The sequence below is a fragment of the Hermetia illucens genome, chromosome 4, assembly GCF_905115235.1.
Source record: "Hermetia illucens chromosome 4, iHerIll2.2.curated.20191125, whole genome shotgun sequence".
Classification (NCBI taxonomy): Eukaryota; Metazoa; Arthropoda; class Insecta; order Diptera; family Stratiomyidae; genus Hermetia; species Hermetia illucens.
Genome location: NC_051852.1, coordinates 161,662,158 through 161,791,042, shown reverse-complemented (window position 1 = coordinate 161,791,042; position 128,885 = coordinate 161,662,158). Strand labels below are relative to the sequence as shown.

Genomic DNA, 128,885 nt, shown 5'->3' with positions numbered 1-128,885 from the left:
CGCCCGAGATAATTACCCTGATTTGACTCAGGTACTCATTCACAGCTGAGTCGACTGGTATCCGACGTCAAATCACGATACAAATTCCACTGCCACCAGTGAGATTTGAACCGCGACCTTCCGTACGACAGCCTTGCGCTCTAACCACTCAGCTATCCGTCGTTACTTCGGGAAAATGGATCATTTCCCATCGACTTCGGTGTTTGAACCAATCTGAGCAAGTGATTCTTATCAGCACGGATGCCCGCATTCCAAATGTAACCATGACGTGTCACGCCAGTGATTCAACGCAACATCTTTCTCACCATTACTTAAGGTGCCGTTCATTGTTTTTATAATCGGCCAACACTGCGGTAAATTTTGGATTTGATACGTTGGATGATGTGTCGATCACAAAGAACTGCATCCAAGATGCACTGGTGCGTGAAGCTATTTCATAACGCAATTCATCATGGCAGTTGGCTGATTGAGGAATAATAATAATGGCATTAAAGGAAGTTGGTCCCCCAACTTTTCCTCTCTTTCCTTAGCGTCATTGTCATTAACCCTTTCCCCATTACGTAAAAGGGTTCAGGTCCATATAGCGGCGTCCTTTCCTGACTAGCTCATCCGCTACATCATTACCTATTCACCCAACATGGCCTAGCATCCGAATTATCCTAACTTTATTGTACGAATCAACAGTATGCAATTTAATTAAGCAGAGATGCAATCTCATCATTGATTTGAGATAGAATTCCCAGAGTTACTGGAGATACATAGAGCCTGGGAATGCCTGGTCTATGCAAAGGATCCACTTCCAAGAATTCTATACACGGTTTTTGGAATTCGTCCCGAACCTCAGCTGGACAGTGGAGAAGAGTGCTTCGGCGAGTACTGAAACTGTTGCCTGCCGTGCGGCGTGGTGTTGTTGATGCCGCCACCTCTGCCCCCTTCGATTCTCGGTCACCAGTCTCCGCGATGACCTCAAGTCGAACACACTCCCTGATGGTGGCCGGGATTGTGTCGGTACTGGTCTGCGACTCATTGTACAGTCACGTGCGCGAATTGCGAGAAACGCTCGACGAATCTCTGTTGTATCCGCCCCATTTTCGACAATCTTTTTCAAGGTTTTGTGTAAAAGAAAACCTTGTTAAAATCTGTTTACTGTATTTCTGCCTTTTTTTTGTTTTGGGGAGATGGAAATGTTTATTTGACACTGGCCTGGACACGCCAATATGTAGGATTTTCACCCACTAAAACCATACCCGACTCCGTCCTGCCCCATGGAACCCGCATAAGTTATTAAACCATGGGGCAGAGTCAGCTCACCCCAGCTTCGTCACCTTTCTTCTCTATATGGCCTATATAACCGCCCTTTTCTCTTCTCCTCTGCCTTTCGCAGTTTATTTTACATAGACCGGATCGTGGAGTTATTGCATCGCAATTTTCCTAACATGCTAGCACTCTTCGCACCCTTTCTAAAGTCTCCTCTAGGTACTTCCTTTCTGCTACATATCTTGGGCCGTGGAACAATACACGCTGTGGGTCCTCTGCGTCCCCATTGCGGTTTGGGCGAGATATCCAGTTTAAACGTGCACAGGTACTGGCGATATCGTCCGTGCCTCGTGATAAACTGGGTAAGATTATAATTAATCTCTCCGTGTCGTCTCTCTGACCACTTCTTGATGGCAGGGATGAGTCTGTGAGTTCATCGACCCTTTCCGGAGGGCTCCCACTGCTCATACTGCCTATTCACGAATCTCCCCCTTTCAGCGTTCTTCCGCTGCCATAAGGAAGAGATTCGCATTGTATATGTTTATCATCTCATCTGCCAAGATGTCAATCAGCAACATTCCCGAGATAACGGGCGCTGCATCATCAGAAATAGTCCTGAAGGCCGAGCATGCCCTCAAGGCTTTCCTCCTGTAGACTGCACTCAGTTGGTTAGCGTTAATTGACATCCATATCGCCTGTCGGCAAACTGAGGTCTCATAGAGCATAATTGTGCTCACCACCCTGGCTATAAGCAACCTAGAGGTACACCGTGGTCCTCCCACATTCGGCATCCTTTTCAGGACCATGCTTGCTGTGGATGCTTTGACGCATACGTACTGTATGTGTTTTCTATAACTGAGCTTACCCTTTATCATCTCTAACAAATATTTGATGGTTGGCTTAGAAGTGATGATATGATTTCCAATTTTAATACAGGCGTAATTTCTGTTTCGGGGGCTTAATGATTAGTACCGCAGCCGTCTTTTCCTCTGCAAGTGTTAGACCAGAGTTCTTCGCCAACCCTTAACAGCACTGATTGCTTCGCTTGAGTATATCTCTGCATCGCGTAAACAACGTACTCCTGGGGTCCGTCATCGGTGTCATACCTCCTTTAAGGGAAATAACTATCGACGATAGAAGCGCGATAGGCGAGGGTGCCAATCTTCGTCAGGGATTTCCGTATCAGATTCCAATTGACCGAGTTGTATACATTTTTTGTCCGCCCCTACCAACCAATATTGAATTGTCAAGCCAGGAACCGATCTGATGGCATCAGCCGTTGATCTGATATATGAAAGGTCTCCTAGGCTCTCAACAACCGGAAGAAATCAATAGATTACCTGCTCTAACAGCAGCGTAACCGAATCAAATTCTCCATTTAAAATTCAGACTTTTCCATTTCCAAATTCAAAATTTTGTCAATATAAAGTTTTATGCATCTTTTACCACTGGATAAAAATGGAGCTGGGATTCTTTGAAAAAAAAAATTGGTGGTGAAAGGTGAGTCCACCTCAAGCAGCTCACAAGGCCTTCAGATCAAGCAAATCTCGTCCCAGACCACACTCCCAAACAACTATCGCTTCGCCTCACCCAGGGTAACACTTTGGCATCAATCCACGCCCAAAACAACTTAATTCAGCCAGAATAGGTCTGCTTTGGCTGTCGCGTTCTAAACAAAGCATTGCTCCAAAAGTTCCTACTTTGGCCATCATGCAGCCCGCACAGCTGTTACACAGAGCCTATCCAACAGTGGGACCCTCACTACTGGTCTACATTTCCCGGAACTAAACTCGTCGATGAAATGACTGGGACACTACTTAAATCTTCCGTAACCATGAAGCAGACATGCATATCTGCTTTATATCTTCCGCCAAAAAACCATACTTCCAGAAATTCCACGGCTCACTTTTAATAGTTTCCTGTTCAACAATGTGTAATATTTACATCGATTATGAAGTATTGAGTTTTCGAAATGCTTCCTTCAAAAGCGAAACTAAATCTAGTCTCAGATCAGCTTTGTGAACCGTGGCAACGTTACCAGTGCATACAATACTTTGACAAGGTCATTCTCCATATCATATCATATCATCACCATGAAAATTTTTGGAGGTATTCTTGTCTCCTGGATGTGCGTAATAAGAGAGCCGCTGACATCGGGCTCGAAAGGGATCACCATCTGATAGTCGCTGACGTTCGCTTGCGTTTCGGGTCGCCATTTCTCGTAGGCTTGGGGAGCTGCGACCCCCTAAGCTCAACATCAACCGCTTGTATGACCCAATTGTTGCTCGACAGTGGAAGAGATATCTTGCTGATCGGACGGCAGAGAATACCGATGAGTATTGAGACGCCATTAAAAATGCTCTTTTCTCGGGTGCTGTACAAGTCGTCAGCCACGTCCCGAAGCGGCATCATAAGACCTGGTTGACTGCGTAATCGTTGAAATGAACCGATGAACGGAAGGGGTTGAAGGCTCAACTCCGTATTATATCCGATGGGGTTCCTGATATGTGGATATGGACTGTTACCCCAAGCAGAAGACAGATAATTTGGGCCAACAATACACTCAAAAGGAGTAAAGCCGCTAGGCACCTGCAGTTGCCGCTTCTTCCACTCGTAGAGAAATTTTGGGAATCCGGGGGAGTCCGCCAGGTTTGCATCCTGCCACCGGTAGTATTTCTGTTATCGGTGATGTTCTTCATGCTGCCTTGTACGAAGGATGTGGAAGAATTCAATGGACGATGACGTCTTGCCTGAAGTATTTCGACTACACTGATGATATCTGTTTGCTATCTCATCGAGTCATGAACCGTGACTTAATGGCTCTGGATTTGGAAAGAGAGGCAAGTAAACTTGGACTGAAGATAAACACCAATAGAACCAAGGTTCTTAGTCTGGCCAGTCATCGCACTCTCCCTATCTGGATTAATGGGCAAAGAATCGAAGGCGTCGATCAATTTGTATATCTAGGAAGGGTGGTTTTTTTCGGTTCGGTCTGAACGGAGAACCGATGCTGACTTGACGTGACAGTGTTTGTGCTCTGCTAGGTGAACTTTTTCCGAGATCCGAGCCTTCGGTGTCTCCGGACGGTCGCGCTCAGGGAGGGGAAGAAATTCCTCCCCTGGCGAGTTGTGAGATCGGGGAGAGTATGGCGAGGCTCAGGTCTCGGAAGTCACCTGGCTGGGATGGGATGACAGGCGAGATGTGCAAAGCCATCTGGCAGGCCATCCCATCTCATGTCCAGTGTTTGTTTGAGTGTTGTTTTCGAGAGGGCTATTTCCCTGCATTCTGGAAGACTGCCAGGGTGGTTGTGCTCCTGAAGTCGCCAGAGAAGGATAAGAGTAGTCCTCGGTCGTACAGGGCGATATCTCTTCTCCCGGCCCTTGGCAAGGTCCTGGAGAGGATTATGGTCCAGCGACTGGCGGTGAAATCATCCCATCTGGCGTCTGACAGGCAGTATGGCTTCCGCACTGGGAGGTCCACCGACGACGCCTTGATGCATGTTAGGAATTTTGTTGTCTGTTGTCCTCGCAAATACGTCCTTGGAATATTTGTTGATTTCAAAGGCGCATTTGACTACCTAAGTTGGTCCTCTGTGTTGTCAAAAATTCGTGAGTGTGACTGCCGGGAATTGGCTCTGTGGAAGAGCTACTTCCACGGTAGAAAGGCATTCGCCCAGGGTGTCAATGAGCGTGTGTGGGTGAATGTTGAGCGCGACTGCCCGCAGGGATCTATCGCAGGTCCATTTATATGGAATCTGATGATGGACGAACTGTTGGGTGAGCTTTCTTCCGTGGCTGAATGTGTTGCCTACGCGGATGATCTCCTCATTCTTGTTGAGGGGAGCACTCGCCGTGAGCTCGAGCAGCAGGCTGCCGAATACATGCGCATAGTTAACGCATGGTCCAGTAAAGTCGGTGTCGCGATCTCAACGGAGAACACCGTCGGGATGATGCTTCTTACGTCGTCCGCCTTATGTGAAGTTGATCGGAGGGTCTTTAAAGATCCGGCAGAAAGTGACCTACTTGGGAGTCACGATCGCGGAACGCATGTCTTTGGTCGCGCACCTGCGCGAGCTGAGGCTGCGGCTTACAAATTTAGCGTGTATGTTGAGGCGTGTCATGAGGTGTGAGTGGTGTCTAAGAAGGAGAGCTTCTAGATCCATTTATGTGGGGCTCTTCCTTGCGTGTTCTACGTATGGGTCCCCTATGTTATATGACTTGGCGCTGACAGCGAAGGGCAGGCAGCTGCTCTACGCTCCGACACGTCCGGCGTGCCACGGCCTACAGGATGAGGAGAGGCGTACCTTTGCTGCATACTGATTTAGTAGCTGTTGATCAGGTGGAGGGATTAGGACTGCTTGCGGTCAAAAAGTTGTTAGACGAGAGTGTAACATCTAAGTGGCAGCTTAGATGGGATGAATGTGGGAAAGGTCGGGTCACGTATAAGTACGTTAGGAATGTGTCTGCCAGAGGAAGTTCCGTCGTGGACTTTGGGCTTGAGATGGGCTTCCTCCTGACTGGGCATGGTAGCTTGAATGAGTTCCTCTTCAAGCGCAACCTTGCCTCCAGTCAGGGCTGTGTTTTGTGTGGGGCTGACTCGGAGGACTGGTTACATGTTCTCTGTGTCTGCCCAGCGTACAGTGACATCCGCAATCTAGACGACATGGGCGTTCACGTATTGAACGGTATCTACGATGTTAGCCAGTGCCTTGCTAGCAATGGGACGCTTAAACGCGCTAATGCATTCGCGAGTGCTGCCTTCCGACGAAGGAGGGAGCTCCTCGACTCTGCTTCGCTTGCAGTTGATTGGCGAATGGCCTAGTGGCCGTGGTGGTCAACCACCAGTTTTGTGTTTGGTGTTAGTGTTGTCTTGTGATGTCCTTTGTGTTGTGTTGTACGCAGAGCGGTAGTTAGCTGGTTAAAGGTTCCGTTGCGGTTCTCCGCCTCGGGCTGATTCCAGTTAACCCGTTGGGGAGTTCCGTCCCCACGTACTCGAGGAGGGCGATCAGACGCGAGTCTGCAAGGAACTCATCTGAAGTGGCTCTGCCACGAAGCCTCACCGGAGGTTATCTGGTACCTTGGGAACCGGGATGGCCCTCTGAGAGCATATGCTCCAGGAGAAATCCTGGAGGATGTGCTCTCGGCCCAGTTATTTGCGGTTGGCCCCCTAGTGGGAGTTTCATCGTGGTTGTGGTTATGCCTACATCGCAGGCAGAGCTCCTCGGAGCTCAAGCGTGGAGTTCCGCTGTACAACTCGGACGCCGTACCCCTTGGTTGCGGCAGAGGTGTTAGATAGGCCTCGCATCCACTGGTGTGAATGCTGAGCCTGCACTCAGTATAAACCAGGACCGCTGTGCTTGCATGGCGGGGCTCTGATTGTAGTCCCAAAATCAATCCGTGTCCGAAGAGGATCGTGGGATTAAGCCTTCACGGCAGGTACTCACGTTAAACCCCCAGGACTTTCGTGTCGGTTCGGTCATGCTGCTCCCAAGGCAGAGGTGGGGCAGCGTCTGATGAGTTGCCTCTGGCCTGGACGAAACCGCAAGTCATAAAATTTGATATTGTTAAGCGACTTCCAACCGTGTCAGATACTTCTTTCTTATCGATCGGGTACCACTGTGTTTTGTAGTTGGCTCTTATGAAATGGAGGTCTTACGTTAGAAACAAACAAATTCTCTAAAAAAGTCATGCTTTATTATACATGAGCTCACTTCCATTGCTCCATTACATATTGAGAAATTTCTAGGCTCAAAATCAAATAACTTAATAAATCCGTAATTTGTTATGCCATTTGAACGCAAATAGAAGGGCATAGAATGATTGGAAATCAATTGATCAGCGTAAAATCTCTGTGGATTTAATGTCATCTCAGAGCTTATTCAAAATATATACTAAATCATACACCACGAACAAAAACCGACCTTCCAATGTGACAAACATAATAAAACAACTGGACATATTAAATTCGTTCTATGATTGCTATTCTGTTCGAATGTGTTTCTTGTGAGTCCTTGCCAATTTGTGAGTGTGCTTTTCTATTCTGTTACTTTGCAACTTACTTTCCGAAAAATTTATACTACGCAATATAAAAAAGTTTCTTTTGCTATTAAATCAAAAATATTTAATATGTATTCAAAACAATAGTTTTCATTTGCGTTTTTTCCTTGTCGTATTATATTCTTGATTCGCTAAAAAGGCTTATTAGAAACATGTTTACACCTCGCTCAATATTTTCTTTTTATTCATCTATATTTACGTGTTTTATTACTCCAAATTATTACGCGGTTTACTTACTTATTTCAACACTATCATTGAAGATAGAATGTATAAAAAATCGTTTAAATCACATTCATATTATAAGTATATAAATCAATTATATTATGTACTTAATCTTTTGCTAATGTCTCTTTTTTGTCGAAGTCCTCATATACATATTTCTCTTTAATTACATTATCATCTTCATTATTGTGTTGTATAGTACAAACAATGAGACTTAATACCTAACATTTATACTTGTGTTAGCTTAATGTCCATGAAATCAGGAATAATTCCGAGGGAAATGAACACCTCCCTTTCTACGCTACTCAAAATCGTTAAGTGTCTGTTTGCTTTGCAACTAAAAGTCCAAGGCGCATCGGGAGAGGCTTCAAAATCGAAAAGAGAAATCGCAGAAAGAAAGCTACTCGTTCTAAATATCATTGTATTGATTCACCGCATGGGTAGAATGGACGATGGTTAACGAATGAAACATACAATAAACGAACAGACGATGATATATGTGAAAAGGGTGATCAGCACTTTGTCGGCATTATTTCATAATGTCGGCATTGATGATAGCCCTATTTTCAATAGGGCCAACGTTGTCACTGTGATTTCATACTGATTAACTTTCGCGATCTGGCTCGGGATTCTTGCCGTGTAACAGTGTATTCGAACCACAATATATTTGGAATTAATGTTGTGTCTCGTAAGAGGAAAAATTCCGATATTTTCCTGGAATTAAATTTGAAGGTTTGACGGTTAATAAAAGTGCTTTATTTAAAAAAAATTTAATAGTCAAAGGGAACTCAGGCAAACAAATAATATCAACTTATAATTTAATCTTAAGTTACATTTTTAAATGAGACTTTTTTTATAAATGATTGAATGGAAGCCATCGCCAGAGACTTAAATAAACCTGTTGGGGAAACGCGGCCTTAATTCTACTCTTGCGCCCTGTGAGTTGAGGTTGACGAATACACTCAAAGTCTCTCCTGCTTATCGTAAAATGCGACTAAAAAAGCTACAAATTTGTGGTGTAGTAACTTGCCAATTTCGAAACTTTACTGTTGCCAAAACCTCAACAATACCTCGGATAGGGACTGAACTGACGGCTACGACGTTTGGCTATCGAAAACGGAAAATGATTGGTTTCTGGAATATGCGCGCACTTCTCAACGACGGTGGCGAGGGTTCCCAGAATGCTCTTTTTCTCCAACTTGAGCGAGAGTTCCAAAGACATGAGTTGAGCATTTTGAGCCTAAGCGAAGTAAGATGTTGGGACTCTGGAGAGTACACATCTCCCTGTTGCCGCACTAATGGCAATGTGCTTTTGTACTTTACAAAGCCGAGTTGTAACAGATGGAAACCCGATGTCGGGTTGTTTCTAACGGCTACCGTAAGATTAAGGTGCATCACATAGTGCAAGGCACTAACTGAGACTTCTGATATAGTGGAGAAAGATGCTTTCCGCCAGCAATTACACGGAGTTCATGAGGGGCTTTTATAGCGATGGGTGATCTGAATGCAAAGATGGGCTCTGACAACAGCTTCTACCACTCGTCAATAGTGGCACATTGTTCGAGCACAGAAGCTGCCACAAGATCATTTGGGTTTCAGCTGACGGACACCGTACAAGCAATAAGATTAACTACATTACGATCAACAGTAGATTTATGAGTTGTCTCCTGGATGTGTGTAACAAGAGAGACACTCACATCGATCTGATGGCCGCTTACGTTCACTTGCGTGTTGCGACCACAACTTCTAACAGGGTTGTAGAGCTGCAACCAATTTTCTCTATGTAATTATCTAATTCAAGTTCTGCATCTCATTTTAAGGGGTTGACCTGGTTTATAACTTTGAAAAAATCGTTTTTTGTACTGCATTTTTTTCTTCGTTGTAACTATCTGAGTATACGTCCTTAAAATTTCAATTCGACCCGAATAAAGTTGAAGAAAAAAATTTAAATTCGTTTTTCTACAAATAACATGATGAAACCGTGATAAAAAATGGTTATCAAAAGAAACTGTGATCAAAATTGCTCGAAAACCACTGAATCGATCTTTTTGAAACTCGGCCAACTTTTCTACTGTTATTTAACTAAATCTATCGGGGGATTGGGGACTGGGGTTGAATGTTGAATTTCAGCTCTTCACTTATGCCGGGCGCAAGTTGAGACGCAGCTTAGTGTAGTGACGCGACGTGGCTCATTGTGAGTTTTTGTGAAAGGAAGAAATGAATGTAACAGCGGGAGCATCGAAGATTGCTTCCTATACTGATCCCATACGTAGGGCTACGGAGTAGTTTTGGGTGTTCAACCCCCTCTCTCCCCTTTATAGTCACTTGAACGACGATTTACACGATAATATAACAGTTTTTAAATTTTTTTGTTGGGAAAAGTGTTCTAAAGAGTGAATTCTTCTTTAGATAATTGCTCTTGGGCAGCTTGTTACAAAATATTCCTGGAATTCAAGAAAGATAGCAGCCATCCCGTTGACACATCGGTGGCCTGTCGTATATAAGCAGTGGTGATAAACTTGCGCCCAGCGATTTCAGTTCCGTTTTTCTTTCATCACCCTGCGCCTCAACTGATTCCTTCCTCTCTCTTTCTCTGATTTCAATCATTTGAATGTCACTTTATCTTTTGCGGTGCTAATAAATGGAATTATCTCAAATGTCGGCATGGCTCGCGGTAATGATGGATGAGCAGAGAATTGGATACCCGGTCATTGTGGTGTAGAAGGAAATGAAATCTCGGATGCTTTAGAAAAAGGAGATTCAAACACACACCTTCAGATAAAACCAGCGCTGGTAAATACTACGCAAAATTAAGGTAGCGTTTGAAGAATGAAGTTTAAAAAACAACCGCATTTGGCAAAGAAGAAACTTCGACAACAGCGGTAGCAGTAGCTCACGACAACATGCCCGCTCAATCGTTGCATTGGCTAAAATCGACGAGTTTAAGTTCACATTATTCTTCAGTTTAGCATATTCATTAGATTCAGTCCCCAGCGACTATCATTTGTTTCCTAACCCCAAATAATAGTACGGAATTAAAAAACTTGGGGACAACGAGGAAGTTATCAACACTGTAAATGCATATTTTGAGGAACTTGATGATTCACGTCATAAAAATTGTATCACTGTATACGAGCCCTTTATGAAAACAGTATGTCTTCATCGAGATCACGTTGAAAAATAGAAGGGAAAAACTCACTAAAATTTGTTTAACAGGCCAGAAGCTTTTTAAACCGCCCTGTATCGACAATGCTGCCGTGTTACTTGGAGTCATTTGAGATAACTATAGCTTCCGAATCCAGATTTCCAAACACCAGAAAACATTGAAACAAACTTGAGTTGAACTTTTCTCAGAAGCCATCAGCTTTGAAAATTATCGGATTCCAAAGCTCATAAGATGGCTTTTGGATAGATTGTGTTAGGATCAACTACACAAAGCTAAGCTTTAACGAGTACTCCAGCTGGGGGGCATAGCGCATCAACAACTCCTACTCACCATCGCAATCGGTTTCTGGCTGTCGGCTTTAGCTGCTTCGACGATTTTCCGGGAAGCTTGCGCTCCTCCTCCCCTCCATCTCTAAGAAGGAGTTTAAAACTTTGACACGTATGGCCAGTGCCAGAAACTCCGGTAGGAGTTCGGAGGAGGAGGCTCAGTTTCTCCTTCAGTAAAGGAACTTCTTACTACAAAATCGAGTGTCGCTTTCAACGGATCGGGTCGAAACTTCAACTCGAGCAGCTTTGTTTAACGATTGGATAGTGATCTCCACTGCGATTTCCACACTCTCATCAACAGAGTGTGCTACTGCCATACACCATAGCGCGAAACAATCCTAATTTGCTATTGACGTTGAGATAGTTGCATTTTTTCATTTGAGTCCAAAGAAATCAAGTTTGGTGCCGTACGCTGAGCGTAACCGTTATTATTTGCGGTAGTTCCTACTTCCGTATTCGCAATAATAGTGGGAATCCTCTGTCACTGTATACGCTGCGCTGCGTTTTCAGCTTTTTTCGCGATAACAGAGCCGCAGCGCGTAGCGCTCACCACCGCTCCTAGTGGTCAACAGTACCATAAACTCCTTACTTCCACCAATCCACCTTGACGTGTGCGCTGTCAGCAAGGTTTCATGTCATCCTTTTGGGACATGGCAGTCTACTTCAACCGCCTCATAGCCGCGCTTAACGGCGCAGTGCGTATCAGTATTTGTCGGGCGGACTATTCAGAAACGGCCAATATTGAATTTAACGAGCCGACCTATGTTCCTCTGCAGAGGACGCAGTAGCGAGATGATAGTTCCATTAGAGGCCTATGTTAGTATTTCTTCTGTTACGTACAATCTAAAGGCAACCCGTAAATCTAATGCTGAGCGCTATATCGTGGGTCTAATTAGACATACGTTGTCGATCAGTCGACAGCTGACCTTAAGATAGGCTCTATGCTCAAATGGTGTGCCGGGGATGACGAGGCAATGTAAATTTCAGAAATCTACAAATCTATTATCATTGTTAATACGATCATCAAGATAATGTGCTCCTCCTTCCGAGCAAAGTGTTGCCAGAGCTCACTTCTAGGAAGCCTCTCCTAAACTAATGCATATAGAAAGCAGAAACCTCTCTTGATGCACTACAAAATCGTGATACCCCTTAACCTGAACCGGAATCTCACAGTCAAGATCCTGTCAGAAACCAACTTCCAGGACACGACAGCGCGTTTTACGGTAGCTCTCAGCAAAACTCCTATCCCGGACTCACTTTTACTTTCCAGAATTCAAAAGAACAATGAATTAGGGAAGCAAGCATGTCCAGAGGTTCTGGAGAGAATTGAAACACGTTTCAGCTATTCAACAAGGAAGGATACAATAGAACTTCTTTAACAAGTTCTGTTCGCAATAGAACAATAGTATTTGCTGCTCACATGTAGTTTCATGAAAGCAATCCATTAGGTCCCGTTCACAAGTGGGGTGGGCTCGTCGTGATCTACCAAATGCCTGATCTGGATGCAATCGCGAGACTTTTAAATCCCCATCCATCGTATCAAACCACCGTTGTTTCGGCCGGCATTTTGGTCTTTTACCATCGACTTCGATGTTCAGACTAATCTTGGCAAGTGAATTCTCTTTGGCGCGAATTACGTGACCATGACAATGGCAATTTTTGAACTGAAGGAAGTCGACTTCACTTTAGAAGCGTAGAATTCGATTTGGCGCAAAATCACGTTGACCTCGTGCAATTATGTCTATATTGTGGGCAGCGCAATAGCATTTCGTGTACTTTGCGGTATCTGAACCGTATCGCACGAGAGTTGTTTATAATTAAAGTCCTACATGAATTGCTACGCGACCAGTACTGCCTGCATGACATGTACTCACCATGAAACAATGCAAGGAAACATCGGACTTAAATAAAAATGCGTTAGAATGAACCAGAATGCCCCGGCTAGGGTGCCTACGAATGCTCCAGTTAGCACTTGACTCCACGTATGATATCGCAGGTAAATTCGACTGCAGCAGACCATTGCCGCGAGAATCCAAACAACTATTAGCACAAGCAATCGCACGGCTCGTTCCAGCGGCGCATTGTTGTTCATGTGGTGCAGTCTGCAATGACACAAGGAGTTAGTTAGAAGTTATATCCTGCGAGCTAAGTGGACCGTTAACTGACCTTATCAACACAAATAGTGTCACGTATGTGGCGAAAAACCATGCAAATTGCGAATGACTCGACGGCATACCGTACTCTGTGTATAAGTTAGCCCGCTCGATGGGACGTGGCTCCCGAATCAAATGTTTAAGGACTTGGTTGAGAGCTTCATTGATAAGCGTACCACAAAAAAACGTTATCTAACAGATATAAATGAAAGAACAAACTCAGCGATGATCGAGCACCTAATATGATCATCTTACCGTATGTAAATCACGTCTAAATAGTATTAAAGCTACGAATCCGGCCATAATGGCCAAAGGCGAGAGGCTGGCCCACGCTAGAAGGAACCCTAACAAGTCTCCTGCATGAAAATTATCAGAGAAAATATTAACTGTCTCAATTTTAGTGTGTGTTATTTGTTTACCTTTTGGATATTCTACTAAGGTCAATGTAATTGGCCGCCATTCTAAATGATTGTTATCCATGAATATGTGTTTTTCCGCCGTTGGACTTGGACTCGTGTCATCGTTTGACGACATTTTTATTTTGACAGCTATCAAAAGTCTTGTTCGAAAACGAGCGCCTCTTCTTTGTTGATTTCGAATAATTCAAAGTATGTTGAAAAAGTTACATCTGGGTGAGTGGTAGATTTTATATTAGAATTCCACTCCTACTAGAAATTTTAAACAGGTAGCTACTCGAGTTTCTCAAAATCAAGTTATAAAAAATAAATAGTGGGAAAAACAATGAACTTCGTTCTCCATACTCTTATGAGTCACCACTGATAATATTATCTGGAGAGATGGTTTTATGATTCCATTTGATTAGTTATTGAGGGTCAGGGTCGTGGTATCGCTCATAGATTTCGTCGTCATGTAGGCTATGGAATCGTCCATCCTTATGTAGGGGGCCAAAAATTCTTCGGAGGATTCTTCTCTCGAACGCGGGCAAGAGTTCGCAATTTTTCTTGCTAAGAACGCAAGTTTCCAAGGAATACATGAGGACTGGCAAGATCATTGTCTTGTACAGTAAGAGCTTTGACCCTATGATGAGACGTTTCGAGCGGAACAGTCTTTGTAAGCTGAAATAGGCTCTGTTGGCTGACAACAACCGTGCGCGGATTTCATCATCGTAGCTGTTATCGATTGTGATTTTCCACCCTAGATAGGAGAAATTGTCAACGGTCTCAAAGTTGTATTCTTCTTCGTATTTGTATTTGACCAGTGCGGTTTGATGTTGTTGGATGATTCGTCTTCGGTGCTGACGTTGCCACCATATATTTTGTCTTGCTTTCATTGATGTGCAGCCCAAGATCTCGCGCCGCCTGCTCGATCTGGATGAAGGCAGTTAGTACGTCTCGGGTGGTTCTTCCCATGATGTCGATATCGTCAGCATAGGCCAGTAGTTGGGTTGGGGAGGTTCAAGAGGATCGTATCTCTTGCATTTACCTCAGCATCACGGATCACTTTCTCGAGGGCCAGGTTAAAGAGGACGCATGATAGCGCATCCCCTTGTCGTAGACCGTTATTGAGGTCGAATGGTCTTGGTCTTGGTCTTATCAATTTCGTCGGGTTACCGAATTCTCTCATGGCCATGTGCAGTTTTACGCTGGCTATGCTGCCATAGGCAGCTTTAAAGTCGATAAAAAGATGGTGCAACTAATGTCCATATTCCAGCAGTTTTTCCATCGCTAATCTGTTGCTGATTTGCCTGGAGTGAAGCCTCTTTAGGAGGGGCCAATGATGTTCTGCGCATATGGGGTTATCCAACCTAGCAAAATAGCGGAGAATATCTCATAGATGCTACTCAGCAACGTGATACCTCTATAATTGCTGCACTGCGTGATATCCCCCTTTTTATGTATGGGACAGATAATGCCTCGTTGTCAGTCGCCAGGCATTGACTCACTGTCCCACACCTTGAGCATGGGTTGATGAATCGCTTGGTGTAATTGGTCGCCTCCATATTTAAATGATTCGGCTGTAATTCCATCATCTCCTGGTGACTTATGGTTTTCAAGCTGATGGATTGCATGGACTATTTCTTCCATGCTTGGTAGTGGCAGAATTTGTCTGTCGTCTTCAGTATGCGGGACCTCCAATTCGCCGATATTTTCGTTGTTGAGCAGTTCATCAAAATACTCAACCCATCGCTCCAATATACTCATTCTGTCAGAAATCAAATTTCCCTTTTTGTCTCGGCAGGATGACCATCGGGGTATATAAGGCTTCATCCTTCTGACTTGTTGGTAAACTTTCACACCTTCCCCAGTTCACAGACTTGTTGGTTTTCCCAAGCTTAATTTTTCTGTCCATGAAGTCGCTTCTCCACTCGACGGAGTTTTTTGAGAGTACAGCGTTGCCCGTTATGCAGCATAATTCCGTTGCTAGTTTACATTCATCGTCGAACCAGCCGTTCCACGTCTTTTGGCGGCTGGGGCCAAGTATGTTTGTGGTCGTATCAATGGTAACGTTCTTCAGGTGGTTGTGAAGATCATTTGTTGATGCTTCATTTCCACGACAACTATTACCTGCTGTTATTGCGGCATCCATTTCCCCCTTATAGGTGTTACCGAGGGCTTTGTTGTGAATGGCTTCAGTATTTACTCTCATCTGATTGCCAGAAGGGATTGTAGGTGGTATTGTAATTCGAGTCCGGAGAGGAGAGGGGTCAGAGGGGATTGCAGGTGGTATTGCAATTTGAGCCCGGAGCGCTATGCCAACAAGATAGTGATCCGATTCTATATTGGCCCCCCTATATATTCTGACATTCATCAAGGCTGATAGGTGACGGTGTTCAATCACGTGGCCAATTTGGTTGAAAGTGGTCCCGTCTGGAGAGGCCCACGTATGTTTGTGAACCGCTTTGCGCGCGAACCAGGTACTTCCAACAACCATTTCGTGCGATACCGCTTACTGAATAATCCGGAGTCCGTTATCATTGGTATCCTTATGTAAGCCATAGAAGCCAAAGTATCGCCTGAATACGGGATCCGTCCCAACTTGACTGTTAAAATCTCCAAGTATAATTTTGATATCATACTTGGGACAGGCTTCAAGAATCCGCTTAACTGCCTCATAGAAGGTATCTTTCTCCAACTATGCAGTTTCCTCTGTAGGGCCGTAAACGTTGAGGCTTATATTTCTAAATTTGCCTCACAATCGCAGAGTGCATAGCCTTTCGCTTATATTTCCAATGCCTTCCAAGTCTCATTTTTTCGCTGACTAGGAAACCTACTCCGAGCACATAGTTTAGTGGATGGCCACTATAATATATGTCGTAGTGGCCCTTCTCCAGTAAAGCGGTCCTTGTCCAGAGCATCTTTTACGACGCTGTTACATCAGCTTTATATTGGGACAGGGTATCGGCTAGCTGCTGAGCAGCATTCGGTCTGTACAGGGAGCGCACGTTCCATGAAAACATGCGCAAGTCGTTATTCGTTCATTGTGAAGTCCTTCGTGTCCCAGGCTTCTTCTGTGACTTCGTAACGTCGGTTTTTCATGCATGGTTGTCAGCCCTACCCAACTTCCAACCTACAGGACCAGTGGGTACAATTTGTCCCCCCAACCCCCGAAATATGAGGAAACTTCAAAATTTCCAACTCTTTCCGCTTTTCGCGTGCACAAAGAAAAGTTCGACGGGTGAGGTGAGTCAAACGCGAATGACAAACTGGCGACACTCCCTGGCTTTTTGTGAAGTCCGACGAGTCAAGCAAAAAACTGTTCGTCCGAGCTATGCACCTTAACAACAGTCACAAAAAGGAAATCGTACTTAGCCGATTGTTAACTTGCGACAGACTTTCTATAGTGACGCACGCCCAAAACTCCCATCTGAAGCCTCCGCCCCCCCCCCTCGTGTCGAACGATTCACCCCCTTCGACAAACTGACTTTTTTGGTTATGTCGGACCAACAAAAGCGACGCTCCAGGGCTATACACAAGGATTGCATATTCTCCCTTGATCGGGCCATGTACACCGGTTTTTTCCCCAATCGTTCTTTCGCCGCGGAGTCGCTCACTTATGACGACCGACTTTCGAGCGTGGTACCTGATTTTTTTGAGCGATCTTTTGCAACGCCTGCTCACGAGTTGTTCTTGGCAGTCGGCTTAGTTGCTGATCGTCTCCACCGCACCGTGGGCTGAGATTCGGCCCTGGCTGACAAGCAAAAACACAAACACTACCATGAAATTAAGATCCCGATCGTGCACTGCTGCCTACCAAGCAGGTCACACACTTTTCACCACCCTCGTTCTTTCTCTTCTTGTTTCCCAGAAACCTAATTCCCCAGCCATGTAAAGTAGCAAAGCAGAGCAGGGCAGCCACAAGGATAGCCATCAGAATATTCAAACCTCGAAAGCGGCCAGGAAAATTATATCGACGTAACAAAGGATCAGACTATCAATGCCGAGTTTTACAAATAAGTTTTGGATCGTTTGCGCAAACGTATCGCACATGTGAGGCCAGAATTATGAAAACGCCGTATCTTTTCCCTCCTCCACGATAATGCCCGGCCGCATACAGCCACTGTTGTTTAGCAGTTTCTGACTAAAAATGGTGTAACACAGTTCAGCCCTTACTCCGACTCTCTGGATTTGAGTCCCCCAGACTATTTTGCTTCCCAAGGTTGAAATTGGAAATGAAGGGAACTCATTATGCAACGATTGAGGACATCCAAAAATCAGTAACGACCAAGTTGATAGTGTTTCCAGCTTCCGAGTTTATGAAAGCGATGGATAAGCTACAACATCGCGCCAAAGATTGTTTTGGTGTTAACGGAGATTATTTTTTGCATTTTTGAAAATTGTTTTCGAAGCGTAGTCTTAAAACGGTGTATTTGGTTCAGAGTTCACGATACATGTTATCATAAGTTGTAGATTCTATTCACCACCAAGACAAAGACACTTGAATTCCACCTATCACGGCTAAATGAACAAAGATTGGTTTTTTCTTCTAATGTAAAGTATCTGGGTGTAATCCTGGATCCAAAACTAAATTGGAGATTGAACATAGAACTGAGGGTTAAGAAGGCCTGTATAGCCTTCTTTGCTTGCAAGAGAACCTTTGCAAAGAAATGGGGTCTCCGGCCGAGGATGGCTCTTTGGATGTACACCGCTGTAGTGCATCCGATCCTAACGTACTATTGCATGGTCGCAAGCTTTGAGCAAAAAATACAATAGGATGAAGCTTAATAGGATTCAAAGAACGGCGTGTGCAGGTGCTATTGGAGCTCTGCAGTCCTGCCCGGCAGATGTACTCCTGTATCTTCTCCCCCAAGACCTCCACATTAAATATAGCGTGCCGTGCCGTCAGACTACGTGAGTCTGGATGCTGGGCAGCGAAGTCCTACGGCCACGGCTACATCCTAGACGAAGTACCTAGGGAAATCTGGGCATTCCCCATGAATTATGCCAGAAACAAGCTGAAATTCACGAGAAACTTTGCTGTGGACTTTCCAACCAGGGTAAGCTGGAAGACCGGGGGCGTGTTGCAAGGGCATTACCCAGTATTCTTTACCGGTGGATCAAAGATGGCCTGTAGAGTCTCCGCGGGGGGTTTTCTCGAATACACACAGTGTATCCAAGTCGTATGATCTCCCAGGTTTCGCCAGTGTATTCCAAGCGGAAGTACTGGCGATATTGGAAATCTGTCGATAGTTGGAGCGATATTCGAGCCCCAAGCGTAACATAGCCATTCTGACCGCCAGCCAAGCAACCATAAAAGCTTTGTACTCAGCAATGACATCTTCCAGGCTGGTGGGGCAGTGCAGAGACGCGCTGAACCGACTGGGCGGTCACCCTCCTTTGGGTTCCCGGGCATAGGAACATAGAGGGGAACGAGCGGGCTGACGGATTGGCCAGGCGAGGCTCTGCTCTTGGCAGCCCTTCAGCGAATACAGTCGGTGTTTCGCTGGCGGCTGTCAGGGGCAGAGTCTACTCGCACTACCTAGTAGCCGCGGACCTTAGATGGCAAAGGCTTACCATTTGTGCCAAGTCAAGGAGAATTTGGCCTACTTATAATATAGCCCGATCAGGAGAGCTCCTGGGCTAGACGCGTGCAAATGCATTCAAGATTACGGCGGTCTCCACGGGGCCCTGGCCCATACCCTGCAGGCTGGAGATATCTTACAATTCGCATTGTCGAAGTTGCGAAGATGGAAGGGAAACCCTCATGCACTTTCTCTGCGATTGCCCAGCTCTAGCTAGAGTCAAGCTACGGACACTGGGTAAACCATTCTTTGGGGATCTCAAAGAGATTTCTAGCTGCAGGGTGGGAGAGCTACTTTCCTTCGTGAATGCTACGGGCTGGTTCTGAAGATCCGGGACGGCTAGACTCTGCCTCCCTGCTCTTATAACAGCAGTCACGGTCTTAGGAGTTTGTGACATCAAAGCGGCGCATCACAGCGCTAATTGAGCTCCTCGGAGTTACCTGCCTACCTACCCTATCATATCAATACCACTCTCGACTCTATTATAGCTTATAGTTCACTGCATCAAAGTTCATTATAAGCGATATATTTCAACAAAAAACTTTAATGTAGGTATTTTCTGTAAGTATCCCTCATGATCAGGTAACTCGATGAAAAGTTGGAAAAGTAATTAAATATTTTCCATAAAAGAAGAAGATTTGGTCTAGGCTTCTTGCAACAATAGAAAATATATATTTATCTGAATAGCATTTTCCCCTTAAACAGTAATGACAACTGTTTTTGAAGAGAACGATCGTTTCGCCATCAGCAATCAAATCTAAAATTATCTTAGCCTGATATTTGCTTGCACCTTACTGCAACGTTTATCGCGACAACACCAATTTCTCATCCCACCCCTGCTTAGTGTCGCATCTACTCGCCACAGTTGCATTGTGTCGCTAGTGGGCGCGGCCATCAGACGTCTTCGTCCCTCGGTCGGTCTTTTCCGGTTTAGCCGTTGTCGTAGACGTTTGTGCTGTCGCGTCGTAGGATAAATCTTTCTCCATCTTCACAAAATGAGGCTGTACAAGGACCTTATCACCGGTACGTAGCGTGAAACTAGGGTTTTTCTACAAAGACGTGAAACTTTTCGTGAAAATGACTCATTACTGGACCGATGTCGGCCATCGATACGATTGTTTGACGTTTCGAGGTTATCGGAGTGATGCGGCGTCGCTTCGAGAATTGGCAAATGCAATTTCGACGCCCTGCAACCGATTTATCGTGTTGCTTTGTGCATTTAAGCGTTAATTTGTTGTGCATTTGCGGGGAGTATGCAGGAGTTATGCCTAGAATGGCTAGTGTTTACGTTAGTGACAGATTGTTGAATGAAGGCTGGCTGAGGGCATTCTGACACCTTGACCTACTTCACGCGTGGCAATTTTTCAAGCCGATAAAATGCCTGCATTGGAATTTAGCAATGAAGAAGTAATTTTTGGTTTCTTTTTACAGGTGACGAGATGTTCTCGGACACGTACAAAATGAAGCTGGTGGACGATGTGATCTACGAAGTTTACGGCAGATTGGTGTCACGTACCGAAGGCAATGTCGAGATTGCTGGATTCAATCCGTCCGCTGAAGAGGCCGACGAGGGAGGCGAAGCTACAACTGTGTCCGGTGTAGACGTCGTGCTGAATCATCGGTTGGCTGAAACATATGCGTTCTCCGACAAGAAATCTTTCACTCTGTACCTTAAGGATTATATGAAAAAGTGAGTAGTGAACGGGAACGACTTAGTACGTACGCAGTGTGTTTTCTATGGTCAGCCAATTTCGGAAGATGTTTGGCTTCCCAGTTGACCCTGACTTGGGAACGGTCAATGTTATTCATAATCGGTATTGCGGGCTAATGGTAGTTAAGGCACTTTTCTTGAGTTTGCAAATCGCTCAGTGTTTTGTTAAATCTTTGTAAGTGCCGACAACAAATTAGGGGTTGATAAACTGTGGCTGATTTCCTTTAATGATACCCGTCACAACCTGTCCAACCCCACACGTATGCAAAAAAGTTACTACTTTGATCGTAGTTTGGACGCTAATAAGCGAAGGGAAAGTCATTCAATAGCGTCAAATTCCGAGCTGATGTAGTGTTGCATACCGAGGAGAATATTTCTGCAAAAAAACGTTTATTTCTGGTTATATGCGGAGGTTATTACATAAGAATTTGACCAGAACGTTCGTGCATGAAGATCGCAGTTTCCAGCTGTTTTTTGTTATAAACACGCATTGATATTCGCTTCGGGAATTTTCGGAATTCGTAAATTATAACTTCTGGTGATAGAGTTTGCCAGCGTTTTCTTAAGAATTTGCATGTTCGCCCGGTTCGACTTTTTCCGAGAGGAAGTGAAGTGTCCGGATCGATCGGTGGATACTGCATTTCGTTTTTAAACGCAAGGTCACGGTTTAGTCCAGGCGCAAATAAAATTACAGAGGGACGTCGGTAAACAAGAAGTAAAATTGTCTGTTCGCAGGCAGAGCGGGGTTAGCAACACTCTTCTACCTCTAAAATACACGGGGTGACTTTCATGCATCTTCAGTGTTTAAGTTCAGAACCTTATTCCGATGGTGTCGAAGAAGAAATACTTGCAACAATATTCCCTAGAAATCAGTTACTTGATTAAAAGAAAAACAGAGAAATCATCCTAGAAGACATTTTTTTTATGAGGAGTATTGTCCTGAAATCCATGATCGATTTCCTTACTGGAATGGATTCATTTTGGATGCTAATTTCTATCTAGGACAAGGCGCAGTCATTGAAAATTTCGGCATGAACCTTTGCAGCTCATGGACGTTGTCAAGGATGCAAACATTCGCTGTTGTATTCATTTTTCGTGTCGCAATACGCCAGGGTGAGTCACGTTACCTCTACAAGCTATGACTCGAAACTGTCGCCCGGCGTTAAAATTCACCAGATATCGCCTGACTGAGCTGTAAATAAGTTGTACAAGGAAGAATGCCATTCCCGTTTAAGGAGTCGAAATAACTCCTTCCCTAAGAGTTTTACTGCAAAACTAATTTGATTTGAATATACAAAGCTAAATTAGACTTTCCTATTTAAAAAAATTCGTAAATATGTCGTCAAAAATTTGTAAATATTCGTCCTTTAACGTCTGGCCCACTTTCATGCCGGGGCCTTCGAATGCCGGGAACCAAGGGGGTAACAATGGTTGATTCTTTTTTGCAACATTGTCTCTAAGAGAAAGTGGTAATTGGTTGGTTTAGGGATTTCTATACCGCTTCTTGACAAATATGAATATGGTTGCCATTTACCCCTTGTTGGGGGTTTTTTTTTGGCAAAATTGGTCTCTTTTTACATAAAATTTGGTTTCAAGTGGGCAAGATTCTTTTTTGTTGACAACCCCTATCCTTGGATGAAACGCTTTCAAATAAACTTGTTTGGTCACAGATTCTCCTTTTTGGAAAAAATGAGGTGGCATGACATCACCCTCACTGGACACAGCACTTAATACATGAACACTGGCCGGAAATTCCACGGGGTTGCAAACAAGTCATCGATCATTTCTGTGATTAATTTTTTCGTCAAAAAAAAAAATGTTTTTTTTAATGAAGAGATAAGGGGTGGCAGCGAGCCATTCGCTTCATTCTGGAATCCTCAGACAACTGCCTTATCTTCATTGTGGGGGAGTGATATCGAAGTTGGATAGTTCTATGCATTGCCTTACAACTCATACCCACGATTGTCGTCGCTTTCGGAACAGAACACCGTGGATCCTCTAAAATCATCTTTTGACTCCTTTTTAAGGTTTTGTGTAAAACAAAAACCATATTAAAATCGATTTACTGTCTGTCTATCCGTCCGTCACACGCATTTTTTCGGAGACTAGCAGCGATTGACACCAAATTTGGTGGAAAGATGGGAACTGTTAACGACGCATGCAGTGAGTGCATCCTTTTACATCGAATTTAAGGGGAGGCCTCCACATACAAAAGGGAGTGTACATTTTTTTTCACCAAATATAACCATGTTGGGTATCAAATGAAAGGTCTTGATTAGTACTTTCCGAAGCTGGTCTTAGTTTTGATATTTGTTGGAAGGCCGGGGAGTTCGGGGGGTCGAAATTGGTTATTTATTTCACAGGGCCATTCTCAGAAACTGCCCAACCAAAAAATCTGAAAAAGATGAAGAGGCTGCCACTATATGGTGGTTAGGCTCCGAAGTACCTTCCATATCGATATCCCTTCAAATAAAGGTAATAATAGTATATTATAATTTTCAGTAACTGACTGCAGAACCCCCCTCAAGTTCATCTTAATACACGAAATTTTGCAGCAATATAGGGTGTAATACAGAGCTTGATCCTACCAAGTTTGGTGGAAATCACACTATTACTAACAAAGTTATAATAGGTCAAAGTTGTCACTTTCAAAATTTAAGATTTTAAATGTCAATATTGCCCGAAAGTGGATAATCTCACATAATATATGCGTATATTACGTGTTACGTACTAATGGGATAAATTTACACTCAAACATCTTTCATACCTGAAGCGTCCAGCGTCCGGTTTTTCCCGACGGCGCGATGTTTAAATGGGTTGAGCGTCAGCATTTCAATCTCGTTGCTCTGGATTCGAATCCCAGTCGTCATGGATGTCTCTGTGTTTGTCTCACTGTTGTGAGCTTATCACTCGCACAGCATTAAGTGTGATGATAATTAATCTGAAGCACATTCTTATCAGGGGCAGATGCCCTATACCTGCATTAAGGAGTGAACAGGAAACACTAAGAAGAGTGGTTCCCTTAAATTTTCTTATGCAGTCTAGAATTGGCTGGCTGCAATTTTTGAACAAATTTTGAAGATCCAACTCTGCGTCCTACTCATTCTTTATTCGGTGAATCAACTGCTGCATATTTCTTGGTCTGTGCTCCATAAATACACCCTCCTTCCACCTGGATTACAAACTTTCTATGGGATTCAAGTCGGAAGAATTGCCAGGCGAATTTTTCGTTGAGGGTGTTGGGAGTCCTGAGTCTACACCCATTTGGTGACGGATCCGAACACTTGGGAAGCAACTTCTTGTTTTGTAGTCCACGGACTCTTCTTTTTGGGGTTAAACACTCAAATTTGCAAAAAAAATAACGAACAAGTTGATTGACGGTTTCGTCCAGGGCAGAGGGAACTCATCAGACGCTGCCTCACCTCTGCCCTAGGTGGCCTTCACTATATATATATATCATTATCTCTCTACTTAAAAATTAAGTAGAAGTTAGTAGATATAAGAAAAAATTACAGAGTCACACGATTCTCTAACGTGAGTTTTTTTCCCGTACATTCGTAACGCAGTGGTCGAAAAACTTTTGCGAATTAGTTAAACAATGCAACTCAAAAAATCGGCGGTTGAGGGAGACTTAAAGGGTATCTTTATTGTGTATGTTAGGTGGCTGCCAGGTGTCTCAGTTGCTCTATCTGATAAGCAGCTTCAATAGAATATTGCAATTCGTATCGCTCTGCTTCATGTAAGATTGCCAAACTTTTTCGTGAAATTAGCTTTCTGGTGTTGTTGTATTCCCTATGTATATGTTGCCCCATGTGATGTTATGAACTTTCCCTATAATACGCCGTGTACCGTTGGTACCATGTCGATTTTCAAACTTTTTCTCACTTTTTAAGTTTTGACCAAACTATTGAGTGCATGATCCCTACTTTTCTCATTTCGATCTTGTTGACGAAGTATGCCAGAGCCTTGGTGTATTACGGTTTTTCCTACATGAAACTTTCTATGACCTAGAATTGGAAGCAGTTCTTAGCTCCGGTGTCACGGACACAATTCTTCTCTACTATAAACATTCTGCAGTGAAGCGCACTGAACAAGCTGTGGATCATTGCATAGAAACGGTGTCTTTTTCCGTGGGCTGTCGTGTTTCTTTCTAAAGCCGATCGGTACGAACTATATATGTCAAAGAGAATCGTTTCCCCCCTCTAATAAGTTTTAAGTTTAGAAATGAGTGTTCGATGTCGTCTTCAATTTCCAATGTGACTTCGGCACCCCTAGCATTTTCACTTTATTTTTCTGGACAATGGTGAAAATGTCACATACTTGTCTAGATTTTAGGTAGCAGGCCTTTCGAGTGTAGATCATTCTCAATCCGAATCGTAAACAGACTCAAAAACGGTTCCTTTGCAAAATTTTCCTTTAAAAGCTCGGTTGTTCTCTGCTATGCATTTCCTGACAGTTTTAATGCCAATATCGGTTTTCCGGTTCTTAGTCAAGGATTTTGCCTTAAGTCGGTCAGTTAAGCCTAAGCAGTCCACAGTGCATTCGGCCGCCTGTTGGACCGAAAACACCATCCACACATTGGCAACCCAGACGACACCATTAGTTCGATTCTAACCGTGAAAGGCGGTGTTCGAATATTTATAAAAAATGCTCACCAGCAATGAAGATGTACAAGAAATTTTCGCTCACTCTCAACAGCCCGTTTGCAGCGACCGGTCGAAAGGACGCATCAACGTACATAGGTACAGGCCGACCCGATGACTGAATCGGTTTTCAATCGATCATCGGCCGTCTGAACATTCCAAACGACAGACTAGTCGGATCCCGCCCACGTTCCGGTTGCCGGTTAACGGCGTAATTACTGGATCGTGGATGGCGGGCGTTAGTAATTACTTCTGCAGGTAAAAAGGTATTCTCAAACAAGGAAGGAATGGTTGAGCAGCTCTATACTTACTCGATCTGGTGAATGGGCTACAGTATTGTATTTTGTATCACTGCGTGATTGATCAGAAGCCGAAGTCAACAGAGATAAATTATCTTCCTCTTCGTCACCCTCTTCACTTTCCTGCTCTTAGATTCCAGAGGAAATAAAGTCGAGGTGGTTTTTCAACTCAGTTTCACTCAATATTTTGATGTTTATATCATCCCGCAAAGAGCTATGTACTTGTTCATCATTTACCGAGGAAGTTATCTCCAATTTGTCAAAGAAAAAAATTCAGTAAAAAAGTCACTTCATGATAACAATAATTTATAATTTTTCATATTTACCTCAATTATCACTCTACAATCACGAAAAAAAAATTCCCCTAAACGCACGCGCGTGCTACATGTGTAACCAGCAATCTTCACTAATGATTTTTAGAGGCGTTTGTGCACCGCGGCATTTTGGAATGCTTTTGGCGGGAAGGGAAGTTACTTTTCAACGAATATGCCAATGGAGAACTGCGTTATGAAATTGCTTCGCGCATTAACGCAACCTGGATGAAGTGGCGTTCCACAACTGGTGTTCTTTGTGATCGACGTATCAACGAACATCTCAAATCTAAAACTTACCACAATGTCGTCCGTCCAGTCGCTCTCTATGGTTCTGAGTGTTGGCCGACTATAAAAGACAATGAACGGCGTCTTGTGGTAATGGAGGCGAAGATGTTACGTTGGACTAGTGGCGTCACACGTTTAGATCACATCCGAAATGAGGATATCCGCGATTGTTATGGGGTTGCACCGATCGTGAAAAAGTTGCGAGAGAGGCGTCTTCGATGGTATGGTCACGCAATTCGTGCAAACGAGAATTCACTTGCCAAGATTGGTCTGAACATCGAAATCGATGGTAAACGACCAAAAGGCAGACCTAAACAACGGTAGCTTGATACGCTAGATGGGGATTTGAAAGCCTCGAGATTGCACCCAGATCAGGCATTCGATAGAGCCAAATGGCGAAGCCGATCACGACGAGCCAACCCCGCTTGTGAACGGGATAAAGGCTGAAGAAAAAGAAAGAAGAAGAATTACGCTCCAAACGTAAGAGTCCAAGGGATTTAAATCAGGACTATTAGGATTCCAGAATTGCTTGGACCAATACTTATTCACGTTAATTGAAAGTCAATTCTGGACCAAATGGCTCCTGTGGGCTGGGGCGCCGTCTTGTTGGAAAACATGGCCTTCCGGAAGCATCCACGGCTTGACATTTTCTAGGACTTTCAAATAAACTTGCTTGGTGACAATTTCTCCTTTTTGGAGAAAATGCGGTGGACAATGGACACTGGTCGGAAATTTCTCCCGGTTGCAAGTAAGCCGATCATTTGTGTTTATTTTTTTCGTCGGAGAAAAAAACTTGATTCGTCCCGCTGCTTCATTTTTCAAGGAAGGGATAAACAGTCACAGCGATCCATTCATTTGATTCTGGTATCGGAAGTCTTTTTTGACAGTTCTACGCGTTGTCTTACCACTCATATCCACAATTGTGGCCATTTTCCAAACAGAACACCCTGGATCCTCTAAAATCAACTCTTGAGCTCTTATAGCTTTCGGGGTCCTTGATGGACGTTCCTTCCGGTGTAGCTTCCTTCGAACTGTTCTTGAGTCGTGTGCTTTGATACATTGTCGTATACGGTCCATCTTGTGTATCCAAAAAACTGGATTATTTCCGTTCCAGTTCGCCCAGTCGGCTTTCAACTATCGTGGCTCTTCAATCGTATTCTGCATTTTGAGGTTAACGTTGACTACAATAAATAAGTGAACTGTATTTGTAGTCTTGCGAGTCTTTCAAAAGACCTATAATATCGGAAGCGCGTTATCGACTTAGGGAATACACCTACTTCCTTCCTAGCATGCCTAGTGACTACACTTTTGATATCCGATATACTCTCTGGCCCAAGAGTTCGCGTACTTTTTTTTGATTCGTTGTCTGAATGCGAGGGTGCGCAGAATCGTGCATCGAACGAAAAACGGCCGGAATACATGGCCTGGGTACCTTTTCAGAGAGTTCGCAGTAGACAGAGGAATGTAAGTTGAAAATAAGAAACTCCTTGAGCATGTATTTGGACTGCGATTGCAGGGTTTGAAGAACTGCATCATCCTTCTCCTTCTTGGTTACAGCGATTGCCGAAAAATCGACTGCGGCTGGGATGTTGATCTCGGAGCTCCGGGACAAAGCGTCAGCGACTAAATTGTCTTACCCTTGGACGGTTTGTGTAGACTGCAAAACCACTCGTGAATCCTTGGTCTTAGGACCAGACAGGAAGGCATTAAGTAGTGCCTGGTGATGAGCGGCTTTGGGCGTAGAAGTTTATCATGCCCAAGAACCTCCTAAGACCTTTGACCGGCTTTGGCAGCGGAAAGCTCGCGATCGTTTGTGCTTTGGGGTCGGGTTGAATGCCGCCAGGGGAGTGACCCAGATATTTCACCTGCTGCTGGAGAATTAGAAATGTTGCGATATTTTTGGAAACAGCATGCCAAGACTCACGTCTACTTGCCGAAAGTTGCAATGACCGCGGGGTTTGTTGTCGCTAATTTTAGCTGCTGGGGAAATAGTTTGATGGGTCTGGGATACTGGGAGGATCGAGACTTCCGCGCCTGTGTCTACCAGATAATCGCATCTACTAAGTGGGGTCGTACACGTGGCTTGATCCGAAAACCTACGATGGTCCCAGCACACGCCGGAATTCTATGTGGACCGCGGCGACCGGCTAACCGAACACCCATTTCTCCAGGCCCTGTTGACGAGTTCACGTTTGGCCACATTGTTTGTAAGCGCGGCCAATTGCCCCCGAAGTTCCATCACCTCGGCGGACTCGTGCGACACCTCCATGATCACGAGGCACCAGTGCACCTTAAGGGAATTGCCGTCGGCGAACGCTTTGGATTTTGGACCTCCGCACAGACTTTGTCCCTATCCACCTGCTTCATTTCCCTCCAGCTGGCTGGGTGTCCGGTCGCCAAGCGTTAAATCTGTCAGTAAGTGATTCAGCTTGGTGTCTCACTAACCGACAGGCGCTTAATCAGCTGGTCCTGCTTGTAAGTTAAAAAAAAGACAACAGATCCACTTTGCGTAAAATACCTTTGTTCAGGAACCGATGAATAATCGACTTACTCTTTTGCCGTTGATGGTTTCGGAATTGTCGGTAGCCTTGGTCCCCTTGCTATGCCTGGCGTTCTTGAAATTTGCAACCTTTTTTACGTCAACAACGACGGTCTGTTGCCTATCACCAGTGGCGAAATGACCAAATGGAGGGAACTCCTGGAAGTACTAATCCATTAAGGTTTTGTTAGGGCGAGGTTGACGATGGCGGTTGACTTTTGTTTGGTTGTGGAACAATCTATGGTGCTTGTGCGACACCAATAAAATAACTTTCTGGAGCAAAATATTGAGCTGTACTTCTTTGGTCTGAATGCGAACTGGATCCGCGTTACGTATATCGTAACTTCCAATGCAATTTGTTCAGAACTTCTAACATCTCCTTAATTTTCTTGTTATGGACAAAGGCCTTCCAAGTGTAGATCTTTCTCGAACCTAATCAAAAATAGAGTCACTCAAGAAGTGACAGAGGGTTCTCCATTGTCAAATCTCCGATTTCTTTGTAAAATTTTCCTCTGAAAATTAGAAAACTCTCGTCTTATGCATATCCCGGCAGTTTCATGAACAGAGCGACTTTTCATGTCAAGAGTTTTTCCTTAGTAATCACTTCTCCAGGTAAAGCAGCGTTTTTTTCACCTGGGGTGCTTGGAAACGAGGGAGGAATGGTTTAACAATAATTTTAGCTTTTCTTGCTATCACCAGATCCAGTAATCTGGTAGATGGACTAAAATATTTTGCGATAGTGATCTGGAAATAAGCGACGAAAACTTTTGGTACCATTGCATGATAAGAAGCCAAAGTCAACAGAAATAAAGTATCTTGTTTTTCGTCAACCTTCTACGCCCTCCTGCTCTCAGATTCGAGGGAAGATAAAGTCGGAAGTAGTTTTTGCATCTGAGTTTCACTCAATATTTTGGTCTTTATATCATCCAACAAACACCCAAGTACTTGTTCATAATTTATTGTCAAAGAAAAAATTATCTATAAGAGAATAATTTAGTAAGAAAAGCAAAAGCCAAAAAGTCATTTTATGATAAGAATAATTTATAATTTTTGGTATTTACCTCAATTATCACTCTACAGTCACGAAAAAAAAATTACCCTAAACGCACGCGCGAGTTACATGTGGAACCCGCAATCTTCACTAATGATTTTTAGAGGCGTTTGTGCACCGCAGCATTTTGTAATGCTTTTGGCGGGAAGGGAAGTTACTATTCAACGAATATGCATAAATATAAAATAATAAATAAAAGCAATCCACAGCATCAAATCATCAAAAAAACTTCGAGAAATGTACCATCTTTGGCTACATAGGTAGCCCGCGCGGTGTTTTTTAGTGTCAATTGAAAAGTCTTATCTATGCTGGTCGGTTGGTTTGGGTTTCTAAATTTTATTTGAATCTTTGCATATGTTGCGTCCGAATAACCTGTATATTTGTTTGGGGATTGTTTGGTGGAATACATCCTGGTAATATTTGGGGGAGAATTTGAACGCAAAAAACAAACAAAAAAATCAAATCCGATTTTTAATCGGGAAGAAGCAAAAAGCCTCAGTCGATTAGTATCTATTAAGGATGTACCGTTACGATTTCCAAATGAAATGTTCTACCACACTCCAAGACCTAGGTTCGAACTGGACTGTTGGGCCATTAATTTTCTTCGCAATATAATTCTCATTATGAATAACCTAATTTTTCCATTGCGAATAATTTAGTATTAGTTTGTTTGAGGATTGAGGGATCCTAAGTCCGCATTCACTTGATGTTGGACCGAACCAAATGGGAAGCAAATTATTCCTTTTTTTGGTCCACGGATCCTTTGTTTGGGCATAGCACCCAAGTTTCAAAAAATAAAAAGCGAAGGCTGTTTTACGGTTTCTTATAAGAGGTGAGGCAGCGTCTGACGAGTTGTCTCTGCTCTGGTAAGAAATCGTAAAGCCTTCTTCGCTTTTTACTTCAGTATTAGTTTATCAGTTGAGAATAAATTTAAATTTCTCGTAAAATTTTTATTTTCATTTCTAAGTATATAAGTCATGTATATAATGAAGCCATCTTTAAAATTTGTGATCTAATGTCTTGAACGTTTTTCCCTTTCCAGATTGGTTGCCAAACTCGAAGAACGCGCACCTGACCAAGTTGAAACATTCAAGACTAACATGAACAAAGTTATGAAAGATATCCTGGGCCGTTTCAAAGATTTACAATTTTTCACTGGTGAATCGATGGATTGTGATGGCATGATCGCTATGTTGGAATATCGTGAAATTGACGGTCAAAGTGTCCCCGTATTGATGTTCTTCAAACACGGTCTTGAAGAAGAGAAATTGTAGGCCTGTTTGTTTTTATTTACTTCTATTTACCCTTATCTTATATATTATTATTTTTTATTGAATGTATACATCTAAATAATTTAATTTTTATACAATATGTGAACAAGAAATGAAAAAAGTATAAAAATAATAGTAAAATTGAAACGAAGCAACATCAAAACAAACACATACGGAAATAATGACCGATATAAGAACAGAGAGGAAGATTAAAAAGCCGATGATTGAGAGAAACAAAAGTTTTTTATTTCATTGATATTCTGTAAATGGGTCTAGTAGCTATTCATTTACTTTGGCTTCGATATGATATTTAAAGTTGAAGTAAGTGCCTCAGTATAGTGACGAATATAAAACGTTTGTGTATATTTAGTACGTAATAGGTTTTCCATTATTTTTCATAAGGTATCAACACACAATTTCAAGTGGCTGGAATCCAAACCTCGAGATCGTGAACAGTGTTATACTGCCTATTGTCATCATAAAGGTCGGGGACAAATATACCCCATAAATTTCCAAAGGGATTACAGGTCGAAAGACCTTGTCAGCCATGTCTTCGTTTTTAGTTTTCCATCTTAGGCTATTTTCGTAATTTTAACGCATAGCCATAATGAACGAAAGGACATGACTTTTGCGGCATATATACTTTCGAGTGTCAATAAAGGTGAAAGTTGACTTGCCATACGCCGATAATGCCATTCAAATTCCCCTACGCCAAAATTTCATCATAAGAGGTCATTTTCTAAATAAGGAACGATATTCACAGGTCACGCCCGATAGGATTAAACGGAACAGTTCGCAAGACACACATTAAAGGGAGATAATAATAGGGGGTAGGCGATTCACTGTTGTGCGATATGTTCATGGTTTTTATAAGTTCATGTTTGTTTTCGAAGAAGGATCTTGTACAACCCTAACACACAACAACCCTAACAAATAATGAGAAAGTGATAAATACCAGAAATTCAACCATTTCATAACCAGAGTTGGGCAAAGTCGCAATCATGATTATTATTACGATTATAATCAGAAACTGGGCATGATTAGGTGACTACGCGATCCCAAGCCATGATTATGATTGTAAAATCATCGTAATCACACATTCATATGAAATGGTGAGTAGTGCCGTTTGTACTTTAGGAATTAACTTATTTATTGGTTATTTACTCTTTTCACTAAACTAAATTTGTGGATTGGTTGCAACCATCAGAGGAATTAACAACTGGTTGGTTTGGTTGTTAGTTGAAATTATGTTTTCGTACATGTAGACAACATCTATTTGGACCAATCTTTCTCCAAGGTTTGTACTATTTAGATTTTTGTGGAAAACGTGCCCTTTCTAATTTAGTGTCCAAGATGTCATAAATGCGCTAGGGGTTTCATATCGAAGCTCTGTAGTGGTGTTTTCGGACTGTTCTGACGTTAGCCATTTTTGAACAATAGAATATTTAGATATGAATGCTGGTCGATTATGTGAATATTTTCAACTCCTGCTGAAAGGCATCCCCAAACTCCCAAAACATATCCATCACCTTGCTTACCAGACCCTTGCAATTTTTTTCGGTTGCAGTTAATTTTTCTCCACACTGTGCCTTGGGTTGATGCAGGGGAATCTATTTGCTTTTGAGCTCCAAACTGTTTAGTCTCGAAGCCACCTAATTCGCTAGTTTCTCAGTTGGTGAGTTTGTTGCGGCGATTATCTCCTTCGTTTCATTCCCACGTTTGTGGATTTTAGTTCAGGCACTTGTTTCTTGGAAAAGTTCGGTTGGGCACACGCACCGTTGATAGATTTCCAATGACACCTTGATATCCCTTAATCTCTTTTTCCACCCGTTTAATTGATTCTTGTACAGGGTCTTTCCTTACTTCATGGGAGTTACCATTATTCAACTTTTCCATGACTGCTTCATCGTACTCCTCTTTGTCCATGATTATAATTGCAGTTCCCTTGTCTGCGTTCATATAAAGAACTGCTTTCTTCTTGAGACCCCTGACAGTGGTGGTTTCCTTGTTTCTCTTTTTGGTCTTCTTATCCTTGGTATCATATAGTATGATTTTGGCTAGTCCTTTTCTTACAGTTTCTTTTTCGTCTATTGGGAGGTATTGAATGGCCGCTCCGATGTCCACTATTATGTCTTGTGTTGGGAGTCTGCCTTCTTTGAGAGCACAGTTCATCCCCTTCTTGAGGAGGGCTAGTTCTTTCTCTGAGGAGTTTTCTTTGGACCTGTTTATAATAATAAAGTTGTTTATGTACTCGGTGTTGTTATTTCCCGTCTCAGTATTGTCCATGTTGGAGAATTGTAGTGCCTTTAGTTTCTTCGTAAGTATGGCTCGTTTCCTTTTTCTCTCGCATTGAATAGCCCTGCTTGCCTTGGCTGTAATCTCCTCAACGGTCCCTGGTGGTGGTGGTGGTTGATTTTAGCCATTGCAACGATCGAGGTATGGGCGGGTGCATGGAAAAACCAAATTTTCTCCTTCGCCAGATGCGGTCGTTTTTTTTACATTTCATCTTTCAAGCGCCCCAATATCCTTGCATCGTATTGATTAGTGATGACGTTTTCCTTCTGAAGGTAATCCATGAAGACAGTTCCTTCCGGGTCGTCAGAGAAGATGTATAACTTCACAGTGTATCTTACTTGCCATCTTGTCTCACTGAGCCCAATATTCTCTTGAAGATTTTTCATTCGAAGAGGGATTTCCACCTTCGTCCTGCTTGAAATATTGTATTAGGGTGCGGTTATGCTTTACTCGTAAGTATAGCCGTATTTGTATAAGTATACAAAGCTTGTATTTTTCCAGTGATATGTTCGATCTTATCGTCTTCTAGGCTGCGCCACTGTTCCTGCCTTTCATTTGACCTCCGACCGCTGTCTCGCCTATTTTCATCAAGATTTATTTGGCATAGAATTTGGATTGTGCCAGCATATATAAGCCATCTGCCTATGTGAATGTTTGACACGTTTTGTTGGGTAAGGTGCCCCTCAGATTGTCTGGCGTTTCTCGAGCGAAGTACTTCAAAATGAGACAACTGTGGAGCTAGCTCTTCATCCTGTTCAAGCGCAGGAGCTTTCCTGAAGCTGCGCATCAGCTGGGCTAGTATTTTTATCTGCGCTGATGATTAGCTCATTGTCATTCTAACGAGTCTGACCAATTTCGATGGGCCTTCAAACTCAACTAATATTTTGTATTCTACTGCTCTATTAACACTATTGTGTACTTGCTTGAAATCCCTTGGAAATGGACGAGCATGTCTTATTGACAGCATTTTTTCAGGACTTGTTTCACGGAGGATATCTGATTAAGCGTCGATTTGGTCCTTAGGATATTCCTTGATATCTGCCAACTATGTTCATACTTTAAGGCAGTCTTATTATAGTTTTGTCCAAAAGAAAACCTTATTAAAATCATTTTATTATCTGCCTATCTGCTCGTTTGTCTACCTGGTTGCATGTCTGTCTGTCGCATCAAGACGAAATTCGGTAGAAATGCATGGAATAAATTAAAAAAATAATTTTCACAGCACAGCTAACTACGTTTTCTGTATATTCTCCAATAAATCGTGTAGGTCGGCCGTCCATGGCCACCGAAGTTCCGAAAAAATGATTTCTATGGAGAATTTGAACATGTTATTTGGAAGGGAGATGAAATCAGTGGGCCGGTTTCGTTCGCCCGTGTAAATGATAGTTCATTGTTTTGCAGTTTGGTGGTGGTGTTTCAGTTTCAATAGCGTTACACCTTTTGCTTTGCAAGTGATACACCGCCGGCGGGGAGAAAAGCACAAAGACGAGCACAAATATCGGTGACAACTGAAGTTCGAACCCGGGGCAACGAGATCCAAAATTTCGACCAGACCACAAGTATGTATTTATTTCACGTACAGTTTGCTGTTTAAGCATTAAATAAAATTCTGGAAAACGTTGGGGGGGGGGGGGGGGGTTATTCTTGGCAAGTGAGAAACATCCCCATGTATTAACTGCGCTTTGATATTATTTGGAACATATAGCACATTAACAATGGTTTACTTCCTATTTCATGATTTAAAATTTTTCATTTTTCTGCGAATAAATCTTTCAAATTAAAAGCAGCGGATAGAGTCATCCGTTCAGATTCAGATTATAATTCATTTTCTGTAGTTTATTGAGCTTTTCTGTGCTCCTACGATTGTGCTTATTATGCAAGTCATGGAAGTGTTTCCAAAATTTGCAGTGAACTCATGAAAAGCATTGGATTTCCTTCGCGATAAGCTGCAAGAAACACCCAATTATATATATATGTATGTAGTTCTTTCGAGCTTCCTATTCAACTGCACTTGTTGATACTGAGTGCATTGGGTGAGTCACTCTATCACAATGAACTCTGAACACAAATGCAACTTTCGCTGGATTGATTAGTAAGTCGAGGCTTACTCCGACTCCTAAGTACCTCCCTAATGAGACATGCAGGCGTCAAAAGTACTATCTTTCTCCAACAAGTGGAGTGCTCGAAATCGCGGCCATGCGCAGTCCATCTACAAACCCAACTTGTTTGCTCTGCTTCCCCGAAGAGGTTTCAGCATATTTTTGTCGGTCACAATTTTTGTTTTGCATTTCGGCTACGTCGCTATCAAAGCAAATTTCCTACAGCACGAGTGCATTCTGGAAAGAATCGCGTGAATGTTGCATAACATTTTATCGCGGTCATTCGCGTGTGTCGTATGCAAAATGTGAAGTGCAGTCTTGGGCGGCGACTGGCAAATATCGCGAAGTTTTGAATTGATTGTGGTCATGTTCCAGCTTCATTCATAACATACTGAGTGTAATAGTGTTGATTCAGGAAGAGTGGTTTCACATTGTGGCTTGTAAGGATAATCTGTTTGGGATTTACTGTGGTGCAAGGAGTGTTAAAGTAAGTACACTCACTGGCCCCGAAAAGTTATGGACATTGCAAAATACAATTAAATTTGTGCTTCTATTTCTTTTTGAACTACGAACGAGGCAGAGAGACTCGATTCTCAAGCAACATTAGCTAGAGCTTGCCACGATATCTCCTAGCGGGTCCGTGCGTTTACTCCTTTGTAAGGTTTCCTTTTGGCTGTTGCCATATGGAGCGGCAGGATGTCAACATTCTAGAGTAAAATCTCTGATGGAAGAGCTCGATTTGTACAATCTCGTTGGAATTTAAATTCTTCCTTATGGGAGTTTATGCAATGGAAAAGTAGGCATGTTGATCATATAAATTAGGCAATATTTCGTTCAGATGGAGATATTGTAACTAAGGTGAACATTGTAATACAAATCAGAAGAAGGAGGTTCACGCTTCATGCTCGACTTAGGGTGCAGTAAATTTACGTCAAAGGGACAACTTTGACCTACTATAACTTTTTTAAAAATGGTAGGATTTCCACCAAACTTTCCAGTATCGTACTCCATCTCAGGAACTTATAGTAATATACTATTTGTATTATTATTTTTACTTAAGCAGATTAAAGAATTCGGTGTACGGATAGCTGAGTCTTTAGAGCACAAGGCTATCGTGCAGAAGGTCACGGTTCAAATCTCTTTGGTGGCAGTGGGACTTGTATATTGAAATGGAGAGTATCTGAGGATTTGGGATCCGCCGTAGATCCTCCTTTCGATCACGGCACTCGGATTCGGAGATTTACGGTTCCACACGCGCGATCAAGTCGTTTTTTTGTATTTCCAGGTTTAGCTCGAGACAACCCCGCGAATTTCCAAGTCCGGTTCGCACAGAGGCGTGCAAACATGTGTCGGCGGGATACTTCAATGTAGTTTCAGTATTTGTGGGCCAGACCTTCACGGTTAATTTAAAAATTTTTTTAGATTCTCAGGGATAGCTCTTCCCTCTAGGTCGTCTCCGGCCACTCAGGATGGTCGTCTCACCATCATAATTCCCCTTTAGTTCATTACAGACTTGAAAGCCGATGATATCATAACCAGGGTAAAACTGAACACGGCCGTGGGAGAATTCGGTATCCCAATTGACAAGACTGACTAGGCTAACCTTGACCAACGTACGAGGCTAGATCAAAGCAGCAAGACCACTCTCAGCATGCTCTTTTGACCAAACTTGGCTTGATTCACGCTTATTTGAATCATTTCGCGAATACGGTTGTCAAGAATCTTCATGGTATGGGACAGCAGGTAATTTTAACATTCTGTTAGACTTCTTCCATATTGTATCTGTGGTATTTTCTTGCCAGTTAGATGGTTTTCTACTCTCCTCGATAACCCCAATTTCTTCCGTTTTATTGCTTCCTTGACTTCAGTCGCGCTGACAGTGAAGCCCATGGTGTTTTACGTAGGCACCTGTCGTGAGATTTAATCCTACGGTCCTCTTAAGACACGGATTGATTTTGTGACCACAATCAGAGCCCCGCTGAGACAAGCAACAACGGTACCAGTCTATACAAATTGCATGGCTTAGCATTCATACTGGTGGATGCAAGAATTACCCTAAATCTCTACCGAACTAAGGAGTACGGCAACCGTGTTGAAACGCAACACCACGCCGACGCCCGAAGGTTTCTTCTCGCTTGAGCACAACCACAACCACCATGAAACTCCCACTAGGGAGGCCAATCGCAAACAACCGAGCTGTACTCACATACAACGGGAGTTCACCCGAAGTATGAGAGTCCAGGGGCTATCCCGGTTCCCATTGTACCAGTATACCCCTGGTAAGGTTTCGTGACCAATTTGCCACTTCAGATGAGTCCCCGTGCACACTCGGGTCTGATCGCAATAATTAGGCCTTTGGAGCATTCGCCTACTGCATCGCGGCTGGCAAGCCAATGCGATACAGCGTCTTCCGGTGCCACCACTATGGAGGTTCTCCTCGGCCACTTGGTTTTGCTTCGGCCGACAGGGTTGCCTCCCCGTCTTCCTCCCCGGCACCAGCCGCGCTGACAGGCGGAATTGCTCCAAATGTATGCAGTGTTTGTGGAAGTGGAGGATGAAGAAATTCTTCCATTGAAATCTGTTCGAAATCGTCTCGCCACCTGTCCGTCGCGGCTTGTCGTGCGGTGAGCAAACTACTGTTCTTGCTGTATCAATACGTCTTCTTCAAAATAGAGATGCATGAAATATCACCTAATGTGATATCACATCAATTTTTGAGAATGGTGATATGACAGACTATTCCAAACATCACCGTTCATTACCTTAGCCACACATATGATCTTATATCTTCAATATCTAATACTAACCCTACGCAGCTGATATTAGCAAATATTATGTAGCACTAGAGGGGTATTTGCCCATTATTTAATACGTTTAGGTCGAACCCATCGGAAAAATGATCATTGAATTTTTCTATAAAAGGAAAACTTAACCGAGTATGTCCTTTTAAATATGAATCAGAATATGTAAATTTCAGTGAAAAAAAGATCGTGTCTGAAAAAAACGAAATTATTTTCTGAACAACCCAGTTTTGCTCCGACAGCCAAAAGGCTATGCGGCGATCCCATAGGCATGTCAGTTGCACCTTAACAGTCCACTCGTCCGCATGTAGGACTGAAAACACCATTTACGTTCACTAGTTCAGTTGAAGAGGAAAATCTTGCCAAACCTGTCTTATTTACCAGGCATAAACTTATACAAAAAAAATCTTAAAATTTGCCCTTTTAATTTAAGAAATTCGAATCGGACGACGCAAAAATGATTTGATGAGTTCTTGGAGCTTTCGAGTGACAGTGGCAGTCATTTTCCATGTGCTATTTTTATGTAATGTCGAGAGAACACTGTCGCGGAACAGCCTCAACTTGATGTTAGTGTTGAAATAGTTGATTACATCGTCCATTGAAAAATTTCACGTACTCCAGCCAAGATACTACCTTGGCCAGGGTGTCATCGATGAGTATGGTAAAATGCAACTCTCACAGATTCCAATTTTAGGCTTTCAAATTTCTTTGATGCGTTTCAAGGATATTTCAGCTGTAGCAGAGTACGCAAATATTTATCCAATAGTTGCACTGAGGATGGGTGCCAATTTTCGAAATTTTAACAGTCATCCAATTGCTTCACTCCTTGGGAAATTTTTCAGCTACCCAGGGTTTTCGTATTAGTAGAAGTAACAGCCCTGCAGAAATTACAAGGAACAGTTCTACCTAGAGACCGTCAAGGCTAGCGGCTTTGGTCCGTTTGAACGCGCTAATGAATGAGATATCTGTTTTTGAAGAGATAGCTACATATTCAGCCCTGTTCGCGGTCAACAGAAGTCTCAGGTCCTTACGTTCATCCATCCGTCTCCATGTATCCATAGTCAACCAGTTCTTGTGATGTCCTTGAAATGAAGGCATTTTTTATAGCGGTTCATATTTTTAATACTACCAACCTCACTTTAAAGTCAACGTGAAACCCTGCCCTTCCGCGTATTGCAAAGCAATGGAAAGGAAGGTAAAGCATTGGTTTGATCATCTTTAAGGTTTTAAAAAAAATCGGTTCACTGTCTTTTTTTGTCGATGAAAGGTGAAAAGCTTGAAGAGCTACGCTGCTCCTGCCACACCGTTATATGGGACTCTTACTCACTAAAATTACCTCCTTCTCCTTCCACTCTCCCCGCGGGGCTCGCATATGGTATTACGTCGCGGGACTGCATTAGAATTTATCATGCACTCGTGTTAATATTCGTGTTTCTCTCTCATCCTTTCGACTTCGGTCCATATTCCCTTTGATTTCAACATATGTTCCACTATATTTTCGGGTGTAAGGTGCTTTATGGTTGTAGCTTCCAATGCAGCTATCTGGGCTGCGAAACTCGGGCAATGAAATAAAACGTGTTCTGCGTCCTCTGCAATATTTGACACTTTAGCAACATGGCGAATCATCATGCTCAAATCGATACAGATATGCTAGATAACCTCCGTGTCCGCTCAAGAGTTGGGTTAGGTCGAAACCTTCCTTGCCGTGGGTTCGCTCGATCCATTTCCTTATATCCCATATGATTCTATTGGTCCAGCGGCCTTTTTCTGACTCTTCACACTGCTTCTGCCATTCCGTGACAGTTTCACTTCATGCGAACTGCCGCCGACGGATGTCGGTGAGATACACTCGATCCTAAAGTCGTTTTCTTCCTCTCGCCAGAATCTTAGTCACTCCTGCTATCACGCAGGCTGCTTCGTCGGATATTATTCATTGTTCGAAGTGCACTTACGCGGATATGCAGCTCCAATCTTTGCCTTATTTGTTATATTTTTCAGTACATCTGCTCACACTAGGGCTGCATACAGTAAGATTGAATTGACCACCCTCTCTCTAACCAGGACTTAATGTTATAGATTGCTTCATTAGCATAAAGCTCGACTTTTTCGAGGAGGCGTGCAAGAACTGTCAAACCAATATTGTCCACAAAACCAATGGAGACCACACCAGAGGTGTAGCGTCAGTATTCCGTTATACATAATAGTCCATAGGAGTGGGCCTAGGGCAGACCCTTGTGGAACTCCACATGTCGTTTGATATAATTTCATTCCTTCATCTGATTCACAGTACAGAAGCCTATCGATTAGGAAGTCGGCAATAATACGCACTAGGTACTTTGGCTCGACTAAGTTGATTAAGGACTCAATTATTTTGTTCCATTTTGCGGAATTGAAGACGTTCTTCATATCGAGTGTGATTATTGCACAGCATTTGTCCTCGTCAAGTGCGGCCTTAGCTGTGTTTGCCACCAGGCTAACTGCATCCGTCGTAGATTTTCCCTTTCGAAAATCGAACTGATTCTCAGAGAGACTGCCTTCCTTTTCGGGTTAACTGTCTGTCTGGCTGCCTCTCTGTCACACCCTATATATCAGAAAGGATTACTCCTATTGATACGGTAGGAAGGTGGGTAGTTTAGGGGGGGGGGGAGAGTGGGGATCCCCATACATGTAAAAGGAGGGCGTAAAATTTCTTTCGCTGAGTATAGTCGTGTAGGATATCAAATGATGTGGTGGGTGGTGGTGGGAACTGTGAACGGTCACGCATACAGAGAGTTATTTTTTGTACGTTGAATTTAAGGGGGAGGGTCTTCATACATCTAAAAAGGGGATGTACATTTTTTTTCACCAAATCTAATCGCGTGGGGTATCAAATAAAAGGTATCGGTTAGTACTTTCCGAAGCCGGTCTTAGGTTTGACATTTGTTGGAAAGGTGGGGGGTGCGGGGTGTGAAAATTGGTCATTTCTCCCATGGACCCATTCTCAGAAACTACCCAGCCGAAAAATCTGAAAAAACAATCAAGGGGCTGCCACTATATGGTGCCTAGGCTCCGAAATACAATCCATCTCGATATTTATTCAAATAAAGTTAAACCCCCTTTACGTTCGACCAAATGAGTTGCCTCTGCCCTGGACAAAACCGTCAGTCAAACTTTTTGCATCCTAGAATGAAGGAATGTAGGCTATAATATAGAGCATAATCCTACTAAGTTTGGTGGAAATCGCACTATTATTAACAGAGTTATAATATGTCAATGTTGTCGCTTCTGTGCAATGTTAAGACTCTGAATGTCAGTATCACGAGAAAGCGGATATTCTCATATAATATATGCATATATTACGTGCTAGGTATTAATAGTATTAATAGGTCAAATTTCCACTGAAACGCTTTTATAAAAGAAATATACAAAACCTTTCGTACCTCAAGCATGCAGCTTCTGGTTTCCCGACTTGTTTTGTTTTTAGATTGAGAGAATCCTAGGTTCGCATCAAAAATTACGGAATGAATCACTTAAAAAATTCAGAGATGTGAAGAAACGATAAATTGAAGCCAATAAGGCAAATCGAGAGGGGGGGGGGGGGTGCCCTTGGTCCCGGAGTTTCATCGTGGGCCTGTAATAGGGAAACTTAAAAAAAATAAATTAGATAGTCCATTCCGGATGGTCCGCACAAATTTTCACCCCGAATCCGAGTTTTCCTTTCTATAACCCTGAAATTGAATTAGTACTAATTCTTATAAAGTAATTAAAATAATCGAGAACGTTCTAAACAATGGAGTTTCTGGCTCAAATGAAAGTCACACTAAAGTTGGATGCCCTCTCAAGTTCATCTATAGATAGAATATTAGAAAAAGGGAGACACGTTTTCGTATCTCTAGAGTTTGCCTTTATAAATATTTAGCGAGGAGGCTAGAGAAAAGATATTAATATTAAAGAAATTTAAATCTGTAACTGAAGAATAAGATAATTAATATAAATTATCATTTTGACTTTCTCGAACAGTAAGAAACCAACAATGAACGTTTGGCTGGCTATTTCGTGTTATCTTGATACTTGGCGTAGTATTTTCAAGAACACTTACCAATCATGTAGTAATAGATACTTCTTATCTATAACATATGATCGAAGCGTGCGCGTGCTGACACAATGGGTGATTCCACATATTTGTACCATTTTAGCGTGGATGTGTCTATGTTCACCCTTGGGAGATGGGTATGACACAATTCTAGTAGTGGCGCTACAAGTTCAAAGTCGTTGAAATGAGTCTGAGCCGGTTTACATATAGATACTTTGAATCTTCGAAGTTTTGTGTAGGTGTAACTCAGTAAGACTATGTAGTATCCAGATACTATATGATTTTTTGATATATAGATTGCTGACGCTACCGGTGTGATTAATTAGAGCCAATTTTAGTTTTTTTATAACTATTATAATAGCAACATACGTACATAGTTGAAGGTAGGTAACACGTTGTCTTAGATATTTTTGTTTATAAATAATTTATAAAATGAATTGAGTTTATAGTTAGCTCCAATCAGAACGATTATTTTTACTGTTCTATATGCGAGTCACCCATCAACAATTCATGAATCTTTTAAAATAAACCGGGATTAACATTTTGCGCCGCCAGCTCTTTCTCGCAGTATTACACAATCAATCTGGTTTTGTTAGTCCCTTCCCGGCTCAGGCCCATGGAAAAATACCATGTCCAGGAGTATAATCCACTTTCTTCACTCCTTTCAATGGGCTTGGTTTTTGACTCTAGAAAATAGAATATGTTTGTAATTGTTTGACGAAACACAAGCCCTATGAAAATTTTATAAGAGCAAACTTTTTTCAACTTTAGTTCAACCTTCAAACAGGCACGCGTCTGAACACACTCGGGGTCAAACTGACCCTAACTGATGATTTTCAAATTTTTCTCACTCGTTTGTTGGGTTATATAATTTTGAATTATTATTTATGAATAAATGTTATTTTTTCCATTTGTAACTGACACAGGGTTTTTATTTATTTAATTTATTTAATTTAATAAGTAAGCTCACCGCAAAATTTTCAATTAATAACAAAATCAATTTAAAGAAGGAACAAATCCAAATGCAAAAAACAAAAAAAATATTTAAATAATCATATATTAAAATTTAGCTAATTATAAAAGGGAAAAAAATAGTAGAAAACGAAAAATATATAGAAAATGTGACGGTCCATAAACGAGTACATGCCTAGTTATGGATGTTAGACCACACTAATTTTGAGGAATGACTTAATCCTTTGTAATGAACTTAAGGGGAATAGGAGGATCAGACGATCATCCTAGTTGGTCGAGAACGACCTAGAGGGAAGAGCTATCCCAGAAACCTAAAAAGTCGGCGAAATTGACCGTGAAGGTCCGCCCGCAAAGATTGAAGCTCCATCAAAGTACTCGGTCGACACGATCTTGCACGCCACTGTGCTAGCCAGGCTCGGGAATGTGGGGGGGGGGGTCTTTGATCCCTCACGTGTCACTAATGCAAAATGAACGTGTCTATACCGATGCGTGGGTACGCACCGGATTTCAAAATAGCCAGCAGGCGAATGAATTCGCGACGGCCTAACGAAAAAAACGAGAATGCGAGCAAAAACTGAAAAATAAAAAAAAAACGTCTCGACCGCACGCATGGAGCCGTAAGTCTCCGAACCCGAGTCCCGCGATCGAGAGGGAAGATCACGATGGATCACAATCTAGATCATGGTTTCTTCCGCCTCAGATCGTGATTGAGGCGCGGTCCCTGAGGTTCCCTTCCTTCCTTGGCATCCTCAGGCCATTATTTCAGAAGATGTCCCTATAAAGGTTTTGCGGGGTCAAGGAGGAAGAGAGAGGGAGGAAGTCCTTAAATCAATAAAAATTATTCACTATTCATGATATATTGATTCACTCCAAACAAAATAAAAATAAAAGAAAATTGAAAATAATAATATACAAATGAAAAGAAAAATTTAATTAAATTAAAGAAAAAGGTGAAAAAAAAGAAAAGAAATGGGATCCAATCAAAAAAAATTAACACTTACACGTTGATTCACTCCGAGCTTGGCGTGGTGCGTATTTATGGTGATGCTGATTCTGTTTGTGGATTAAACATATTTAGAGACATTAAAATATAAATTTCATAATTATATAATCTACTACTTCATCTTCCTTTTTTTTTTAAAAAAAAACCTTTTAGAGTTCGTGGTTGCTTCTATGGCTGGTTTTTGATGCGTACGGTCAGCAATGAACCACGCTTCTTGTATTACCAAACTCTTAACCAAAATCTCTTAAATCACTTGCTGTTCCGAGGAACGGGCACAGATCAAAATCGCTTTAGCCTTCCTCTCGCACCAGCCTTAACCTTCACCCCTTCTATGCCAGCTTCTTGGATGCACACTGAGATTTTCTCAAGATCGGGTTGGGAAAACAACACTTCTAGTTTGCATTGTGATATCACCGGAATAATTGTAACACCAGAATGTCCACCGATCACCGGAATATCAATGGTATTCACCTCAACTTTACATGAATCCGAAATGAATTTTCGAGCAAGGACAATGTCCAAAGTTGAAATACCGAAGAGACGACGGGGATAGTACTTTCCTTTGGATTTTAGAATTTCTGCGGCAATTGGTACACACGAGTTCACAGGATTTGTAATAATCAGAATTAAAGCCTTTGGATAATTGTCCGCAATGGCAGAAGTCAAATCGCGAAAGATCCCAGCATTGGTGTTGAACCAATCACCTCGAGTTTACGTGGCACGCCCGTTGGGATAACAACTCCATCGGCACCTTTAAAACCATCAGCAAGTTGCTCTGCTCCAACGTATCCCTTTACACTCGTGGCTATGTAGATGTGGGAAAGATTCGCTTCCAGAGTCCGGACAGAGGCTACACCTTACCACCAGATGCTCCGTCTGTCTCCGGTGCCAATCCCAAAACTTCCTTCCTATCTCACCCAGCAGTCCAGCTGATCAGCCAAGAAGCGCTCCCCATGCCGCTACGTTCGTTTTGAACTCTGTTGAGTTCATGTTGCAGCAACATGCGGGTACGCCTACGGATCCGCAAATCATTCCCCTCTGTCAAGATTAATTCGCCCGAATGCATTCAATAATGTGCAATCTGCGGCGAACATTATTGAGCAAATTAATTCAGAAAAAGGCGAATGAGATTCCGCTCCCGTCGCGAAGCCGCGGCCACTACACCTTCCTTCTAGTGCATAGACCATTCTTCTCGCGAATACGCTGCAATGGGTCATTATAATTCATATCCATGTCGAATTTTTGAGTTAATATATTCGGAGCCGACAATACAAATGTATAGGTCTTATGGATTTATCCTGGCGACCGAAGCTGCCAGCAAGCAACTCTTGGAAATTTATCAGAACTCTATAAAGTAATGATAACCTTTCCTCTTTGGGTTGGCTCCGATATAACATTTTGCCCTTTTGCTCGTGTGCAAACCACCACCATACTATTTTTCAAAATTATTCAGAGTAACCCCAATGACAATTTTTTCCTGAAGAACTTCTAAAAAAATGCTGCTTGTATTCGGAAATGAATGTCATTTATGAATCCTTTCACATAAAATAGGTGGCATCATTTTGCACGTTGTTTAAGGGGATTTCCCACACTTGTGAAAGGGGGGGTTTGAATTTTTTTTTCATAGAATATGGTCGAGTGGGGTATCAAATTAAAAGGCGCAATCAGTACTTTTCAAAATTGATGATAATTTTTAATACCGGGTGAAACATAGGCAGCAGTGCATGCATACGAAATCTAGGCCTCAAAATTCCAAGCTCATATGCGTATTGTCACGTTGCGTGAAGTGGGGAAAACAATTCGCGAAATTACAAAGATTGTTGAGAAATCAATCGGCGGAGTAATAAAAGTGAATAACGTAACTTGAAAATTAGAAAACGATAGGCTACGTGGCCGCCCGCGTAAGCTAACATATCGTGAGAAGACAGATATCGTCCGAGAATTTGCGCAAAAACCCCTTTAGAAGTGCACCTGAATTGATCTAATATGTGGCAACAGCTCTCAGTAACGATGGTCATCTGACACGTACTTTTATGGGCGATTGCCGTGACAGAATCCTCTCATTACAGAACAAAATCGGGTGAAACGACTTGCTTTCGCGAAAGAATACGTGATGAAGCGACTCGAATTCTGGGAAACAGTCATATTTTCAGATGAAAGTAAGTTTAACATGTTCGGTTCGGAATATAGGACTCAAAGTACAGAATTTACAACCGACTGTGGAGCATGGGGGCGGTAACGTGATGGTTTGGGGCTGTACGGCGGCCGCAGGTGTAGGGAAGCTTGAACGCATTGACGGTATTTTGGAAGCTCCAGACTACGTCGATATATTGCGCCGTAATCTGCGGTCGAGTGTGACGAATTTACTGAATTCATTCCGGTTCAAGCAGGACAACGACCGCAAATAGGAATGGTTGTTATATAATACGGAAACTCCGCCGCAGAGCCCGATTGAACAGTTACAAGCCATCCTCGATCATCATCATCATCAACGGCGCAACAACCGGTATCCGGTCTAGGCCTTAATAAGGAACTCCAGATATCCCCGTTTTGCGCCGGGGTCCACCAATTCGATATCCTTAAAAGCTGTCTGCCGTCTTGACCAACGCCATCTTTTTTTTCTACCATAGATATTGCCCTTATAGACTTTCTGGGCTGGATCATCCTCATCCATACGGATTAAGTGACCCGCCCACCGTAACCTATTGAGGCGAATTCTATCCGCAACCGGACGGTCAGCGATAGATAGATTTCGTCGTTATGTAGGCTACGGAATCGTCCATCCTCATGTAGGGGGCCAACAATTCTTCGGAGGATTCTTCTCTCAACGCGGCCAAGAGTTCGCAATTCGTCTTGCTAAGAACCCAAGTCTCCGAGGAATACATGAGGACTGGCAAGATCATTGTCTTGTACAGTAAGAACTTTGACCCTATGGTGAGACGTTTCGAGCGGAACAGTTTTTGTAAGCTGAAATAGGCTCTGTTGGCTGACGCATCGTAGTTGTTATCGGTTGTGATTTTCAACCCTAGATAGGAGAAATTATCAACGGTCTCAAAGTTGTATTATCCTATCCTTATTCTTCCTGTTTGACCAGTGCGGTTTGATGTTGTTGGTTGATTCGTCTTCGGTGCTGACGTTGCCACCATATATTTTGTTTTGCCTTCATTGTTGTGCAGCCAAAGACCTCGCGCCGCCTGCTCGATCTGGATGAAGGCAGTTTGTACGTCTCGGGTGGTTCTTCCCATGATGTGGATATCGTCAGCATAGGCCAGTAGTTGGATTGGGGAGGTTCAAGAGGATCTTACCTCTTGCATTTACCTCAGCATCACTTCATCACTTTCTCGAGGGCCAGGTTAAAGAGGACGCATGATAGCGCATCCCTTTGTAGTAGACCGTTGTTGATGTCGAATCGTCTTGAGAGTGATCCTGCTGCTTTTATCTGGCCTCGCACATTGGTCAGGGTCAGCCTAGTCATTCTTATTAATTTCGTCGGAATACCGAATTCTCTCATGGCCGTGTACAGTTTTACACTGGCTATGCTATCATAGGCGGCTTTAAAGTCGATAAGAAATTTTAAAAAGCCGCATCTCCAGTGCTTCTCGGCAAAAAATGGTTTTACTTACTATGCTGTTTTCTCGTGGTATTTATGAATCTCTTTTGCTAATGTGAAAGATTGCGAAATGACGATGATTATATTGCCAGCATATGCGATGATTTGGCATTACTTATAGAGCAGCCTTTTGCATGCACAGACAATTTTTGTATAACCTATTCAAGTGCTAAATTGTAACACAGAGGTACCCGCCCATCTCCTTGTTTCATTTTGACGTTTGTCAGAGAGGTACCAGCCCATCTCCTTGTTTCAATTTGACGTTTGTCTCGAACGCATCACATGCATTAGTTCCGTAGTTTCCATTTATAAAAAATAAATTTAAGCCGAAGGTATGGGCACTCTTAGTGGCATATAATTGTATGAATTTTATAACATAAAATATAGGAAACAGGTATCGGCGTGGTATCGGAGCCTAGGCACCATACAGTGATAGCCTTTTGATTTTTTTTAAGATTTTTCAGTTGGGTAGTTTCTGAGAATGAGTCCGCGAAAGAAATGATCGCTATCGACCCCTGCACTCCCCACCTTTCGAGCAAATATCAAAAATAAGACCGGCTTCGGAAAGTACTAACCGGAACCTTCCATTTGATACCCTAGATAACTATATTTGGTGAAAAAAATTACACTCCCCTTTTTAATGTATGGGGACTCCCCCTTAAATTTGACGTAGAATGATGTAACTCACTGTATACGTGAGCGTTCACAGTTCCCACTTTTCCATCGAATTGGATATCAATTGCTATAACTGTTCAACTATTTCCGAGAAAAATGGGTGTGACAGACAGACAGACAGACAGTACTGTCTGACCGATCTTAATAAGGTTTTGTTTTACTACTTTTAGGTGCATTCAGGTTCATATTCTTAGAAAATAAGTTAGTGATATAAAATTAAAAAGGTGTTGGTTTCAGAAAAAAATTGGATTCGCTACACGTTCTGCGGTTGGATAACTCTAGCGTTATCAACTGGCTCAACAACCGCGATTGGAGGAATTTTGATGCTCGAGTAGCGGTAGGAAGTTCCAATTGCAAAGTTTTCCCCTACCTTTCTGAAATATTTAGAGGGGTATGAAAGGTCCTGAGATCTGCTCCTAGATCCAACCTATGTAGTTTCAGGATTAAAACAATGCTTGTCGGATTATAAATACGTCTCCAATATTATTAAATTATATTCACTTTGTATAAAAGTTATAAAGCGGGAGATTAATATTTTTTTTTTAATTTTTATATTTTTGTGTATTTTTTTTTTAAATTTTTATACGATTGGCTTCCTTTGGAGTATCCTATGTGTAGTGAGAAAGGTTTTTTTTCCCATAGGAAAGCTGCAAAACCTTTCACATCTGAAGCGCCCGACATTCGGTCTCCTACTAATTATTGCAAAGTTAATCAGATTATTAGCGAATTTTTCCATTATAATCATTTGATTATATAAAAATTGTCGAATCAAACACAGCATGTGCGATCTCTTCTATCATACAAGCGCTTCACTATCCTAAAAATATTACTTATTATAAGTATCTAGTATGGAGGAATAGTATTTCAGTCGCAGATTGTAGGCGGCCAGTCTGGGGTGAGCTTCCCTCCTGATCGCTCGTCGAGTTAGCAGTATTACGTTCGCTTAATTGCTCCACCAGGCGTTGGACTTTCGCGCACCGAGAACTCGACTCATAGAAAAGCTAACACTGCCGCTGCCGCTATTAGTGAATTCCGTGCTGTGATATCACCCATTACCTCTGGCAATTAAATCGTGTGTAGCAACGTTTCGCCGCTGCACCGTACATATGTACAGAGAAGTATCTTCGCGAAAAACTAATTTTAGATATCCCTTCAATTAGATATTCGGATAGTGCACCGATCATTAGATTGAATCTGTTGGTCAGTCGCTCAGTTCGTCGCTTTGACCGCAGTGAATTGTGACAACTTTGTTAGAGTCGAGAAAACGGTAATAAGCTTTGCCTACAGATTTTATCAAGTGTGAATCCCATCTTTTCTTGCTGGATATTAGCTTGGGTGGTGGTGACTGATTCTGAGAGCGTAGTGTGATATCACATTGTGGAGATTTGTTTGAATAGTAAACGATGAGTGTTTAGTGCGTTGCTAATTGCGTGTGATTGCTGGTATAAAGGGGATATTATGTAATGCCACGCTTGGCGATTACACAAGGAGATTGTGAAATGAAGTTATATCAATGATACTTTTATTGGGTATTCGAATCGAAAATGTATCTTTCTTGGTCACTCGGCCAGGCCTGGAGTATTTATAGAGATTCTACGTTTCTCAGAAATTTCAGGCATTTACTCCTCATTCTAGTTTAGTTTTAAATAAATTTATTCGCAACATTAAGGTGACTGGATCACTCCTATCGCGGCTGCACACAACGTGAGTTTATTTGATCACTTCCTAGGCTAATGACCCGGACGCCCACTATAGATGTCGGAATCTTTTGTTGGAAGCCACTCGCTTAACGCCTATACATAATCTTGTCTAAGACTTTAGATCATTTGGACGTCTTACAAGTCGGTCAAAGCGAGTAAATAAGTGTATTGTTTGGAAATTTGGCAGCTGATTCTATGAATTGTACTTAGGTAAAAATAGCAGATTGAGATACTCGTATATCTTTGTGTAGTATAGATAGGTGTATGGCCAGAGCCAGATGTACATAGGACGTACTGCCGCGCTTTTATACTCTTTCGCACATAATTGGGGATATTTTGATCTTGACATATTGGCTCACATTAGATACAGATTGGCTCACATTAGATACAATTCTAATACTGACTAATACCAACTAGTAATACGAAATACAACGGAGCCTTTCATATTTTATTCGAAATTAATAGATTTTTATGTCGTTTTATTGATGATTTCAATAGAATTCGGGTTGTCATCAATTTTTTTTAATAGTCTAATAAATTGGCTGAGAGTGCAGACTTGATTGCGAATACTTATCTGAAATTTGCCTGATATTTTCAGGTCATGGAAAAGTGTAATTGATGTAAAAAAAAAAATTGTCGCTCAATCCAATTTGTACCAGTATGCACGAGTAGGCGGCATGCGATTAATTTCGAGTGCGTCACTGTACCGTAATTTGAAGGTTTGGGATTATCTTTGAGATAGTCTAGTCACTGGTATTATTGTTGGTAGTTGCCTAATGTTAAGGTAGATAAGGTACATTTCATGTCCATTCCTCTTTCATGAAGTGTGAATGAGAATCTGGCATGAGCGTGACAAGAAACCCTAGTGCCGAGTACGTTGATAAATTCAAGCAACAACAGTACAAATTGTAGTTAAGGTCGAATTAACGATGGTCAATTTACTAGTCAATGTATGAGTGGCCTTACAAGATCAGTTTGCTGTAGGTCTGGTATCAGTTGCGACCCACGATCAGTCAGCATTATTATACCAGATTAGCAGGGTATATTTAGATAATTTTCGTCGGTCTAGCTCATTAGTCCTATGAATTGAACTTTAAGAATACACTGAAAGTATTCCCTGATTTGTCGTTGAAGGTGACTAAGAACGGTCGAAATTTGGGGTTAGCAACCTGCAAATTTCAAAAATTTAATGGTCAAGGTGAGCTTAGACATCTTCCACAGAGATGGGATGTGATGTGATGGTGACCGTCACAGCAACGGCAATGGTGAAAGGTTTGTAGATTTCTGCAACCTTTACCACATCGTCATCGGAGGCTCCCTGTTGGAACCCAGAACTTACGACAAGGTCAGTTAGGTTCGAATGACCGGCCACAACCTCTATTTTTATTGATAATATCGTGATTAGTAGTAGACTTAGGAGCTGCTTTCTGAATGTTGGTACCCAAGTGCTGACAATTGCCTCAAAGGGGGCTTATTTAATGGTTGCTTACTTTCGCTTAAGTGTCATTATTGCATTTGTTCACACTGAAACAGAGTGCCGGCCTCCCACATTCAATACGGTCTGTCTCCGTGTTTTAGCTATCGTTCAGCAGGGAGAAAACTTACTTGGTAGCACAAACTCTGCACATCCAGCCCGCCCCAAAACGACGTTACAGGACCTTGTAGATTACGGAACCATGGAGGCTGACCGACGAAGGAAATTGGCTGAGGGCTCTGTTAATAGCTGCAAACGGGGGTGACCACAAAGTGCTAAAGCTCCATTACTGTGACAAAGCAATTGAATTGGTTGATTTCGTCACTGTATAGTTCTTAATTAAAAGTTTTACAGGTGAGGGGCGTTAACGGTAAGCTATGGTAAACCCTGGGTCTTGACGGTCTCCGTGTGAAATTTTTCCACGCAGCCCCTGTAATGTCTGAAGAGTTGATACTGGCGCTCAATTGTAAATTATGGGAATTTGAGATCATTCTCAATGATTGAAAGAAAGGTATGATAGTGCAGATTCCGAAAAAAGCACCCGTCTTGAGTACGACAACTGGAAGGGTTTTTATGTACATTCAGCTGTCGGGAAAATATTAGCCAAAATTATCCTGGAAAGCACCGATGAATATTTCGAAAAGCCTGATCGACAAGGAGAGTTCTATTTTCGACTCTGGGTCCTCCTGTGCCCACCTCATTAAAACAGTGTGCAGAGTCTAGATCGCCAAAATGCCTGCCCTTCATCAATATCGAGAAGGTTTTCGACAGCATGAAAAGAGAGTGTATCTGCAATGGTCTACGTAGGAGTCGCACTCCAGAGAGATTGATAGCTGCTACCATTTCCGTCGCCAAGTAATTATTTTCTATTCTGAATATATAGTGGAGTCCCCATAATTCGTATTTCCGGCTAAATCGCACAAATTTGTTAATTTTCTTTATTTCGCGCTGCCGAAAATTGGTAATCACGATATTTCGTATCAAATAGTCAGTTCCTGGACGTTGCGAATTATTATTTCAACAGTGCGATTTCCACCAAACTTGGTAGGATCAAGCTCAATATTAGAGCGTACATTGTTGCAAAATTTCGTGGTGCTAGAATAAAATTAAGTGGGGCTCTGCAGCCAATTACTGAAAATTATAGTAATATACTATTATTAACTTTGTTTGAAGGGATATCGGTATGGAAGGTATTTCGGAGCCTAGCCACCATATAGGGGCAGCGTTTTGATTTTTTTCAGATTTTTTCGGTTGAGCAGTTTCTGAGAATGGCCTTCTTAAATAAATGATCATTTTCTACCCCCCGCACTCCCCACCTTCCCAGCAAATGCCAAAACTAAGACAATCTTCGGAAAGTACTAATTGAGACCTTTCATTTGATACCCCACATGAGTATATTTGACGAAAAAAAAATTTGGTTTTACACACAACAAAACCTTTAAAAACATATAATCATGCTTCGGTTGAGCAAAAACTGTAAAGTGAACTGGCAACGGTCGAGTTCGTATTTCTTACCAAATTTTAACCCGGTTGAGGATTTTTGGGAATTTTTGCTACGACTCCGTCGGGACTCTCGGTGTTGTTGGGGTGGGATTTAGCGGAGTTGATGCATAAAAACTGAAGAGAGACGCATTTTCCACGTTTGACCTTGACACTCCTGGCTGTCGGTCCATAGGATGCTGGATTAGAGTATGTTTACTGTATTTAGAGCCGAAAGTTCAGTCTGCCAGAATTGCATTTTGTCACCGACACTTTTCTTCACGTGGAGGGGCTCATTGGACTGTGTCTCTCTCCACGAGTAGTATGGCTTAATCATCAATAATAATTTGTAAATCCACTGTCGTTTCTTCCGACTGGGCTAAACATTTTTAGATGCGTTGATCAGAAGGCGAAAGTGGCAGTAGATAGGTCACACATTAAGAAAGGGGAACAATTCCATTATAACATTGGTTATGCCATGCAATAGAATCCACTACCACAGGATGGTTCGCAAGTGGATAGCCACAGAACTACGTTTCGTTGAACAATGGAGGAAGATGAGCGCAATCTTCACACATCTGTTCACAACAAACTTTGGCATACCCTTTCGAAACTTCAAAAAATCTGTTAGCAACGTTTAAGCAAGTGGGAACCCATTTCTCTTCGAATATTTTGTTGACTCTGTGGAATAGTCTCAACATTTGAAAATTGTGCACGTATGAGACTAAGGTTAAAACTTTTGTTGTTCCCCAAAAATCAAGGGATAAGACCATGTGTGGACGCTAGACTAGAGCAAAATACACTGAATCTTATTGGACCCACCTGAAGCTCGCCAAACACTCCCATGGAACAAAGCCTACACATGGGAAAAGGCCAGAAGAAGGATCATCCTAGAAAGGAAGTTAAAGATACTCATCACAACACAAAAGAATCAAGAGGCAATAGACAGAGTCGTAGAGAAGAAATCTGGGCCCAGGGTGAACATTAATCAAAAAAACGGGACCGGGGTGAAAATTATACGGGTCTGGGGTGGAAATTATGCGGGCTCCATATTATCATTTTATTCCATTTAAATTTCTATTCCGGGCCCCCTTCCTCTCGTTAGGCAGGAACATAGAGCAACCAAAGGAAGAATTAATTCCTACTATGTAATCAATAAATCTAATCAACACTTCACCACGGTGCTACTATTACTACTCAACAAAGGACTAAACTGTGCCATAAAAGATCCCACGTTCCCTACAGAAGACGGTTAAGTCCTTGAGGGTTTAACGTGAGCACCTGTCTGGACTATTTAATCCTACGGTCTTCTTAAGACACAGATTGATTTTGTGGGCACAATCAGAGCCCCGCTCAGACAAGCAACAACGGTACGAGTCTATACCAAGTGCAAGACCTACCTAAATATCTACCGAACTAAGGAGGACGGCACCCGTGTTGAAACGCAACACCACGCGGAGACCCGAAGGTCTCTTCTCGCTTGAGCATAACCACAACCCCCATGAAGCTCCCACTAGGGGGCCTACCGCAAATTACCGAGCTGTACTCACATACAACGGGAGTTCATCCGAAGTATGAGAGTCCAGGAGCTATCTCGGTTCCCATCATCGGCGCAACAACCGGTATCCGGTCTAGGCCTGCCTTAATAAGGAACTCCAAACATCCCGGTTTTGCGCCGAGGTCCACCATTTCGATATCCCTAAAAGCTGTCTGGCGTCCTGGTCTACGCCATCGCTCCATTTCAGGCAGGATTCGCCTCGTCTTCTTTTTCTACCATTGATATAGCCCTTACAGACTTTCCGGATGGGATCATCCTCATCCATACGGAATAGGTGATTCGCCCACCGCAACCTGTTGAGCCAGATTTTATCCACAACCGGACGTTAATGGTATTGCTCATATATTTCATCGTTATGTAGGCTACGAAATCGTCCCTCCTCATGTAGGGGGCCGAACATTTTTCGGAGGATTCTTCTCTTAAACGCGGCCAAGAGTTCGCAATTTTTCTTGCTAAGAACCCAAGTTTCCGAGGAATACATGAGGATTGGCAAGATCATAGTCTTGTACAGTAAGAGCTTTGACCCTATGGTGAGACGTTTCGAGCGTAACAGTCTTTGTAAGCAGAAATAGGCTCTGTTGGCAGCCAACAACCGTGTGTGGATTTCCTCATCGTAGCTGTTATCGGTTGTGATTTTCGACCCTAGATATGAGAAATTTTCAACGGTCTCAAAGTCGTAGTCTCCTATCTTTATTGTTTTCATTTGTGCGATTTGATGTTGTTCGTTCTTTGGTTTTTGGTTCGGACGTTGCCACCATGTACTTCATCTTGGCTTCATTAATGTGCAGCCCAAGATCTCGCACCAATCCTGCCTGCTCGATCTGGATGAAGGTAGACTGTACATCTCGGGTTGTTCTTCCCATAATGTCAATATCATCAGCGTAGGCCAGTAGTTGGGTGGACTTAAAGGGGATCGTACCTCTTGCATTTACCTCAGCATCACGGATCACTTTCTCCAGGGTCAGCTTAAAGAGGACGCATGGTGGGGTATCGCTTGTCTTAGACCGTTGTTGATGTCGAATGGCCTCCAGAGTGATCCTGCTTCTTTTATCTGGCCTCGCACATTGGTCAGAGTCAGCGTAGTCAGTCTTATAAGTTTCGTCGGTATACCGAATTCTCTCATGGCCGTGTACAGTTTTACCCTGGCTATGTTATCATAGGCGACTTTAACGTCGATGAAAAGATGGTCCAACTGATGTCCATATTCCAGCAGCTTCTCTGTCGCTTGCCACAGATCAGATCAGATCTGGTGCTAATTTGCCTGGAGTGATGCCTCTTTGGTATGGGCCAATGATGTTCTGGGCGTATGGTGCTATCCGACCTAGCAAGATAGCGGAGAAGATCTTATAGACGGCACTCAGTAACGTGATACCGCTATAATTGCTGCACTGCATGATATCTCCCTTTTTATGTATGGGACAGATAATGCCTCGTTGCGTTGATTCGCTGTCCCATACCTTGATCATAAGTTGATGAACCGCTTGGTGCAGTTGGTCGCCTCCATATTTAACAGATTCGGCTATAATTCCATCGGTTCCTGGCGACTTATGGTTTTTAAGCCGGGGGATTGAACGGACTGTTTCTTTCATGTTTGATGGTGGCAGCTTTTCGAGTTCACAGACCTGTTAGTTCTGCCAGGCTTCCTTTTTCCGTGTGTGAAGTCGCTTCTCCGCTCGACGGAATTCGGGATAAGTGTCCGCGCGTGCTCGCGTTCTTTGAGAATGCAACCTTACTCAGTATGCAAAATTCTTTTATTCCGTTGCTAGCTTACTTTCATCGTCGAACCAGCCGTTTCGACTTTTCTTGCGGCTGGACCCAAGTATGTTTGTGGCCGTATCGATGATAAGATTCTTCAGGTGGCTGTGAAGATTATTTGTTGATGCTTCATTTCCAGGACATCTGTTAGTTGCGATTATTGCGGCATCTATTTCCCCCTTATAGGTGTTGCGGAGGGCTATGCTGTGGATGGCTTCAGCGTTAACTCTGATTGTCAGAGGGAATTGTAGGTGGTGTTGTAATTTGAGATAGGAGCACTACGCTAACGAGATAGTGATCCGAGTCTATATTGGCCCCCCTATATGTTCTGACATTCATCAAAGCTGAGAGGTGGCGGCGTTCAATCAGCACGTGGTCAATTTACTTGAAAGTGGTCCCGTCTGGAGAGGCCCATGTATGTTTGTGGACCACCCTTCGCGCAAACCAGGTACTTCATATAACCATTTCGTGCGATACTGCTAACTGAATAATCCGCAGTCCGTTATCATTGGTATCCCTATGTAAGCTATGGGAGCCAGCGTATCGCCTGCTCTGTCCCTACTTGACTGTTGAAATCTTCAAGTACGATTTTGATATCATACTTGGGCAGGCTTCGAGGGTCCGCTCAACTGCCTCGTAAAAGGTATCCTTCTCCGACTCTGTAGTCTCCTCTGCAGGGGTGTGATCGTTTATGAGGCTTATATTTCTAAACTTGCTTCGCAAACGCAGAGTGCATAGCCTTTCGCTTGTATTTTCAACGCCGATAATATCAGGTTTTTTTTTGGCTGACTAAGAAACCTATTCGGAGCACATGGTTTACTGGATGGCCATTATAATATATGGTGCAGTCGCTCTTCTCCAGGAATCCGGTCCCTGTCCAGCACATCTCCTGTGTCCTGGGTTATATACATACCGTAAAAAGAATAAGATGTACCAGACTTCGAGACAACAACTCCAGATTTCCTCAACCAGCAAACGCTACTTGCAAGGGACTGCCGTACAACCCGTTAAGCCTGCCATATACGATCAGACAGGCCTATCAGTGCCGCCTGAACACTCCACACTCCATCCGGCAGGCTCCTGAACGTAGAACACCGTGAAAGGCGTTGCGATGTAAAGTTGATATAAAGGTTTTGTAAGTCTGATTCAGATTTTTCTAAATCCATTTCAGAATTTTCCATTTGACATTTAGATTTTCCAATTTCCAATTCAAAATTTTTTTGCAATATTTTACTATAAAGTTTTATACCAAATTTTTACCACTGGCACTCAAAAAAAATCAGGGCTCCCATCTTGAACTCGGTTGTAGTTTCAAAGCGGGGACATTTGCATATCATCATGGTAAAGTTTAATTTACCGACCCCCAGCGAAAGATCGTGGCAGTCGCCCTGTCCTTATAAAGTTACGGCGCTCCGAAAAGGTGGTATTTTCATGTCTTTAAGAAGTTTTCTGCTAAGGCAATTATGGTGCGGTTGGAGCGAGTAGCCGCCATCTTCCAACTTTACTCACTCCCGCGTCAGAATTCTCTAATAGATGTCAAGAGAAGGATCCTTCCCCTTTTACCCTTCACCATGATAATATGAACTTGGAAGTTGCTCCAAAAAGGGGGAGGGCTGAAGAGACAGTAACCTTTGTTTCTTTCTCCGCACCCTTTCTATATCCTCCGGGCCTGGGGTTTAAAATTAAACCCTACCATTTATATCTCAAAATAGCCCAATTTTAAAGCGTCGTAATTTCCTCCTACATGCGCTCCCTGTCTTCCTCCTCGTAGGTCAATAACAAGAAATCTCCACTTCTTAGATCAATGCCCACCGCTTTAAATCTTCCTTCCGCGCACATGTCATTAATGGTCAAATTCAAGTCTTTCCTTGACCTTCAATTTCGCTGCTCTGAGATAATACTCGTTTGCTAGCTGTTAAGTGGATCTACATTTTTATGGACTCAAGTCTATGATTACAATGATTGCCCGTGGTGAATTAAATTTTTTTCTTTGATACTTCTTAAGTGAGCGAGTTTTCTCAAGAGTCGGGTGAGCAGATATTGCAATTACCTCTGTTATTCCATCTAAATTCATCAATAGATACTTCGGTAACTATCTAGAATTTCCGCGAAATGATCACTTATGGCTTAGTTCTGTGCTGATTATAGAAGATGATTCGGTCATCATCTCGGTCATCATCTTAGTATTGTGGACAGTGGAATAATAGGAGAGTGGCGTAAATAAAACAAAATGTTGCTTCCGACCGCGCTTCCATTATTTCCACATATTTTTTTCTGCAGTGGTGAAGCTTATCGCTATTTTGTCCCCATCAATATGACCTTCAGGTTCTATATTTATATCACATACTACGATCTGCATTCAAGATACATAACGTGCTGGGCATAATGAGATGATTTTTATATTAAGCGAATGGGACCGTAGAATTGACTACAAAGGTTGAAAAATAAATTTGACATATTTCAGATTTTCCATGATCACCTGGTCTTTTCTCTTGTAATTTAAAAAAAAAAAATAAAACTTTTTTCATTGATTTCTCTCTTAAATAACAACTGGCAATCGTTATGAAGCTGCCACTAAGATGCATATATATTATTAAACGTTCCATGTAACTACGTTTTGGGAAATATCACTCTTGGACAGGTTTTCAGAACAACATTGTAATAAATTACATAAATTCCTTTGCATCACCTACACTTCTCAGAAGAAAGCAGAAACATTGGTTATATGATATATTGTAGTTGTCTTAAAATCCCTGTTGGAAGCCTTGTCATGCTCTGTGTGCCGGGATGCTGAGAAATGAAATCCTAACGCTTTTCACTTGACTACGAGCTTGAAGAGGAATTTAGGGGGGGTTCATCCAGAGAACTACTCTCGGCCCCATGTTCTTGCAAATGAAGAAAAAATTATTTAACAAGGTGATTTAACTCGTAAAACCATACTGCTTGACAATCAGGAAGAGAGAGAGAGAGATCTCTTCCAAAAACTTCTCGACGACCGAAACGTCGCTCTGGTGGTTAAAGTTGGAAACGTACGTGTACACAGCTACATGCACCCCCCTCTAGTGACTGTCACGATGACTTGAACATGACGTTGCGGTTGTTTTTATTAGCATATGTTCGAAGAGAGGGTCATTCGTTGTGCGGGTCGCTATTGGTTGACCTTAGACGATCAGTATTTCCTGGCGTCAGTCTGAATAAAATTATGGTAAACTGATCTTAATGATGGAATAATCGTGGTTTTCCGGGAGGAGACGTTGATGTAGGGACTGTTGAACACACTCGTGAAACTTTTTTGCGAAGAATTGCGGATCTGCTGGTATGTCCTCGTTCACACAAAATTCACCTTGAATGAGAAAAGAAGTTCCATAAAGAAGTTCAGTAACCGAAGACTTTAAGTCTGTCGTTTGTTGGTACATTAACGCGCCTTCCATCGATCGGTGGACAGGTATATCTTTCAGTGGTACCGATCTATCAGAGTAAGGCAATATTTATATGCTTTAACTTCTGGTAAAATCTTCTTCGGCACGATCCTATTGTAGCGCTGGACTTTTGACCGTTAACAAGGCTGACAGTTACGGGACCAATTTAGAATGTCTATTTTCATACTCGGCCAGACCTACTTTTGGCGAATTTGTTAACATGTTGCTCTGCCGCTGGGTATGTACGACTTGGCATAGCCAGGAGAAATGCCACAGTAGATTGTTGCCGTGTCGTCCACTTTTAGTTTCTGGAGCTTTAGACACGTTTTACCATCCAAATGATGTTTGAATTCGTCGTCTTGTTCCTGTTCTTGTAACTCGAGGAAATCGAATGTAGCCAGCGTGCTAATAGTATTGGGCCGGGATAGAGCATCAAGGACGATGTTTTTGGGCTTCGAGACATGCACAATCTCCGTTGCAAATTGCGAAATCGACTCCAAATACCGTAACTGTCTTGGTGTAGTCTTTTCCAACTTTTGGGCAAACGCTTAGACAAGCGGTTTTTGGTCCGTTTGTATGGCAAATGTTCGTGATTGCAGAATGTGTCGGAAAAACTTAATGATGGGGTAGATAGCATACAACACGTGATCATATGTCCTATACTTGGTTTCTGCCGTACTTAGTAGTTTTCATAACGAGACCAAGTGGCCTCCACTGATCGTCAATTCGTTGCTCCGACGAAACGTCTACAGCTGTGTCCGCAGCATCTATGATGAGAGCCAAAGAAGCAGTCGGGCCTGGATGAGCACATAGAGCCACTTGTTTTAGACTGGTCTTGCAGCGAAAGCTTTTTCGCTTGGGGGAGTTCATGGCATTTTCCTTTTATCATTCTGCTTCGAATTACAAAAAAAATTGTTGAGCGATGATTGCAGATGAGTAGCATTTCGGATGCATCAACGGCAAGAATTCAAAATTCCTTGAAAACCTCGTAGCTCGGCAATTGCCTGGATCACCAGAAACTTAAATTATCTGTCAGCCTGCAAGTAGCATCATCAGAAACTCGATTAATACAACCGGTGTTCGAACAGCAGTTTTCGGAATGTTCTCTTTGGTCATATGAGTCCTGTGGTATGTGCGGTTTAGGTCCAACGCCATGAACACAATTTTTCCCAGTAGCCATTCATTCATACCGTGAATATGTGCAAATTTGGATCTGGAATCGTTCATGGATTAAGTTTTCGAATGTCGCCGCAACCTCGCCATCCACAAATTTTTTTTAGTCTGAATGAGAATCGGAATCTCTTGATGCTTGGCTTATTTCGTGTTAGAATTGAAATCAAATTCGACTCTGGCTGCTTTCAATTTTCGACGAGCACGTTCAGCAAATGGTTGACCATTACTCTTTGGTAACATCTGCAACATTCATGCCTGGCATATTGGCATAGCGGGTGCCTTCGGCGGTGATTCACTCACGATGCTGGGCGGGTAACACCCAAAGTCCACCCCAGTATTCTTTCGCTTCCGTTACCGAAAACTGCACTGTCTGGGTGCTCTGTTGGGATTCGTTGAGAACACGTCTAGAGTGACTTTCACCACACCGTCGTAACCAACTGCATATGATAGAAAGTTTCTGTTTTAGTGTGTCCAGAATTCCAACTACGGGTGTCTCACTGGAGATGGCATAGTTCCGGTAAACCCTCTGTACTTTATTTCTCACCCGTCTGCTGCCTTTGCCATAGCTGAATTGAGTCAGCTTAGCAATACCCTGCCTTAATGAGTCATGCCGACGTTCCAGACGAATTTTCCATGGTGGATCTCTTCGGTCACTCGAACCAATAACACGAAAGCGAATCTTCTGACCGTGCAATCTGACAGCCGTAACTGCACCACAATGCAGTGACTGTAATTGTAGCAGCGACATGTCAGCACACAGTCGAGATGCAATCTCATTACTGATTTGAGATAGAATTCCCGGAGTTGCTGGAGATGCATAGAACCTAGGAATACCTCGTCTATGCAAAGGATTTCCGAAAATCCAACACACGCTCTATGGAATTCGTCCCGAAAAACAGTGGAAACCTCAGCTGGACGGTGAAAAGAGTGCTTCGGCGAATACTGAAACTATTGCCTGCAGAGCGACGTGGTGTTGTTGATGCCGCCGCCTCTGCCCGCATCGACTCTCGGTCACCAGTTTCCGCGATGACCTCAAGTTGAACATGCTCCCTGATGATGTGGATGTGGATTGTGTCGCTGCGAGTTATAAAGTCATACTGATCTGCGACTTGCTACACAGTCCCATGTGCGAATTGCGGGAAACGCTCGACGAATCTCTGGTGCAACATGGGGTGGTAAGGTGTTGTACCGGCCCCCGACGTTATTTGATAGTAGGAGCGGCTGATGAAGAAGTTCATTTCTTCAGTCCACTTCATCCGCTGCTTACGCACATGGCTCTCGCCGGTTATCCGCACCGGACCTTAAATTTCTTCTTCTTCTTGTTTTTGGTGCTGCATTTTATCCCTAGCTGCCAGGTGTTGGGATAGCTTCCTGAGTGAGTAATTTGCAAGACTGCAAAGTTCCTGCACTTTCCTCACCTACCCCTTGAGACGCTGCGGAAGCGTACAACCATTCAGACTGGAGTAATTCATCCCTTCTCCTTCCACAACCGGGCTTGGGGCCGGCTGCTATTATGCTCCATCTGGAAGATTATAGCCTGGTGGTCGCTGTTTATATACTCCTCGCTCAAAAAATACTTTTTTCACCAAAGGTAGTTATGTGAGGTATCAAATGAAAACTCTCGATTAGTACTTTTCAACACTGGTCTCAGTTTTGACATTTAATTGGAAAGGAGGAGTGCGGGGGCATGAATGTAATCATTTCTTACACAGACCCATTCTCAGAACCTTCCCAACCGAACAATCTGAATCTGCTACTTTATAGACTGTAGGCTCCGAAATACTTTCCATACCGATAGTTCTTCAAATAAAGTTAATAATAGTATTTTACTATAATTTTTAGTAATTTACTGCAGAACCCCCTCTTCAGTTGATCCTAAAATCATAAAATTTAGCAGCAATATAGGTTATGATATAGTGTATGATTCAACCAAGTTTGGTAGAAATCGCACTATTACTAACGAAGTCATAATAGGTCAAAGTTGTCTGAGACTTTGAATGTCAGAAGCTCGAGAGAGTGGATAATAATAATATAAAGAAATATATAAAACTTTTCATATCTGAAGCGTCCAGTTTTAGGTTTCAGGACTTCTAAGTGGTAGCAGTAGGTTGCATACAAAAAATGATACAAAGCAGTACATTAGAAGCTTCCAACCAGGGCAAATTGGAAGGCCATTGATATGTTGCAAGATTACGACACAGTATATTTGACCGCCGGATCAAGGATGCTCTGAAAAGTTGGAGCGAGAGTACCCCGGATATGCAGAGAGTAACCAATTCGTGCGGTCCTTCAAGATACGCTAGTGTATTTCACACTAAAGTACTAGCGATGCTGGAACCCTGTTGACGGCTGGGGCACGATCCTAGGCCCAAGCTTTGACTGACAGTCAAAAAGGTCATTATCGCACTGCACACAGTGGCAACATCGTGCAGGTTGGTTGAGCAATGCAGATATATGCTGAACAGTCTGGATGCCACGCTCAAAATCAACCTCCTCCTGGTTCCCAGTTGTAGGGACATAGAGGGGAATAGGTAGGCCAGTCCCTTGAAGGGCGAACTCTATACTTCTCTGGCGAATGTGAAGAGTGGAATCTACTAGCACTACTTGGCAAATGCTCATCACCTGCGCCAAGCCAAGGAAGATGTAACCCTTCCACAACAAAACCCAGTTACAAGAAATTTGAGCTAGACGCTTTGCACGGGACATTAGTCTATAGGAAAGCATCGCTGCCGACTCGGCATACACTATAATTGGCATTGTCGAAAAGGAATGGAAAGATCGTCAGGCACTTCCTTCGCAGTCGCCTAAAGCCTTTAACTTCAAAGAAATCTCTGGTTGTAGGGTGGGGCATGATCGATCTGAATGAGCTAGATTCTGCTCCTCTTGTCCTTCCTACTGCAGATACCGACTTATGACTTTGCAGCATCAAAATGGCGCTCAAAAACGCCCGAAGCAGTGACTTAAACCTGGCTTCCCTATCTTATTGAAATCGTTATTCCAAGTGCCCTGGTGTGGCAATGGGGCAGATTTGGCGCGAATTTGCCAATTTTGACTAATTCTTTAATCATATATTCGTATTTGTAGTCCGAAGTCTCTAAAGATGTAGTGAGTAGTTAATCAACTTCACCATTTCTCATGTAGATTTCCCCGAAGAGCGTTAAAGAGTTTAATCACCTTTAAGCACCTACAATGATAATGATTATTATATTCTGGCAATGGTGAGTGAGTGTGTATCTATGTACATTTTAAACCGGTTGGTTGTGAAAAATTCAGATTAATTGCACGCTAATGATTCACTCCTTAAAAAAATTCGATTTTTTTTTGCCAGTTTTACTATCTCTGCGGATTATTATGACTAGGAATAGACAGTTCACGAATGAGCGTCATGAGCGTGCCAGACTGGTTCCAGTTTCTATGTTATCAGGGTATTATTGTATTATCTGGAAGGCTAAAAAATATTGAAAATTTTCTTATTTAATTCGGTCATCGGCACGCCATGTGACTGTTCACGTGAACTTCATTCCCTTAATGCGGGTTGGTATTCACGCTGGTAGCTCGCGGTAGTCCACCAGTAACTGATTGGGTAGTACCCTGGTGTTGTTGGCATTCACACTAGTTGTCAGGGCGATAACAGTTTCAAAATCTTCTATAGTAGAGTTGGAAATGCAGATGGAAGAGGTAGTGGGTTGAATGCGGGAATTTCCATGATTAAAGAAACTTTGCAAATAGCACTTTGAAAGTCTTTTACCATAGAGTTTTTAGAAAAATAGGCAATTTTTTTAAATCAATTTCTAGTTGACAAGCGGTGGTGGTGTCCTAATTTCCTGTTGAAGTTAACGCAGGTAGTATGATATATTAGCGTCGTTTGCCGGTGAAATAACTCAAAATAATAATATGACCATGAACCCATTCTACGCTCTGTATGACAGTCAAAGTATTTAGTTTTTAGGTTTTGTCTGAAAACAAAAATTCATTAAAATCGGGTTACTGTTTATTTGTCTGTCTCTCTGGGGGTATCAAATGAGAAGCCTCGCTTAGCACTTTACGAAAAAAATGTCCAAAGATTTAAAAAAAAATTCGAAAATGGTAAAACATTATAAGGCTTACTATACTGGACAGGAAACCTTACAATTATTAAGAAAGTTGTTTTTTTGAAATGTGCTCCAGCTCTCTCTAGGCTCTCCCGAGAAGAGACTCCTCCTTTATTGTTCTGAGCCATGTGTTTCTGGTTAAGAAATCATTTACTTTTTGGCTACTCCGAGATAGTGGATTCCATTACATGGTACAGTCAGTAGTGGAGTTATCACTCTTTCCTAAAGTGGGTACTATCTACTGCCTCTTTCGTCCTCTAATCAAAATATCTACTGAAACTTGGCCTGTGTGCCGACGGAGCTCTTCGCTTGAAAGTTTTTAGGGGGCTAGAGTACACCGATGACACGTCGGAGAGAGATGCTAATAAAGGCTTGGAGCTTTCGAGAAGCGGTAGCGGTTACTTTCCATGTGCTGGTACCACATAACAACACAGAGAGAACATTGGTGCGGAACAACCCCAACTTGATATTGGTGTTGAGGTATTTTTATTTCTAGGTTTTATACAAAACAGTGAAGGTGGAGCAAACGCTGGTAATGCGTGGAGTAACGTTAAACTGGATTCTACCATCAGTAGAACCAACGCCACCAAGGTATAGAAATTGATGAACGTCTTCGATGTTCTGCTCATCAATCCAAGTAGGAAGAATACGATGACCCGATAAATGGGGAATCTTGATTGTTGTTATCCTTGGCAAAGGTCTAAATTTATTAGAGTGGGAAGCTACCTACGTACAATGATCGTCCAATAATTTACAGCTACCAAGAATAATCGTCATACCCGTCATACAGATAGTAAATAATACTTTAGTTTGATATTGACTTCTATCATCCATCTTTTAGCATCTATCTGAAGATGAATTGATGTTATAATAGGGGGATTTTGGTCACTTTTCTAGTATGGAATTTTACAGTATGCTCGGTGGTGCTGTAAAATTTTACAATATTGAAAAGGATTTGATGGGATTGATGATGGTTTAAAAAGATCATTTTGGTTAGCTGGAGTCGACCTAGAGGGGAAAGCTGTCCTAGAAATCCGAAAAATTGGCGAAATTGACCGCAAGGGTCCACTCGCAAATATTGAAGCTCCACTGAAGTGCCGCGTCCACCGCGTGTCATTATAAAAAAAGCTTCACGGGTCCTTAAATCGATGTGTGGGTCCACATCCAAATCTGAAAAACAAATAATGGAAAGTAGGGAAAGATCGTGCGGACCTAGCGAAAAAAAAACAAGCCAGCTAAAACTGGAAAATAAAAAATAACGGCTCGACTGCGCGTGTGAATCCGTAAAACGCGGGGCCTGAAAGCGCGATCGAGAGGGAAGATCCCCGATGGATCATATCTTCTCTTGCATCAGATGTTCATAAGGCGTGCCTTTGCGGTTTCAACCCTGGCTTCGCATCTTCCGATTCGTTGTTTTAGTATGAGTTTCGCAGCAGTAAGGGCCGAAAAGGGGAAGAGGATGCCCTCAAATTAAAAACTTATCTGAACTTAATGTTATATAATTAAAAATAATCAAATAGTAATGCAAAAAAAAAAAAGAATGATGAAAGGAAGAAGAAAATTGATTGACCAAACCCTAGAGCTCTTCGGATTAGTTTCTGAAAGGGCTTGCCAATACATTTCTCATCTTTTCTTTTTTGTATTGTGAACATCAACTGACTAGCGTAAAACTGTACACGACCATGAGAGAATTCGGTATTACGGTGAAATTGATAAGACTGACTACGCTGACCCTGGCCAGTGTGCGAGGTCAGATAAAAGCAGTAGGATCACCCTCGTGGCCATTCAACATCAATAACGGTCTAAGACGGGGGGATGGCCTATCATGTATCCTCTTTAACCTGGCCCTGAAGAAAGTGATTCGCGATTCGCGACTCTTCAAGTCCATCCAACTACTGGTCTACGCTGTCGATATTAACATTATGGCAAGAACAACGCGAAATGTACAGTCTACCTACATCCAGATCGAGCAGGCAGCGCGTGATCTTGGGATGCGCATTAATGAAGGCAAGAGGAAGGACATGGTAACATTAGAGCCGTCGAATCGCACTGGTCAAACGAAAACAATAAAGATAGGAGACTATAACTTCGAGACTGTTTAAAATTTCTCCCAACTAGGGTTGAAAACCACAACCTACCTGTACCAGCTCTGACGATGAAATCCGCGCGCGGTTGTTGGCAGCCAACAGAGCCTATTTTAGCTTACAAAAACTGTTCCGCTCGAAACGGGTCAAAACTCTGTAGAAAGCCAAGATCTTGCCAGTCCTTATGTATTCATCGGAGACCTGGGTTTTGGCCCATTACATGAGGATGAACGATTCCGTAGCCTACATTACGACGAAATCTATGAGCGATGCCACGACCGTCAAGTTATGGATAAAATTCGGCTCAACAGGTTGCGGTGGGCCTGTCACCTAATCCGTATGCGTGAGGATAAACCAGTCCGGAAAGTCTATAAGGGCAATATCTATGGTAGAAAAAAAAGGCGATGCAGAACCTGCCTGAGATGATGCGATGGCGTAGGTCAGGACGCCAGATAGATTTTTGGGATATCGAATTGGTGGACCTCGATGCAAAACCGGGATGTCTGGAGTTTCTTACTAAGGCAGGCCTAGACCGAATACCGGTTGTTGCACCGTTGATGATGATGATGAACGCCGATATTCCCTTACATCTTCCTTTTCATGACTTTACAGCTAACTGAATCGCTATAAATGCGGAGGCTTACAGAGTGGTGATGAAAAGGCTGCGGAAATCACCCCAGGTGACCTGTCCGCGCCTCCTGAAACAGATTGTTATCACTCTGTTTCCTCACCACGAAAATAGGGGAAGGCAAATTTTTGTCCAGCTAAATGACGGCATAATACCACCTGTAACTGTGGAGGAGTTGCGGGAAATATGTGGTAGGTTCGGTGACAACAAGGCCCCAGGTTTGGATGGCATCCCCAACTGAGCTTTGAAACTGGCAGTGAAGACTAGGCCCGACCTTTTCGCCAACACCTTCGAGGCGTGCCTAAAAGAAGGAATATTCCCTGCCCACTGGAAAAAGCAAAAGTTGGTGTTGCTTCCGAAGCCTGGCAAGTCACCTGGAAACCCAGCGTCGTATCGTCCTATCTGCTTGTTGGATACAATGGGGAAGATGATGGAGAGAGTCATCTAAAACAGACTCCTGCCCATCGTCGAAGCCAGCAATGGTTTGTCGGAACGCCAGTTTGGTTTCCGACGCGCCCACTCTACGGTGGACGCAATTGGTATGGTGGTAAACCTGGCAAAAGGTGCACTGATTTCTAGCGGCTGCTGTGCCGTGGTGGCGTTGGATGTCAAAAACGCATTCAACTCGGCCAACTGGAATAGAATTAAAGGGGCGTTGGCTGACATAGGTGTCCCCGGATACTTAGCGAATTTGGTGGAAAACTACCTCTCAGAGAGGACTCTCTGGTACGGGACGGATGAGGGCCCCAAAGAGTACATTGTCACAGCCGGGGTACCACAGGGATCGGTACTTGGTCCCCTGTTGTGGAATATCATGTATAATGGGGTGCTTGCTCTTCCCGTCCCAGAGGGGACTACGATTGTCGGCTTTGCTGATGACCTAGCTGTGGTTGTTGCAGCAAAACACCCAGAAGATGTGGAGGTTTACGCAACGGAAACAGTGAGAGCGGTAAAGTCCTGGCTAGAAAAGGCCGGGCTGACCTTGGGGGACGCGAAAACGGAAGCGGTCTTGATAACGAAACGCAGGAAAAATAACACTGTAAAAGTGGAGGTCGGCGGATATACGGTCGTATCAAAGCCGGCTATCAAATACCTGGGGGTAATAATTGACACCAAATTGAGTTTTAGGGAACACCTAGAGTATGCTTGCCAAAAGGCAGCCAGTACCACCACGGCACTTGCAAAAATGTTGCCAAATATTGGTGGACCGAAACATTGCCGGAGGTTGGTGCTAGCCGGAGTGGTGCGCTCCGTCCTGCTCTACTCGTCGCCTGTGTGGGTAGAGGCGCTTGCAAACTCTCAGAGACGGAAGCAGGTGAACTCGGTTTACCGGCGGATGGCTTTGAGGGTTTGCAGTACTTTTAGAACCACATCAGATGAGGCAGTATTGGTGGTGGCAGGCATGATCCCGGTTGACATTCTGGCCAAAGAAATGAGTGTCCTGTACAATGCAAGACATATGGAGGGGCATGCACAGCGTAGAAATGCGGCAAGGTCAGAGTCGCATGATCTCTGGCAACGCAGATGGGACGAGTCTACGAAAGGTCGGTGGACGCACAGGCTCATTCCCAACATTAGGGTGTGGCTTGAGCGAAAACATGGGGAGACCAACTACCACATTACCCAGTTCCTCACGGGACACGGTGGTTGCTACAGGCAGTATCTGCACCGCTTTGGGTTGGATGATTGTCCGAACTGTCCCAGATGCGATGGCATACCGGAGGATCCAGAGCATGTGATGTTTTACTGCCCACGATTTGCGATGGAGAGAAGGAGCTTAAACCAGGTGCTGGGCAGGAGTGGGACCCCGGAGAGCTTGGTTACTGAGATGCTGGAGTCCGAGGAGAAGTGGCTTGCGATTAGCTCCGCAATCATCCAAATGCAGGAGGAGTTGCTGAAGGAACAAAGAAGGAGGAAAGCTGCAAATAGGTGAAGGATGAGTGCCTAAGAGCAAACCTACCCCGCGAAGTAATACCTGAATGGTGGTCTCGCGGGGCTGGGGCTGGAGAGACCGGGGGTGGTTTTTAGTGGGTGTGAATCCCACACGCGCCCGCTGTAGTTCCGCCGTTTGGGCGGCGGAGCTGCGGCGGACGTGTCTTTCTAAGATTTTCCACCTCCGTGTACGCACAAAAAAAAAATGCTGCCCAAAGAATTCATACTTCTACCACGATGAGCACATAAAACAACAGACTGGCTTCTCGTAGCTAAGGTTGAAGTTTTCCTATTCCTTCTTTTCCTTGCGGAGTGTTCTCAGCGTTGGGAGGATGCTCTGTACGCAATCCACGGTTTCACTACCATTTTGATATTTCGCCGTCCGGTGGAATTATGAAGACCGTCTGCACAATTTCAATTACCAAAGGTTATTCCTGAAGGTAGAAAAGGATGACGCTGTACATGTTCAGTTGGCTACAGGTCTAGATTTACATTTCAACTCCGTGTTTAAGTTGATCTGGATTGACTCTTGTAAAATTAATCCGTGGAAAGGTAAATACAATCATTGGAAGAAAATACCACAACTTGTGCGTATAGCCCTTATTTTAAATTTCTTTAAGATTAATAAAATCAACCCCCTATAGTCTGATGCTACTCAATATTAAGCGTTCACTCACGTAACTTCTGAAAATACCTAACTCCTCAAAACTATCTACCCACTAAAAATTGTCATTGGGGATGAGTAAGCTGTTCATTTTCCGCACTAAAAGCCCTAACTCCTTCCACAGTACCCAAAAGAGGCCTTAGCCCGAAACGTTTAATAATATGCAGTATGCAGTATGATCAGGTCCATGTGAAAACAACAACAAAAAAAGTTAATGATCATTTTTGAAATATTCCAAAAAAATTTTCATTATTGGAAATATTTAGATGAATTATAGTCTAAACGATGAGAGGGGGTAGTGGATAAAATTATCTAAAGAAAAAAAATAAAAATGGTCATTTGTAAATTAATATTTTAAAGTAAGTTAATGTCGGGTTGGGAAGTGAAAAATTGAAAGGAGGGTAATGGAGGTGTTGAAGAAAACTAAGTAGGAAAAAAAGGAAAAATGCTGCATACTACCAAAAGCATCTACTCATCAGCTGGTTACAGGGCAATGAAAACAAAATTATGCCCATGCCGCGAAACTGCGGACACTAGAAACTCAAGGGGATTTTCCAATAAACTTCCAGAATCCAATAATATAGTATTGCGTGTGAACTTTATTTGAACAGATGTTGGGATGGAGGTTATTTTGGGACCTAAATGTTATCACTATGATATTTTTTCCCGAATTTTTTATTGGATAGTTTGTTAGAATGGGACTTCCATTCCATTTAAATGTGGTTCATTTCGTCGTTTTACGATAAATGCTAAAATCTAGATTTGCTTTAAATAGCACCAATGAAAATCTTTCATTTGGTACCCCACATGACTGCATTTAGTAGAAAAAAATCTAAACTCTCTTTTTAGTAGAGGGAAGACCACCCTTAAACTCAACTTAGAATATCACTCGTTGCCTGAGTGAGGGTTCATAATTTCAATCTCTTAATCAAATTTCGTATCTAAAAGTGTAAATCTTTCCCAGAAAAGTGCGTGCGACAAATAAACAGAGAGACAGACAGACAGACAGTAAACAGATTTTGATAAGGTTTTGTTTTACGCAACAACCTAAAAAGCATCCCAGGATGGGAAAAAGAGCAAAGCTCACTATAAGGCATATTATATTTTTGGAACAGATAATTTGGATATTTGATGTACCCCAATTTGCTGATAACTAGTATCTTTTTGTAATTAACATATATATATGTATGTACTATCATATCTACCATTTATTTGATTAAATTGATGGGAAAGCTCACTGTTGTGTGAATCTAGTAAACAATTTTATTAGCACCCGGAATTTGATAGATTATCTTTTATCCATTCAATACTCTTAATGAATTGTTTGTTTCTTTTACGAATAGCTTGCCGGTATGTCCATTTATTATACAATATGTACATATGTGTTTTAGAATTTAAGTTGGGGAACTCACACGTTACTGGTTTATCTTATCACTGTTACCTTATGAGCATATACATAGGGTAGTGCTACGTATTGTATATAGTATTTGTTAATTTATGCAATGTAAATAAACAAATATTGAGGGAGTGAGAAAGTAATTATCAACTCAACAATATGATGTTAACATGACCATCTTTATGGGTGATGAAGGAGACGAAAAAGATAGTTTTATCGTTTCGGTATCGATTGACTTTATGGAAGGGTTATGTAGGGGAATGATTTAAAGAGAAGGCTCTTGCTGCATACGAAACTATTCCCAAATATTTTTTTTTTATATAGGAAGGCTTCATTATCTTATTTCCTTATCGATATATTTTGGAATGTACCCTAAATTAGCCACATTAGTGTGGCCACGAGTCGTTCCATATATCTAAAGTCCAAGTTCGTATCTTTGAAATTTTAACTCAGTCAAGACTTGGAGTTAAAGGTCAAATTATACTGAACGACACAACATATATTGTAATTTCGTGGCTGTTTTCAACGCATATTCGTGTATAGGGCGTGCTAGACAGGGTGTGTGTCAGACAAAAACGTTGTGCTTATATTATACGGCAAACAGGACAAAGTAATCAATCTAATGGATATTTTCAATATATATGTAACACATCGTTCAATAAGTCCCGGGACTAACTATGAAAACAACATTTTATCGGCAAAATTCTTTATTATTCAACATAATCTCCTTCAAGTGTAATATATCATAATACAATCATTCCAACGCTTCTCTAACTTTTCAATGCCATGTTTGTAGAAAGATTGGTCTTTTGACTCAAAATGAGCCTCAGTAGTAGCGATCACCTCCTCAGTTGAGCCAAATCTTTTTCCCTGGAGCATCTTTTTGAGATCCGCAAAGAGCCAGTAGTCGCTGGGGGCCAGATCTGGCGGGTACGGAGGGTGAGGAAGCAATTGGAAGCCTAATTCGTTGAATTTGGTCATTGTTTTGATTGACTTGTGGCACGGTGCGTTGTTTTGATGAAAGATAACTTTCTTCTTCTTCATGTGTGGGCGTTTTTTCGCTATTTCGGCCTTCAAACGATCCAATAACACCAAGTAGTAGTCGCTATTAATGTTTTTTCCTTTTTCGAGGTAGTCAATGAAAATTATACCATTCGCACCCCAGAATACGGACGCCATCACTTTGCCGGCCGACTGTTGTGTTTTTGGACGCTTCGGGCGGCTTTTACCGGTCGAACGCCATTCAGCTGACTGCCGACTTGACTCCGAAGTGAAATGGTGAATCCATGCTTCGTACACTGTCACATATCGATGCAAAAAATCCTGTTTATTGCGAGTAAACAGTGCCAAACAGCTCTCCGAATCATTGATACGTTGTTGCTTTTGTTCCATTGTGACCAAACGCGGCACCCATTTGGGAAAAACCTTTTTCATAGTCAATTTTTGGTGCAAAATAGTAAATGCACTACCAGTTGATATGTTCACCATCTTAGCTATCTCGCGCACTTTCATTTTGCGGTCACCCATCATGATTTTCAATACTTGCTTGGTGTTTTCGGGAGTTATTCCCTCATTTGGCCGACCCGAACGTTCCGCATCATTTATATCAGCACGACCGCGTTTCAATTCAGCATATCACCGACAAGTGGTTGTTTTCGACGGAGTAGAGTCCGGATAACGTTTTTCAATCCATTGCTGAGCTTGAACAGTGTTTTTTCCCCATTAGAAAACAATGTTTTATCAACACACGAAACTCGTTTTGGTCCATTTTTTCACGATTGCAAAGGTAGCGTCACTTTAACCACTATAGCTTTCTTGGTTATGTTTCGAATTACATCAAATTTTGACACATCTTATCTGAAGGTTGGTACTTTTGAACCTTGGTATATAAATGGCATTATTAGCGCCATCTCAACGCTAGTCCCGGGACTTATTGAACGATGTGCTATTTATACTGGGTGATTTACACATCGTCTCTGAAAGATTATTGGGAGACAGCATGCTAAAATTAAACGGATTCTATTTATCTTCAGATTATTTTTTTTCCCGGTAAACAACCTCTTCTCCTTCAATAGCGTGGCCACCCGAGTCAGTCATTGGCTTTCAGGAAATACTTTCCAACCATCTCAATTCTTCGATCAAAAAGAAAATTTTATCAGCTTTTTACTGACCTTGTCCAGTGAGTCTTCCGATCGTTTGGGTTGGTTTAGTGTCTGTCTGTCTCTCTGTCTGTCACACGCATTTTTCTCGGAGGCGGTTATAACGATTGACACCAAATATGGTGGAAAGGTGGAAACTATGAACGCTCACGCATACAGTGAGTTATATCATTCTACGTCCAATTTAAGGGGGGGGGGGGGGGGAGGTCCAATACATGCAAAAGGGTGTGTAATTTTTTTTGCAACAAATATAGTTCATGTAGGATATCAGATGAAAAATCTCGTTTAATACTTCCGGAGCCGCTCTTAGTTTTAACATTTGTGTGAAAAGTGCTGATAAGGAGAGGGGGAGGGGAAAGTGATCATTTCTTTAACGGACACATTCTCAGAAACTACCCAACCGAAAAATTTGAAAAAAATCAGAAGACTGCCACTGTGTGTGGCGCCTACGTTCCGGAATACTCTCCATACCAATATCTGCTCAAATATATAATAGTTAATAATAGTATACTCCTATAATTTCTAGTAATTGGCCCCAAAACCCCCGTTAAGTTCATCTTAGAATCACGAAATTTCAGCAATGTATTCTATAACATAGAGCATGATCCTACCAACTTTGGTGAAAAGCGCACCATTGCCAACAAAGTTATAATACGACTAAGTTGCCGGTTCTATGCAAATTTAAGACTTTGATTGTCCATATCATATGAAAGTGGACATTTTTACATAATATACGCACACATTACGTGGTAGGTACTAACGGGAAAAATGTCCACTCAAATGTTTAAATAAAATAAATACACAAAACCTTTCATACCTGAAACGTCCAGCTTCCGGTTTCTCCACTTGTTTGCTTTTAATTATCTGTAGCTCTACGAAGCAAAATTTGTTAACCATTGTCCTTTTCGTTGCCATCTCACGTTGATTCTCTTGTATATGAGCGCCGGCGACTACCCTAGGATATGTATGTATTATTATTATTATTCTGTTAAGGGAAAGCCGCACCGCGTCCTTGAAGAACTATTGTGCCCCTTTTACTGGTTATAGTGTACCTGTTGACCATAGTATCTCAAGCAGGCCTGTAACCGTTAGGAACTTTAGTATGTTCCCCACTTCCAGAAGTTTCATCTGGTATTAAGTGTTCTCCCAGATGTATCGACCTACTTTGCACAAGTGCCGGACACTGTCCCAGGACGTGGGAGAGAGAGAGGTTTCGTCCTCCTCCTCACAGGACCTGCAGGCAGTGTCCGTAGATATCCCTAGCTTCCCTAGGTGATAGTTCAGCTGACAATGACCAGTGAGAATTCCCACTATGATTCGGAGATTCTTTTTGGTGAGGTTTAAGCAATCCTTTGTACGCATGGGTTCGTATCCCCCAATAAGCACCCTGGACTGCTCCATCCCTGGTAAGCCCGCCCAATATAGTTCCCTCAACCGTTTCTCTTCGTTTCTTAGATTCAAAGCCATGAAACCCTTTCCGATTCCACAGAAGGGTTCTGGCCCGTGTAAAGGCATCCCTGCTCCCTTCTTGGCTATTTCATCCGCTGCCTCATTGCCTTCCAACCCAGCATGGCCTGGAACCCAAAGTATCCAGACCTTGTTGGACGAGCCGAGTGTATTCAGTCTCTCAAGGCATTCCCATACCAGTTTAGAGTTCACCTGGTTGGACTGCCTTGATCGCTGCTTGGCTATCGGTGAGAATAGCTATGTTCTACCCGCTGTAGTTCCTTTGCAGATTAAAGGAGGCACATTTGTTTATGGCGTAAATTTCCGCTTGGAATATGCTAGTGTACCTGCCCATTGGCTCAAAGTACATTTTCCTTGGACCAATGACACCGGCACCCGCTCCCTCTGCTGTGAGGGATCCGTCAGTGTACCAAGTAATCAGTTGCTGGTTTAAGTCGTATTTCACAGCCACGCTCTCCCAGTTTGCCTTGTTACTCCAACGTGTTTCAAACTTCTTATTGAAGTGAAACCTCGTTGTCATGTTGTCCCTCGGTATCAGTAATTCGGGATACCGCCTAGAAAGAATATCAATCTTCCTTCGATTTAGGCAGCTCCCCGCCTCACTCATACTACCGGCCATCCTGAATATTGATCTCCTTGCCTGCATCTGTATGTGCAGATGGAGAGGGGTTAATCCCAGAAGGACCGCCAGGGATGCCGTTGGGCATGTCCTCATTGCCCCACTGATACAGACGGAAGCCAGCCTTTGGAGTTTATGTAATTCCCTGGCTTGTGTGCTGAGTTGGGTTCTTTCTGCCCAGATTACCGCTCCATAGGTAATCATTGGCCTTACTATTGCAGTATATATCCAAAGTATTATAGTATCTTCGGGCTGCAACCCCATTTTTTCCTGCTATGGATCTGCAAGTCATCAGAGCCCTCGTGGCTTTTCGACAAGTGTTTCCGACATGTGTCTTCCAGAGTAATTTTTGTATGTAGGTAGCCATCCGTGTTTTTCTCACATTATCGACATGTTCTGTCTTCCGCTATCTCAGTTTCCATAGGCCATTGTCCCGTCTACAGTGATCTTTGATGATCTTGGATATATTTAAACTACCATGCTAGCGCTTTATACATAGACTATTAACCTGGACTGTTCCATTGCTTTTACTCATTCAGTATAATTCCCTCAACCGTTCTTCCTTTTCCTTGAAGCTTATTGCCATGAAGTCCTCTCCAATTTTATATAAGAGTTCTGGCCTAGAGAACGGTATTTGGGTTAGAACTGAGAGTACCCAGGTTTCATTTTGCAGGTCAACTACAACAACCCATATTCTTCTTTCTTCTTTTTCTTCCGCCTTTGTCCAGTTCACAAGCGGGGTCTGCTCGTCGTGATCGGTTACGCCATTAGGCTCTATCAAATGCCTGACCTGGATGCAATCTCGAGGCTTTCAAATCCCCATCCAGCGTATCAAGCCTCCGTTGTTTCGGCCTGTCTTTTGGTCGTTTATCGTCGACTTCGACGTTTAGACCAATCTTGGCAAGTGAATTCTCGTTGGCACGAATTGCGTGACCATACCATCGAAGACGCCTCTCTCGCAACTTTTCCACGATCGGTGCAACCCCATAACGATCGCGGATATCCTCATTTCGGATGTGATCTAAACGTGTCTAACTAGTCCAACGCAGCATCTTCGTCTCCATTACCGGAAGGCGCCGTTCATTGTCTTTTATAGTCGGCCAACACTCAGAACCATAGAGAGCGACTAGACGGACGACATTGCGGTAAATTTTAGATTTGAGACGTTCGTTGATACGTCGATCACAAACAACCCATATTAAAAATAAGATATCAAGACGGCTTACGATTTTCTTCAGGGCAAAGGCAACTCATCAGACATTGCTTCACCTCTGTCAGAGTAGCGGGACCAAAGCGGTTCGCAGAGGTTAACGCTCCTTTTTATAATACTTTCTTATACATTCGCGAAACACAACGTGACTGCGAATGAAGCAACGTTAATCCTGAGTAGTTTGGATCAAAGCTTGGGTGTAATTAGATTTTTTCTTAGGGATTTAGGGATCCTAAGTCCAGCATCCATTTGCTGTTGGACCGGATCAAATGGAGAGCAACTTGCTTCCCCTTTTTTTGATCCGCGGACCCCTGGTCTTCCATGCCAGTTTAGAGTTCACCTGGTTGGATTCGAGTTCGTCGATCGAAGATTCACTGTCTGGCTTAAAAATTCTTGCACCTGGTCCTTCCGCTGTCCTTTCTTACTGAAATAAATCTTCCTTGTCAGGATGTCTATTGACATCAATATTTTGGTATATTTTCTGGAAAAAATGTTGGTCGTTTTTGACAACTTTCCGAGCCGGACCTTGTGTGTCCTCTACTCCTGCATCTGCACGTGGAGATGAAAAGTCAGCCTTGAGTGGACTTCTAAGGATACTGTTGAAAATGTTATCATGGCAACAGAGTCCGTGAAGTCCTTCGACTTTTTTGCTGAGATCTGTTCTGTCTGCCTCTACAACCCCATTTCTTTCCAACTATTAATCTGAAAATTATAACAGTTTTTGTAGTTCTCTCAAATATGTTACTGATATGGATCTACCAGAGTAGCTTTTGGTCTAGAATGGTTCCCAAGTGTTTGACGAACACTTCTTGCCGTCCTATGTTATCGTTTTGTCGGATGCGGTCGGTAGGTTTTGATGATCTGCGCTAGAAGAGGATTGACCGGTAATCTGGTTACAGGTGATTTACGTATTAGTGACGTCGCTAGCGGTAGCTTATGGGACTGCACCAATCGATGTACCCAAGAGACTGATTTCATTCGTTTTAATCGTGAAGGAGGTAGTGTTTTTTGGGGTGTTGGAACCATGGCAGCTTCAGAGGTTTGAATTGATGGAGATGCTTCTGATTTTTCCCTACCGAAAATACAGTTGGCTCCGGTGTACGGCTGCGGCAGTGTCTCCTGGACAGAGTCCACTCTGACGTGGTCATAGGTATGACCACGAACGAAGGTCTTTGTGGACGAATCTAACTCTATTCGGACGGAATTGGTTTCGGTCGAAGCTTTCTTATGTGCCCTCTGATCCTTTGTAGGGAAATGTGAATATGACCCTCGTTTGCTGAACCACTCTCCGGGTAATCGCATAGTTTCGGCTGATTGGTCCGGAATAGCAATGACTTCGAGCCAATGTGAAAATCCATCCAGGCATAATCAAGCAGTACTGGAAGCGATCCAGCGACGTTTAAAAGAATGCACTAAATACGCTGGTCAGGTATCCCGAAAAGTTGAAGGTAATTTTTCTTGTGTCTCTCCACCTTGGTGCGTTGGTAGCTAACACATCTTGGAGACCGCAATCGCATGTCGCGATGCATGCTCGTCCTTTCAAATGGCTCGGTTATTGAGGTGAGTCCAGCGATGGTATATGTCGATTTTACGCAGCGTTTCCGGAAGGAACCGTCTCATTGCTGCGCTGAACGTGGCGCAGTACACCGAATGATTACCCAGTGTCAGTGGAAGCAACTATAAAGATGTTGAACTGAGGGTTGAGGGTTTTTTCAGCTCCATGTCAGTTAGGAGTTGGAAGTCAATAGCTAATGGCATGAAGATTCATTCAGTCCTGGACAACGTATTTACGACATTTGACTCACAGAAGTCGTGTTCAATCCTTGCTGTGAACTCCAAAATGAGCGACAGTCGTCTGCTTTGAGTGTGGGAAGTATAAACCAATGGTTCATGGTCGGTCTTCCTGTGAGGAAGTTTCCAAAATGATGAACGTTATCATATATAGTGGGAAGCTCACAGCCGTACGTGTAATACAACCTGTCCGCTAGTAAAAAACTAAAGGCAACCATCTGCCTTCGTACTTTTGCTCCCAGGCCGCACTGACTGCTACTTCATATGCGTGTATGATTACAAATAAACCTCCCCAATCGAGTCTCTGCAGCGTTGAAATACGTCCTCGGCTTTGGATGACTATTCAATGTTTTTGTTTTTGGATTTCGGAACAGTTCATTTGATGCCCAGGAGGAGCAAATCAAGTGTCTAAGGGGCACAGAATATCATTGCGTATTTGTGCGGTCAGTACAGACCATCCTGGAAGTACACCACCCGGGAGAACGGGTGAGAGAAGTGGTAAGGGGAGAGTTGACGGTTCTTGCAACCCCTTCAACACGCAAGCGTTGCAAGGGGAACTGGAACATTGCGAAAGGGGTTGTTACCCATGAAAAGGTGAGAGCTGCCATACTGTCCTTTGAACATTTCAAAGCACCTGGCATGGATGGCATCTATCCGGCAATGCTACAGGAGGGTATGGAGCATTTAGAGCGACCTCTAAGAAATATTTTTCGAGGATGTCTTGCTCTGGGCTACGTGCCTTCTTCTTGGCAACAGGTTAAGGTAATTTTCATACCGAAACCTGGGAAAGATGACTATTCTAATCCGAAGAACTTCAGACAGATCAGCTTGACTTCATTCTTGCTGAAAAGTTTGGAGAGACTGGTGGAGCGTCACATTCGTGGAAACGCACTTAGGTCACACCCACTTAGTGAAAACCAACATGCTTATCAACGTGGAAAGTCTGCTCTTCATTCTTTGGTCACAAAGATAGAGGATGCAACTTTGAATGGTGAGTACGCGATGGGGGGTGTTCGTGGACATTGAAGGGGCTTTTGACTGTGCGCCTTTTCAAAAACTTTGTGATGCCGCCAGAGCGCATGGTGTTGATGATGCTTTAATTAAGTGGATCCATGCTATGCTAACGCAAAGATTGTTGTGCGCTGAGGTAGGGGTCGATCGCTGACTACAGAAGCGACGAAGGGCTGCCCCCAAGGAGGTGTGCTTTCGCCGCTTCTGTGGAGTATGCTGATCGACTCACTGCTATGCGAACTGCAAAATTTGCCAATACACACTCAAGCTTATGCTGATGACGTGGCTGTACTTGCTGTTGATCGGGATCTTGGAACGGTGTGTAGGAATATACAGCGTGCCGTTGATTTGATAGACAGCTGGTGCCTCACACATGGTCTGTCAGTTAATCCAAATAAAACCACAATGGTTTTATTCACAAAAAGGAGAAAACTGGATGGACTTAACCTCCCTGAGATGAGGGGTACTACCCTTCAACTCTCCGAAGAAGTGAAATATCTGGGTGTCACTCTAGATAAAAAACTTCTTTGGAACAAACATGTAGAGGTAAAGATGAAACGAGCTCTCCCTGCTTATGGGCTGTGCAGACGGACCTTTGCTTCGACATGGAGACTCAGGCCTCATGTGGTAATGTGGATATACGTTGCCATCATTAGGCCGATGTTCGTATATGCATCCGTACTGTGGTGGGTTAAGGTGAGACAAAAAGGTTTTCACCGTAAACTAGACGCACTGCAAAGAACTGTTTGTCTGGGTATCACTGGTGCCATGAGCACGACATCCGGCGCAGCTCTGAATGCACTACTCAATTTGCAGCCCCTGGATATATTTATTCAAAGCACTGCAATGAGAGCAGCTCATAGGCTAATTCGATTAGATCTATGGGAAAACAACGGATGTGGGGGGCACAGAGCATTGGAAGAGTTGTTGGGAGGACTAAATCCAGTTCTTACAATGCCTTCCGATTCTCGTGTCCCCATACATCTGTTTGGTAGAAGATATGTAGTTACCCTGAAGCGTAGAGAGGACTGGGAAGACCCAGAGGAATGCGTGGCGGGATATAGGGAAGTCTTCTACACCGATGGCTCAAAAACAGAAGAGGGTTCTGGAGCCGGAGTCTACCTCTCGAATAAAAACGAGAAGTGGGCTGTTCCTTTGGGACAATATGCAACGGTTTTTCAAGCCGAAGTTTATGCGATCCTAAGGGTGACAAACTGGGTGATTGACGAGCGGTTGAAGGGCAGGCGCATCGCAATCTGCAGTGACAGTCAAGCTGCACTGAGGGCATTGAGCAGTCCTTCGATCACCTCGAAAATCGTTCAGGAATGCAGAAACCGTTTGAACTCTATGTCTAGATTCAATACGGTGGAACTACTCTGGGTACCTGGTCACTGTGGCATAGAGGGAAATGAAATCTCGGACGCTTTAGCGAAGGAGGGGTTAATCTCCCCTATGCCGGGACCGGAGCCAGCAATTGGGGTATCAGTAGCATTGACTAAATCTGTTTTCAAAAACTGGGAACAAGTTTCCCATAACGACAGGTGGCAGAGCTTAAATGCTGCTCGACACACCAAACTTTTCCTGCCAGAACCCAACATACGTACCGCAAAGTTTATCCTGTCGAAAAGCAGGAGGACTTGCAGGTGTATTGTGGGCATTCTGACAGGCCATAATTCACTAGCTGGGCATATGTTCGGAATAGGAATTACCGAAGATGATACGTGTCCCTCGTGTAATGAGGAAGCGGAATCCACGGAGCATTTCCTATGTGAATGCCCCGCCTATGGACGCATCAGGCATCAGATCTTTGGTGCCGATGTCCTCCAATTGCGACGGGTAGCATCACATCCACTAACGGAAATCCTGCGATACGTTAACGAATCCGGAATATTCCGTTAGACGGGGGAGGCGAGTACAATGGGCCAACACGGCCTGAGTGCTCAGAAGCTGTAGCTTCTCCCCCACCATACACACACATTTGTGCGGTAGGGACGAGGTAGCTAACTGGCCCGTGCCTCTTGTGGCTCATAGTTTTCTGATGTGCGGCAAGCCATAAACAGCTGTGCAATGCTATATGCTTGCGAGCACTTGCAACCATGTGGCCGCACGTCAATACTTTACATCACATACACGGCACTACACCAGAGCTAATGGGCGGAATTTTTCTCGCGCATTTGCCGCAGAAGGTTGAACACGCGCAATGATTGTTTCCTTCCATACAATTTCAAACAATACCCTGCGAGATGAATTTCCTGTATTCAGTCTTCTTGCCACTGCCGCCTTGGGAATGTCCAACTAGCCGAATTAGATTTGCTGGCAGACCGTTGACAAATCGATTTTCGAAAAGATCGTCTTTTCACCAACTCCGGTGCTGAAGTCTTATATGTGCGACATTGGGTATCGTCAGGCTTTGTGACTGCGTTCAGTCGTCTGATATTATGTCGGGGTGACCAGTTGTTGAATATGACGGCTACGTCTTTGCCAGTGCCAATCAAACAGTTTAAGTCGTTAGAAACATGGAAAATATGAAAGTGGTTTTGGAATGGCTTGCTGTCAACCACTGAATTTGATAGGATTCGAACTATTTTTTTTTCCGATCGCTATCATGGCATCAATGGTAAAAACACAACGAAGACTATTTTCCGTTTCGTCCTGACTTTCGCCTGGCAGATATGGAGTCTGTCGAGCGACCTCCGAATATATATGCCAGTTCCTCCGTAGTATCGATGTGCGAAGGTGATGGTAAGGACGAAAAGGGTGGTATCACGTCGAGGGTCACCAGTTGTTGGAGAAGTATATCAGAATGACCATAACAATTGGTAACAAAAAGTTATTCAAAAGACGTGTCTTGTCTCATCAATGGCTGGAGTAGAAGAGGGTCAATGGCGAACAACTGAACGTCCTTATAGATGGAAACCGCTAAGAACTGTCACCACATGTGTCCCTGCTAGGCCGTTCACAACCTGGCGATTTCTTAAGAGACTATGGTAGTAAACTATTCTGTCATATCCTCTGTTGAACAGTGTGATAGTAATTGTCCTGGTCGAAAGCCTGGTTCAGACACTGGTTCAGGCTCTGGCATGCTCCTTATTTTTCACGAGTGAGAATGGGGGAGGGGGAGGGAGAGGTGGGTAGAATTGTTAATTAAATCACTGGGTCCTTTAGATTCTATCTTCGTTCCTGACCTGTTTTAGGCTTCGTCTCCTTTGTTTGTGGCATAACACTCTTAGTTGGAGAATGATGAAGGTTACCTCGTACAGGATATGGCTTATCGCCACACATCAACGGTCCTGGTAGACGAGAGATAGACTAATTTATCATAAGAAAAATAAAACACTTTATTGAATTATTTGTCCTCTTACGGTCGTTTCATCTTCTTTAGAAGAAAGGACTAAGTACTTGCTCCTTTCAATTTAGAAAAATATCCAGCTTTTCCAGGCCCGCTTAGGTTCGAATGGATATTCATCTGAAAACCTCAATGCTTATATGTTTAGTCTGTTCTGTAGTTTCTTAGCTAATATATTATTATTTTGGAATTTTACAGAAAGTCGTCACAAATTTGACGTATCAAACGAAAATTGACATGGCGTCCAGACTGCGAAGAATCGGAGTAACGACCTTAGGTGTATGCGCTGGAGCGGCTTTAACATCCTGGGCTTTTCAGCGAAAAGACCGACCATACGTGGTAAGAAAGCATAGATGTACATATGAATTTATGAACAATGTATTGGCAGATATCCTATGACGGGTCCGAGGACCATAAAAGTAGGGGACAGTTGCTCCTCAAATGGTCCCGTCCAAAGTCAGGATCACCCTAAATCCTTATATAGAATCCGGATAAGGCTTTCTATATCAGGATCTTTGGTAAAGCGATTAGTTAGTTAATCTGTTATGCTTGAACTTTCTGGATAAGGGTCTTACTAACATTTCAAGGAACCGACCAGACGACACAGTTTAAACATTTTCTTCAATATAAATCCAGGTACAAAATGCTGCGATTGCAACACCCCGAGTTAAAAGGAAACTGCCACCCCGTTCAGAGCAAATTCAAACTCTGATGAGCGGTGAGGAGTATGATGTTCTCGTAATTGGAGGCGGTGCAACAGGTTCTGGTTGTGCTCTTGATGCGATTACGCGCGGATTGAAAACAGCTCTGGTTGAAGCCGATGACTTCGCAAGTGGCACCTCATCGCGATCAACGAAATTGATCCATGGCGGCGTAAGATATCTACAAAAAGCTATTTTAGGGGTGCGTATCAGAAAGCAGATCAATTATGATAGCTAAGTTCTTACAGGCTCTAATTTTAGTTAGACTACGAGCAATATAGTATGGTGAAAGAGGCTTTAGCTGAACGCGCTGCAATGCTTGCAGCAGCACCGCATTTAACTCATCCTTTGCCAATCATGTTACCTGTCTATACGTGAGTATGATTACCATTGTACCTGGCATTGTTCCTGATAATGAATATTTGAATAGATGGTGGCAAATACCTTACTATTGGGTAGGAATAAAGTGTTATGATCTCGTCGCTGGCGACCGGAACGTGAAAAGTTCGTATTATTTATCGAAGAAGGACGCTTTGGAACTGTTTCCGATGTTGAAGAAAGAAAAGTTATGTGGTGCAATAGTATACTATGACGGTAAGTTCCAAATAGGAACCCTTTTGATATATTCAGGACCCAACAATAATTGAGGTTTCTCTATATTCCAGGTCAACAAGATGATGCTCGTATGAATCTGGCCATTGCGCTAACCGCCGCACGACAGGGTGCAACAATCTGTAATCACGTAGAAGTCCTAGAACTCCTGAAAAAGCCAGGTCCAGATGGACCTGTTCTCTGCGGTGCCAAAGTGAAGGACCACATTTCAAATAAAGAATTTGTTGTGAAAGCCAAATGCATAATAAACGCTACCGGTCCATTCACTGACCACATCCGGAAAATGGACGACCCCAACGTCAGGACCATCTGTTCGCCCAGCTCTGGAGTCCATATTGTCCTACCTGGTTACTATAGCCCCGATCAGATGGGTTTACTGGATCCTTCAACATCTGATGGTCGAGTGATTTTCTTCTTGCCATGGCAACGTCAGACTATCGCTGGAACTACTGATCTTCCCTGTGAAGTGACACATTCACCAAGCCCAACCGAAGACGAAATCCAGTTCATTTTGACTGAAATTAAAAACTATTTGAATGCAGACGTTGAAGTTCGTCGAGGTGATGTCCTTTCGGCGTGGAGTGGTATTCGACCATTGGTATCAGATCCGAATAAAGAAGATACTCAGTCTTTGGCTAGAAATCATATTGTTCATGTCAGTCCATCGAAGTTAATAACCATCGCTGGAGGAAAGTGGACCACGTATCGTGCAATGGCTGAGCATACGATTGATGCAGCAATTAAGGGTAAGTCATGTCACAATAACTGAAGTATGAGTATTTAGATTTGGTACAACTTATCTCATTCAATGAAAGAATTTGAAAATGCTTCCTAAAGTTGACACCCCAAGTAGGCGCCCAAAATCTCAATTTTGCCCTTAAAGCAACCACAAAGTCAAAAATTGTGGTTTACTCAATCTAATGAAATTCCAATGTAGATTGAAAATTAAAGGTATCCATAATAACCATTTGCGAGTCAAGCAGATGCATCCTTTGCATTTCGAATCTCTGCTATTTTTGTATCTAAATTTGATCAATTAAGACGCTGCCAAAGCTATTTTAAGAGTGACTGCAAGCATTATTTGGCTGTGGACCAAAATGTCCCTAGCAGCTTTTAATTTTGTTGGCTTCAGAGAACTGCCAAACAAAGTCTATTGTTAATTGCAGACAGAATATTAGAATATTTACATCTGCCATACAAATTAAGGAGGAGAGGAGGAACTCGACAGGGTTGGTATTCCTTAACGAATTACCATGACCCAATCTTGGCGCAGTGCAGTTTTTTTGGCTTAGGTGAATGCGTTCACGTACAGAGTGTGAGGCTCTCGCACCAGTAACTTCCAGCTAAATACCTCCTTGTCATCAAAGAACTGGCCTGTCTCTCGCGACCACCATCACAGCTGAGGCGGTATGATAAGTAGACGCTATCCGCAAAGCTCCCTGCCTCTGTACTTGGGTAAGGCGTGTACATCCATACCTCCGGGTCTTACAACAGAACGAACTGCTTTGTGCTTATGAGAAGACGTCCCCTAGTAAGTGAAGGGCCCCAACATTCGTTATTAGCCGACTTAAGGCCGAAACTCCAGCTGCAGCAATTCGTCCATTGATACGGGACACAAGATCGGGATTCACCTTTTGGTGTAGTTGACTAAGTTGGCGCAAAGCTGAAACCATAACCAGTCATCCATCCACTTACCTTCCTTTTTTGAGGAGGTGGAAATCTTCAAAAGACACAGGCCTGGCCAGCGTGTGGGATTCTTACCCACTAAAACCACCCCCGACTCCCTCCAAGTCCCGTGGAACCACCATTCAGTATTACATCACGGGGCGGAGTCAGCTCATTTTAACTTGGTCCCCTTTCGTCTCTACGCGGCATATGTAACCGCGCTTTTCTGGTCTCCTCTGCCTTTCGCAGTTTGCTCTCGATAGATACGACCATGGAGTTGATCGCATCCCCCCCTTCCTGACATGCTAGCATTCTTCGCACCAGATTCTCTGGTACAAGCACCTCTCCTACAGTCTCCTCTAGGTTCTTCCTTTCCTCCACAAACCTTGAACAGTGGAAGAATACATGCTCTGAGTCTTCTGGGACTCCATCGCAGTTTGGACAATCGTGCCGTCTCTCTAACCACTCCTTGATGGCAGGGATGAGCCTGTGTGTCTACCGACGCTTTCCCGAGCGTTCCCAACGCTCTTGCCATCTATTTAGCGATCTCTCCCTTTCGGCGTTCCTCGTCCGCGACAAAGGAGAAACAGATTTCGCATTATATATATTCGCCATCTCATCTGCCAAGATGTCAATGGGCATCATTCCAGAAATGACGATTGCTGCATCATCTGAGATAGTCCTGAATGCCGAGCACACCCTTAGGGCTGTTCTTCCGTAGACTGAACTCAGTTTGTTAGCGTTAAATGTAACCTGCAATGCCTTTCCCTAAACTGGGGCTGCATAGAGCAGGATCGAATTCACTACCCTAGCTATAAGCAACCTGGAAGCATGCCCTCCCACGTTCGGCATGATTCTTGCCAGGGCCACACTCGCAGTGGATGCTTTGTCATAGACATACTGCATAGACATACTCCGCAAGTGTCAGACCAGAACGCTCTAGCCAACCCTTAACAGCACTGATCGCTTCGCATGACTATAACTCAGCATCTTCTTCGGTGCTTTGCGACAACAACCAGCGCTATATCATCGGCGTAGCCCACCACCGTGGCTTTCTCCGGAAGGGGAAGATTAAGAACATCGTTGTACATGATGTTCCACAACAGTGGGCCCAGTACAGAGCCCTGTGGGACACCCTGAGGTTCGTCATCGGTGTCATACCAAAACCTCCGTTCTTGTAAATAGCTGTTGACAATAGCTGCAAGATAAGCGGGAATACCAATCTTCGCCAGAGATTCCCGTATTAGGTTCCAATTGGCCGAATTGAATGCATTTCTCACATCCAGGGTCATCACTATGCAATATTTGCTAGTACTACCCTTTTTGTGGATTGCATCTTCGGCCAAGCCAGTAACCATTTTGATGGCATTAATGGTTGATCTGGCTTTACGGAACCCATACTGCCGATCTGAGAGACCTCCCTGGCTTTCAACAACCGGGAATAATCTATTATAGATTACTCGCTTTAGCATTTTGCCCACAGTGTCGAAAAGACAAATAGGTCTGTACGAGGTTGGCTCACCTGGAGTTTTGCCAACCTTAGGCAGTAGCACCAACTTTTTTCGTTTCCATGATGCAGGAAATATCCCTTCGGACATGCACGCTTCGAACAACTCAGCGAACATGTCCGGTCTGGATTTCACGGCAAGCTTAAGGGCCTTATTCGGCACGCCATCCAGACCCGGAGCTTTGTTATCTCCTATCCTAGCGCAGATCTCCAGCAGCTCGTCACTGGTGACTGGTGGTATTGCCGCGTCGTTCAGAGGTGGCTGGAAGCTGTCTATGCCCTCCTCTTGCTGAGGGAATAACCCCTGGATAATTTTTAACAAGAGTGAAGGGTACGTGATCTGCGAAGATGATCGGACTCTGAATCACCCCATCACGATTCTATAGGCGCTCCCCCATGGATTTACGTCCGCTTCTAAACAGAATTTCTTAAAGCATTCCCTCTTGCTCCGTTGGATGGCGAGCTTGAGGATTTTGCGGGCAGCCTTATAGACTCGCTCTTTTTGCCCTTGGTCGTTCTACCTGAGCCGCTGTTCTGGCTCGGTGACAGGCTGATTGAAGGCTGGCGAGTTCAGCATTCCACCAGTAGTTTGGTCTTCTACTGGAGAATGAGCACCTCCTCGGCATGGACGCGTCACACGCTTTCGCGATGCATTGGACCGCATGGGCAGCTCTTTCCGTAGAGGCGCTTGCTTTATTAGGTTGGTCTAACCACACCTCCATGAAGGTCTGCTCATCCACGTTTGAGTATTGCCATAGGCTTTCCGCAAACTCACAATGGACTCTTCGGCAAGTTCCTCCAACTTGAACTGTTCCATCAAGGCAGTGCAAATTTCTCCTTTGGATGTCACTTCATCGAGATCCTTGCACTGTATATAGACCTCATGTTCATGTTCCATCCACTTACCTGTCGCATCAATATGTCAAGTTTGCTCCTGTTCAAAAGTGTGTCCGGCAACAAGTGCCAAAATATCGTTCGCATAACCAACCAGACGCGACCATTCTGACATGTCAAGTCTCAACAAACTATCGTAGGAGGCGTTCCAGGTCCGGTCCTAGGTGTCTGCTACCCTCGACACGATCTTCATCCTCCCCGGACCTTCTAGTGTCTCTTAGTATAGGGAGCTATCTCTCAGATAATCCTTCAGTATCTGCAACGGACGGCTCAGCACGTGGAAAAATGTTTCTAGTGTGCTTAGCATACCTGTCAGCCTTACAGAATGTAAGGCAATTTTGACAACAAACATTCCAAGGAGCACTACCCGTTGCGATCGATGGCTGTGTGCCTCAACTTGATGAACCGTATCCTCCAAATAGTATCCACTGTGGAGCTCTCTACTTTAAAACCGAACTTACCTTGAGCATAAATTCCCCGGAGCACATATAGCTTCAGCGACTCAGGAGTACCTGATGAGCTTTTTGAACACTTTCTCGATGACAATTCAACGTATCCTTTCCATTTGCCTCGTTTCAAAAAATTTCCTCCTTTGGGCAAACCGTTGAATGCGCCGAACAGTAGGTTTAGCCGATACCTGTTGATATACGAGTACTTCTGCTGTGGTACTATCGCGATCGGCATCCTCAAGCTTCTTCGACTTCTTCCGGGGAATAATGCCCTTACAATACGGTTCATCTCGCCGATATTAAGTATGCAGGGTTTTCGCAGAGTCTCATTTTCCGAATGATAAGGAAATTTTCACCATTGACCAATCCGAAGAAGGCTCGTTACGACTGGGTACCCTACAGGGCATGGAACCTCCACAGGATGTCGTTATCATTATCTCTGAATTTATGGCAATACCAACTGTAACACCACAACTCCCCGAAGTACTCTTTGGTGGGTTCCAAGACCTTCAACAAATCTCTCAATTCAGACAAAGTCATCGCCTTAGCCTCCAAAGTCGGGTAGCAGCGGTACCCAATAAGGAAGGAACTGTGGTAGCAACTCCTGGGCGGTTGAACTATGGTGAATGTTATTTTTTCTAGGATGCAGATCATGTTAGCCCCGCCCTGCTCCCCATGGCTATTTTCGTCCTGAGGAGTGAACACGACTGCGAATCACCAAAATATACCATCGGATCGAGCAAGGTCCTCTCCTGGACCTTAAGGTAAAAGGCCAAAGTTTAGACGATCCACGATTCCTGCATAGAACTCAGATCATTTTTTCATTGCAAGGCTTCGCTTTGTGACCTACCTGGCCACATCTAAGGTCTGCGATCTTCCTGTCGGACCCCCGACATGTTCAAAACGTATACTGATAGTGCAAGAACCTGTAACACTGGGTGGAGACTATCTGCATTCGTACCCTACATATTACCCAACCAAATCTGATTTTTCCGCTGTTATTGAGCTTCCTCGAGATTGTGGTCTCGAGAATTCGCAGAGGTAATACCTATCCAGGCATTGATTATCTTTGGGCTTTTACGCTTTATGACCTCCTATATTTTGACCTTTTATGTGAGACAGTCAAGATCTCGGATTTCAAGAGAACACGTAGGCTCTCCAAGGGAAGAGCGGTTGTTTCTATTTTTCGTGCGTCTTTTGCTGCTATGCATGCTTGCCTGCAGAAGGAAATGTGGTCCCCGGGTTTTTCCAGATCTACCAGCCCGTTCTGCACGCTTTTGTTCATCTTTTCCCTGAAGGAAATATGCAGTCCGCATACGTTTCACAACTGCCGCGCATTTCCTGATAAACCTTTCCTCTTCGGGTTTTGCAAGGACAATCGACACTAGCCCAGCTTCAATGAATTTCTCGGGGCTTTTTCTGGAACTCCCTTCATCAGTGTACATTACTCGCTAGGACATTTTCCCCGTAGTTGTCATAAGTTTTGGCAACACCACTATTTTCTGGCATTTCCAGAGTTGCCTCAAAAAAGCCCATCAATATGTCCGAACTATCTTTATTGGCAACCGAAGGGCCTTATTCGATATTTCAAGCAGAACCGGTGCTCTGTTGTCCCCCATCCTGCTTGAGATCGGAGCATATCGTTTTTGGAGATGAACAACCTTTGAATTGCGCAATTAGGACTCTGTGCGCTTCTGCTTCTTCATTCGCCAGTTGCTGGTGCAAAATACATACCTGTATGGCTTGATTACCACACGCCTATAGTGTCGCTCGCTCAATCGATTACTCATGATATATTTATTGCCCAGATTCCCAAGCACTTCGCACCTCCGATGGTGTTCAAGAGGAGATCCTGGGCAACTTCAAAAGGATAATTTGAATCAACCTCATTTTCGCATTGCAGTTAAGACCTTTTTAAACGCAGACCCTCTTTCAGGAGTTGTTTGATAAAGGAAGCTAGGATTGGCACTGGAGATGGGTGGGCTTTGAAAATTGAGATAAGGAGTAGTTACCGCTGTAGAAAGTGACTCTATCGTCGGGGTCGAAAAGGAGGTTTCGAGAGAAGAGGATTTGAGGGAACAGATGATCTCTTCGACGATCTCGATCTGCGTGGCCTGGGAGATAAGGTGATTAGGATGGGATTTATTGAGGAAGTTGAGGGCATGCCGGGCTAGGACGGCGTCCATGCGGGACGTTTGGCAGGAGTCGTAGAGGATCTGGTTGGAGATGTATTTGGAGATGTCTTCATTTTTGTAAGTGTTGGAACAGTGGCGTAGGATTCTGCGCTCGTTGAGTCGGAGTCGTTCGATTTGGCTAGGGGAACTGTCAGACCAGAAGATGAAGCCAAAAATGAGAGGAAGAGACGGAGAAGCTGTTTGTGAACTGTGAAGTACTGGTAAACCTCGTCCAAATAGGAATTCAGACGGGCTTCACTGGTCGGGATGTTTCTGGTGGAGGTGCAAAGGATGAGGTCATCTGCATATTGGAGGATTCGGATTGGGTTTGGGTGTGAGGCTGGTTTGAGTAAGTCTGCGGTGAACAGGGAGAAGAGGGTATCCCTGAGGGATGCCAACCGGACTTGAATAGGGAAAAGGGAGGTGCTCTTGGAGTTGGACTTGAGATTTCCGCCCGTCAAGAAAGCTAAGAATTAGCCTGCAGAGGTGCGAATGGAAATAGATGACTTCGGAAAGCTTATAAACGAGTCCATACGGAGTCGAAAGCCTTCTTTATGTCGACGAGACAGGCTGTGGTAGGCGCGCTCCGGTTGAGGTCCAGAAGTACATCCGATTTGAGCACGAGGAATGCATGCTCAACCGATTGTTTGGGTCGGTTGGCAAATGGAAAATCGGGGAGTGAATGATTCGAGTCACAGTGCTCGTCGATGATGGCTTTTATGGTCCGCTCGAAGATGTTGGTGGAGGATGATATTATCGAGATAGGCCTGTAGCTATCAGGATTTAAAGGATTCTGGTTCTTTTTTGGGATAGGATCCAACCAAGCACTCTTCCAATCTGTTGGGAAGTGGCCATTGTTCAGACAATGGTTGATGATAGAGGACATGACGGGAGCAATGCTAGGAGCGCATTTCTTTAGGACGATGGAGGGGATTTTGTCAAGTCCAACCGATTTTTTATTTTTTGAGGTGGCGATGGACGCCATGACGGAGTCTGGACTCACAAGGTGGAGGGGGAGGATATTTTAGCGCTGACTTGTTTCGGCGAGTGTTTGATTGAAGCGATTTTGTGTAGGTTGAGGGATGTGGAAGGAAGGGAGGGAAGGAAGTTGGGAGATTTTTCCGCTTACTTCGTTGTCGAAACGTGGTTCATGAAAGTGGAGAGTGCAGTGGTGTGCTTGAAGGAAGTGGTCAGCGAGGACGTTCGCTTTTTCTGTGGGGGGATGTATTGTAATAGGATCGCCTTTTGTTGGACAGATTTGCCTAAACGTGGGGAGGTTTTCCTGAGTTCCTTGTATGTACCAGAGTTTAGTTCGGGGTTGGAGAGGCGGTTGTGGAGATATTGGGTGCACAGGATGAGGATGCTTTCGCGGATGAACCCGTCCAGTTCGCGGATTTCGGAGAGGAGGTGAGAGGATTGCGGAGAGTATCTTTTTCTAAATAATCTCCGCCTGAGGGTCTTTTTGTAGGTCGGTTAGGATGTCGTCGGGCAGAGTGATTAGGTTGCGGTGGTTTAAGGGACGGGATGGAATCAGTTCGTCACATACTTGCCGAATGCTTCCGTGTATTGACGGACCGTTAGGTCAATTGAATCGTTGGGAACTATACAGTTGGATGGGAGTAGGAGAGGCTAAATTTTGGTTTTGAGGGCCAGGTTGATGTGTTTCCAGTTTGCGTGCTGGAAGTCGGGAACTGAAGGCGGAGTGGACCGAACGACTCTGTCCGGGAGTTTGATACGATTATGGCATCATGGTCGCTGATACGGGGGACCGTTTCAAGGAAGGGAAAGGTGTTTGAGTTGGGAATAACAGTCAGGTTACTGCTAATCAGGAAGTGGTCTAGGTAGGAATGGTAGCGCGATCTGTTGTAGGTTGGAAGGGCCGGACTGACTAGGCTAGGTTGATGTTGGGATTTGAGGTTGTGAAGAAAAGGTGCAGCTGGTGCCCGTTCTTGTTCGACTGTGCATCGAACCAGGACGGGTGTCTGGCATTGAGGTCTCCACCGATAATCAGGGACCTTGTTTACTGGGAGGGCGGTGTTGAGAAGCGCAGAGGGACTTGATGCGGAGAAAGTCGTAAGTGTCGAGGGATTGGTTGGGACAGTAAACAAAGGCGACGAGGACCAAGGTTGATTGGGATTCACAGGAGATTGGGTTGGTTTTCATTGATTTGAAGGTATTGGGAGGTGGGTGGATTTCCGTGAATAGGAATTTGTCGGAGATGAGGACAGCTGTTGCACCACAGGTGTTACGCCCTTGAGGATTGGCCTGTGGTCGGTCAGTCCGGAAGAAATTGAAGTTGGGAAATGAAGGATTGTATCTATAGTTCAGCCTAGTTTCAGATAGGAGAGCTATATCGGGTTTGTGCTCGCCAAGGAAAAGCTCGAACTCATGTCTATGGGCTCGGCCGATGATTGAGTTAATGTTCAACTCGATTATCTTAACGCCAAGATATCGACCATTGAATTAAACATTTGCAAGAATTCTTGCGATTTCCTGTCAAACTCAAAGAAGTCTGGATTTGAAATGGTGGTGGGTTGGTTCACGCGGTTGGGTGCACGGGAAGAGGTTCCGCTTCGTGCGACATCGGTGAAGGTGACCTGGACAAACCGTAGGCACTTTCTATAGTTGGCGGGGTGGCAGTTGCCCTCACAGTTAACACACTTCAGTGCCTGCTCGATCGTTTTGGCGCATTCGCCAGGGCCGTGTAGCTGGTCACATTTAACGCACCTGTATGCGAGATGCCAGTTGGTTGCCGCTGGTGTCCGATGCGCTGGCAATTTTTGCATTGTATTAAGGGCTCGGAGCATGAGGCTGGTCATCTTCTCAGACGGGAGGGTGTATGTGAAGAACTTATTATGTTTCTCCACAAGGATTTTTTTCAGGGTCGAGTAATCTTCCGGCGTTTTGGTAATAATCTGGTGGGAACTACCTGATTTCTTGATTAGGTAGTTGTTAGCGACTGCACAGGATATGGATTGTTCAATTGTTTTGAAAGTATCCCGGTTTCAACCACAACGAGTGGAGGTTTTTTTGACTTACCTCCTTTTTGGATGGCGGTACAGCAGCTGGTCTCGGCTGCTGAGGTTGCTTCTGTGGTGGCTGTTTGGCTGTGCTGGCGGGATGCAGCTTCTTCGCCTCGCTTAGTGTGGGGTAGGTCTCGGGGTGGGACCCGGACGGTAGGGCAAGTGGTGCCGGGGGTACCTGCTGTAGTGAATGTGAAAGGTTCCAATTTTGAATATATGTATGTAATGTGCCTTGCATACATTTTTTTTCATATTCTTATATTCCGATGTTCACATATGTCCTTTTCTATCCATTTCAGCCTGTAATCTTAAGCCTATGAAGGCAGAATCTCAAACTGCAACTATGAAGATTGAAGGTGCCCACGGTTGGACGCCAACCATGTACATTCGATTGGTACAAGATTTCGGTTTAGAATGTGAAGTGGCTCAACATTTGGCAACCTCCTACGGTGATCGAGCATTCCCCGTCGCGAAAATGGCATCACTAACAGGCAAAAGATGGCCCATCATCGGTAACCGTATTCACCCCGAATTCCCCTATATTGATGCTGAAATTCGTTATGGTGTTCGGGAATATGCTTGCAATGCAATTGATATGATTGCAAGACGTCTACGTTTGGCATTTTTGAATGTCCAAGCCGCACAAGAAGCCTTACCCGCCATTGTTGATATTATGGCTGAAGAATTGAAATGGTCCAAGGAAGAGAAAGAGGTGAGTGATATGCTGATAAGTTGAAAGGTCGAAGGATATGGTATGAACTGTTCTTCTAGCGACAAATTAAACTTGCATCTGACTTCCTTGCACACGAGATGGGACAGATGGTTAATCGTGCATCACGAGATAAGATTGCAATCAACCTCACAAAGGATGAGATCCAACTTTATATTAAGAGATTCCAGATCATTGATAAGGAACACAAAGGATATGTCTCGATTAATGACATTCGTCGTGCCCTTAAGGTAAGTTGCTATACTCGAGGTACAATTATGAGTCAACTGCATTTATAATTTAATTTTTCGGGTTGATTTTAATAGGGAGGGAATGATTTCGATAAATTATTCCAATTTTTCATAAACTTGTCTATTATGTGTATTTTATAGCAAAAATTTATAATTTTTGTGAGATTGAAATTACTTAATTTCTACTTTTAGTTTCGTTATCTTTAAGTCTTTTCTCGTTTGGGCCCTTACCAAGGGTCTGATTTGCTCCGTTTGTTAGGGTTAAGTCCAGACGTTTAGATTCAATACAAGAAGACATGCATACAGGAAAAGCAAATCGAGTTTCTAGGCAGCACATAATGTCATATTAGATACGAGGTAGCTAACTGGTGCGTGTGTCGTTGACACCTAGATGGTTTCCTTGAATATGTTCCTCCGTTCTATGCATCACATACACAACATTAACGCCATAGTAAATGCGAAAAAATTTTTCACGCGCAAATGATTGAGGAACGTCGAACATGTGCAATGCTATTCTTCCACCATACAAATTTAAGCAAAGTCCCAGGAGACAAATCTCCTGTATGTAGTCTTCTTGGTTCAACATCGGAAATGCCGCGACTGTTGGTGGTTATTTCGGAAGGGTTAGATTTATCTACATATTTCCTTCTCATTTTGAGTTTGACATTGCGCCACTGGCAGAGGCGCGAGTTAATATAATGTTCGGCACAGTGCGCCATTAACAGTGCGGATGTCGACGACCCAGACTATGTCAGTCTCACCTCGCATCATTTTGATTAGCCGTCCGAGAGACGATTTTAGTGTTGGCAGGTTATCTTTCTTGATGCCTGGCTCCACATGCCTTTTCTTCTTGTTCTACTTATATCTATGCTGCAGTTGAGACAAAAGATTGCTCTGTGGTCCTCGCGTCTTTCCATGAGTCTTTTAAGAACGCCGATGAATTCTTCCGTTGTAAGGTCGCTGACAACCTCAAAATGCACTACTTCGGTAGAGAAGTAGCAAAAAACTGCAAGGTAGACTGCTGGGTTTTCTTCCCCCTGATTTTAAAGTGAGTCGCGAAAGGGCCACAAACATCTGTTCCACAATTGACAAAAGGTCTTGAGGGTTGAACTGAGTTAGCGGGTAGACTTTCCATTAGTTGTTGAAGTAGTTTAGACTATAGGATATACAATGCTGCAAAGCTGATCGAGCAAGAATCTTTCTCTTAATCGGCCAAAATCTTTGCTCCGCAATTAAAAGTAGAATTTATGGACCTACGTGGCATTGTATGAGAAATTGGATGCTTGTAGTCTGCCTCCTACCCTCATTTTTCCCTGTGCTCCTTTGAAAAGGGATAATCTGAGTAGTGACCTATTTTTGTGTATCCTCCATCTTTCGAAGGATCAATTTCTTTCCCGAGTCCTTGTGTCTGCATAAATTTGATGCTGACTATTAGCCTCTTCCAATTTTTTGACGTTGTGGATTCTTGACTTTGCCTCCTACCGCGAGCTGTGGTAAGTCAGTGATACGCTTTAATTTTCTGGAGGAATTATTGTGGTTTATTCCTAGTATGACATGGTCGGATATTGTGTTGAGTGTGCATCGTGGGGTTGACCTTCTTTTTCTCTTCACTGAAATCAGTGTGGGAAGTGGCGGCTATGTATCTCGAAACCATGAAGGAATACGAAACCATAGGACCAAAGGTTGAAGGATGACCGTTGTTCAGGATTTAGATCTCTCCAGAGAACATCTGCTAGGTGTTTTTTTTGGAGCCGCTTGTCACCTTCTTCTTAATTAATCTGACGTATGTTACCGCCTGGTAGGCTCGTTTTGAAGCATCAGTGAAAATATACACCTCTTCGTTGATAACATGCCTTTGGAATTTTAATGTCTTGAAGAAGAGTAAACATCCCTTCACATAGAGCACACAACAACCGGGGTACCGGGTAACCGGCAAAATCAACCGGCCTTATTGCATCAGTGCCAAGAACATGGAACCGACAATTACTTAATTCATCCAAGGATCGGTTGCATTCTACTGCGGTTATGGGGGTTGGAGGAGTATTGTGTTCCAGTGTGGTTCGGATTTTGATGAATTTGGTGGCTATTATATCAGGTCTGACTTGATGAAAGATGTTCTCAAAAGGTCTATCCATTTTTAGCTGCAAGGTTTGGATAAATACCCAAAAAAAACTTCCCTCTTCCAAGTTTTTAATGATTACAGTGAGAATCATTCTTCGTTGTTTGAGGGAAGGTTCGCCCATATTGGGGTGGTTTTGGTAGAACCTGCACAGCAGTGCAGTTAGGAGGCTGTGAAGCTGTAATTTTTTTTTTTTTGCTAATGTAATTCGAGCTTGTGACAGCAGATAGCAACAGAATATCCTTACCTAGGTTGGATTAGGCCTCTAAGAATATTAAACTTTTGTTAGAGCCCACTTGACTGTCCTTAATACGTTGGTTGCAGCTGAAGCGTTTGGTAACATATTGTCAAAATTAATTTAATAATGAGCTGGGGCTGGGGCTGGACTTTCAATTATAGGTTCCTGGCTGACAATTCGTTGGTCTTACCAAACGAAATAATGAGGAAATCATCAGCAAATTGAAAGATTACAGTTGAGTCGTTTGCAAGAGATTGTAAGCTAGCAAGTGTACAAATTGAACAATACAGGGCAAAGGTAGCTAGCTTATAGGGGAAGGCCATTTTGAACTAACGTGTGACAATTGCGTGTGCCTTCAGAGAGGAAGTTCCGGATCCGCAAAAATTTCCATAGGAAAATCATTAGAGTCCTAGACATTTTGGATGTCAAAAGAAATTTTTCACACTTTTGTGAAATTATGTGTAGGAGAAACTCATTTGGACATGATTTACATATGCTTCATCTCTAGGCATAGCTTCGGATTGACAGACATTCAAAATCTTCCAGGGACTTGTAAAGTCGATCTTTGACCATTAGTGATTTTGCCAGAACATTGATTAACAAAATTGATTTGAAGTTACGGACGTCTGTGAGATCTTTGTTTCTTTATTTTGCTCCTGGCAGCGATTTCTGCATCCAGAGAGCATTTAGAGATACTAACAAGAGCGTATGAACAGTCTCATTCAGACTGCGTATATCCTAGGGGATACCATACACCCCTGGAGGAAATGTGTTTTGGGTACACATTAAACGTGCTGGAGATGGTACTGAGCCTCTAGCAACTCAATGTATTGGACGTTGTACTCGTCACTCCAGAAGAATTTTGGCTGAGCTTTCTGCGAAGAGTTTCGTATCTATTGATTTAGGTACAGAAATCTAAAAACCTGGAGGAACTAAACTTCTAATTTTGGTGTTCCAATGGCATTTGGCCTCATGGAGTTTTTGTTCCCATACCTCTGATGTTTTCTTAGATTATCTAAAACTCGTTGGGCTCGGTGTGGCACGAAAAGCCTTAGTACAAAACGCTATTTTTACCGAAGTATGGTTTCGGGGACCACAACCAACCTTTTGACTTCTTAAAGTTGTTGTTAATACCAAAAGTGATTTATTGTACTTCAGAAGTCAACGTGACTTCATTTGGTTGATTTCTGCTGACTTTTTGCAAATTGGTTCTGAGTAGACTACGGGATGCAAAGGACTCTGTCTTTTTGGTGACAGAAGAGGTTGACATTAGGATTGGGTTGCGGTGGCTATTGTTGATATTAACCATTAAAGTGTCCCAAGTCCATCCCAGGCTAGGGATATCTATTTTCGTTAGACCCAAGACCGAGAAGTGAGCCCCATGTTGTTGATAGGGTGGTGGTAAGGTAATTTACTATTATTTATGATTTGAAAGTCTGTCCCAGAAAGAATCTCTGATACAGATCGACCTTGGGAGAATTAAAAGTATTGCCCCATGCTTGGGAATGTGCATTGAAGTCTAACTGGTGACAACGTTTGATTTACCCTTATAAAATGGAAGTAGCTTATTGATTTCTGTGCGAAAAGTAGATACATTGGTTAACAGGTCAGGTATAAGGAAACAATCGTTATGTTAGATTGAAAGTTTTGGATGCAAGCCACAATTATATCATGGCCCTCACCGAATTTTAAATACCGTTCAACGCAAGTACAGATTAATAGGGTCTCCCAGTCTTCCACATTTACCACATTGTCATGGTTTTGGTACATAGTAACCTTCACTTAACCGCGAGGAGACAAAGTCAATCTTTTCAAGTAGGTCAGGTCTCTCGAAACTTGACCGTAGTCGACGGAAGAATCTACTTGGGATCTTCCGAAATTCTTCTGTTTAGTCGTTGCGTTTTCACGACCTCGACAGGGGGCGGTACAATTAAGGATTTCTTCCTTCGTGAAAGGAATTTCGATCCTGTTTTTGACGATTACAAAACGGAACACACAATTTTGTGGGATGAAGAGTCTTAGAACTTTCTCCTTGACTTTTCCGTTCGTCGCGACATCATTGCCCTTCTTGGCTGTATCATGGATGACATGGAAGCGGGAAAAACCTCCTTTTTTGGCGTCGATGATATAATTTACCTTAAGATTTTTGATGGCTTCCAAGAAATGAAAACCGTTGAAGCTTTCCCTGAGCTTATCAATCAGAACCGAAATTTTTTTTTTAAAAACATTCGTCGTAAGTAACGTTTGTAAGTAGCTACAAGGCTGTAGATGACGATTTATATCAAAACACCACATTTTCGGGTTGGTAGGTAGGCATCAGTGGGCGCTCCGTGGAGCCCAGATAGCGCAGTGGTACGCTGCTTTGATGTCTCCAACTTCTAAGACCATGATTGCTGTGGTGAGAGTAAGGGGGCAGGGTGCAGTCTACTCACATCTACAAAGCCAGCCTTCCCACCCGGCAAATAGAGATCTTCTTGGGTCCTGAAAGAATGGTTTACCTAGTGTCCGTAGTCTGGCTTTAGCTAGAGTTGCGCCCATCAGTCTGAGGGTTTCTCCCTCCTTTCCACAATTTCGGCAATGCGAATTGTAGGGCATGCCTCCATCAGTTCACTTGGCTATCGGTTAGAATGGTTGTCTTAAGCTTGTTTCTGCATTTTGTGAACAGGCTTATGGTCCGTGACTTATGACTTATAATCGCTGAATTATGGCTTACGGTCGCTGGCATTGGCATTTTAATATTGTTATTTTCCTGGCATGCCTTCTTCATAATTGAGGGATCCATGACTGGAGAGAAATCCTTAAATTGTTGCTGATTCGTAGTCATGTGACATCTACTGTTATTAGGATATCCTGACGGATTGTGTCATAGCCTTATCTGCCCCTTTCATGATATTCTTTAGAGTAGTAAGGATGAGTAAGGTCTTGCCTGCAAAATTTCACGTATTTTATGTTTGTGCATAGAAGACTTGGTGGTGGCAGCCGTATTGTCCGTTGTCTTCAGGTGGCGGGACCTCCATCTCGCCAATATTTTGGTTGTTGAGCAGTTCATCAAAATGCTCAACTCATTGCTCCAATATGCCCATTCTGTCAGAAGTCAAATTTCCCTCTTTGTCTCGACAGGATGAGCTTCAAGGTATATAAGGCTTCATCCTGCTGATTTGTTGGTACAATTTCCGCGTCCTTCTCCATAAACAATGTATGATATAATATACAAACTTACACTTAGTTGATTGATTGATTTTGAGGAAGAATTTACTTAACATATGCTATATTATTCGTACCTTCAAGGCGGTAATTTACCCTATGATCAAAAAGTATGGTGAATTTAAAAATAAAAACGATTTAATTTTGATTCAAATTTATTTTATCTCTTTCAAAATAACATCCGTCTAAAGCATTGCACGCGTGCTAGCGTTTCACCCACTCCTCCACGCACCACCAGTTGTGCTAGCAGGTCTCATACGCAAAATTTTCACTACAATTTGCTGAACGCTTCCATATACAATGCCAATTTCACTAAAAATCTTTCTTCTGCTAATTTGGCGATTTTCGAACACCATTCCTTTCACTTTTCTTTAACGTTTCCATGGATGTTTTTGCCGTAGAACGACGCAAATCCTCTGCCACTGTACAGCCACTTTAAAAGTCTTTATACCATTCGTATACCCGCGTTTTCAACAGAATAGTTTCCTCAGTGCTAGCACACGAAATTTCGTTAGCAACACAAACATTTCAAAACAAATTCTTTGTTAAACAAGCGAGCCATATTAAAATGCGACAAAAGGGGAAAAAGTTGACTGATGTAAGCAGACGACAGATAGATACTAATGACGTATTGGCGTTAGAATATTGACATGTATGTCAGTTAGGGGGGTGCCAACTTACAAAAAAAAAAAATTACCAGTGCTGCCATGCGCGGTTCATTTAAATCAAAAATTCCCGGTACTTTCTGATAATAATTTATGCAATGTTAGTCTTATATTGATAAGAATAGGTTATGACTCGTGAGTATTCACTCAATAAATCAGTAAAATTGAATTAAATTATTAAGAGCTCGATTCTATCCTCCTCATTGGGAGAGTTTGAATTGACTTGAAGTTGTTTTATCAAAAACAAATGTTCAGAATATTTGAATTAATGGTTTATTGGATGACACGAACTTATAATAATAGTACAGGTATTGAAATAGTATTGATAATTCTTTATATAATTCAACTACAATTAGAATTCTGGTATTGTCCTGAAAGAAGATGAAGTCCGTCTTATTCTTAATGAACTTGATGTAGCGTTCAATGGTCGTATGGAATTGTCTGAATATCTACAGGTAAAAAAAAATATTCTGTTTTTTTTGCTAAACGAAGTGTTCCGCAGTTTCAAATGCCAAAGCTTCTACGCTCTCATATCCTTGCCATATTTCTCATTTTATCTTATATTTCTAACTGATAATTCTATGAATTTGTTTGAAAATTTTTTAGGTAGATATTCAAGGGCAATGGCGGGGCGGGGCATGCTCATTAAATATTAGTAAGAAATGGATCGTTTAAATGTTTGTTTTGTTCAAATCCATGTTGAGTAATAGAGAATGAAATTGTAATGTTACAGGTTTTACGGGATTTTATGTATCATATGTCAGTTTTCTGTATATTATAAATGAAAGGATTCTTAGATATAGATTGGATACATTTATACTTATTAAGATATTTTGTACTGAAACCTCGTAGTATTGAATTTAACAAGAAATGGGGTATAATTTGCAAGATCCTGACGATAGGTTAAGTTTGTAGTGACAATTACATTTCTGATCGCATTTTCTCTAACAATTGACACTATAAAAAGCCAACGATCAATTCTAAATCGCACTTGCCGAATTCCAATCCAAACAATATTTATTCGTTTGAAATCATTAAACATCTAAAAATTCTGAGAGGAAGTTCCTGGTGAATAGTGCAGGTTCCATGGTGCCACCTGATCTATAATAGACGACTATTGATTGCCTAAAAGGCCCTAAAAGGAAAAATATTTTCTTCAAAGTAAAATAATGTAGTTGACCTAGAATATTTTCCTTAAATATTTTTCTCTTTATTCATTTTTTTGTTTGTTCTTCTTTTCCTTTTCTCTCCTCTCCAAAGAACTTTGGTGATGCCGAGGTAACCGGTGAACAATTGCATGAGATTCTTCGAGAAATCGACACCAATATGAACGGTCAGGTCGAACTCGATGAATATTTACAGGTAGATCTAATATTAAAAAAGATTATTATTCAAATCATAATATCTATAAAAAGCATCACTTTCAACACTTTGGATAGTTTTGATGAAAAATCTTTTTTGGAATGCAATTTTAGAGGCTTATTATTCAGGGGCGAACCATTTTAGAATTGAAATTTTTGATAAATTAGCATGAAATAGTATAATATAATGCATGGATAATATTTATATTCTGATATTTATTTAATGTTTGATACTTCCGATAGAATTAGTACTCATTGTTGCGTCATATACATTCACCATCATCTGGTTTGGTTTTGTCATTATCATCTGCTTTTTAGCTTTGCAGCATAGTGTGCTTATGCTTTTGTTGCTCCAGGTCACAAATAGAATACTTAAATTAATACATAATTTCATTTTTCCCCACCTAAACCGCCACAAATAGATGATGTCGGCCATAAAAACGGGACATGTTGCATACTCACGTTTCGCTCGCATGGCTGAACTGGAGGAGGAGAAACATGAGGAGGAAAAATTGAAAAAGAAGATCACTGTGGATCGGTCAGGCGGTGGACTCTAAATGGGTGATACCAAAATCCAATTGACAAATCGGCTACAAAGAAGTACTTAGGATTCTAGAATTAAGTTGGCTAACACAAAACCAGGAATCAAATTTACTGTTTGATCATTCATCTATGATAAGATTCAACCCTTAAACCATGTGGCTCCTAAAATCCTTTCTTACATTAACTTTATACCTACTAATACAGTATCTATGAACCAAATTTATTTTGTGGAATTTCCCAGCAAAATCCGTGACTGAAATAAGAAAATCACCACCGAGGGAAATACTGAACTGAACGATGTTTTCCGGTCTTTGGGAATCAGATATTTATCATATTGAAAACGAACGAAGTTATGCCACTCCTTTGGTAGCTCTGGAAATTCTACGAAGTATTTTATCATCCCTTATTTTTTCCACACAAAGGAAAACCACCCTACGACAATTTTCGATGTATGTATGTTAAAATATTATCATTTTTCGAATATACATTTAAGACATGATATCAAAAACCTCTGCAAAGTCCTTTCATTCCCTTATTTACAATTTTCAATAAGAATAAATTATGTGTGAATAAAGAGTAAATTTTTAATAATTCATTTAATGTATATAAACAATTTGACGAGAAATTTTAAATATAATACGAATTATTGTGCGTATTTTATGTATGATTTATTGTTTGATTTTGATTAAACTTAATTGAATATGAACATCACCAATGATTTGGAATGTTATGTACTAGGATGACAATAAGTTCAAATTTAAATTATTTCAATTGTACATTATGTTACTGATTTGTTAAAGATTCTAATTTATTTAAAGAAATAATAAAAGTGCGTAAAATATAAAATGTTGTTTCATATTTGCAATGAACGTGGAAGTCCTGTCGCTCTCTATGGTTCTGAGTGTTGGCCAACTACAAAAGGCAATGAACGGCGTCTTGCGGTAATGGAGACGTAGATGTTGCGCTGGACGTGTGGCGTGACACGTTTTTATCATCGTGATATGGGGTTGCATTACTACGATCCGACCCTGCTTGTGAACGAGACAAAGGCTGCAGAAGAAGAAGAATTAACGGAGAAGTAACACATGACCCAAACTGATCATCCAATAAGGCCAATCAAGTGGGCAGAGCTATCTATAGAAGGGCAAGTGGGAAATATAGACCATGTAAGCTCGTCAGAACCGACTAAAGTATCCCGTCGCTCTCGTACGCCTCTGTGCTACCCAGGCCGGAAATGTGGGACCATTTTCACACTGCAATTCCTCTCATGAAAAGCTTCACAAATTTATGTACATAATATGTTGGGATCAGACTGAAATCTGAAATAAATTGCAATCTCGATATAACAAAGCTGAAGAGAATTAGAAAACATTCGTTATACCAATACAGCTCGATTGTCATAGTTGTGCCATAACAGCATATTGTCGTAGCGCACTCTACACCAGTTCTCTGAGGAGGAAAAACGTAATCGCGGAGATCTTAGTGGCAAGTGTAGTGGAGTGTAGTGTGGTGAGTGATATCAAGCACCATTTTTAAATAAACCGACGCCAACTCCCACAAAAACCCACAAGGCAAATAGAGTATCCCGCTTGCTTCCGTAGACCGTATCTCCACCGACACCTCAAACATCCCACCCTTCCCGCAGCCCCTTAATATATTAGAAAACAGCAGATCCTCTGCAAGTTTAATTTAAAAAAAATTTAAAAAATTTAAAAAATAAAAAAACCACAGAATTAATAGGAATAACCCCCCTCCCTCTGGCCTCCAAAAAGGATAAACCTCAATCTCCCTATTCTTTAGACATAAATCGCCTCGAGATTGTGCGCCCCTTCACCCTCCCCAAAGAGGAAAATAGGAAGCAATTGCTCCAACTCCTACAAACAGCAAATAGAGCTGTACCACAGGCCGAAAAAGTTCCCTCTCCAGTATCTTCCCCCAAAGTTAATGCCCCTATACAACGCTGCGCTCTCATGGGTGTGTGTGTGTGTGGTGGGGAAGAAGCTACAGCTTTGAGCACTCAGGCTGTGTTGGCCGATTATATTCGGCACCCCCATCTAACGGAATATTCCGGATTCGTTAACGTATCGCAGGATTTCCTTTAGTCGATGTGATGCTGCCCACGTATTCCTCTGGGACTTCCAAGTTCTCTCTATACCTCAGGGTATGAATCTTCTACAAAACAGAGAATCGGAAGGCATTGTAGGAACTGGATTCAGTACTCCCAGTAGCTCTTCCAATGCTCTGTGCTTCCCCCTCCGTTGTTTCCCCATAGATCTAATCGAATTAGTCGATGAGCTGTTCTCATTGCAGTGCTTTGAGTAATGCATTTAGGACTGCGCCTGATATCGTACTCATGGCACCGGTGATACCCAGTCACACAGTTCTTTGCAGTGCGGCTAGTTTATGGTAAAAACTTTTTTGTCTCACCTTAATCCACCACACTATGGATGCATAAACGAACATCGGCCTAATCATAGCAACGTATAGTATATCCACATTACCACATGAGGCCTGAGCCCCACGTCGAGGCAAAGGTTAGTCTGCACAGCCCATAAACTGTGAGAGCTCGTTTCATTTTTACCTCTACATGTTTGTTCCAAAGAAATGAATTATCTAGAGGGACACCCAGATATTTCACTTGTTCGGAGAGTTGAAGGGTAGTACCCCTCATCTCTGGGAGGCAAAGTCCATCCAGTTTTCTCCTTTTTGTGAATAATACTATTGTGGTTTTATTTGGATTAACTGAAAGACCATGTCTGAGGGGTCAACTGTCTATCAAATCGACGGCACATTGTAGACTACCTTAACCTCTAGCGTTTCATAGAGCAGGGAGCGGTTTCTCAAATAGTCCCTCAATATCGGTAAAAGATAGTTCAACACGTGGAAAGTATTGTCTAGTGTGCCTAGAATGTCTTTCCATCTTACGGAATTAAAAGCGTTTCTGACGTGAAGCGTTACAAGGAGCACGGCATCCATGTCGAACGGTATCCACGACTGGCATGACAGCATCAACTGTGTACCTCCCTGCTCTGAAACCGAACTGCCGTGGGTATCGCTTTAGCGCGTCTACTTCTGACGTGCTTTTCGAGCACTTTTCCAGCAGCGTATGCCTGACGCGATATAAAGACGGCAACTCGGGGTCGCCTTACCCTTTGCTGATCAGCGCAAGCCTCGGCACCTTCCAACGAGCAGGGAAAATGCCCTCTTTCAGGCAAGCGTTGAATGCGCTGAGCAGTAGGTCTGGCCGGTGTTGAAATACCAGGTTGCTGGAATAGCATCGGGTCCTGGCGCATTCTTGCTTTTCATAGAGAGGACTGCCTGTTCCAACTCTTTTTCTTTTTTTCCGCGCCGACGTCATCATTCCATACGGGGTGCGCAGGGAATAGTGCCCGTACAAATTGGCCCATCTATTCGGCTTTAAATGGGCAGGGTTTCCTATGACAGCATAGCCAGGGTAACACTGTGCATGGCCATGAGAGAATTCGGTATCCCGACGAAATTGATAAGACTGACTAGGCTGACCATGACCATGTGAGAGGTCAGATAAAAGCGCCAGGATTACTCTTGAGAGCATTCGACATCACGGTCTAAGACAAGGGGATGTCCTATCATGTGTCCTGTTTAACCAGGCCCTGGAGAAAGTGATTCGCCATGCTGATGTAAATGCAAGAGGCACCATCCTCTTCAAGTCTACCGAACTACTGGCCTATGCTGACCATATCGACATCATGGGAAGAACAACCCGAGATGTACAGTCTATCTTCAGATCGAGCAGGTAGCGCGAGATTCTAGGCTGCACATTAATGAAGGCGAGAGGAAGTACATGGTGACAACGTCAACGCCAAAACCAAAAGAACGAACAACATCGAATCGGACTGGTCGAACGAAAACAATGATAATAGGAGACTACAACTTTGAGACCATTGAAAATTTCTCCTATCTAGGGTTGAAAATCACAACCGATAACAACTATGACGATGAAATCTGCGCACGGTTGTTGGCAGCCAACAGAGCCTATTTCAGTTTACAAAAACTGTTTCGCTCGAAACGTCTTACCATAGGGTCAAAGCTCTTCCTGTACAAGACTGTGATCTCGCCAGTCCTTATGTAATCCTCGGAGACTTGGGTTCTTAGCGAAAAACTGTGAACTCTTGGTTCCGTTCGAGAGAAGAATCCTCCGAAGAATTTTTGACCAACTACATGAGGATGAGCGATTCCGTAGCCTAAATAACGACGAAATCTATAAACGATACCAAGACCGTCTGGTTGTGCATAAAATCCGGCCCAACGGAAAATCTATAAGGGCAATATATATGGTAGAAAAAGAAGACGAGGCAGACCATACCTAAGATGGAGCGATGGCGTAGACCCCAGACAGAATTTAGGGATACCGAATTGGTGGACCTCGGTGCAAAACCGAATACCGGTTGTTGCGCCGTTGATGATAAATACACACATATGTCTGGCTGGAGTTTCAGGAGTTTCACGTGAGCTCACTTTGTTGTGGTATTGGCGAATTGGTATGTTATGATGACATCATATATGCTTTAGAATGCACGAAATTCACATAAAATGTAAAAGTGTTACCTTTAATAACTTTGTTAATAATAGTTGGATTTCTTTCAAGCTTCCTAAATGTATGCCTTATTTGTAGTTCTAGCACGAACTTAAGAGGTTTTTCTTTCAGATTTTTCGGTCGGATAGGTTCTAAGAACGAGACTTGCTACACTTTTTGAGGATGATATTTTGAGTCCTCACTCCCCTACCTTTCGCCCGATATTAAATATGGGACCAGTTTCGAAAAGTACTAATTGAGCCCTTTCATCAAATACCCTACATGGCCACATTCTGGGAAAAAAAATGTTGCTCCTTTCATTCACATGTACGAGGAGCCCCCCTTCAACTTAACGCAAAATGACGTCACTTGTTATATGTAAAGTGAACAAGCGACCACATGCTGTCATCAATTTTCGTGACAATTGGTTCAGCCGTTTCCGAATAAATAGGATGTGGCAGACAGGCAGACATTGTTTCACAGCCAAGACACGAAACACAAAAGCGTCTCAGGGAACCTGTTGACGATTTAACCATTCACCCACAGGTACAAAAGAAAAAAAAATGAAGGTTCCCCCGCCAAGATGTCGGGCAATGCTGGAGTAAAAGAAGCAGCCAATAGTCAAAGGGATTCGAGCCCAAGTTGGACTTTGGTTAAGTCAAGGAAGGAGCGGGGTTAAACAGGGGAAATGATTACAAAACGAAACCGTCAAGAAGCCCTGGTAATAACAGCAAAAGAGGATATGTCGTATGCTGATATTTTACGAAGGGTTAAGGCTGATCCCACGCTGAAGGAGCTTAGCGAAGATGTAAACCGAATTAGGCGAATACAAGTAGGAGGGTTGCGGATCGAACTATCGAAGAAAAAGAAGGATTGCCTTGACCTACAAAGGAATATAGAGGCTTCACTCGACGAGCAAGCGACCGTCCGCGTAAGTCGGTCAATGATTGCGAAAAAGTTTAAATATTTTCACGAGGTGATTTTGACGAGGTCACTACTAAAGAGGAAATTTGTGCAGCGCTCAAACACCAATTGAAACTTGAGCTTGTGCAGGAAACGGACATCAAGAGCCTAAGGAGGGCGTACGGTAGAATGCTTCAGACTTCAGCTAAAAAAGCACTGTTTGCAGGTAAAACCCACATTGGTTGGGTCGTGTGCAGGCTACGGGAGCAAGTTCCACTAAAAGAGTGTTTTAAATGCTTCGGATTCGGACATATGGTGCAGAATTGTACTAGCACCACTGATAGATCCAAATTGTGTCGAAGATATGGAGAGGAAAATCATTTGGCGAAAGACTGCAGAAAGAACCCCCACTGCCTTCTATGCAGGCAAATCAAACATCGCGATTACAACTACTTAACGGGTAGCACAAGGTGTCCAGCCCACAGGATCGCTTTAAGTACCATACGTAAATGAGAGTCATCCAGCTGAATCTCAATCACTCTCAAGCCGTCCAGAACCTGCTAGCACAGAAAGTGTATGAGGAGGAAATCAATGTTGCTATTGCCTGCGAACAATACAAAAGCCTCCATCACGGCGTTTGGGAAACAGCCATAAGTAGAAAGGCTGTGGTGTGCGCTTGCGGTAATCGAGACTTATAGCAAGCAATGAAGTATCGGGAACACGATTTTGTAAGGGTTAAGATAGATGACCTCTACATTTACAACTGTTATGCCGCTATAAGTATGGCAATACCAGAGTACTACAATATGCAAGGTAGACTAGCAAGAGACGCCAAAGATCGCAACCCCAAAATTATTGCTGGTGACTTCAACGGCTGAGCAACCTCCTACTCGAGGTTTTTCCTGCCTAAACGTCACCTTGGCTAACATCGGAAGCGTAAACACTTTTGGGCGTGGAGTGCTAGGCTCTTTGTAGATCTTACTTTCGCAAGTGATTCGCTGGTCAAGCGTCTACACTGGCATGTTAGCGAAGAATACACGCATAGCGATAGTTTCGATATTGTTCCTCCGAAGCCATCCCTCCAGTAACCACAGACGAAGTATTGGACGTAGTGAAAAAGGTCTGGGACACCGCAGCCCCCGGCATTGATCGAATTCCCAATAAGGCGCTGAAACTGGCAATGAGAATAGCATCAAGCATGTTTGTACGGGTATCGCAGAGTGGAAAATACAAAAGCTTGTATTGATACTGAAGGCAGGTAAGCCGATAGGTGAACCAACATCCGATAGACCTATCTATCTTCGGAATACAATAGACAAGGTCCTCGAGCGGGTAATCAATAACGGACTATATCCATTAATTGATAGTGGCGGTTATTTATCGAATAGACAGTTTGGCTTCCGGGAGGCTTGGTCAGCGGTTGACGCTTCCAAATTGGTTTTTGAGCTAGCCAGAAAAATACTGCGCACTGGTGATTCTTGACAGCAAGAACGCGTTCAATTCTACTAGATGGAAACATATCATCGAGGCACTCATCACGGCACAAACACCAAAATATATATTAAATAAAATCTTCCATTACTTCCGACAGCAGAAGCTACTTTATGATTCGGACGAAAGGTCCAAGATGTATGTAATAACGGCAGGAGTTCCCCAGGGGTCTGTTCTGGGCCCTCTGCTGTGGAACTTAATATATAAAGACGTTTTAAGGCTCCCAGTAGCTAAGCCATCCGTTTTCGTCGGATTCGAGGATTACATTGCGGCGACTATCAGCTCAACACTGACAAGGATGCTTCCAAATGTAGGCGGCCTGAAAGACAGCTTATGTCCAGGCCGCTACCTAAGTGAAATCAGGGTAATAATCTCGGGCGAGCGCAATGCTGACCACATTACCGCCTACAGTGTACTGAAGGGTACCGTTACGGTCTTGAATGAACTCTAACACACTTCAAGGCCCTGATCCAATATGGATTGTTGCGCCAAAAATTTCAGCCTATTTCAGCTTACGAAAACTGTTTCGCTCGAAACGTCTCACCACAGGGTCAGGTCAAAGCTTTTAATGTGTAAGACTTGGGTTCTTAGCAAAAAAATTGCGAACTCTTGGCCGCGTTCGAGGGAAAAATCCTTCGAAGAATTTTTAGCCGTCTACATGAGGATGAATGATTCCGTATGGAATCTATGAGTGATACCATGGTCGTCTAGTGGTGGATAAAATCCGGCTCAATAGGTAACGGTGGGGGGGGGGGGTCACTTAATTCGTATCGATAAGGATGATCCGGCCCGGAAAGTCTATAAGGGCAATATCTATGGTAGAAAAAGAAGACGAGGAAGACCCTGCCTAAGATGGTGCGATGGCGTGGGTCAGGACGCCAGACAGCTTTTAGGGATATCGAATTGGTGGACCTCGGCGCAAAACCGGGATGTCTGAAGTTCTTTATTAAGGCAGGCCTAGACCGGATACCGGTCGTTGCGCTGTTGATGATGATGAATAATTGGTATTCCCGATATTTCGTACCAAATCGTCAGTCCCTGTACGCTATACCATATGAATTATCGGAATTCTAGTGTATTTCATACTGAATCGTCAGTCCCTAGGCCATATGAATTTATTACGTACACCAACTACCCATCGCTGGTAGGAAACCTACAAACTCAAAAATGAGGAAAACCGATGGACCAGAAAAGGGTGTGGTTAAATCAAATACTAACAAAGAGAGAAAAAGAGTTTTATAGAACGAAATGTGACTCAATACCGATGTGATACATATATTTCTCAGCAGAAAACCTAACTACCTGTCTGACCATCTCGCAGTACAACTTAAACTTTCCTCGTCCTCCCAACCGCGAAAGCGAATGATGACCACCGTAAGTTCCTTCGCCCACACTGATTCGAATAAATTCAAGTCAGACCTTGCACCAAGGCTGAACTTGGAAAAACTCACAGCTGACCGCAATCTATCAGACATAGAGATCGACGAAGCCATCGCCTTGGTCACAGATGCCATTAATACTGCTACACGCATAACACACAAGGCTTATCAAAGTCGACGAGTTACAATATAACTCAGTCTCCACGATATCATGCTTCACATGAAAGTCAGGCAAATATGGCGTAGGAAACTCGAACGGATTTTCCACAAACACGGAAATAAAGTTAATGCTGATTATAAAACATTGCTTTCCCGGATTAATTGTCTGAGTACAATAATTCGGTAAAGAGTGACGATTTTCCGCAACAAAGAATTGACAAGAAAACTAGCAGATATTAAGCCCGGGCTAGATATGTTCCAGCATATCAATAGGCTAACCGGCAAACACAAATCCCGCAATATCGCTCTTTCCAAGAACGGGAAGCACATCTGCAGTGACGCTAGGAAAGCGCAAGTTCTCGCGGAATCTTTTGAGACTCAGCTCAATTCCCCTCCGCCTCAAAACAACCCGACTATATCGTCGATTGTTGATTCAACAATCAAGGCCTTCGTCTCTGAGAATTCCAAGAAGCTAACAAAATTCACCACAACCAACACCTCAGTCAAGCCATTGGAATCGCAATGGCATCTGAGTTTACCTCAACTCACCGACTTAACCAAAAACCTCAACGGTAAAAGGTCAGCCGGACCTGATGAAATCCCGAACTTTGTTATAAAGAACCTCCCCAGAGCTTCATTGAAATTTTTATTAGCAGTTTTCAACAACTGCATTAATAATGACTACTTTCCATCCACATGGAAAGTTGCAAAAATTATTGCGATCCAAAAAAAGGCACCTCCAGTGAGCCAAGCAATTTCAGGCCCATTTCCCTATTTTCCAACCTTGGCAAACTGTCTGAGAAAGCATGGACAATTGGGCTAGTCCAGCATTGTAATCTCAACAAAATTATCCCTGACCACCAGTTCGGATCCCGCTCCAAACACGGAACCCAGCATGCACTGTGTGTGTGGCATGTGCGTTAGACTTGGAAAAGGTCTTCGACTCCGTGTGGGTAAACGGACTTATATATAAATTAATCGATAATGAATTCCCAGTCCCGATAATTAGAATTGAGTTAAGTTTCTTCGAAGATAGGCACTTTTTTGTCAGCGTGGGGAATGAATTCTCCGATCTCTTGCCGGTAACGTCGGGAGTACCGCAAGGATCCATTTCTGGGCCAACCTTCTATAAAATCTTCACGGCTGACGTCCCGATCCCCGATGATGGCGTTGACCAGATCCAATTCGTCGATGACACGCTTATCCTCGCTTCGAACCTCTACCCCAATAGGGCAGTCAAAGCGGTTGAGAACTACATTGTAGATCTCTGCAGGTACTACCGTAGTTGGGGAATCAAAATAAATGAGGGAAAAACGCAAATCTGCACTTTTAGGGGAAAATCTAGATACTTAGGTTCTAGAGGCATCCATAGGAAAGTTAAACGCTTGAAAATGAGAATCGGGAACACCGCAATGAGCGGATCTAGTTCGATCAAATACTTGGGAGTAACCCTGCATGAACTCCTCAAGTTCAAACCCCACCTTCAGCTCGCTATCAGCAAGGCACGCGGTGCAGTCAGTGGCATCTACTACCTTCTTCGCAAGACAGTAGGTCTCAGCACCAAAATCAAACTTACTCTGTATAAGACCCTGATAAGACCCGTTATCTGTTACGGAGCACCAACTTAGATTTCATGCTCTAACCAAGCCATGGCAAAATGCGAGTCATTCGAACGCCGAATTCTTAGACACTGCACGGGCTTGTCTTACAACTGGAAAACCAAAAAGATCGGCAAAAACGCCAAAGTGTATAGGCGAGCCAAAGTCAAACCACTTCGAGAATACGTTCTCACACTAATGGAAAGGTTCTTCGAAAGAACGGAGAACCACCTTAACTCATTAATTCGGCATCTCTGCCAACAGGGTAAAACCTCCCCATTGGTCATATTCTTCAGGCCCTGCAAAATCGTGAGTTCATCCCTCAGACCCAAAATCCTAACCCTCTTTGAAACTCCTAATTACAGAGAAGGTCGGGTTGGCCAAACTATGTATGTATAGTAGAATAGTGAACTGCATAGTCTCTCACGGATGGCCATTGAATTCAATGATTTACCATTGGGGCTTGGTAGGGCTAATTAAGAAGGAAGAAACAAGCCCACAAGTCTAAAGAGAGTTCAGGTTAGTTGTGGCAACGAAATAAGGGATACGCTTGAAAGGACTCTGTTCAAAAGCTGACATACATTTGTGATGGGCCATACCTTACTGTGGATCAGGTGCGTTTTTTTTTATGGATGGAGGTGGACATCTTAGAAAGACGCTGCTGCAGCAGTGTGTGGGATTCGCACCCACTAAAACCACCCCCACTCTTCCGCCCCTCCCCGCGGGACCACCGTGAAGTATTATTTCGCGGGGGAGGCTCTGGTTCGCTATGCCAGCTCGTCCATGTCGCGTCTCCGTTGTGCCGTCTTCCGAGCTCGATCCAACTCCAGGAGTTTTGTCTGCACCACGGCTGTTGCCTCATTTACCGCCTTCCAGTTTTCCTCCGACTTCAGCATCTCTTACACCAGGTTCGAGGGCTCGATGTCCGCCCCTAATATGCTGTTCAACCTCCTTTTCTGCTGCAGAAATCTGGGACAACGGAACATAACGTGCTCCGGGTCCTCGGGTGTAGCACCACATTCAGGACAGTTGGGAGACTCATCCAACTCGAAGCGATGCAAGTACTTCCTATAGCCACCGTTTTCCATAAGGAACTGTGTCAGGTGGTAATTCAATTCTCCGTGCTTTCGGTTGACCCATTTCTCGATACACGGGATCAATGTATGGGTCCACCGGCCCTTGTCGGAGTTATCCCACTGTTGTTGCCACTTGCCACATAACTCTCTCCTAATGGCTTTTCGGAAATCCGCATTCACCTCCGCTGGATTTGCCTTCCGTTTTTCGTAGAGCCAGTGTGCCTCGCTCGCTAGAAGATCTATAGGGATTATTCCTTGGTATGACACACACTGCTTTCGTCGACGCCGTCCTAAATGCGCTGCACACCCTTAACGCAATTGGCCGGTATGCCGAACTTATCTTCCTCCGGTTGACAGCGTGGTTCAACGCTCCCACCCAGACAGGGGCCGCGTATAGCAGGATCGACCTCACCACTCCCGCGATGAGTAGCCTGCGACTATACTTCGGCCCTCCCACTTTAGGCATCATCCTTGCAAGAGATGAGCTGGCATTTGCTGCCTTCTTTCGGGCATAATCCAAGTGTCCCTTGAAACTCAGCTTGGCATCGATCATCATTCCCAGGTATTTGACAACCGATTTTGAGACGACCTCACGATTACCAACCCGGATGGTAACCGTGTTGTTCTTTCTACGGTTGGTAATGAGGACCATTTTTTCGTCCGCCAGGTCTATCTTGGCCATCTGTAACCATGACTTGATGGTATGAATGGCTTCATTTGCATAAAGCTCCACGTCCTCGGGATGGTTTGCAATTGCAACTACCGCCAGGTCGTCCGCAAAACCAATCAGCGTTGTCTCCTCCGGCACGCGAAGGCCAAGCACTCCGTCGTACATTATGTTCCACAGCAGCGGTCCCAATACAGCAGATTTGCCCATAGCCATTGCATTTCGAGCCAATTCCACGACCTTTGCTACTACATCGACCGTACAACGGGCTCGCCGAAACCCATATTGCCGCTCTGAAAGAGTCAAGTGCGTTAGTATTTTACTGAAATGCTAAGATATTACTCTCTCAGCAAAGGAGAAGACGTAACTGGTAGAAGATTACATTGGTACCCAAAGTAAGTAAACCTCCAGGCGATCCTCTTACTATCCCGTGTGTCTTTTAGGCACTATGGGGAAAGTACTGAAACGGTTAATGGTTGCTCTGGATAGTTGACGACCTGAAGCCCTTCTCAGATTTCCAGTGTAATTTCCATAAAATGACCACATTATCGAAACCTATCCAATTATAGAGGTACCATCTATAGGATATTCTCCGCTATCTTGCTAGGCCGGATAGCCCCATACGCCCAGAACATCATTGGCCCATACCAAAGAGGCTTCACTCCAGGCAAATCAGCAACAGATCAGATTTTCTTTCTGCGGCAAGCGATGGAAAAACTGTTGGAATATGGGCAACAGTAATAAGACTGACTAGGCTGACCCTGACCAATGTGCGAGGCCAGATAAAAGCAGCAGGATCACTCTCAAGACCATTCGAAATCAACAACCGTCTATGACAAGGGGATGCCCTATCATGCGTCCTCTTTAACCTGGCCCTCGAGAAAGTGATCCGTGATGCTGAGGTAAATGCAAGAGATACGATTCTCTTCAAGTCCACCCAACTACTGGCCTATGCTGACGATATCGACATCATGGGAAGAACCGCCCGAGACGTACAAACTGCCTTCATCCAAATCGAGCAGTCGACGCGAGATTTTGGGCTGCACATAAATGAAGGCAAGACAAAATCTATGGTGGCAACGTCAGCACCGAAGACGAATCAACCAACAACATCAAACCGCACTGCTCAAACACAAACACGAAGAAGAATAAGGATAGGAGAATACAACTTTGAGACTGTTGACAATTTCTCCTATCTAGGGTCGAAAATCACAACCGATAACAGCTACGATGGTGAAACCCGCGCACGGTTGTTGTCAGCCAACAGAGCCTATTTCAGCTTACAAAGACTCACCATAGGGTCAGCTTTTATTGTACAAGACTATGATCTAGCCAGTCCTCATGTATTCCTCGGAAACTTGGGTTCTTAGCAAGAAAAATTGCGAACTCTTGGCCGCGTTCGAGAGAAGAATCCTCCGAAGAATTTTTGGCCCCCCACATGAGGATGGATGATTCCGTAGCCTACACAATGACGAAATCTATGAGCGATACCATGACCATTGTGGAGAAAATCCGGTTCAATAGGTTACGGTGGGCGGGTCACTTAATCCGTATGAATGAGGATGATCCCACCCGGAAAGTCTATAAGGGCAATATCTATGGTAGAAAAAGAAAACGAGGCAGACCCTGCCTAAGATGGAGGGATGGCGTAGGTCAGGGCGCCAGACAGCTTTTAGGGATATCGAATTGGTGGACCTCGGCGCAAAACCGGGATGTCTGGAGTTCCTAATTAAGGCAGGCCTAGACCGGATACCGGTTGTTGCGCCGTTGATGATGATGATGATGATCCAAAGCAAAGGCAGACACAGGGTTCTGTATTGCACTCAAAATTTTGCGACATCCTGTATAATTATGCGAGCCATTGTTTGTGGTCTTCATCTTGAGGCTGCCACAAAAAGGGATACATTAAATATCAAGACGCTGTTCAGGTTACTATTTATTTTCAAACTATTCCAGATACATCCCCCGATAATTGTTTTTATTTCTTCGGCTACTCCCTGATGAAGTTCGCTTCCCAATGGGAAAATTACATAATTTTAAGTCATTGTGTGTGGGATTTTTCCCATATATCTATACATATGTACTGATATGCTATAACTGCAACCAATTATCATAATGCAATCAACACGGCGAATAGCCTGCCAAAAAGCTTTAACAACTCACTCAGTGAGTAAAATCACTACAACTGCAATTCGATGATATCACCTGCATTCGGTCCACTTTGAATGACTCGACACTGAAGGGACTTCACACAGCTTCGTCCTCGAGTTAGAATTCACTTTCACTTTCCGCTTGAATGGAATGGAGGGTTGTGTAATGGGCGTTTTACGCAACTCCTTTAAATGCGGCTACCATACAGCCTTCAAGGCGGCAATTTTGAGTCCTGCAGTAAATGGGGTGAATGTTGAGTGGTAGTTATCCTTCTGGTTGGCTAATGAATTTTCAATCTGGATAAACAAATAGAATTGTGTGAGTTTATGCAAAAGGAGGTCCTGCAAAATTCTCTGGAAAATAATCACCATTGTATGCAGTTTTTGATTATGTACCAATAGCCATTTATTATTATTTTACAGAAAATAAAAGATTGCTTATTTTCTTAATTAGGAGACAGATACTATTACTTTTATTCTACATTTATCAATACTTCGGTAGTCAGATACTTCCATCTTCAGTGCGTTTTATAATCTCTTTTTTCTAGTCCTGTCTGGCGAGACTTAGTCTAGAGTTACTTCTTTCCTTCTTTATTTTTTGTCAAAACTATAAACTGTAGTAGCAGTTCCTCTTTCTCGGGAAGAATCTTATATACATACGTATTTCTTAGTTTAACTTTTTATATAACCTGGTTACTGATTCATCCGAAAGGCATCTCTCAAAGGTACTTATAACTGCAGTTGGATGTTCTTTGAAATGATGCACGTGGTTCCTGCTTCAAATGTACAGGTTTTCATCTCTGTCTTATCTTATCCGTATCCCTTGATACTAAGTCTGTGATTTGTACTTCTGCTAGAATTAGATGTTAACCTTAGGCTCGCTTCAGACATATAGGGTTCCATTCGACTCAGCTTGTTTTCCCTTATAACCGTGTGAAACGAAGCTTATCATCATCAACGGCGCAACAAACGGTATCCGGTCTAGGCCTGTTTTAATAAGGAACTCCAGACATCCCGGTTTTGCGGCGAAGTCAACCAATTCGATACCCCTAAAAGCTGTCTGGTATCCTGACCTACGCCATCGCACCATCTCAAGCAAGGCCTTCCTCGTCTTCTTTTCCTACCATAGAAATTGCCCTTATAGACTTTCCGGGCTGGATAATCCTCACCCATAAGGATTAAGTGACCCCCCCCCCACCGTTACCTATTGAGCAGGATTTTATCCACAACCAGTCATGGTATCGCTCATAGATTTCGTCGTTATGTACGCTACGGAATCATCCATCCTCATGTAGGGGACTAAAAATTCTTCGAAGGATTTTTCCCTCGAACGCGGCCAAGAGTTCGCAACTTTTCTTGCTAAGAACCCAAGTTTCCGAGGAATACATGAGGACTGGCAAGATCATTGTCTTGTACAGTAACAGCTTTGACCCTATGGTCTTACACATTAAAAGCTTTGACCTGACCCTGTGGTGAGACGTTTCGAGTGAGACAGTTTTTGTAAGCTGAAATAGGCTCTGTTGGCAGCCAACAACCGTGCGTTCACGTCTTTGCCAATGATGAGGGCCCAGGATTTGGCTACCTCAGGTGGTTAATAATAATCGTTGGCGCAACAATCCATATTGGATCAGGGCCTTGAAGTGTGTTAGAGCACTTCATTCAAGACCGTAACGGTACACTTCAGTACAATGTAGGAGGCAATGTGGTCAGCATTGCACTCGCCCAAGATTATTACCCTGATTTCACTTAGGTACTCATTCACAGCTGAGAAATTCCTTAGCGGCCTGCAAATAAGCTGTATTTCAGGCCGCCTACATTTGGAAGCATCCTTGTCAGTGTTGAGCTGATAGTCGCCGCAACGTGATCTGCGAACCCGACGACAACGGATGGCTTAGTTACTGGGAGCCTTAAAACGTCTTTATACATTAAGTTCCACAGCAGAGGACCCAGAACAGACCCCTGGGGAACTCCTGCCGTTATTACATACATCTTCGACCTTTCGTCGGAATCATAAAGTAGCTTTCGCTGTCGGAAGTAATGGAAGATTTTATTTAATATATATTTTGGTGTTTGTGCCGCGATGAGCGCTTCGATGATATGGTTCCATCTAGCAGAATTGAACGCGTTCTTGATATCAAGCATCACCAGTGCACAGTATTTTTCTGGCTAGCTCAAAAACCAGTTTGGTACCATCAACCGCTGACCGAGCCTTCCGGAAGCCAAACCGCTTGTTTGATAAATAATCGCCACTATCAATTAATGGATATAGTCTGCTATTGACTACCCGCTCGAGGACCTTGTCTATTGTATTCTGAAGATAGATAGGTCTATCGGAACTTGGTTCACCTATCGGCTTACCTGCCTTCAGAATCAATACAAGCTTTTGTATTTTCCACTCTGCGAGGAAGGAGGCAGTCTGTAAATACCCGTGCAAACATTCTTAATGCCATTCTCATTGCCAGTTTCAGCGCCTTATTGGGAATTCGGGGGTGCTGCGGTGTCGCAGACCTTTTCCACTACGTCCAAGACCTCGTCTGTGGTTACTGGAGGGATGGCTTCGGCGTTCATTGCTATCATTGGGAAGATTGTTTCCGGATGTTGGGGGAACAATATCGAAACTATCCCCCCCCCCCTCCCCCTTAGGTAATCAGGACATATAATAACTTTTTGCGTGCCTGTTCGAGGAACCTTTGTTCCTGTTCATACTCTGTCGTGTTTCTTCGGCATTGACAAGCATTTCATACGATATTTCGCTATTTCAGCGTTCCACTATTAGTTAGGGTTGCGCTTCCGAGAGTGTGCACTCCTTGGCATGGAGGCGTCACATGCTCGGTATATCTTCGGTACACTTCAGTACACTGTAGGAGGCAATGTTGTCAGCATTGCACTCGCCCGAGATTATTACCCTGACTTCACTGGTATCCGACGTCAAATCACGATACGAATTCCACTGTCATCAGTGAGATTTGAACCACGATGACAGCCTTGTGATATTTCCACTCAGCTATCCGGACAACTCAGGTGGTTGGGACGAGCAAAAGGAGATGATGTTGGAGACGGTAGATAATCGGCGGTTGACGCTGTTTCGACGCAAATCGCAATTTTTCTCTGTCGTTTGCCTGATCTATATGCAATCGCGAGGCTTTTAAATCCCCATCCAGCGTATCAAGTCACCGATGTTTCGGCCAGCCTTTTGGTCGCTTGTCATCGATTTCGATGTTCAGACCAATCTTAGCAACTCGATTCTCGTTAGCGCGAATTATCGAAGATGACTCCCTCGCAATTTTTCCACGTAACGCAGACATTCTCATTTCGAATGTGATGAAGGCGCCTTAAATCCAAGCAACATCTTTGTCTACATTACCGCAAGACTCCATTCATTGTCTTTTAGAGTTGGCCAACACTCAGAACCATAAAGGACGACAGGACGGACGATAATGCGATAAATTTTAGATTTTATATTTTCGTTGACATCTTGCATTGTTATAACGCGTGAGGCAAATTCGCAGCGCAGTTCTCCATTGGCTGATAGCGTTGATTCGAGGTATTTAAATCGCTCAGTTCTGGGCAGGTCACTGCCGCTAACAGTGACTGTGCCTGTTTCATGGGAATCCGTCTACGAAAATTCTGTTTCATTTAGATTTAATCTGAGACCGTGTTGAATGAGGCGATCATTCCATTTTTGGACAAGCTGCTCGAGATCATCCTTGTTTTGGGACGCTAATAAAATATCATCTGCATAAAACAGTATATAGGGCGCTGGACATTGGATGTCCCATGTGACAGTGTCCGTAACAAGGACAAAGATGACTGATGAGAAGGCGCTTCCTTGATGAACACTAACAGAGACACCAAGCGGTTTTGATACATCCGCCACACTTCGAACTTTATTCTTCTGATACTTGGCGTTACCCACAGAGCATACCAGCTGACTTTGTATAGAACAAGGCCAAATACCTCCTCTAGATCTAGAAATGCAATATAAAGAGGGTTATGCTTCTCACTGTGTTTTTCCATGAGTAAGCGCGCAGCGTGTACTGCGTCAGCAGTTGTGCAGTGCTTGACAAACCCGGCTTGATTGATGGTTATTTGAATGATTTCTCGAATATGGTTGTCAAAAATGCTTTAAAAAATTTTCATGGTATCGGACAGCAACCGGATCGGACGTTAATTTAAACACTCTGCGGGACTGCCTTTCTTTGTCCATATTGGAACTGTGGTGCTTTCTTGCCAGTCAGATGGTGTTCTGCCTTCCTCAAGAAACCAATTGGAGAACTGACCGAGCCACAGTGTTGGCTTCAGCTCTTCGCTTTCCAGAACTCAGGTACTGTGACAATAGCGCTAACAGCTCCACTTGCTCCAAATATCAGTAGTACTGGAAATCAGAGTGACTTCGATGGATTTAAAGAAGTCCATAGGAAAATAGTATTATATAGGATTGAATTCGTTTGAGATAAGGACTGTGGTGTCACCTGTGATAGTAGAACCGGCCTGCAGCTACTGGTGGCCGCCTGTTTGAAACGACTTTGATGAATATCGAGTAATTTCAGTAGGGTAGTTTGCCGAGTGCTCATTAGAACCGCAGTGGACGCACCAACCAGAAGTTCCTTGTGGACGAAGGTGTGGTCGATCCCGAAAATAATTAGGTTAGTTTTCCCCGAAGAGGGAGCGGAGGTATAGAACCTCGTTTTGCTCTTCATAAACAGTTCCTTAGTGGAAGTGAAATCCTTTTCCGTTTTGACGAGGATTTGATGGAATTCGGGGCCTCTTTTTTTATTAAGAAGTCGTGCAGCTGGGATTTTTCCAAGGTAACTTAGGTGATGAAGAAGTCACTAGGGGGGTTGGACGACTACAACATAGGGAAGGATTTTACATACGGGATAGTTGACTGGTGAATACGTTGGCAGTGGGTATCCTGTTGCTGGATGTGGTGTTGTTGGGTGAAGTACTGGAGGATATGTTCGGTCCTCGTAGGAGCCGGATTGTTGGTGGAATGTGGGGATATGCGGCCACTTCTATAGCGCTGATGTCCTCATGTAATGAGGTGGAGTGATTCTACTTCCATCTCCTTTCATGGAGTTTAGTGGCTAAAGCGCGCTTCTCCTTTTTGACACTATCGAGCTCTTGAATCTCCATTATGGAAATCGATCCAATAAAGATGATTCGGAATCGCTGCCTAAATTTGGGTTGTTTTCTGATGGCATGGCTTATTCTATTGTCAATGTCATTCTTTGTAGGTTGTTCAGTTGGGAGACTCATTTGCCAGAATTCCGGCTTTTTTTGTGACGTTTCGTGCCGCCCTTTGCCTAGCTCATGATGAGATTAATTAGTTAATCTAGTTGGTGACTTTTAGTAGTGGAGCTTTCTTCTTCGCTTTAGTCGTCTAAGGATATAGAGCTCTGTCGTGGGTGACCAACTCATTCTGATGCTTGACTGCACCGACTGACTTTGAACTGAACTTCGATTCTACAAGGGAGCTCTTCCTTGGTGGTGAAATACGCTTATTTGTTCCTCACTGGGGATGCTGTTGGAAGTATCGGTAGTTTAGTGGTATGGTTAGCTGAACAAATCTGCGTGACACTTTCCGGGATAAATTTTGCAACTGGTTATCAGATATCAATCGCTGATATCGAATTCATAGTCAGACTCAACCAGAGCTTGAATCTTTCACGGACTTTTTCCGGGGGAAACACACGCTGATACGCAGGTTGCAGCAACCACCTCGGGAAACGGAACTCCTGGAAATCCTGCACTGAAGTTTGCGACTCGAAATTACTCGAGCTATTTGTTCCCGTCCTTATTTCCGTGGCCCGGGAGCTACATGGATGGGTGAACAGGACCGGTTAGCTGCTCCTAAGTTCACTCGCTCAAAAACATCAGTTGTCAAAATTGGACACCGGCAGAATGCTTCCAGTAGTTTTCAATCAGGACCTTATCAAAACTTTGGAGCCTTAGGAAGGAGCTATGTACTTACGTACTTGTTAGAACTGTAGGGTAATGGGACAACAGTGGCAGGAGTGTCTGGGGGAGAGGTACTACGCCTATTATGGATGTAGCGCTCTTAATTTCCCCAGTGTTCGTGCTGTGCCCTGCCAAAAAACTGGGTGATAAGACCGTCTGGGGACGTGAGGCGAAGATCTCATTTGCTACAAATTAATGTTCAGTTGTTCATTAAAGGAACTGTCGACTATGGGTATTTCTATAAGGATCAATCGACAGGTGGGACATTCTTCCAATATAATTAGATTTCGGTCATTACCCAGATAAAGTTCATGTTCAAGTATCTGTTAATGTACATTTGGTCCGTATTCATTCGTAACATATGGACGCAGTGTGCACCCAAGGACATGTTAAAGAAATGCGTTAATATCTTCTGTTCCAAAGTCACGAACCCAAGAAGCTTCTCAAAGGCGGTACCCTTTTTCCACGTGAATCTATTAAGGTCTTAATGAAGGCGAACCTGCCACTCAAAGTTTTGCAAATTTAGCTTCACGCCAACAATTCAGCAAGTCCCTCTGAGCTCCCTTGTGGGGCGGCTGTCCCAGCTACAATAGGTGCGGTGGCTCGTCGAATAATTTGTATCCTAAAACACAAAATGAAAATGTAGTCCACCAATAAAGTCACTGCACTCGGCCTCCGAAGCTAGGCGTCCAGGGGGAGCGTTATATATGCTTTATTGGACACCGGTCTTTCGTTAGAACCGAGACTTAGCAGCCACGGAATTTAGCCTCTTTTGTGTGTAAATGTTTATCCACCCAACAGCGGGAATCGGGTTGCATGCGTCTACTTGGGTTCTGTACGCCACGAGACGCACAACCAACCCGAAGCCCCCATCCCACTCCTCGAGTTTTGAGTATCGATTGAAAGGGATGTTCTGCCCGTTCTATCGGTTGCCACCCCCCAAATAATTATGTGCACTCACAGGCGGAGAGGGTCATCGCCCTCACGTTACTGTACCCACTTCGTATACAAACAAATGCTGATTGTGGCATCGACCTGCACTTGGGCTGGCTGTTTTGAATTCGGATGAGATTTCTACGTGAGCCTCCCCTACAAAAAAAAAAGTTACGAACGACGGTCGGCGGCAAAGCGATAATTGCACCCTTTATCGAACCAATCCCAGTTTGAAGCTTTTGGCGGCATCTCTTGTGGCGATTAGGCGCCCTCCCCGGCCCCGTCCGGAGAAGGTTGAGTTCTGGTCTAGGAGAGAAAGACAATGACGGAGAGCACGAGTGCCGAATGTGAGGTTCTTTTATTAGTTCCATTGAAAAGCAGGCGTGTCCGAGGCATCACAAGTTGATAGCAATTATGTTGAGGAGCGAGTTAGTTTACACTGTTAAGTGTGGTTGCGGTATTTTTACAGAGTTTTTGAACAATTCATTCAATTTTGAAAATGGAAATCCTAACTTGATGTGGTATACTTGCCCCCACTCCCTGGTGTCTCCTCGTCTTCGGTTTCAGCCAACTAAATGAATTGTTATAAACTTTTTCCCCGACATCCACCCAATTCCTGATGACAAAACTTATCTGAAAATAAGATACCGTTAATTGACCATCTCCATTTATCCACAATAGCACCTGCATCTTTACAATGAATCCAAACAGCATAAAATATCTTAAGATGCAAAATGGTTCCAAATTTCTTGGAACTAAAGAAGTCATTCCATTGGCAGTGTACACGTTGAATGGAACGGCTATTCACCAGTATCTATAGCAAACATAAGAGAATTAGATACACACAACCTTACCCCGACGAGCCTCCCCGCACTCGCCCCTTGCCCTGTGATGACGACTCATAGTGTAAAAGGACGCCTTCGACTTCCTGATCAGAAAAATTGAGTCCATTCGCGTATAACACCCTTTTCGTGGTTCCACTCGAAGAGGAGGGAATCCGGTGTAAACGATATGCAGGCTGGCAGCCACCAACACCAACGCAATGGTCAGGTCAGAAATATGGGGTTCCGCTCTCATGGTTATTCCTACGGTGGCTCTGTCGCTCTATATTCATTCTATGCCCTCTGCACACATGACGTCCCCCTGGCGAGGCTTTTTATCTTTTTCATTTTCTATGCGTAAAAGATACACGATGAGGAGATGCACGATTTGATCGGTTGGCCGAATAACATAATATTTGGTTTTGAGTAACAGTATGAGTGAAAAGTTATTGTACAGCTATGATTTGAAATCTTCATAGATTGAAATGGGTTTTTAGCCATTAAGAGTTTTAAGAATTTCTATATGACGGTCACAAGTGCAATATTTATAGTTCACATGGGCCTACCGACAGGGGAGGGAAGGGGGATGATTCCTTCTAGACTTAGAGTTCTCTCAGAAGCCCAAAATGGCAGTTTTGGTGAGGTATAGGCGGCGATAGCATGAGGGAATACATAATTCTTACTCCGGATCAGGATTTTCCACACGCTGGGCCCAGATTTTCTCCGTATGGCCTTGAATCCAGATTAGAGTAAAAGGAAAATTTTCATCTCTACGTTTAGACAAATGAAGGGGCGGGGGAGTTATTGACGATGGGAGCTCGTAGCGGTCAGTACTCGTTAAAAAGTTATTGCGCCTCAAACTGGAGTTTTTTTTTGATATCATCATGGCAAAGTTTCAATTTTCAACCGTACTCCTGAGGCGAGGAGGTGGTAAGGGTATCCAGGAGGAAGATAGTGGTTTTCCTATCTAACTTCGTTGAATAATTGCGGTAGTCGGTCTCTTCCCTCTAAAGAGTTATAGCGTTTCGAAATTGGACTATTTTCAGGTTGTAAGGATAGGGTTTAGTTGATTGGTTGAGGTCAACTTACAATTTTTTTAAGGATTGAGGGGTCCTAAGTCTGCATCTATTTGATGTCGAATTGGACCAAGTGGGGAGCAACGTACTCCCTCTTTTTTGGTCCATGAACCCCCCTCGTTTAGGGTTAAGCACCCAAACTATAAAAAGCATTTGGTGAAGACGGCTTTACGGTTTCTTACCAGGGCAGAGGCAAATCTTCAAACGCTGCCTCACCTCTCCCCTGGCAGCTCAATATAATTCGCAGTAATGTCGTGTTCGCCGAATTATATAAACAAGTATTCAAGATCTGCGAGCCGCTTCGGCCACGCTGCTCCTAGGGCAGAGGTGTAGTGTATCGTGGCTAGATGCGCAGGCAGTGTAGTATATCATGGCTAGATGCCCGATACCAATCGGCTCAACCAATAAATGAGTCATGTCAAGATAATAATCACGGGTGAGTGTAGTCCAGTGTAATGGCAAAAGAGAGATTGCGATTTCTTTGAGCACTTGTCACGTGTCCTTACCGTCCTTCATCATCATTAACGGCGCAACAACCGGTATCCGGTCTAGGCCTGCCTTAATAAGGTACTCCAGACATCTCGGTTTTGCGCCGAGGTCCACCAATTCGATATCTCTAAAAGCTGTCTGGCGTCCTGACCTACGCCATCGCTCCATCTTAGGCAGGGTCTGCCGCGCCTTCTTTTTCTACCATAGATATTGCCCTTATAGACTTTCCGGGCTGGATCATCCTCATCCATGGGGATTAAGTGACCCGCCCACCGTAACCTATTGAGCCGGATTTTATCCACAACCTGACGGGTCATGGTATCGCTCATAGATTTCTTCGTTATGTAGGCTACGGACCTTAATGGGCAGACGGTATAACAGGTACCATGGGGGAAAGGGGTTTGGATTGCGCAATGGGGGTGGCGAGTGACTAATCGATTTTGTGGACACCCATGACCTTGTACTTATGAATACATGGTTCATCAAATGATTGTCTCATCTTCCTACATTAGTGGGAACAGTAAAACGCAAATCGACTATATTCTCATAAGACGCCAACACTTTACACTGCCACTGATTGCAAAGTCTTTCCCTATGGGATCATTACGACCCAACACCGACCGTTGATTGCCGTCCTGCGAATTAAGCCACCGATAAAACAGCGTGAGGAACGCACTGGCCTGCCGGCATTAAATGGTGGTGATTTCGTGAGAAGAAAGAAGAAACGATCTCACTTACACGATTACCAACTATTACGAATATGGAAGAATCGTGGAACGAAATGAAAGACACGATCCACAAAGCGGCCTCTGCAATCATCGGGGTCACCAAGCCGGGCAAGCGGTACATCAACCGAGTTGAAATGAAGATCCATGAATAGATATGTTTCTACCACACGTTTCTCGACGATCAAACGTTGGCCAATTGGCAAATTTGGCAAATTGGTCGCTGTCATCCGAACGACCCATTTCAAAAATCTTGACGATAAACCCCCGATAAACCCGAGTGTCAGATGGCGAGAGAGATCTGTATCGATTTGCCAAAAACCGAAACGAGTGCACACTGTTCTGGTATGCTCTACGACAACACTTAGTGCCAGAAGAACTCGTGCGCTGGGTTCAATTGCTCTACCACGATCCGAAAAGTAAAGTTCGAAGTGTGGTGGGTGTATCAAAACCGCTGTGTTGTATCAAAACCGCTGTGTTTCTGTTGGTGGTCATCAAGGAAACGCCTTCTCACCACTCCTCGTCGTTGTTGTTATAGACACTGTCACACGGGATATCCAACGTCCAGCGCCCTATACATTGCTTTATTCAGATGATGCTTTCCTAGCATCTAACATCAAAAATCTAGAGCAACTTATCTAGAAATGGAATAATCGCCTCATGCAACACGGTCTCACATTGAATCTGAACAAAAATGGGATTTTTGACGACGGATGCCCATTAAACAGGCACAATCACTCTTAGCGGCACTGATCTGCTCAGAACTGAGCGATTTAAATATCCAATGGAGAACTGCGTTATGAAATTGCTTCACGCATTAACGCAACCTGGATGAAGTAGCGCTCCACAACTGATGTGCTTTGTGATCGACGTATCAACGAACGTCTGAAATCAAAAATTTATCACAATGTCGCCCTGCCTGTCGCTGTGTTGGCCGACTATAAAAGGCAATGAACGACGTCTTGCGATAATGGAGATGAAGATGTTGCATTGAAATAGTGGCGTGACACATTTTGATCACATCCGAAATG

General features: G+C 43.2%; 3 protein-coding genes and 1 pseudogene across 4 annotated transcripts; 2 read left to right on the top strand and 2 right to left on the bottom strand.

Annotated features, from left to right (window-relative positions):
- Nucleotides 1–6,933: 6,933 nt before the first annotated feature.
- LOC119655388 (dolichyldiphosphatase 1-like) lies at nt 6,934–13,757 on the bottom strand. Its single transcript, XM_038061259.1, has 5 exons — nt 13,600–13,757; nt 13,436–13,536; nt 13,194–13,372; nt 12,902–13,129; nt 6,934–8,249 (listed from the first exon to the last, which is right to left on the bottom strand). The coding sequence occupies exons 1-5, from the start codon at nt 13,712–13,714 to the stop codon at nt 8,120–8,122; spliced, it is 753 nt and encodes a 250-aa protein (XP_037917187.1). The 5' UTR covers nt 13,715–13,757; the 3' UTR covers nt 6,934–8,119.
- A 6,270-nt stretch (nt 13,758–20,027) lies between these two features.
- Nucleotides 20,028–31,512, top strand: LOC119655461 (translationally-controlled tumor protein homolog). Its single transcript, XM_038061362.1, has 3 exons — nt 20,028–20,183; nt 20,592–20,850; nt 31,045–31,512. Exons 1-3 carry the CDS (start codon nt 20,156–20,158, stop codon nt 31,274–31,276), a joined length of 519 nt encoding a protein of 172 aa, XP_037917290.1. The 5' UTR covers nt 20,028–20,155; the 3' UTR covers nt 31,277–31,512.
- A 13,036-nt stretch (nt 31,513–44,548) lies between these two features.
- LOC119654143 lies at nt 44,549–45,748 on the bottom strand (annotated as a pseudogene).
- Nucleotides 45,749–49,701: 3,953 nt separating this feature from the next.
- Nucleotides 49,702–104,717, top strand: LOC119654345 (glycerol-3-phosphate dehydrogenase, mitochondrial). 2 transcript variants are annotated; one of them, XM_038059685.1, is made up of 10 exons: nt 49,702–50,067; nt 83,955–84,095; nt 84,393–84,659; nt 84,719–84,831; nt 84,888–85,051; nt 85,123–85,815; nt 95,081–95,493; nt 95,553–95,741; nt 102,324–102,422; nt 103,751–104,717. In XM_038059685.1, exons 2-10 carry the CDS (start codon nt 83,994–83,996, stop codon nt 103,883–103,885), a joined length of 2,175 nt encoding a protein of 724 aa, XP_037915613.1. In that variant the 5' UTR covers nt 49,702–50,067; nt 83,955–83,993; the 3' UTR covers nt 103,886–104,717. The 2 variants fall into 2 exon arrangements, with proteins under 2 accessions (XP_037915613.1, XP_037915612.1); XM_038059684.1 differs by lacking the exon at nt 102,324–102,422 and adding an exon at nt 103,228–103,329 and having other exon boundaries at nt 49,709–50,067.
- The last annotated feature ends 24,168 nt before the right edge of the window (nt 104,718–128,885 follow it).

What these genes read in the sequence shown, in the direction of transcription:
- LOC119655461 (XM_038061362.1), top strand. Translation starts at nt 20,156, where the DNA reads ATGAGGCTGTACAAGGACCTTATCACCG. An exon ending in GTACAAGGACCTTATCACCG is followed by an intron (nt 20,184 to 20,591) that starts GTACGTAGCGTG and finishes TTCTTTTTACAG; the next exon opens with GTGACGAGATGTTCTCGGAC. An exon ending in CTTAAGGATTATATGAAAAA is followed by an intron (nt 20,851 to 31,044) that starts GTGAGTAGTGAA and finishes TTCCCTTTCCAG; the next exon opens with ATTGGTTGCCAAACTCGAAG.
- LOC119655388 (XM_038061259.1), bottom strand. Translation starts at nt 13,714, where the DNA reads ATGTCGTCAAACGATGACACGAGTCCAAGTCCAACGGCGGAAAAACAC. An exon ending in ACACTATTTGTGTTGATAAG is followed by an intron (nt 13,130 to 13,193) that starts GTCAGTTAACGG and finishes GTGTCATTGCAG; the next exon opens with ACTGCACCACATGAACAACA. An exon ending in TTTCCTTGCATTGTTTCATG is followed by an intron (nt 8,250 to 12,901) that starts GTGAGTACATGT and finishes ATTTAATTCCAG; the next exon opens with GAAAATATCGGAATTTTTCC.
- LOC119654345 (XM_038059684.1), top strand. Translation starts at nt 83,994, where the DNA reads ATGGCGTCCAGACTGCGAAGAATCGGAGTAACGACCTTAGGTGTATGC. An exon ending in ATCATGTTACCTGTCTATAC is followed by an intron (nt 84,832 to 84,887) that starts GTGAGTATGATT and finishes ATATTTGAATAG; the next exon opens with ATGGTGGCAAATACCTTACT. An exon ending in TGCAATAGTATACTATGACG is followed by an intron (nt 85,052 to 85,122) that starts GTAAGTTCCAAA and finishes TCTATATTCCAG; the next exon opens with GTCAACAAGATGATGCTCGT.